The following is a 144,179-nucleotide window of genomic DNA, read 5'->3' on the forward strand; positions in this document are numbered from 1 at the left end:
AAAGCAGATAGATGCACACCGTCCTCACAAAATAAATGATGTTCAGAGACTTTTAAATGGTAATGATCTAAACAGTATATACCCAAATGGTGACAAAACTATCGCATTGTTCTATTGACTTTCCGTCGAGCCTTTTCCAGGGCGGAATGGTTCCTCGCCCCACGCCATTGCAAACGAGGCACAAACTCAGTCCATATCAGCATGGTGCTCACCCATGTGGTTTTGATGATTTCCAGGTCTTGCTTCATCAATTTCAACAAAGTCAAACCAGAGAGAGAAACTAAGTCATTCTCCCCCAAATGCAGTACCAGGAGATCCGGAGGTCCCCCCAAACACTGTGAAACCAAAGCAGCCAAGGCGGGAAAAAGCCCACCCCAGCGCATGCCCCCTGTGCCATGCCAGGAGACTTCGTGTGTCATGCTGTTTAGACCAAGTGATCTCCCACAAAGCTGACTGGCAGCGGCTAAAGCTGCCCGTTTAACAAAAGAGTGCCCCAGTATCCACACCCTCCGTTTGGATCCGGCGACTGATGGCCAAGGACCTAGGAGAAAAAGAAATGTTAGACAAGCAAAAATGTACTATTTTCGCACATATTTTTCACAGCACTTGGAACGCCAACGACCAATGCGGCGAATTTGGGACCAGTCCCACCCCAACCGAGCGGCCTCCGTCGCCGCACCAATTCTGAATGAATGGGTACCAAATTGAACAGGATCCTTCCCCAGACGCAACAAAACCTTGCGTAATACAGCCAACAATTGAGATGCAACTATGGGACTACCATCGGCATGACAAAAAATGGGCCCCTGGAGAAAATGTTGGGAGGACACAAACACTTCCCATTCCCCAACCGGGCAACATGCAGAGACACCACTCCTGCCAAGGAACACCCACTTACCCCTCCCCATCTGGTCGGTTTTGGACGCCCGCAGCCACAGCCTCACTCTGTCACTTTCCAACACCACCTCACTGCTGGACATACCTACCCTGCCCCGCAACCCCAGCAACTCTGAAGCCCGAAATGCCCCAAAGAACAACCAGACAAAACACAAACGAAATTTGGCACACTCAAAAGCATCGTGGCAACACACCTCCAATTCCGGCAACATCAGCTGGAGCAACTCAAAAGTCACAGGCTGCCGGAGCTGCTGACCACCAGCCCGAAGCCTAGCCAAACCTTTCAACACCTTCCGAACCAACACCCCCCAACAGGATCCCTCCCCCACCAAAGCTGCCCATAAAAAGAAACCCCAGCCAACTTGCCAGAAATGGTAGTGGGCGATAGGCCCTTATCCGCCAAATGTAAAACAAACTGCAAGATGCATTGTTCATCTGACAAACCGGCCCTGATCGGCCCCTTCAAATCCTTACCAAACTGCAGAAACTCATTCCAGGCCTTCACATAACCCCGCCTTGTGGAGTCAGCCACTGAATTTTCGACCAATTGGTGTACCCTCAATCCCCCAGGTCCCATACGTACTGCGGGATCGCTGTTGGTTCCAGGTCCGCCCCAGGAGCTAACTTGCGGAATTCGGACCACTGAAAGCGAGACAAAGAGTCAGCGATGCAATTAGAAGTACCAGGAACATGCCGTGCTTTAAAGACAATATTTAATTGCAGACACCGCAGCATGAATGCGCGCAGGAGCCGCAAAACACGCAAGTCACAAGCCTTTTGGTGATTGACAAGGTGTACTACTGCCAAATTGTCCACATGGAACAAGACGGAGCGATTCTGAAACTCCTCCCCCCATAGATACAAAGCAACCAGCAGCGGGAAGAGCTCCAGAAACGCTATGCTGCAACCCTGTTCTTTCCAGTGCGCCGGCCAGCCGGCCGTGCACCATCGACCTTCCCAAAATACGCCGAAGCCATGAGCCCCCGACGCATCCGTGAACAACTGGACTTGCCACACCATGTCCTCATCCGCAAAAAACAAGGACACGCCATTGAACTCCTGCAGGAAACGAAGCCAGACAGTCAAATCGGCACGCACAGCGGTTGTAATACGCACCCGATGATGGGGGAGGCTTGCGCCGGACATGGAAAGACCCAGACGCCTACAGAACGTCCTGCCCGCCCGAACAACACGGCAAGCGAAATTGAGGTACCCCAAAAGCTTCTGGACGGTCCTCAAGACGACTTTCCGCTCCCCCAAAACCAGATGTATGAAGGCAGACATTTCCCTCACTTTAGCCTCAGGCAATCTCGCCACCATGGACAAAGTGTCAATTTCAATCCCCAAGAAAGTCAGGGACGTACAGGGACCTTCTGTCTTATCCGGCGCCAATGGAACGCCCAATTCCTCTGCCATAGCCTGAAAGATGGTCAAAGCCGACTGACACTGCCCAGAGTGACCCACCCCAATGAAAAGAAAATCATCAAGGTAATGACAGACCAGGACGTGGCCACTGACAAAAGTGAAGCGCCACTGCAGAAATGTACTGAATGTCTCAAAAAGGGAGCATGACACTGAACAGCCCATGGGCAACACCCTATCCACGCAGAAACTACCATCAAAATGCATCCCCAACAGACTGAAATCACAAGGATGGATGGGCAATAGCCGGAAGGCCGACTGAATGTCGCTCTTTGCCAGCAAAGCCCCAACACCAGCCGTGCGCACGAGCCGTAAGGCATCGTCCACTGAAGCATAATTGACAGTTGAGTCAGCTGGATCAATAAAATCATTAATGGATGCACCTTCGGGCCAGGACAGGTGATGGATAAGACGAAACTCCCCTTCCACCTTCTTGGGTACCACACCCAGGGGTGAGACAATCAAGTCAGGCAGAGGACAAGTCAAAAAAGGACTAGCAATCCTACCCGCTGCAAGCTCGGCATCCAGCTTTTTCCGCACAACATGTGGACTCTCTTTCGCAGACTTCAAATTGTCCGACCACCTGCCCACCCTGGGTCCCTGATACCCAATCCAAAACCCAATTCTGAAACCCCAAGACAAAATCTTAGCGGCCTCAAAATCAGGATACTCCACCAGCCAGAGATCGAGAACATCTTGCCTAATAGGAGTAGGAGCCCTTGTGAACAGACTGCTGCGGCTGTCCCCTACCCCCTGAACCCCGTCCTTGATCACCCCACCGCTGTCCAGGAAAACACTGGGTGAGCGCATGCTCCCCCCACACTGCGAACACTCATGCTTATACCTGCAAGCCGGTCGGTTACAGGAACCCCTGTTAAAATGCCAGCATGTGCCAGAGGCGGATGATTGACCTCTGCCCCAAACCCCCGCCCCAGACTGAGCGGGGCGAGCTGAAAAGGGCCGATAATACACTGGCTGCCCGCTAGCCGTGTGGGTCGTAGCAGGCGGATTCGCCGATGCCATCCATTGCAGCCATAATTCGGAATCAACCTCACCCCACGAACGCTCAGGAAACGCGCTCATGCGCGCCCTGAATTCGTCATCATAGGACAACCAGGCAAAGCCTCCAAAGTAACTGTGAGCCTTGCGTATGACATCTGCATATTTAAACATGTCTATTGCCTTCTCTGGATGACGTTGGCAATAAACGCTGGCATAAATAAGAAAGGCCGAAGTCCAATTCTCTATTGACTTCGGAACACGAGGCCTCCGAGCCAATTCTAATTCCTCCTCTTTTGACCCTTCCTTTGCCTGGACATCCCTATGGAGAAGCCGAAAAACATCCAGAAATGCACCAGACCATATCAGATTCTTTGTTTTTACAGACAAATGGGACCCCAAAGGCATCCCCACCCCAGAATAAGGCAACTTTTTCGGTAGGATACTATCCTCCGTGACCCGCGTGGCAGCCACCCCGCCATCCCTTGCTGTAGAAACCTCTTTTGCAACTTGCACAGTAGAAACATTCGAAATTACAGGCCGCTCAAGCCTCGGTGCCAGAGCGACTCGCTCAACCACAACCCCATCACCCGTACCAATAGATCTTGTACTCTTAACAGGGAGACTCTCCCTAGGTTGCCACACAGACCACCACCCATTCTTACCTCTCGGCAACTGCTCCGACTGTTGTGGGACAGCCCCACGATCCCTCTGAGAAGGTCCAGACCTCACTGCCCCTCGTACACCTGCATGGTCCGCACGAGACTCCTGCAAAACACGAGAAACAGTGGGTTGCCCCAACCCACCCCCTTGGGCCCGTGCTGCCAAAAGCCCAACATCTTTGTCTCTCAATTCCCCTTCTTCCAAATCATCATCATGAAAACTCCCACAGAAAGCTTCATCAGAAAATGCAACTTGATCACTGCCACTGGGCATAGCCCCATCACCAATACCCCCATCATAAAACTGCCAGTCAATGTTCTGAAAGCTGTGTGCACTGAAAGCTGTAGAAGAGCTATCCGCTCCAGACAGCCCCCCTGTAAGCCCACCACTGGAAACAGCCATGTGGACAGTTCCCGGGCCCGTAGAAACAGCCAACAGCCGCCCAGCCGAAGGCGCAGATTGAAAACTGCGGCCGCTCGAGCCAGACAAGGAAGAGGTCCCAAAAACAGTCTCCCCTAAAGCGGAATCGCAATCACCCCCCAATGGCCGACCCACCGACGCCAGACCAAGGGCCCCCCCCCGACCCAGTCTCAGGACCACCCAGAAGGCCACCTGGCCGACCCCTAGGGACCGGGAACAGAGATTGACCATTGGCCGGGGGCGCCCCCCTTTGCAACAAACCCTTCCCACCAGGAGCCATGGGCGTGGAGGTGGCAGGCCGGGGGCCAGGCACACCGGAGACCGCAGACTTGGTGGCCGTGGGGGGCAGCACGATAGGTGCAGCACCCGCCGAAACAACAACATGGGCAGGGGGCGGGGCCTCAGGGGGGGGGCAGGCCGGCAGCGCGGCCGTAAGAGACCTGACATCAGCACCGCCCAGAGGTGGGGGGCCAAAAGTGTGGGATGAAGCAGTACCAGGCCCCGTCGTGGCGGGGGAGAGCAGGAAACATTGCCCATTCAACCACAGGCAAGGGGAGGCCCCATCCGGCAAAGGCGGAACTGAGGGGAAAGGGTCGAAAGGCACCGCTGCAGGGGGAGGGGTTTGCACGTGCCCATGCACATCCAGGCTCCGCCCTCGCTTAGGTTTGGGGCCCGCCTGTGGTTTCCCCGACTTCCCCTGTGCCAGCCCGCCTGAGCGCGGAGCCTGCCTGCCCACTGAACGCCCCCGCCTCCCCCCGGGTGCCCCACGTGAGCCAGCACTAAAAAACAGTAATTCACATACCTGCTGGAGGGCGCCCGGGGCATCCGGCGGGGGTTCCACATCAACGGCGGGCATAACAAGCCCAGGCCCGTCCGCCGGCATGGCCGCCTCGCCGTCTTCCTCCTCCTCCAGGCCCGGCGACAAACACGCCTCCACTGCCCTGGAGACGCCTTCCGAAGCCTTGCGAGGGGGGCGGGCCATGCCGACCCACGCCTCCGCCGGAACACCCGGCCGTAGCAGGTCTTCACGCCCGGCCTCACAAAGTATCTGCACAGCCCTACGGACCTCCGCTGCCTCCTCCATGAGCCCAGGGACAAAAGGTAAAACACGAGCGCCGCAAAACAAACCTCCCTTCTAGCCTCCCGCTACGCAGTTCCCTAACCGCCAGCCTGTCTCCCTTATATCCCCTCCGCTAATCAGTCCCCACCTGATTTCTGATTCTCGCCCGAACCTACCCAGGAAGAGACCGGCTCGCGCCTGGCTCTCCCTGGGTCCCCCCTCTCCATCACAAAATCTGACCATTACAAGATAATGTAGCAGGAATGAAGCAGGAATGGGGATTTCCTTAGATGACCCAGAAATACCAGTTAATTTTGAGTAAGATATCTCTGGTTCCGAGTACATTTCCACTTACATTTACTACCTGCTTTGTAGCTAAGGGGAGAATTTCGATACTCCTATTACCATGGCTAAAGAATCTGGATTTCATTAAAGACACGGAGGCTGACATCATGCATAATCTTCTTTTGATGCAGTCTCCAAGCAGCCGCATATATCACAATATTAAAAGTTTCCAGAATAGAACATTAGGATTACATAAAAGGCATGAGCCAACAACAAACTGCCTCTTTTAAATGTGGAGAAGAGAAAATAAGTCCAATAATTTCAAATAAACTTCTAGTTGTCAGAACTTCAAGACTTCTAAAGAATCCTCAGGTGCTGCTCATCATGAAAGAGAGAAGGAAATGCAAAGAAGGATCAAAGACGCCTCATAGTTAAGAAGGGTTGTGCTAGACCTTGCATCTTTGGCGTGGTTTCCCCTATCTTTTTGGCCACTACCTCCTGTATTTTTGATGCTGTGCTGGATTTCGTTTTTGCTGGTTTAGATGCTTTTGACACTCTGCCACTGCTGATCAGAGCCACAGTGTAAGTGCTCCCTGTGTACATTGTTATTATGATTGGATATACATGATTGGCATATTTGTATCACCAAGAAGTCCCTAGTAAAGTGCACAGGGTGTGCCAGGGCTGGTGATGACAAATTCTACTAGTGGGCCTGCAGCACTGATTGTGCCACCCACATGAGTAGCCCTAAAATGGTGTCTCAGGCCTTCCACCGCTGTGCCTGTGTGCAGTCTGTGAACTGCCATGTCCTCCTGGTCAGTGTCCCCACTGACCAGGCCTAACCCTTCCCTTTTTGTGCACAATAGTCACCCCTATGGAAGGCCCAAGGTACCCCCTAGGCAGGGTGCAGTGTATGTGAAAGGTAGAGCATGTACTGGTGCAGGTGACATGCTCTGGTAGTGAATTACAGCCATTTTCGTTTTTCACTATTGTAAGGCCATCTTGCTCTATAGGTTAACATGGGGGATGCTGGCTACGGAGGCTACCAGCATTTCTTCCCATAGGAACAAGATAGGACATAAGAGTCTAGTATCCCTAAACTCAGAATTTAATAACACATCTTTCAGGAAAGGTTGTTTTTAAATCCTGTGTTTGAGAACAGCAATTTTAGAAAGTTGCTGTTCTCTTGTCTGACCCTTCTGTGTGACTTGGCCTGTTTGTGTATTGACTGTCTGGTTTCAGAGTGACAGGGGCTGGGGATTCCCCAGGTGGTTGGCTGAGTCAGCTCTAGGCTGAATGACTGCATTTGCAACTTGAGTGGTGGGAGGAGATAGCACCTGATCCTAAATAGGGCTGTGCCTGCCTTCCACAATACTGGCTCCACATCCTGCTGGGCGGCTGACGACCCTGCCCCTCACTCTGAAAGGAAAGAAGAAGCCTGGAAAACAAAGTGCTCAAGAAACACCCAGAACTGGTTCAGACCGGGCTCAGGGCCCACTTGCAGAAAGAGAACAAATCCTTTTAGGGGTATAAGTACAGGACCCCTGACAACAGAAAATTAGATCATCCTGGAATAAAGAAGGAACCTCTGCCAAGGAGAAAGCTGAAACTGTAGAAGGAAGATTGTCCAGCTATTGCTCTCCTGGATTGCCCTGCTGTTGCTTTGCTGCCAAGGAGAGGGGAAGGACTTTGCTTTGATCTGTGTCTCCTTGCTTGAAGAAATCTCCAAGGGCCTGAGAAGAGGTGGCTCCCTGTTTTGAAGTCCCAGGAACAAAAGGACTTCACCCCCAGTTTCCCCTGAGCTCTACTGAGAGAGTTCTGTCCTTCCCGGAGTGTGTGGCCCATGTGTGGTGACTCTGAAAGTTGTACCTGTGCTGGGAAGCTGGAAACCAAGATTTGAGAGACTTTGGTACAGAAAAGTTATTGCATCGCTCGCTGCGGAGGGCATCCCCAATAGTTAGGAAATTCCCGCGCTACGAAGGTCGAGATCGTCGCAGCGCCTGTTGCCGCTGTCAGAGCCACCGCATCCTTCATTTGCGGAACGCACCCGATCGGTGCGGGAAGTCTAACATCGCTGCGAGTGTTGTCGCAGAGCCTGTCGTCGCTGGGTGAGATCGCCGCAGAGCTTGCTTGCGGACCGCATCACGTCACTGCGAGCATCGTCGCAGAACCATCGTAACGAAGAGCTGCGAGAGAGAGATCGCCGCTGGATCGCGCATCATCGCCCCGGAGATCGTCGCAGCCCCTACGAGATTGTCGCATTGTGTCGTTGCGAGAACAAACTTCCTACGGAACCTACGCACAGGAATCCATACAAGTGGCCTTCCTCCCCATACAGACCGGATTCGTCTCAACACGCCCGCTGCAGCAGCGGGGCTGTCGCATCGCCTCCCCAGGGTCTCAGGAGCAACGCACCGCTTGTTTTCTACCGCACCAGCTTCTGCTTTTGGAACTTTGTCGCAACTAAAGGTACTGTGAATTAAACGTGACGCAACTGTGAACTTTTCACGCAACTGTGGATTATTTTATCGCAACCTAAAGAACTTTTATCGCAACCTTAAGAACTCTTTTGAAACCATATTCTTGAACTGTGTATGTTGGATGTTTGTCGTTTTGGTCTTGTGTAGTTTAGATTAAATACCTTTATTTTTCTAAACTGTTATGCTAGCACTGTTAATACAAAATATACTAGCACTGTTAATAAATAGGAAAATAAACACTGTAATAGTCATCCCAAGGGTGAGATGGGTGGGATAATGTCAGCCTCCGTGTCTTTATTGAAATCCAGATTTTTTAGTCATGGTAATAGGATAATCACAATTTCATTACAAGAACAGAGCCTACATTATGCATGTTGGTAGCTTTGTAAGACTACATCATACATACGCTCAATTGGCTTGCAGTAATGTTGAGCAAAAGTGCTAGCATTTGACCAGTCAGCAGGGTTGAGAATGTGATCCAACTTAACTCCAAACAAGAGAGATTTACTGGCCATAGCACCTCTAAGAGAGTGAGCTTGAAATTTACTTAGGTCAATACCAGCTAGATTCATGACGGTTTTAACCCATCTAGCAATGGAGGTAGAGGTAATATCGTTGTGTGGTTTAACAAAGGATATGAGTAATTGGTTCACACCAGGGGCATGAAGACCAGACAGTCTCCGATCATACTCTCTTATGCAATCAACTACACAAAGTTTGGGGCAAAAATCAAAACGTGGATAGAATATTGAATCTGACATAGTTTTGGTTCTTCTATATATCTCGAATTCGACACCAAACATGATATTGGATCACTATTCACACCAATTAATAACTAGTAAAACTGTTTTATAAATATACATGCTGTTACTGTTTTTATTATATGATTTTCAGCCCTGAAGAGTCACTGATCTTTCCCTGTTGACGAAACCCGTGTCGGCTGGCGTTGTGTTTATTCAATCTGAAGAATATCATCTTTATAAACAACCTGTTTATTGAACCACTGGTGTCTACTTTCATTTATGTACTCTCATTGTAACAATACTGCATATCACCAAACATGTTCCTAGTCTTTTTGTACATATTTCAGTGTTAAGGACTCATGTTCTTATCCTATATAGAGGTTTATGGTCTTCCTCTAACTGGTTGCACCGTTACAAATTGCGCTGTAGTTCATTACCTCCCATTCTATTTTTCTTCTGCAGTAGTGTCATAGTCCTGCTCTCTCCCAAGCCCTACGCAGGCCATCAATGATATAGGATCTGTTAAAAATCTCTAGAGCTTTGGCATCAGAGACTCTTTGACAGCAAATTAGGCATAGCAGAGTTGCAAGCTTGATTGAAAGGTTCTTTCTATTCAGGAGAGAAGTATCCAGCCAGTTAGTGAAAAGGTCTAAAATTACCTTAACATCCCAGAGAGACTCACATCTGGGCTTAGGATGTCTTCTTAGACAAATGCTTTTCATTACTCTGCAAACAATGATGTTTTACCTACTGTTTTTCCATTGACCAGGATGTAGCAAGCAGAGATAGCTGATCTATAGCAATTGATAGTTCTGTAACTAAGACCCCTATCAAATTGTTTGACAAGAAAGTTAATTATGTCAACAATAGGTGCCTCCAAGGAATCCAGGTCCCTTTCCAGGCACCAACTAACCCAGCTTCTACAAATGTTGTTGTATCTGTATTGAGTGCTAGGGGCCCAAGACTCTCTGAGTAGAGTTGAAGCTATTGATGAAAGCCCTGAGATTTCATTGTATCTCCTCCCACTTTCCAAGCAATAAGGTTCAAAATCTCTGTCTGAATTAGAGGGTGACTTCCTTCATCTACGTCTGTTAGGAGATACTTTTGGGGAGGGATTAGGAAGGGGGGGTTGCATGCTAGTTCCAAAGTGGTTGGGAACCAGGCTTGAGATGGCCAAAATAGGGTTATTAGGATAAGAGAGCACTGGTCCTGTCTCACTTTCTGTAAATCCCTTTGGATCATGGCAAAAAGGATGAAAGGCGTATGCTTTGACTCCTCTCCAGGACTGAAGAAAGGCGTTCACTGCTAGAGCACCTGGTTCGGGCATCCAGTTGAAATAATTTTCCAATTGAAACCTTAGTCTGCTCGCAAAAAGGTCTATTTCAAGGGGACCCCAAATCCTGTTCAGGGTCCTGAACACGGAAACGTAGAGTTTCTAATCGCTGTGATCTAACAGGAATCTAGAGTTCCAATCCAGAGAGATGTTCAATTTTCCTTGGAGGTATTCCACTTTGAGAGTGATTTTGTGTTTTAGAACATCCAAAGTTTCTGGGCTAAGTTCGAGAGGTCCACAGATTTGGTACCTCCCAGGCAATTTATGTTGGCTACTGCAGACATTTTTTCCATCTTTAGGATGACTGACCTGCCCTGTAGAGAGTGTTTGAAGCTCATCAAGGCGTAAAGACCAGCTGTTAGTTCCAAGTAGTTTATGTGGTGAGATGATTGTTTGCTTGATGCCACCTGTGTTCTAATCAAGAAGGTAAGCTACCCAGCCATGGAGGCTTGCATATAACTCCAAAACAAATTCAGTTTTTGAACCAAAGATCGCTTTGCCATTCCACGCGTCTAGGTTCTCGGGCCACCAAGCTAGTTCCAATTGGGCTTGCTGATTCAGGGTTATCCGATCTTCGTACCAGAGATCAGATCTTAGAGCTCTCTCTTTTACCCTTTGGAGGCCCGATAGTTTAGGGGATCAGGAAAGATCGCTTGAATAGAGGAAGGGAAGAGACCAAGAAGTCTGGCTAGCTCTCTCAGAGAAAGGTCTTGTTTTTTCAACACATGACATATTTCCTTCCTGATGTTGGGGATTTTTTTTGAAGGGAGTAAGAGAAGACATCTGCAAGTATCTACAGTGAAGCCTAGAAACTCCAGAGATCTGGACAGAGTCAAAATTGTTGATGATCAAGCCTAGTCTTTCTAAGAGATCCATTACTGTCTTGAAATCTTGGGTAATTTGAGAAAGGTCTTGCAACTTTATGAGAATGTTGTCTAAGTAAATGATCAGACGGGTGCCTCTTTCTCTTAGGTAAGAGGCAATTGTTCTCATAACCTTGTTGAAACAACAAGGGGCAGAGGAAAGTCCGACTGGAAGAGACTGAAATTGATATAAATGGTTTTTCCACAGGAATTGAAGAAAGGGTTGGTGAATTTGAGCCATGGGAACCAGTCTCCCTCCAAAAGAAGATCTCTAAAGAGATGGATCCCCTCCATCTTGAAAGGCCTGTAAACTAAATATTTGTTTAGTTCTCTTAGTTTTATCACTGGTCTTCAACCTTTGTCCTTTTTTCTACATGGAAGAGAGGGCCTATGAACCTGAGCGCTTCTAGGGGAACTTCTATGATTGCTCCTTTCTGGAGCATGGAGGAGATCTCCTCTTCTATTATTTTTTCTTAGTCTAGAGGGATTGGAATGTCTCCTGGGAGAGAGGTTTTTGTAGGTCTTTCTGTAAAGTCTATCATAAATCCCTTGACAGTATTTAATACCCAAGGATCTTGTATGATTGATCTCCAATTCTGAAAAAAGAACCTGAGTCTGCCTCCCACCTTTTTGGGAAAGAAGGAGAGGTAGAGAGGGCAGAAGTACTCACTTGGAAGGTTGTTATTGATGGAGGTTCCATGGGATATGACACCTCTGGTGCACATTCCTCTCCCTCTCTGGGGTAGAATTAGGAGTTTTTGAACTGCTGATAACCTCTTCCGAAACCACGGGATCTTGGAAAGGGCCTTTGGTTAAATGGCTTGGAAGAGAGGCCCCTTCTTCTTGCCAAAAAGGTTAGGGTTTAAGACATTGCACATATTTTGTTGGGCCTTATCCAAGGCCGTAAATGTAGAGACGTATTTGCCTAGAGATTTAATAAGGTCTTCACCGTAAACCTTTAGGGTTTTGTGAAGTTTCTTTGTCTGCCATATCAGAGAGTTTAGGATTGATCTTTGTCAAAACAACTCTTCGCCTCTCAAGGTTTAGGCTAACATTAGCATTGCCAAGTAGTATTAATGCTCTCTGACTCCAGCCCCTGATTAGATTAGTATTAGGAGGAGTGCCGTTTATGTGGCTATCCTCCGCTGCGTCAATAATCCTGGCTAGGGGGCCCAGAACTTTGAGGAAAAGGTCTTGGCACCCATTAAGGGATCTTTACATGCCTTTTCTTGGAACCTGTGCAAGTTTGAAAAGGAACTTTATCAGTTCTAGGTCCAAGTTTGGTAGGTTGTATCTTTAATAGAAGATCTAGAGCACTCAGCTCTAAGGATATTGCGGGTATCATGTTCTAAAAGATTCCTCAAACACTTTTAAGTACATTTTTCCACTTGGTCTTGAGGCCACCGCTCTGAGCTTCTAGGGTGCTTAAGATTTAGGGGAGAAAACATTTCTTCTCCCAGAGGGTCGAGAATATTATCCTTTGAGGATGATGGGCGTTCCTCAAGATTGTAAAATTCTTGGTCATCATCCTCATCTAGGTCAAGGATATATTCATCAGGGTATCTGAAGAATTGTCATCATTGAATGCATTGTCTCCCGTAAAATAATGAGAACTCTGATATTTTGTGCTGCTAGGGACACCCACAAATGTTGTTCCGCCAAGGACACCCGAATATGTTGTTCTGCGAAGGGCACCCAGGTAGTTCGAGGTGCAATGACCTCCATTGCTAGTTGAGGTGCTAAGACTAAGCATGGGAGAATTTTGCGAATTCGCGATCCGCAAATTTGTGGATATGCGAATTCGCGATCCGCAAAATTAGCAAATTTGTGCGTATTTGCGGATTTTTTTATTTTTGCATGTTCGTGGGTGTTCGCGGGGCGCTTTGCGTGTTCGCGGGTGTTCGCGGGTGTTCGCGGGGCGCTTTGTGTGTTCGCGGGTTTTTTTTTTTGCCTGGTTAATCACTGCCACCCTCTCATTTTTTATGCCCGTGTGCCCTCTGTACCACCTGTTTCTTGTGCCCCTCTGCCCCACTCATTTTTTTTCCCCTTCTGCCCTCTTTTCCACTTTTGTGCCCTTCTGCCCTCAGCCCCACTTAGAATGGCGCCGGCAAGCTGCCAGCGCCGTTCTAAAATAGCTACAAAGAGCTTCAACAGGAAGGTCTAATAGATAAAGTAAAGCAGGTGCTCGAGTTAAAGGTCAAATTAAGTTACACAATCATTAATCACCCCAAGTTTGGGGTGATTATTGATTGTGTAACTGAATTTGAGCTTCAACTCGAGCACCTGCTTTACTTTATCTATTAGAGCTTCCTGTTGAAGCTGACTTTTGTAACTATTTTAGAATGGCTGTGGCAGCTTGCCGGCGCCATTCTAAAAGAGTTACAAAAGTCAGCTTGAACTTTTGACCCACTCCGTTCCGCTCGCTGATTTTGCGGGAAATTCGCAAATCTCGCGAATTGCGAATTTTACCAAAAATCCGCAAAATCCGCGATCGGAACCGATTTTCCACCTATGCTTAGCTAAGACCCCCCCAAATTAGCGTGTCTTCGATAAAATTCCTGGCATTTGCTGCTCAACAGCTTGAAAAAAAGGCAGCAGCAAAAGACCAACTGGGACATATGGACTCTCTGCGACTGGATCCAGATTCTCCCTCTATCTCTTTACAGTTACCCAACCTCCCCCTCCCCTTCTCTAATATTTTAACACACTTCAAGCATTTTATTTGAGACAAGAGGGGTCAGTTACATCTAATCAAATATAAGCCCTTATGTGTGCAACACCCCTTGTTATAAAGTCATCTGTAGGCCACTGCTTTTCAGTAGTGTTACCCCTGTTTCTTTTTATCTTTGTACATTTAAAAACAATCTTCCTGTTTTTACTTATCTGTTCAAAGCCGCTTATGACACGGGGGCATGTGTCGTTTTATGTTGTTTTATGTTGATTTAAAGAAGTTGATGTTGATCACATGGTGGTAAGTTCCAACCTTTTACGATTTTAACAAATCAAAAGTAGTTATTCACCTCCCAAATTAGATGAGGTGCTGGGACCACCCATAGTGCTCTTAGGGGTTAATTGCTCTATGATTTTTGTTGTCTTTAATCTTTTACCCCTCAGTTCAGTAGTGTCGTCCTCGAGGATCTTTGAGACCTCATCCTCTTCTGAGGGGAATGACCTTTTAAGGACATGACCTTGTTGAGGGTTTCAATCATACAGCTTCTCATTTCGCTATGTAAAACCTTTTTAAAGGCTTTGTTTTCTAGGTTGGGTGTAGGGGCAGTGGCGTCATCTGATTCTGAGTCAGACATGGCGCAGGGCAGAGAGAGTTTAGTTTAATGAGAAATGCACTGTAGTTGAAAGAAACATTATCAGTGCACAGCTTACCTTTTTAGGGAGGTAGGATTAAATTAAGGCAGCTGTTAAATAAAACCATAACTAAGGCAGAGGCAATATGAAATAGGCAATATAAAGGTATTCTCTCCTGTTTTAAAGATATTTTTTATGCAATAGATAGGGACATTAATTCAAAAACTTGCTGAACGGTAGGAGGCAGCAGCGAACGTGATGTCCTGCGAGTAACTGGCATTTGCGTGCATACACGAACAGCTGCTTGCTGTCAAGGGAACAGTTGGCTTGCGCTTGATCGTCTTTGTGAACAGCTGGAGCCCTGTTGGCAGTGCGGAAGAAAGAACCTTGGCAACAGCAACACGGGACGTGCTGGTTGCCAAGGTTCATTCCCTTAAAGTGAATGCGATGTGGGTCGCGCTCTAGCTAGCGGCCCGCATAGGAGGAAAGGGAAGTGAACTGGCTTTGGAATAAGGGCAAAGACAGGGGTCGCAATGAAGAAGAGGAGCAGGTGAGGCTCCTTACTTAAAGCAATAAACGTTTAACGAATTAAAACATTGAGGAAACGTTGAAAATGTTAGAAATTAGATACACATTAGGAAATCAAATAGATTATTACTAGGCAGATACTTACCAAAGGTAAAATGGATAAGGGAAGGTAAACAGAGGGGATGGAATGCCCACAAAGTGAATACAAGCTTTTCCTAGGAAAGGGCAAGGGGATTTCCATAAATTGGAAATCGGTATGGAGGAAGGAAAAAGGGGGCATGGGTGAGATTAACCCATAGATGAAAAACCATAAAAGGTAATAGGTAATAGAAAAACAGTTAAAAAGATAGGGAAAAAGAGATCAACTTATCTGCTCAGAGCCGCATTTAAAAGAGGCTCATACCCTTTATGTATTCCTAATGTTCTATTCTGGAAACTTTTTATATTGGGTTGTATGCGGCTGCATGGAGACAGCATTAAAAGATTATGCATAATGTAGCCTCCGTTTTTGTAATGAAATTCTATGTACTCCCTGTCTTAGCCCTTTTGTGACAGTGATTCTATCAGGGGTGGATTTTCGCACAGTAAATGTGTGCCGTTGTCCCAGACTCAATAATTTTGTATGCAGGAATACTCATACTGGAAGCACCCACACATGTAGCAGGATAGTTACCTCCCAAAAATTGTGTTATTGGAGGGCTGGGAAGCTGACAGAGTATCTTTCACTTAGTAAGTCAATTATAGGCCTGGGCGGTAACTTCCATTCCGTTTGCGGAATTAGCAGAATTTGGGTCATTTTGCGTTCCGCTGAGAACGCAAAATTGCCCAAAATTCTGCGTTCCGCAACTTCGCAAAATGTTTTGCTTGTTCGTGTTCTCAAATGCGTGGTTGCAAGATATTTCCCCCCCAGCACGCAAACAGCCATTGCGAACAGTAAAAAATCATTACGAACAAGCATTTCCGCGTGTTCGCGGAGATTTGCGTAACGCGATTACACAAATTCCGCCCACCCCATGTCAATTACCTTCTTCTGCAGCAGCACATTCAGAAACTACCTAATCATTAACCCTGGGCAATGAACTCTGCTCTACTAGCGGAGTTTGTGGGGATTTGTTACCTACGCATTCCATTAAAAACACAGAATTCAGGCAAACATTCAGTTCCAACACATAACGGAGTCAGCTTCTAAACTGGACCTACAAATGCTTTGATGAAGCAACTTTTCGTGCTAAAAAGCACATAACCAATTCACAAAAGTGAACTTTGAAAATGAAAAGTATCAGGCAATGAGACAGGTGATGATTCTGGGGTCCCCCCTAAACCTATGGGGAGGACCAAGCAGTTGCCTTGAATACAAAGAGCATATCATACTGAATGATTCAGTGGTGATCCCATTCTCGTAGGACCACCCAAAGCACAGTTATGGGCATAAATACATCCCCACCAAAGGACCTGCAAAGCATTATGGGACAAGATTAGCAGTGGGCAGTGAATATTATAGTATCCAATATCAAAACATTCCTCAAGGGGCAGCAGGTCTCTGGCTGAGCTGAGAGCTAATACTATAAATTCTACAAAGAGCTGCAGTACAACTAGTCGTTGCTAGTGTCAGTCAAGTCAAATGCTTTTCATTTGAATCATGAGGGACACCTAGTAACAACTAGTGGAACAACTAGTGGAACTGCAGCTTCATGAAAGGGTTTCAATGCATTTGCATTTGACTCTTGAGGGACACCTAGTAACGACTAGTGGAACTGCAGCTTGATGTAATAATTTAAATGCTTTTGCATTTGACTCGTGAAGGACCCCTAGAACTGCAGCTCTTTGTAGAAATATTTTGATATTGGATACTATAATATTCACTGCCCACTGCCCATTGCCCACTGATAATCTCGTCCCATAATGATTTGCAGGGCCTTTAGTAGGGATTGTATTCTTGCCCATAACTGTGCTTGGGGTGGTCTTAAGAGGATGGGACCACCACCGAATCGTTCAGCAAGATGTGCTCTTTGTTTCAAGCACCTCTCTCACTGCTCGCTAAATTTTCATTTTCACTTTTGTGAAAAGACTATATGCCTTTTAGCATGTAGAGACAGATATACTTGTTAGTTTATCAAAAGTATATGAGGTCTCAGTTTTATTAATTGGGAGTCAGATGGAGTGAAGTTGCAGAATTTATGAGTTTTTGTTCAACATCCGCATAGTAGTAGTCCGCCAACTACACCCACCCTTACTAATCATACATGCCTTAGAGAGCTTCTTTTTCCTGAGTTATAAACGTTTGATGCCTGACTCTGCACTTTTTAAGTTAAGGATACGTAGATCTAACATGCACCCCAAGATCATGGGTGGACCAACTAATTAACTATCATCTAAGAAACAAAGAACAGGGTGGAAGAGCCTAAGTTGCAGACTGCCAGGGCAAATCTGGCATATAACCAAGGATCAAGATCACAAGACACCTTAATTGCTAGCATCTCCAGGTGGTGCAAGACTTGGTCTTTCACACGGAAGTTTGAGACTTCTTTTGCATTAAAAAGTATCTGCTGGCCTCATTCCCAGCAGAGTCATTGAAAACTCCCTGGTGAATATCAGAGTAACAATACTGCTTGTGTGGACTATCAGGGAGAAAAGGTTTCGTTCATCAATAGGTTTTGCCCCAAGGTTTTTACAAATGTGTGTAACAAGTGTGAGGATTGTTTGGTTGACCTTCATGACTGCAAGAAATATCTAGTCTTTCTCAACTTCTTTTGCTGGATTCTGAAGAATGAGTTGCCCCTCATGACCACAATCCTATCAGCCTCCATTCTATCTCCACACTGGTAGTTCAGCAGTTCCACCTATTTCTAATCAATCCAGAAGGATAGAGCTCGATAATTTGGACTGCTTGAATCCAAGTTCCCATAGACGATCATAAAGTCCAATGAACATTAATGATCTAGGTACTATGTCTGGTTAGTCCTTATGTGGGACTGTAATGTGATTCCGGAGTTACAGTTCTTTCCCAAGTGAACTGATGACGGGCTCTCTTGTGGTGGGCTGGATCCAGGATTTTGGAAATTTTGGGGTTTGCTAAATTCCATTGAAGGTTTTCAGAACAGCTCCTAATCGTATAATCATGTTAGTACTCTTTCCCGTCTCAATTTTGTGCATAGTTTTGAGGTAGTTGGTTCTTGAACTGGTATCTCAGATTTCAGGTCTACCTTATCTTCAAGCCTTTATAGATTCTTAAACTATCTTGATGGCTCATTCCTAAGGTGATGTCAGTGTTTCCTGTTAATTAGGAGGTAATTCTTCCTTGCACTTTTTCTGATGCATTCTAGAATGAAAAGGTCCGAATTCATTCTCATTCCATTCAAGATACATCAATAATCTTATCAAGGAATGAGTCTCTCTGCCACTGCTAGACTCTTCATTCATTTGTAGCCTAGCAGGATGCCTGCAGCAATAGTTGATTAGGTTTATGTGTCAGGGATGGTTTAACAAATGCATGGCTGCATCGGGTGCACAGTTGAACATAATCGTTCTTTCATATATATCTGGCAAATTTATGGGCTACACCTTCTACTTTTATTTTTCATTACAAGCCTGATGAAGAGGTTGAAGAGGCTGCAGGTTTAGGAAATATTTCCCAAGATATAACTGCAGTTTGTGGAATTCTATGGTTTTTCTGCTGAACTCTGAAATAATGCCCTTTTGCTGTGATACAGCCGCAAATCAATTAAGGAAGGGAAAGTAAGAAGTCTTCTGAAAGAATATGGAATAATATTGGGAGATATTGCAAAATTTACTTAATGTTAGTTTATAATATATTTTCCTCATCCAGGTACTAAAACAATGTCTTTATTGTTTCAATATTCAAATTAAACATAACACTGAAGGTCAGATTGTCCCTAAGTGCTCTTTCCCAAGGCTAATATGCCCACCTTCTCATTTTTTTGAGAGTTGCAAACCCATCTCAGATTACGTAAGGGATCGGTTAAGAAAGAGAAAAGCTAGATTTGGCTCCTTTCCAGGCACATGTCACTTAGCACTACAAATATATTGGAGGGTCTAGCACACAATGTATTCTCACAGTGTACCCAAAAACAACTTCAAACCAATTGTATCAGAGACAAAAGAGTCATCCCCACAATGATTAAGGAGGGATGCCCATCAGTCACCACACGGAACCGCCCTTCATCATTTGGGATTCCACCAAGGCCATTGCTGGGATAGCCCATCAACTATCGCAGTCAGGGGTCCTGATGTTGAGAGGAGCTCCACCGCTGGGCACTAGGGTCTAACTAGGGTCTTGCTTCTCAAGTTATGAGAATGAAAATATCAAACCCTGGGGACTGATGTTGCAGTGCTCAAAAGGTGTGAAAAAATGAAAAAAACTAGTGAATGTAAAATAGGATAGGGGGTACTTATAACTTTATTCTGGTGTTACCCTACCTTCCAGTGTTAAAAAGTAGTAGTTAAGTGACAGTCAGAAAAAATATAAAGACCGTCTAGATGTAAAGCGTGGTCGACATGTTTCAGCAAATAATAGACGCATTTATCATTGCTTTCTTCAGGACCATATTTATAATAGCTACTGCAAGATAAGTGGTAGTGAATACAGTAAGTGCTCAAAATCAAAATAGGATACAGAGATCACCTGATATCACTAGGTGTTCTGCTCCCTCTTAACATGATTTCTGGAGAAAGAGAAAACAGAAAAGGTTTGAAGACTGAAGTTAAGGGTGTTCTGTTAGAGAAACAGTTTGGCATTACATACATAGTTATGTTTAGTAATGAGTAACAACATAGTTTGCTGGATGCCTCTAAGTAATGAAGCGCATATAATCATTGGGCCTGATATATTAGCTGCCAATGAAGAAATATAACCCCATCTTACCATTTCTGTAAGAGGTATAGACCTCACCCCACCTAGCCATGGCTCAGGAAAGAGGAGAAGCGCCGCTCTGAAGTAGAAAAAGATGTAAACATGCACACATTAATACATTCAGGCTACCAGTATACTCCAATGGTCAAAGCAGCGCAGGTTAGACCAGGAGATAGCTCACTCTCAAAATTGCGCATGGCAACATATATATGTATAGACGATTCAAAGTGTGACACCACATAAGAAAATGCTGCTTAAGTGGAAAAAGCTCTATTCATATTGTTATTCCCCAATCTTGAAGAGATTAGAGTCAATGAACCACACACTCGATCTAAATTTATTTTTTATCAAGACACAGGTTTATGCTTCGTAGTTAGAAAAAACCGGAGTCAATCATTTCGTTCGAGTCCCGTATGGCACGAAGTTTGTGTACTATCAATGGCCCACATAATATCTCCCCACTCCTGCGGGTCATGCCTATTCGAGCAGGAGAGAAGCATGCGAGGCCGTAACATAACCCCGTAAACCATTGCGAACAATAGCTTTGCTAAAGCCCATTGGGTTTGTGGTACATAGTTAGTAAATGCCGCACACACACATATTGTTTCCCCATTAGGCGCGTCCTTTACACCAACCAAGAAAAGGCATTCTACAAAACATGCTGAGCCCCAATAAATCTTTCTTACCTATCCGTCGGTTCTAAAGCGTCGGCATCCAAGCCGATCGGGGAGGTACCGACGGAAGGTATGGGACCGGTTATATTGCCCAATCTGATTGGTCTGCAAGGCTCACATGACGATTCAACATGACCGCAATGTGAGCTATCTCTTGATTGGTTGAAAAGGTAAGACCAATATCCAATCAGAACGTCATGTTTGTCAGTGAGCCTGCCGTGATGTGTAAACACACCGTGCAGGCAAACTATGAATAACTTTGTTAGTAATGATCGCTCGTGACTGCAAGAACGATCAAACTTTGAGGCACGAAAAAAAAATACTACATGCCTATATTTTGAGTGCGTCCAGGGTCATGATCTCCTGAGTAAGAGTTAGAAAGACACTCGACACAAGCTCTTTTGTCATAGAGCTATAGCACCAGATAGCTGGAACAGATTATAAACAACCAGCATGATCACTAAATGTATATGTTAGATCGTCAAGAAACTGATCTTTGAACAGGGTTCTCTATACTAGTGCCTGATGATAAGGTAGACACTAGGGATACACAAGAAATGTTGTATGTTTATACTTTGCATGGGAGAGTATCCTAAGCAAACAACAAATGAGGAAGTATCCCAAGCATAAGAGTTGACTGTGGCAAAACCATATTGTAATTCCCACCATTTATACAGAATCATAAGTATTCAAATTGAAAGAATTATTCAAAATGAAGGGGAAGATTGTCCTACCAATCATCAGGACAAACCTGTTGTGGCTTAGGTCAGAGCCAGGGTACTCGCATGGTCATATGTTTGCAGATTTTTATTGAATATATTCAATTGTATCGAGTGGCAAAGAGATGTTGGTGTGGGAGACTAGTCTTTCATGCAAGTGAAGACATGCACTCATCTTGCCCTTGTGTTTAACAGACTATAGATAATCAAAGAGAAACTGATGAGGTCAGAGGGTGGACCAGGGTATGTCATCATTCAGTCCCACCCGGTTAGTGCCCATCTTGAACACCCATCTCTGTTCCCTGAGTAGAAGATATTTTGAAACATCATTAATATGTGCAGGGATGTGAGGCTGTTCTATCACAGTCCATTGGAACGCAGTTGAAGGATGGTGTGCTTCTAAGAAGTGATTCGTGAGTTTTGTTGCTTGTTTCCTGCACCTAATGGTGCTCTTGTGTTCAGAAATTCTTATCCTGATTTTGCGAGTTGTCATCCCTATGTATTTTAACCCACAGGTGCAAGTGATAAGATACACAAGATTCTCACTGTTGCAGTTTGTAAATTTAGACTGGATCCATGGTCTGGAAGTGCCAATGTCCAATTCGGTAGATTTCTTCGTCTGAGGACATGAGTTGCACATCCCGCAGGGATGATGACCTGTCACCGGCGGGAGGTCTCACAACATACCTAGAGCCCTAGGTTTTTCTTCGCGTGGTCGGGTGTGGACCAATCGATCCCTAAGATTGGGTCCCCTTTTAAAAGAAAAAAGTGGACTTTGGATCGAGGCATTGTCTGAGTTGAGAATGGGCCAATGTCTCATTACCTAGTTTGAGAAAGGTCTATAACTAGTATACATAACATATAAACAAATAGTGATATTAGAACCCACTATATATAAATGATCATGGACCACTTTGTTGTACTTTTATTCAAAATTTATTATATTTATTTGATTTTATAAAGGGTATATACTTTTTGTTTAAAAATTGAGTTTTTTATAAAAGGTAACTGATCAAAAATAATTTATCATTGAAAGTGCAAAACATACATATGACAAGACAATAAATTAAACATAAGGAAGATGAATGAACATGATGTAGGCAAAGCGGTAGATACACACTACGCGCGTTTCGACTCGTTAGCCTTCATCAGGTGACCCGTCTTTGACTAAAAAACAGCTGAAGATGAGTGAAAAGCTGGTCAGCAATTATAGCTAGTTGTATGTTCAATCTCGTAGCCTTAGCATAATGGTAGGGAAAGTGCTGATACAGAATTGATATATAAGCGTGTAATTCCCTTTAATGTATTTTGATCACGACGTAAAAGATATCATTGATTCTGGAAGTGAATATGATGCTAATAATAAATCTCTTCAAATATCTTGGCGTTGTGGATATAGGCTCTTAAGGATTGGGCATCTAGAGGAAAAGCCAGATCGATTTTCATGTGGGAATGATAGGATGATTTTTTAGGGGTTAAAGTGAAGTCGGTCGTCTGGCTTCTTCAACGCATCGTCGATAGAGGATCCCGGCGTCTTGTGTCGGAAACCAATGTCTCATTACCACCTTCTTAATGTTGTTAGATAATGTCCTGAAGGTGGTCACGAAGGTGATCCTTTCCAAAGGGGGGTTCTGCACTGAAGGTTCCAAGATAGTCAGACGGTTATTGTTCCGTGCGCGTTTGAGAGAGCGTTGAACAAGTCTGGGAGGATACTTTCTCGAGATAAGTTGATCTTTGAGGGCCTGAGAGTGTGTTTTAAAGGCCTCTGCATTAGAGCAGTTCCTGTGGACCCTCAAAAATTGCCCGTATGGTAGGCTATCACTTAGCGCCATGGAAAAGATTACAAGGAAATAACTTATGCGGGCTTTGTAAACTAGGAGAAGAAAACATTTTACACTTATAGTGTCTTTGCCTGGATTTGGAAATCCAAAGAAAAACTATGCTTAAAAGAATGTTCTTCATGTGTGGTGTAAGGACATACATACAGGCTCTGATTGTAAGTCTAAATCCAGAAGATCTGCCAATGAGTTCTGCATTTGTCAAATTCCTTTGCGCGGTACAAAAAAAATTGGAGGCTTCTGTTTGACCAAACAATAGACTATGTGAATATGGTTTTTAAAGGATACGGCTCTTGAAATATTCATTAAGGACTGGCTATTAGACAATTAAATGTGTGCGTTATATATTTAACTCCTTGAAAATTAATTGAAAATTCGATTGTTTTATTATTTTAAACATTGATGAAGTTTTAGCTGCTTTTTTGTAAGATTTTAAGTAATCAAACAAAATAAATTAAACTTGAAATGCAAGCCATGATGACCATTAGGAAATAAAAAGGGATTGTGACAGATTTTTTTTTTTTACCTTAAGTTATTTTGACCCTGGCCACAATGAGGTAACAATTACATTCCCAAAATTATTAACCTTGCATAACATAACATGGTACATAATTAATTGTTACCTGAGTGGTTTGGACGGGTACTTGAATTCATGAATGCATACTTTCTTTTAAGCTTCATGACATTAGGGTCACATAACAATAGTGTTATGAAGTCACTGTTAGAATTCCCACTATGTGGAAATATTTTTGAACTAGCCTTAATTGGTTAGAGCACTGTTTTTAGGCATTCTCCTGGCCTATAGGTACTCAGTGGATTTGTAAGAAAGTGGATTATTACTTGGGGAGAGTTAACGCTCACCTCTAGGAACAATAACACTATCCCATCAGGGTGAACATCCAAAAGCCACTAAATTAACTTGAGCTCAGTCCACTGGTACCTATGGAACAAATCAGACAGTTTTAGCTAGGACAATGGCAAAGTATTTATGCAGAAGCAAATCAGTATTAACGTTAAAACTCCATAAAATACCACTCCAAACCGATAAAAAAATAGAATATACATTAATAAATTAAAAATTACATAAAAATGACAATAGTCTATTAAGGCGAACTGGAAATATGAGTTTTTAATTGAAAAGCACTAGGTGGCAATACAACTCTACAGTCACAGTCGTACTGGACCTAGGTTCACTTTGAGGCTGGTCATGTTAGATCACACAATCAGATACATGAAGTGGGATGATCTGGTCAAGGATTTTACCTTCATACTTGGTCGCAAGATCAAAGTCAAATTTTCTCAGTGGGGCAAGGTAGCAGAGAACATCTGGGAGTGTCTAATCAAAGTCCGACAGGCGTTGAGAAAGGGTCCACGGACGCGGATTTTATCAAGGGAAAGTTTGAGCTGGGCAATTCAAATTTCACACTGAGTGCCTTTTTCATGTTGATTGGGTGCTGTCACAATTCTACATTTGGACCTGCACTCCGAACGGAAGTTCATATTTCTCAAGCAGGATAAGGTAGCAGGCTGTATGCAAATAGGGCTCCATTGGGTTGGATCCTTTCATGCAGGGGGTTCGCTGAAATGGATTTGTGCTGTCGAGAAGTTCTAAGTGGGACAAACCTGATGCTTCATCCCAGCAAAACCATGACTTTGCTAAAATGGCTCTGTTGGTTTGTACAGGTCCTTGAACGGCTCGAAGTCAGGAATTCTCCAAGTCCAAAACTTTACTTTTTCCTCCGTTTTTTCACATACGGTTTCCAAGCATTGGGGAGGAGGGCTCTTAAATCTCTTATGCAAAGTCCCAGTGAAGAGGCCAGTGCAGGTCCAGTTGTAAATGGACAAGAGATAATACAGAAAAAAGCAGTTCTTGTTGTGTCCCTGTAGCCATCGAGGAGGTCAGCATACTGACCCTTAGAGTCCATTTCATTGTCCTGGATAAAGAAGGAAGCACATCCATCGTTGTGGGCTCCTCTCAGGTTTCAGCAAGCAGGGGTCAGTCCTCTTCTCACCTTTTGCAGGTCCATAAAGTCAAGTAAGGAGAGTGTTGGGTTACCACTTTTATAATTGCCACTACTAGTGGGTGGGAGAGGCTCCTTGCTCCTCTTTAACCAATTAAGTAAACGCTCCAAGGGGCAACCCTATCCACTTTTTCAGTAGTTCCTATGTGCTTTACTACAAACAATCCCACTGTGCAACTTCCTTTTATAATACAAGCTTGGGAAAGTCTTTCTACCTTGTGCAAAGTCTCTGGGCCTGCACCGAGGTTTGCCCATGGAAATAAGTAGCCCCTCCCTCCTGATCACTCCCAACTGGTTCTGGTAGTGGCTTCCCTCCCATGGACTTTGGACTGAGCCTGGCTGGGTGAACTAATAGTTGCCTTTTGAAGGTCTTTCCTCATATTTAATTGTGAAAAAGTAGGTTGTTTTCAAGTTAATGCAGTTACTGGGTCAACCCCATCTGGTTGTCTTGCAAGGGGAAAAACACCTCTCCACAACTTCCACACTCAAGCCACTATTTTTGCCTTGGAAGGAGGTTATATTGCAACATTCTGAGAATGATATTTCTTTAATGTGATTTAAAAATGCAACTTTAGTGGGTGTGGCTGTAATTAACTATGGGGAGGGGTGCCATATACTTAATTTGTCTACTCCTTATTGGGGTATCCTTCATCACTCGGCCCTTGGGCTTCTGGCCTTGTGCTTACCTACAGCCTATATGTCTCTGAAAAAATCACAGTACAACAGGGTGTTGAGCTACTTCACTCCAGCTGAGCCAAAAGACTCCTGCCCCAAAAACTACTCCAGCTCACGGTGAGACAACATCTGGATTTGGGTGTGGAATGCTCAGAGCCCCGAACCTGGAGACCTTTGTGGTCAGCATGTTTTCTGAGATTTTGGGAGAGAATTCAGCAGAGGTTAAAGTAGATTGGCTGCACAGAGTTGGTCCATTGGCTCTGGCAGGGGGGAAGATGGCCCTGTGATGTTTTAGCATCACTCCACTGATTTAAGGTGAAGGACTCAATCTTGCAAGCTGTCTCAATACTGCCTCTTTCCAGTGAACAACATGCTACCTCCTTCAGGACATTCCTCCTGCCACATTATCATGCCAAATATAGTTTCGAGCTGTCACTGATAAAATGCTTTGAGACCACATCAAATACGAATGGACCTACCCCTTTGGCCTCTTATTTGAATACCAGAATAAGACTCACCACTTTGTGATGCTGAATGAAGTGCAGCTTTGCTGGGGATTCTGCTTTCTGAGCACCAAGAGATCAATGGGAGAACAGCTCACATAAAGGACAATGGCAAATCCAGTGCCACCCAAAATGACAAGGGGAGTGTAAGTTACAAAGCTGACCCATTGGAGTTTTGAATGCTCCCCAGACCAGAGAATCCAATGAGGACAGTTCTCTGTGGACATTTGTTGTGACTCGAGTCCTTCATCCCTCCTGTACTGGCAATGTATGTGCAGCACAATAGTTACTTCTATACATGTAGGCTCAGCTGCCCTTCTGTAAGCAGTCTACTGATTTCCACATCGACAGGCACGCCAACTCCCAACCACAGAGATGCAAAACCACCAGTCTGCCTTGATCTCATTGTTAATTTGCATCTTCTAGAATACTTTGGAGGTTCATGACCTAAACACCTAATTTTAAAATGCCAAATATGATTCTTAACTGTTATTGGGGAACCAGGTTTCCAAGTTTTATTGTTGCATTAGTTATGTTTAAGTTACATGCATGGACACAATGCCGTATGACGTTGTGGGACCTCTGGGAGGGATGTGGGTGTGGACCTGGAAGGGATTTCCAACATCTAAAAGGAGGGCTTTGGGGGGAGACTAGATTATGATTCATGTAAGGGTTGTGTTGATAGTAGATAAGGTTGAAACACTGCAAAATGATGTTAACTACCATATCTTGAAATATCAAAGGCCTAAAATCCCTCGCAACGTGACATAAACTTTGGAAATATCTCCTTGACTGGAGATATGTTATAGTTGCATCACAGCAAACACACCTTAAGTGTGATGAAGAACACAGACTGGGACACAAAGCATACCCCTTGATGTACAAGTATTCCGCAACCACTAAACACAATGGGACCTACCTCCTGTATCACGCCTCATTAACGCTCCAGTAGGCAGGGACCAAGATAGATAAAGAGGTGAGAATGTTGATGATTAAGGGCACATTTAGGGGCTGGATGTGTAAGGTGGTCTCACTACACACACCCACTATATGCCAAGCTGCCTTCGTCTATTCCCTCATATCTTTTCTGGAAGGAATCGTGAAAGGGAAGATTATCCTGATGAGAGACTTTAATCTCACATGGGACCCAACTATGGCTAGCTCACTCTCACACAAACCCACACTGGGCACCTCTCTAAGGCCATGAATTGCTCCATCCTCGATTGAGGCATGATCGGAGCCTGGAGAATTACGTACCCTACAACCTGAGATTATATTTTCTTCTTTCAATTCCATCGTACATACATTTGGCTTGATTCTGTATTTGTAAGCCAAATCATGCACCATTCTATTAAAGAAGCTGGATTCCACCCTATTATCTTCTCATACTATGCTTAACTGAGGATTATACTGGAGTGGCCTGCCCCAAGGCCTAAGTCCATAGGTGGTTCTTTCAGGCGCCTCCCACAAGAGATCAGCTCCTTCGAGATGAGCTACTTAAGGCCATCAAAGATTTCTTACATTAAAGAACCCTTTTGACACTAAACTTTCTGCAACCTGGGACACCTTCAAGATGGTAATTCAGGGGAGATGCATCTCTCTGATGTCCACCCTGCCCCAACAGAAGGCGTGGGACTGGCATGCTCTTGAGGCTGAAATGGAGGTAGCTGTGTGTGCCCATAAGAACTTTCCCACTTTGACATTGCAAAGGAAGGTTATAGCATTAAGCTACAGAAATAGGGCCAAGTTGACACTATTATTAAGGGTTGGCAGAGATGGCGTAGTGCCTCTATGTGGAGCTCCACGGAGTTTGAAAAAAACTCTGTGGAGCTCCCCTCCCTCCCAAATTATTTTACATTTAAAAAAAGAGGTACTTACCTGCAAAGTTGCTGCCTCCCCTGCCTGGTCGCTCTTCTTCCTGCTCCACGCACAAGATGTACAACGTATTAGTTTTTTCATTGAAAAAGGACATGAGGAGTAGGAAGGAAGGCGGCAAGGCAGGGGAAGCAGAAGCCATGCAGGTAAGTGCCTTATTTTTAAAATGTTAAATAATTTGGAAAGGGGGAGGGAGATGCTGGCAGAGCAGTGTTACCCACCCAGGGTTAACTATTATGCCTTATAAAAACAACATATGAAAAGGGGAATATAGTGGATTTACACCTAGCACAACAGCTTTGGGCAAAACATGAGAAGCAATACATTGGCCAACTTCACCTAGGCTCTGGGAAGGTTGTTACAATGAAGAATGACAAGGCCTGATCTTTTCAGGACTTTGATAAGTAACTTTATACTTCTGACTTTTCAGATGAGTCATTACAGCTAAACTACCTCAATGGGGTGGAGCGCCCCCTGGTGACGACGGCTCCCATTGGGCAGATGAAGTCCAAGTTGCCATTGACGCTCTTAAACTCCATAAATCACCTAGGCCAGATGGGTTTGTTGCACAATTTTTCAAAACTTTTAGCCCTGATTTTATACCCTGTTTGACTGACCTATTTAACTACTTAGCCAAATCCTGTCGAGTGATGCCCACGATGGATGAAGGTTTGATCTCGGTAATATCACAACCGGGAAGGACCCCCAATCTTGTACATCCTACCACCTTATTCTCGATTGAATTTGGATTCCAAACTCTATACAAAAATATTGACAGACATGATTAACCTAGATCAGTTTGGTTTTATTAAAGGGAGCCAAGCTCAGAATAACTTATGGAGGGGTGGTCCATCTGGTTTAAAAAAGCTAACAAAAAGTTCATTCTGGCCGTCCTCCAGGCACTTGATGTCGAGAAAGCTTTTGACCGGGTGCACTAGACCGCCCTCTCTCAAAAACTCCTGAGGTTCGGCTTTGAGGTAGAATGCATGGCCATAATTCAGGCCAGCTGTGCTTATCCACAGTCCTGAGTATTAGTAAATGGGACTAGTTCAGATCTCTTCAATTGGGGGCGCGGTACAAGACAGGAATGTCCCTTATCCCTGCTCCTATTTGCCCTTAGTATTGAGCCATTGGCAACAAATATGAGACCAACAACCCAAGTTGAGGCTCTTGTTTGGCTCAATGTCACACAAAATATCCATGTTTGCTCTCCCTTACATCTCCTCATATGTCTCTGATTTCTCTTCACGCTATGAGGATGTGGCAGGTTTTTACATTAATATCCATAAATCCTTGATTCTGACCCTGACTCTCCCTGCTAATGAGATAGAGGCACCGGTGGACTCTGCTTCTTTTCATTGGACCAAAAAAGAACTCACCTATCTAGGGATTGAGAACACCACTAAGATGTCCGATCTCTACAGAGTGAACTTCCTTTCAGTCTTGCAACAGCTTACATCGGATGACAACTGCTGGGCGCCCTTATCTTTATCTTGGCTTGGTTGCATCAATGCAATCAAGATGTCTGCTTTGCCAAGATTAATATACCTTTTCTAGGGTCTCCCCATTGAGATTGAATGGGACTTCTTTTCTATCCTTCGATCCCGGGTCATGTGCTTTGTTTGGCAAAGTCACAGGACAGTTGACTTCGGAGCAGAGGGTTCTCGGTTCGTTCCCTGGCTCCAGCAGCAGCTCAGCACATGTGACTCTGGGCAATAGCTCACTTAATTTCCACGACGGCCCCCAGTGCATTTAGCCCCATAAGGGTGAGTAGTTTGTGCTTTGCAAATACGGATTTACATTTTATTTTTAATAAACTACTGACACTACACAGAGATGCCGGTGGTCTTGTCCTACCCAACTTTACACTGTACTATAAAGTGGTACAGCTGTGCGTAATCTTGAGTGACCGTTAAGAGAACCATGGACAGAGTTGTGGTGGGTTGATGCAACTAGGATGATTTGTGGAAACCAAAACCAGATTTTCTACTCTTAAAGTATGGGATGAAGTGAACCAATTGGCAGGATAGGCAACATTAACTTCACCCTATACATCTATACACTTTAACTCCACAATAATCCCTGTTCTTCAGCATGGGCCTTTTGATCTATGGGGCGAGGGGGATTTCTTATCATTTCTGACCTATTCCATGTGTAGGGCATCCTCACTTTTGAAAATCGCCAATGAGAATTTGTGCTTCCAGATGATGAGTGATAGTAATGTATGCAGTTCAAATATTGTATACTCTAGCCTGATATGCGATTAGCAGCTTCTAGAGACGTATACCCTATAGAAAAGTATTACATAGGACAGGTGTACAGCTTGGTTATGTTTCCTATTTATTTTCACTACTGATTTCTACTGCCCACACAAACAAATCATGTCATTTAACTTTCGGGGAGCAGACGCTTGTGTAGATGTTCACGGAGGAGCAGTGTTGTAAGATTTGGAGGGTCATTTTCAGATTTAATCACTCAATTTGTATGAGGGAAACACACTATAAAGTGTTTTTTGACAGATATCTCTTCCCTACTAAATATAGAAAGATCTATCTGACCACATCAGATTTATTTAGAGGGCCTGTGGGCTTCTTAGAGACTTAACACACATATGGTGGGACGTTCCCATCATTCAACCCTTCTGGGCTGAATTAGTAGATCAGATAAAAGATATTCTGGGTTATCCAATTCCCAACACCCCTGAATTCACTCTTTTGGGGCTACGTAATGGCACCCTCAAGCACCAAACCTCTGGAGACTGCTCCATTCTATGGTTGTGTCTGAGAGCAGCCAAGACAGAGTCGCTGACTTCCTCATGGAGGATGCCTGAGACACCCTCAATGTCCCAGTCATGTGCACGATTCTAGCAAGCCATAACCAGGAAGCGAATGGCTGATATACTTCGAGAACATTTTAAAAAACTTGAGTATACTTTGAGTGCTCTTGTGTTCTGTTCCTCTCAAATGGCCTACCACTCTTCATTTGCCTCATGCGTTCTAGAGAACTTAACCTTTTCCAGTTTTAAGGTTGAGGGTTATAGGGACCCTCCGACAGCAACAGTACCTGTCCTGGCTGCCCTCCCAGTGTTGATGCTCTAGGTTCCTTCCGTGTCATCCACTTCAACAGCAACTACACTAATGTCAGTTGGTTTGGAGTTTCTGGGGTAGGGGGTTTTGAGTTGGGCAAAATAAACTTTGTAGCTTCATTGCTGCATTAACAAAGATAGTGTACTTGGTAGGATTGATCAACATGGTAAGACCAATATATCACTAAACTGGGTATTTTACGAGCAATTTGCATATGCTCATGTTCTCCACTATATACAAGAAATACTGCCTGCTTTATAAAACTCAATAAAGAAAGTTTGAGAAAAAAAATCCAACTTTACCTTTAAATTAGGTTGTTAATACATATTAAGTATATTAGTATAGACTTTTGTGGCCATTTCATGTCAAAAGTTCCACATTAAAGGTTATAATCTGCATCTTGAAATTTTCTAGGATCCATCTAAAACCCTGCAAGTGAAAATAGCTTTTAGCTTCCGCCTGTCAAATGTTAAGAGCAGGGGCTTCGGCCTGTCGAATATTCTTTTTTGATCAATTTTGAGAGTAGGTGTTTAGGCTCCTGCAGTCAGTCTTCACATGGTAGTCCTGAAGGCATATTTCACAGGCCAATCTGTGGATGACACAATTGGTGCTGTACTCCACAGGTGAAATTGAACTTGCAGGGCCTGTGTGCCTTTTCTACCCTATATACTAAGCACTTGTAGGCAAATTAAATGTGTCACTCAGGAATAGCCAAATTTAACTATGTTTTATATGGAGCACAGGCTGAAAAGTCATATATTGATCAGATGAACATGTTTACCACAGACACTCACTAGCAGACTGTAAGGTCTCGTCCAAAGAGACAGGATTTGTGATAGGTTCTTACAATATTACATTGTGAGAGCCAGTAATAAGTGTGGAAGGCAATTTCTAACAGGTTCTTGATGGAAAAGATAACAATAGTGAGGTGAAATCCTTGAGGAAAGAGAGAATACTAACATATGTGGTAGTTAATGCAATAACAGATCATTGGTCTAAAATAATGATAGGATTACCACAGATCTTTGGCTGATGACAAAACCGGCACAGTACCCGCAGACCTTATCCAACTCTGGGTGCAACAGCACTGCATGTTAAAATGGATTCGCCAACCTTGAGGAAATTTGTCAAGACACAGCCCTAGAGAAAAGAAACACAAAGAGGAAAGTGAAAAAACGACAATGGTAATAACATGCTAACAATGAATTAACTAAGCTGAGCGGGAACCTTACAATATTGGACACAGTGAGGTACAGCCTGATTCCCACTGCTGCTTCTTAAAGGCACCTGGAACCAACTGCCCTATCCAGATGTTTGAAAGGGCATTTCAGACAGGTTCTTTATTTGACTTAATCTATATTGATAGTCACTGCTTTCCAGGAGCACTTCTTTCAACATAGGCATGTCTCACTCTATGACTTTTGGTCAGACAACTTTTTATCTCACAAACTATACATTTTACAGACAAATTGTCACTCCTCTTGATGACCTGGCTAGTCTCAGGCACTCAGAATAATTGTTTCCTGGCAGTATTCATCCATAGCAAAAATTATACACCATAAGGAGGAGCTGATTTACAGGACAACGCCATTTTAAAACTCTCTAATCATGTGTAGCTCATTTAGAAAAGATGCCAATTCCCAAGTCCTCTTTGCTGCATCATAACCTTTCCAGTTTATCAAATAATGTAATAATCCATGTCTACACATAGAAACTAATGTAGCCTCCACATTATAGTCTGGGTGTCCCTGTACTTGAAACAATGTAGTAGGTTGCAATTGTGTAAGACTTGTGAGGAATTGGGTTGTTGGTGGACTGGGGTATGAACCCTGGTTAAACAATAGCCACAATACCTTGCAATGTGAATCACAAAAAGTCACTAAATTGACATGTGCATAACCCTGGGTACCCTGGCATGAAAAGCAGTCAGGCTTAACCTAGAGGCAATGTGAAAAGTATTTATGCAGCACACAAACAGTAATATAGTGAAAATCCCAAACAAATTTAAAAATAGAGGAAATGTAAACAAATTATGTGACACCAAAATGACAACAATATCGTCAGTAGAACCAGTGTTATTATACTTTACAGTTTTTAGATCTAAGATCCAACCACGACATCTGGTGTGCAAGACCAGGCGAAAGTTAAGGCTGACTGCAATGGAGGACGGGTCAGATACAGGAAGTGGATTGGGCCCGGGCAGCGCTTACCATTGTTGAATAAAAATGTCTGAGAAGGTAGAAGTTCAGGGGGCAAGGCTGCAGGAATGTCCGAGGAGGGAATCACTGTCAGATGGCCATGGAGTAATGCACGGGACTTAGCCACCAAAATGGAAGTTGAAAATTTCTAGCTCAATGAGGCAGAGGGCTGTTGCCAAATATGAGGGTGGAAATTCATTTGGTGAAGGACAGCTGAAAGTATTCGCTGACGTGGAAAAGAACATAGAGGGAGAATCCACAAAGTCAATATGACCTGTGATGCACCACGGGCGGATAGGCGAGCAGGTTGGTCCCAGCCTCCTTCTAAATCTCAGAGCATATTTTGGCCAACTTCTATCCTCAGTTTTGTAAATTGGCCATCTGGGCACTCTTTAGCACCACAAACAAGAATCCAGAACTAGATTAAAACAGAAAATTATATGTCTAATATATAGGGGAGAAAGCCCTTAGACTGTTAGAAACGTGGTACGTTCTTAACCTTGATTAAAAACACTTGAAAGGTTTAAATGCTGCGGAGGAATTATACACATGCCTGTAGGTCCAATAAAATGAGTGGATTTCAAACTGAAAATAATTTAAGAATTCCAAATAACAAATCCTTTTTATATCATTTAAAGTTAATCAATATGAAATGACTATGGTTTCACCACAAATACCCATCATACCAAAACCGCTTAATTTTTAATTCACCTGGGAAGATAGGTTTTTACAGTCATTTTAAACTATGAATGTTTTGCACTTAGCACTCTCAAATCATGCACTAGCACTAGTCACTTTATGTTATAAAGCTTACACGGTGTACTGTATTCTGTGTATTTATTGGCTGTTGTTCATGAATATACAAGTAGTGAAAATAGCATTGACACATAAGGGTATTTATACCCGGACTTCTAAATCTGACATCATTTGTCATGTGTACTTATGCATTCAAAGAAAACTTGAGTTTCTTTTAAATAAGCACATTTTTAGCATTTGAACAGTACTGTATTGATTTTATGGTTTCTTTTTATAACATTGGTGTACAGGTTTTAACATGATATTTTAGGTATGGTATTTATACTTATATTAGTTCATGCAACATTTACCATTCACCAGGATAAATATCTGCTGTTTATTTCTATGCTTTACCTCATGGCACCTTGCACTTTAGGGAAACTGAAAAAAAAAAGAAAAACAATGTATGAACAGGAACCAATCTCTCAGCAAGCGTGTCTTGTGATTAAGACCCTTGTAGGGTTGAAACGCGTAATGGCTACAGAGGCTTCATGAGCTATCAATAAAGAATCGTTTCCTGCATCTAACTGTGGTCCATGCACCATTCTTCGCAATCCACCGAGGTTTAGATGGATTGTTGCTGATATATATACAAGTGACCAAGCTCCGTCCGCGGAGCGAAACGCGTCAGGGAGGGCACTTGCTCTTTCACCTTTTGCAAAGTAAAAATGCACTGCTGACACCTGATTTGATGTGATGGCTCGATGATTCAGCATCGTGAAATTCTTGTCTGAGGGAGAGGAGGTCTGCGCCCACTCGAACCGCTACCAGGAGCGGTTGGGATCTCGTTTGTATATATATATATATATATATATATATATATATTTCTTTTTTTTGTTTGCTGGCGCTGCGGCTGTGGCGCTGTGAGATCTGAGGAGGAGCCTGTACCTGATATATATAAATAAATTGGTAGCATGGAGAAGTGCAAAACTGTTGACAGACGATGAATATAAATTCCTTAGGAAAGATCATCCAGTGATCCCATCATTTTACCTAATCCCAAAGATACATAAGGATGCCACCACACCACCGGGTCGCCCAATAATATCGGCGATAAATAGCTCTACGGAGAATATTCCCCGGTACATAGACTTCTTTCTCCAGGACTGGGTGAAAGGCCTAAATTCCTATGTACAAGACACGTCTGATTTCATTAGAAAGGTGAACAATACAGTGTGGGATGAAGAATGTTTGCTCATAACACTTGATGTCACATCACTGTATACATCGATTAGACATGCAGATGGAGTGCGGGCGGTGGAATTCTATTTGAACAAACGGCCTATGAATTTCACTGCGCACAACAAAATGCTGTTATCCATGATAAGAATCTGCCTTGAACAAAACTTCTTCTTATTTAACAATCAAATATATCAGCAGGTGCGAGGAGTCGCCATGGGGTCGTGCTTCTCTCCGAGTCTGGCATGTCTCCACATGGGACTCTGGGAGGAGTGCGTGCTGGGCGGCCCCTTGCTAGACACCATGCGACAACATGTACCTCTGTACTTACGGTACATAGATGATTTATTCTTAATTTGGCGGGGTTCGAAAACAGCAGCACAAATGTTTATTTCAGATTTAAATAAGAACAACCTAAATTTGGAATTCACTTCATGCATAAATGACAGAGCAGTTGTTTTCCTAGACACTGAAGTGTATGTATCTGGTGACAGATTAGCTACTAGAATGCACAGAAAGCCAACGGCAGGTAATACAATCCTGCATGCGTCTAGTCAGCTCCCCCGGCACCTGATAGACAGCATTCCCTTTGAGGAAATGCTGCGAATCAGGCGGATCTGTAGCTCGGGAACAGAGTGCCACGAATTACAACTTGAAAGCAAAAAACGCTTCATGGCCCGTGGTTATTCTGGCAAAACAATTCAGCGAGCCATAAATAGATCACTTACAATATCTAGAGATGAGGCTCTCCGTAAAAAAGTTGGATCTAAGAAAGGGGTCACGGATAATACTAATCTAATTGCACCCAGAGTAATTGTCACCTTTTGTAAGCAACATAAAGAGATCAGACGTATTTTTTACAAGAATTGGAATCTAATCACGGGGGATCCCGTCATTGGCAGGCATATAGTTAAAAAACCTGACATCACCTTCAGAAAGTCAGTTTCTATGTCGGACAGACTTGTCAAGAACTTCCTGGAAAAACCTATTTCTGATACTTGGGGGGCTTTGGGAGGCGGTTTCAAAAAATGTGCTTCATGCAAGGCATGTAAAAATGGGTGTAGTAAAACCCAATACATATCACCGTTCTCTAGCAAGCCATTGCAAATAAAAAAACGCATGTCCTGTAAGACTGATTTTGCCGTATATGTGTTGCAGTGCCCGTGTGAGCTCCGTTATATAGGCAGCACACGCTTGCCTGTGCACAGACGGGTATTGCAACACATTAGGGCTATAGTGGGGAAAGACCAGACCTACCCGGTGGCACGCCATTTTGAGAAGGTTCACAACAGTGATCCGAAGGGCCTTCTGTATTATGCTATAGATTGCGTGCCGCCACTAAAAAGAGGAGGAGACAGGGATGCCAAGCTACGCCTTTTGGAGACAAGGTACATAATCGAACTGGACAGTAAGGCCCCTAGGGGCCTGAATGCAGGGGAAGATTTGTACACTTGTCTATAATCAATAAACAACATAGCCAATAGCCCTTTGTAAAATGGAATAATACCCCAGGATAAAAACCCATAGGGTGCTCTTGAATTAAAGAATTTAACTGAATGAGTCATAATTTGTGGAATTAGTGGTAAAGTTACATCTTAAAGGTGGTGTGTGTGATCCACCACATACAAGAAAGGAATAACATCTAATACAAGGTTCAAATGTATTCTTTCACCTCCCACTCCATGATTGTGACAATATAGTAAATGTCACATTTTTTTCAACATGTAGAAAAATACAAAATATAGAAAAAAACAAAAAAGGAAAAGAAATAATCACTTTATTATTAATTTTTTCACAGTTGTATAATATTTGCACTGGGGTCTTATTTTTCGTGGAGTCTTTAAGAGGTTACAGCAAGGAGGCACAGAATAACCAATAATTTTGTTGAAACCATTATATAAATGTGGTCTTGTGGAGTTGCTTTTTAAAAGTTAATAGGGTTCTCATTCCCTTAGATGCATATATAAATTATATATTTATGCTCTTAGAAAATACACGATAAATTTGATATCATAGGCAAAAATGTATACAGAACGTTGCACTTTACCTGTTAGAATTTGCACACTTTGATATTTCTACAAAAATGAATTACATATAGGATTTGCACTGTGGACACTATGTCTTTTATTGTAAATAATATATATATATCATGAATTTTAATTATTTATGAAACTGTCTATATATATATTTTTCTTAAATAGATGTAATTCCTTAAGTGTGTAAATATGAGATATATTCTTTTATAATAGTTCCAATAGAAACTTGGAGACCACTAAGAGCGTGAATAATTGAGGCACTACGCCTTTTATAACAACTTAAAGCACAATACCGCTATGTATATATGTATAGGAAGCGATACCACAAAGAGTTAATTTGGGCGGTTTTTTCTATGTATAGAACTCCGCCTTTTATTGGTTTACAAATGCCTTAAATACCGTCTTTTTAACTCTACTAGCGTATCATGTGATCAAGCCTCTGGCTAGAGGCGAAACGCGTCATGCAGGACTGCTTGGGTTTTACTCTTTGAAAATAAAGAACACTTAACTTTTGCACGAAGCTTTGGGTCCGACTTGTTTGTTTTCCTGAGGAATGGAGGAGTGATGCTGTGGGCATTAAACGATATCGGATTTCATATATATATATATATATATATATATATATATATATATATATATATATATATATATATATATATATATATATATATATATATATATTTATATATATATATCCAACGTAACCAGGAAGCACCAAAGGGAAGACCGTAGGAAGCTTGCAATAATTCTTTTTATTTTTCTCGTGCACCTGCTGACAATAAAACTCCAAACTCCAGCATCTCTTAGTTTCTTTCTGCCAAACGCGTTTCAGGTTCCAAACACCTTTCATCAGTGGCAAGAAGCAGGAAATGAAAACATCGCGTTGTGATCTGCTGATTAAAAGCACCTGCCTGTGTAGGCGTGGCACTCCCTGTGCCTCCTGGTGCTTGTAGTCCATAATCCCCGAGTGGGTGCAATGCTCATTTCATAAATTCAGCAAATAGTTTTTCACCCCAGTGGGTTGATGCACTGTGCCTGAAGTAAGTTACTGTCCTGCTTTTTGGTGGACGAGAAATGAACTCTGCGCAAGCTGCATCCCTGAAATGCAACAAGCGCTGCTCCCTCTGTGTTTTCTTTGCTTGAATCAAAGCTCTGACAGACCCGCCCAGTCGCAGTAGGTCTTTCCCTGTAAGGCGTGCAAAGCCCCAAACATCCAACGTAACCAGGAAGCACCAAAGGGAAGACCGTAGGAAGCTTGCAATAATTCTTTTTATTTTTCTCGTGCACCTGCTGACAATACAACTCCAAACTCCAGCATCTCTTAGTTTCTTTCTGCCAAACGCGTTTCAGGTTCCAAACACCTTTCATCAGTGGCAAGAAGCAGGAAATGAAAACATCGCGTTCTGATCTGCTGATTAAAAGCACCTGCCTGTGTAGGCGTGGCACTCCCTGTGCCTCCTGGTGCTTGTAGTCCATAATCCCCGAGTGGGTGCAATGCTCATTTCATAAATTCAGCAAATCCTTTTTCACCCCAGTGGGTTGATGCACTGTGCCTGAAGTAAGTTACTGTCCTGCTTTTTGGTGGACGAGAAATGAACTCTGCGCAAGCTGCATCCCTGAAATGCAACAAGCGCTGCTCCCTCTGTGTTTTCTTTGCTTGAATCAAAGCTCTGACAGACCCGCCCAGTCGCAGTAGGTCTTTCCCTGTAAGGCGTGCAAAGCCCCAAATATCCAACGTAACCAGGAAGCACCAAAGGGAAGACCGTAGGAAGCTTGCAATAATTCTTTTTATTTTTCTCGTGCACCTGCTGACAATACAACTCCAAACTCCAGCATCTCTTAGTTTCTTTCTGCCAAACGCGTTTCAGGTTCCAAACACCTTTCATCAGTGGCAAGAAGCAGGAAATGAAAACATCGCGTTGTGATCTGCTGATTAAAAGCACCTGCCTGTGTAGGCGTGGCACTCCCTGTGCCTCCTGGTGCTTGTAGTCCATAATCCCCAAGTGGGTGCAATGCTCATTTCATAAATTCAGCAAATAGTTTTTCACCCCAGTGGGTTGATGCACTGTGCCTGAAGTAAGTTACTGTCCTGCTTTTTGGTGGACAAGAAATGAACTCTGCGCAAGCTGCATCCCTGAAATGCAACAAGCGCTGCTCCCTCTGTGTTTTCTTTGCTTGAATCAAAGCTCTGACAGACCCGCCCAGTCGCAGTAGGTCTTTCCCTGTAAGGCGTGCAAAGCCCCAAATATCCAACGTAACCAGGAAGCACCAAAGGGAAGACCGTAGGAAGCTTGCAATAATTCTTTTTATTTTTCTCGTGCACCTGCTGACAATACAACTCCAAACTCCAGCATCTCTTAGTTTCTTTCTGCCAAACGCGTTTCAGGTTCCAAACACCTTTCATCAGTGGCAAGAAGCAGGAAATGAAAACATCGCGTTGTGATCTGCTGATTAAAAGCACCTGCCTGTGTAGGCGTGGCACTCCTTGTGCCTCCTGGTGCTTGTAGTCCATAATCCCCAAGTGGGTGCAATGCTCATTTCATAAATTCAGCAAATAGTTTTTCACCCCAGTGGGTTGATGCACTGTGCCTGAAGTAAGTTACTGTCCTGCTTTTTGGTGGACAAGAAATGAACTCTGCGCAAGCTGCATCCCTGAAATGCAACAAGCGCTGCTCCCTCTGTGTTTTCTTTGCTTGAATCAAAGCTCTGACAGACCCGCCCAGTCGCAGTAGGTCTTTCCCTGTAAGGCATGCAAAGCCCCAAACATCCAACGTAACCAGGAAGCACCAAAGGGAAGACCGGAGGAAGCTTGCAATAATTCTTTTTATTTTTCTCGTGCACCTGCTGACAATACAACTCCAAACATGTCATCAGTGATGTCATTTAAGATGTCATCATTGATGTCATCAGTGATGTCATTTGAGATGTCATCAGTGATGTCATCAGTGATGTCATTTGAGATGTCATCAGTGATGTCATCAGTGATGTCACTGGCCAAGTCATGAATGATGTAATATGTGACATCATCAGCAGTGGATTGCGGGTGCGCGATATATAGTTAGCGCAACTAACTATATATGCGAATTTCAATGGTTTTATGCAAGTAAAATAAGGTTTTGTAAATGCTAATCCCTAACTATATATATTGTCTATAACCTATGGTTTTTTCAGTGAATTTCAATGGTTTTTTAATAGCAAATATCTATAGCTGTAACATATGTTCTTATTCTAATTCATAAATATATTTTATATATATTTGTATTATATTTTTTAAATTCAATTTATATTATAGTTTAAATTATTTTTTCTTGTTTCGCTGCCGATCCGCGAAACGGTAAACGTTCCGTTAGTGCAAATACCGCGTTAGAAAGGCACATTGCGATGCGTCCCATAAACGCAACATATCGCGTTACTACGTAATGTCCCTTAAGACGTTCTGCATTAGCGCACCCGGAAGCGTTCTGGAACGTGAACCAAGGCGCGAAACGTAAAGGCTCGGAATCGATCCGGGGCGCGGCGCGCAGCGCGTAACGTAAGCATAACAGGTCATGTGACTTGTTTATAAAACTTTTCATTGGTTCATTTTACTTTTAGTTTCCTAATGATGGAACGCTTGAGCATATGACGTAAAATAAACACTTTTCATTGGTTTAGAACATTTTCTTTTCTCAAATGATGAAAGTCCCACCTTTTTTCCTCACTCCGACTTTCATTTTTATGAGAGAAAGACCTGTTTTTGTTTGCTAAGACATGGCTTTGTATTAGCTGCAGCTGGTGGATCTCCACCACCTCCACCACCACCAAAGAAGACAGGACCAACTAGCCAGGTCATCTTCGACCAGGAAGAAGAAGAGGAAGACGAGGAACAGGAGCAAGGGACAAGTGGCTTTCTAAAAGAAATGCCAAGAACGTCCCATATCAAAGTGAATTTTATCGGGCAATTTTTTTCTCATCCTTCAATGAAAAGAAAGTTAATGCCAGATACGTTACCTGCCTCATCTGCAAAAAAAAACTCTCGAGAGGGACCGAAAAAAAATATAGCTATGGTAATCATACCATGCATCGGCACATGGAGAGGTGGCACCCTCTTAATTATTCTAAAGCACAACTTCGAGATCTGATGGATAACCCCCGACCGGCTAAAATATCCACCAATGACTTAGCAATAAGTGAGTCAGCGGCAAGAGAAATGGTCCCAAATCTCCAAAAGAACTTTGGGCAGATGAGATTTACATGTCTAGCATGTGGAAAATTAATTTCATGCGGAGAGATGAGTATTACTTTAATAAATACATCATTTGAAAATCATCAATGTCCAAACCGAGAAAGTAATTTTTTTTTTGTTGCTCCTGTTGAGCCCTTTGAAGTGAATCATTTTTGTTTCCCCTTCCTCCAAAAAAACACAAAAAAAATATAAAACATCAAAAAGAATAAAAAAAAGTTCTTTTCAGAACTACCTTCCCTTTTTAAAAAAATTGCTAGAATGTTTAGCACTCTAGCATCCTCTTTTTCTTTTGATTCGCTCCCCGGTTAGCGTTCTGGTACGCGAACCGGGAGCGAAATAAAAAAATATATTTTTTAAAAAAGACAAAGAAATAAACAGAGAGTAATGTGAAAAGAAAGACAAATAGAGGGAGTAATACACAGTTACTGTTGAAAGAGGGACTGATAGAAGAAGTGAAAAGAGTAGTATAAGTAAGTAAAAGAAAAAGAAATGAAGGAAGTAGCAAAGACAGGAAACTAAGGGTTAAAGAAAAGAAGCAGTGGAACTAATAAAAGTTAAATCTGATAGACATGTAACGTAAAGAGTACTAAACACTTACCTTTTAATTGTCATTACCGTACTAAATTATCTTTTTTATACTTTTAATCTGTGTAAGAAAGAACAAAAAAATTTAAATTAATAGAAGGTGGTAAAAAAAGTGAGAGCATGAGACAAAATGAATGTTAAATGTTAAATGTGGTATACTTGTAAAGCGCACAGCTGCCCCAGCAAAGAGGCGTCCCAGCGCTGTATACCGCTGGGGAACCCATCCTGGCTTTCCCTGAGAGATGATCCCTCCTGGGCATCCCCAAGGTGAAGCCAGGCATCCCCGGCGCTGATGGAGCCGTTAGTAGAGATTAAGCAAGCTATTGCCCAGAGTTGCTGAGTGGGACCCATGGTTGGAGTAGGCACCGAGGCGAGAATTATCGAGACCGCTGACCATGGCCCAAGACCCTGCCACGTCAGGAATCGAACCCTGGCCCCGGGTTGACCTCTGCTTCCGGGTCTGCCACCTCTAACCAGTGAGCCACACCAATCCATATATATATTAGAAATCACAATTTAAAGTAGAAAATTAATTAAACATATTTAATGGTTTATTTTTGCTGTTATCAGAAAATATCAAATTTCACTGAAAACAGTGAGTTGAAGGTATTCATCATATAACAGCGGGGAAAAAAAAAACACAATCAAAATGATTGTGTTTAAAAAATCCAAATAATATAACTAAGCAGAAATAAGAACTCCTCCAAAGTAACTTACTTTCTATGACGTCAAAGGATATCCTATGAACAGCTTATACTCTGTTGTGCTGTTACTATTTTCTGCCCGCCACTTTCTGAAAGATAAACTCAATTGTTTTAAGAAAACTGAGACATACAAAGCAATTTGAAACAGCAGACTAAGTTACAGCAACACCTAGAATCATTATAGTCCAATTACCTACCCTAAATTCTGACTTCAAAAAACAAGTCAAAAGGCAACATTGCTTCATAGTCAATTAGTAATGTTTGCTGAAAGACTAGCCATTTTATAAATTTTAAATAAGCTGTGTAATATCCAGATTTTGTCAAAGGACCAGTATATTATATAATAGCTGCAGTTGCAAATGTTCTTCCTGAAATCGATGATTATGTAGCCAAAACATTTTTAATTAGACTGGATAACTTATTTTCTTCCAGTTTATGTAGTTGAAATTGTAAAATGACATTTCATCCATAAGTTTCCATAAATAATGTGGACAGCATTGCAGACTTACATTTCCTCTACTCCTTATTTTGATCTGTTACTTGACTTTGCTTATAAAAACAAACAATTTTCGCTCTGTACTACAATTATCCACAAGGCCATATAGAGTAGGAGCCATTAGAACATCTTGAAATTCCTCTGAACAAATCCCAAGCTTTTTTTCCTAAAACTTTGGTTGTAAGAACACCAGGTAAGAATTTTGAAGGTGGAAAGGCAATCTTTTTTGGAAAGTTAAAACAGAATCATTGCAGAATGACCAGCCGTTTCCAGATTTCAAATAGGCTGTATAATGTCCTGAATTAGTTGAAGGACCATTATGATATATAATTGCAGTAGTTTTAAAAGTCCTTCCTGATATTGACAACTGCGAAGCCACAAAATTAATAATTAAAGTTGTCAATTTAGTTCCATCAGGCCTACATCGTTGGAACATTAAAATGACATACTGGCCATAACTTCGTAAAATTAACGTGGACAGCATTCCAGACTTACATTGGCTGCACTCCATATTTTGATCGGCTGCCTTTACTAGCTTATTGAAGGATACTGATTTACTGTCAGGCAAAGTTAAATATATAAATCTTTCTGAGTCTACACTATTAGTACTTGATAGCCTACAGTTCTCGCAGTCATGTTGCCATTGATAAGAAAGGCCAAATAGATAATCTACATCTACACCTTCATCTTGCAATACATCAAGCATATACATTAAAAACTCCTGACAATCCTGCTGAATATTTTCAGAGAATTCTGTTTGACCTGAACATTCGTCTAACAGAAAACGAATTTCAGACACACTTTCTACTCTCGTTTTATCAGCACTACATTTCTCTAACACAGAATTCAACAAACAGCATAAACTTTGTTCCGAATTGATCACAATCTGTTCTTTGAAAGTCTCTAGTGAAAAGAGAACATTAACAACTACATTAGCATAGCAGTTGACACCAGAACTATTTTCAAATTTAAAACCAACAACATTTTCAACAGAATTCATTTTATTGCTGCTTCCACTTTTGGGTTCATCGACTTTTGGTCTTTTTGCATCAACCTCCCTACTATTACTGATATTTCTTCATTTCCAGCCTACCACACGTTTCTCAAACAAAGGATATTGAGGCAAATGTGGTGCATACTCTCTTCTTAACCTATTGTATTCCTTAACACAATCTAGATCCGCTCAAATGTTTGTGACATCACAGTCAATCAAGTACAATCCCGATAAAGTTCTGACTCGTGACAATGCTACATAAGCCATACCCTCCTTGAACACAGAACTGCCAATATTCACCAAAGCAGTGTCTACACTTAAACCTTGCGATTTATGGATTGTCATAGCATATACCAAGCAAACAGGAAACTGCTTACGGCGAACATATAAGCTTTAACAAGCAAAAACCTAGCAAAGCAACGACCAATTAGCTGTACTTCCTCAATGCCATCAAATTTAATTTTTAAAAATTCAATTCCATCTCTACTTCTGTATCTCTCAAAATCAACAACATTACCCATTGATCCATTTACCAGACCTCTTTCAACATGTAAATTCCTTCTCAAAATGATTCGGCAATTTAAGCATACATTCAAAGTCTTTTCAAAACCAGCACTTTTAGATATAGTCTTCTCTAATGAATCCAATTTAGATTTCAAATTCTCTGACAAAATAATTGTTGCTCCCATATGCTCTATTTTGTCAATAGCTTCAAGTTTTACAATGTCTTGTTTTTCTAAATTCAACATTTTGTTGTTGAAGATGGAACATTCTGCAAGAGTTGGCATCAAACATATTCCAGATTTCTTCTCAGTAATTTTCTGAAAAATATCCTCTGGCAAAACGTCTTTTTCTGGATATAAATTTGACAGTAAGCGTGCATGTAAAGCTTCTTTACCACGCTCAGTCACTTTCCCGATTCTAACATCTTGCAGAATATTCTTGTAATCTTCGTCCTTTGCCTGACGCATATTTTCACGCAGCTCAGCATAACTGAAGTTTAACCATATGTTAACGTTGCCAATGCTCCCTAGGCACTTCTTGGTATCTTCATGTGTAAGCAGTTTAAACACTGGTTGTCCTTTCACTGGTGTCAGCTGCAGAAGATCACCAAAAACAATGATGTGTTTGCCACCGAATAACACATCATACTCTGTTTTAAGAACTTCCTGCATTCTCAAATGCACAAAAGCAAGCATGACATTTGAAACCATGCTTACTTCGTCAATGATAAGAAGTTTCATCTTCTTCAGGACTCTAGATACTTCACAACAAGCATCTCCAGATAACTTGTGGTATTGTAATTTGTTATCATGCTCCACTGGCAGCATCAGTAACCGATGAAAAGTAATCCCTTTAATGTTATGAGCTGCCAGTCCAGTTGGAGCGGTCACAACGCAAGACAGCGATGATTCAGTCCTTTTCTGCAGATAACATGAAATTGCTTTAATGAGGAAACTTTTTCCAGTTCCTGCTTCTCCACTCACGTACAGTCGGACAGGCTTCAACGACGTACATGAGCACTCTTCCTTCTCATGACTTAATCCATGATCAATTTGGCTGGTAACTTCGTCATATATTTTCCTCTGCTCAACGTTGAGTTGTCTTTCCAATTCTTCTAAGTTAACTGCATCCTTCTGAGCATGTGCCATGGCTCTTTCCACTTCAATCATGGCAGTGGCAGCTTCATTTTCGATAACTGGTTCTCCTAGTGGATCCTGACTCAATGAAACAGAACTCTGACTGTCCTGAGAACTGTCTCTAGCAATCTCGGCTGCAATTGTTGCTTCCTGCTCAATTTCTGCATTCAACATTGGTAGATATTTGGGAAAAACAGGACATTCTATGGACTCCTTGGCTGCATTGAAGGAGTCTTCGTAACAGAGAAAATCCCCAAGCAGTTCCTCTTCTGCACGCCAAGGCTTGAAAAGTTGCAAAAGAGCTAAATAGAAAAACTCTTTTCTTTCGGAAGATTCACAATCCAATTTTCGATGATTTATCAATTGACATTTTTTTTGCTTGACCAGACATCCTTCACTTCCAATTACAGCATACACTCCTTTATCGATATCTTCTTTGATGTTCCTTTTGAAAACGTAATTTTGAAGAACATCATACAGACAAGCATTCTCCAGGTGACTGCTTGATTTGGATAATATGTATCCAACATGTTGGTCTTCAAAATGTCGGTACTGTTTGGCTCCTTTTCCGCCAAATACTCAATTTCCCGGACAGGTTTTAGAACTCGATTTCGCGTTGCAGCAAGACCAAGACTCGCCCAAACGATACTCCTGGATTTGGCATAGAGACTTGCTGAAGACAAGCGGTCAGAACATTCGTAAGCTCCGATTTCTCGATGCGACAACATCTTCAAACTGAAACTGTACAACTTCTTGCTGAGGCTCTTTTCATGGGAAATATCCTCCCACATATCCTTCAATTCTGTCTTTTCTTTTTTGGTGATGTAAGATGTCACATACCGAGCCACAGCCATACAGTTGTCAGCCACAAACTGTATATCCATGTTAGCATTCCACATGGACAAAATCACAGGGTTGTAGTCGTTGATGTACTTGGACTCTTCGTTTCTTTTCAAATTGTATGTGTTTTTGGGTGATTTCCTCGTCACATTATGTCGCAGTGAAGACATCAAACTGTTTACTTTTCCTTTAGAAATGACCGGTCGTAGAAAGTTGAAACGACATTTGGTGTAGAACTTGTCCTTGTTTCTGAATTTACGACGACATACTTTCCACAACGATGGCTTTGGAAACGTAGAACTTGTTCTCTTAGGCTTTTCTTCTCCTTTGCGTTTGGAACAGCACACGTAGAATACTGTTCTATGAAACTCATCACTAAGTCATCCGGCTCTGTTCCAAATTTAGGTGCATCCTTGATCCATAGCAGCATATGTATATGAGAAGCACCTTTTGCTTGGTACTCCTTTCTCCCAAAAAAATCCAACACTTCTCCAAGAGGTGGATTCTTCTTATTCATGATGAAAGACATCATAGCTTCAAATCTATGATTGAAGTACCTGCATACATTCACTGGATCTAAAGAGCACAGTTCTCCGGGTGTCTTGAATTCAATATTTTCAATGTTTCCATTTGCCTCTCGTAGAAATTCAAGTAAGTCTTCCCAGCTATACTCGGCACAGCTGAGAGTGAGGAACCATGTCGGAGTTCCTAAGTTCCTCAGCATACATTTTAAATCACCATGACGACGGTACCAGTACTCATTAGTACCACGCTGACACGCCATAAGATTAATTAGGTGAGAATCCAAAATACTGTCTTGGACATTGACTTTATCCATAAAGTCCCTTGCCGAGATGTTTCGCATCTGTATACCACTTTTCAAGATGTGGTTCACTGCATATGACAGTCCAGACAGATCGCTTTCAAACAGGAGATGAAACAAATAGGGAATGCATTGTCGAAACCTAGCATCTTCTGTATACAATCGTAAAGTCCGGTATTCTGAAGCAGGAACTTGAACAGGTCGCTCATCATATCGTCCTCCTCGACCTGTAGGAAATAACTGTGGAAAACATCGAGCTTCCAAACTTTCCTCCCAAACACTAATGGGACTCCCTTTGGCTTGTTTCATTTGAAACAACTCAATAGCATTCCCCATGACTTCCTTGGAATGCAAAGGATGAACACTATAATGTTCATATATTTCTTCCTTTTTAGAGGCTTCTACTTTCTCAATTTGTCCAGGACACAAATCGCTGTCCTCTTCATCACTTACTTCCTCTTCTGCAACACATACATTCTTGTAGTACTTATTGTTTTTTATCAAATACAATGTTGCCTTTTTGACTTTCCTAACATCCACTAAATCTTGCCAGATTTTCTTACTCTTTGTCGGAACACCATTGACTATGATAACCAGAGGTTCCTCTTCCACTTTCTCTACTCCTATTGTATTAATGTTTTTCTTCAAATCCAAAGGCAAATAAACAACCCTTCCCTTTAATCCTCTCTGTAAATCTGATGGAGGCAACTTCCCTGTCTTTGGCTCCATTCGTACAATAGCCTGGAAGGGATGGACACTTTGAATCAAAATAGATTCATAAGTTTTTAAATCCTTCAATTCAGAAGGAATGTCATCTAATTCCAGATTATTATGAACCGCTCTAGCAGGCATCTGGTTTTGGTTTAATTTGTTAAAACAATAAGTACACATACGTTGGTCCGCTCCCAAATCAAAACAATTTTCTACCATCAAGTATGTGGCAAAATCCTTCCATTCACTATTGTTTTCCATATCACTTTTTGCATATATATCCACTAACTTAGTCTGATTCTTATAATAAGTCCGTTGACAACACACACAAGTGAAATTAGGCCTCTCACTTGATTTCACCATAAACGTGGAAATTTCCTTATGAAACTTATCTGTACTGAAAATCTGTACACTGTCTTCCACATTACCTTCTTCTAGTGGTTCAATATCAACATTGTTCTCTTTACCAGCAAAGTAACAGAACTCAATTTCTTGACAAATATTCTTCACATCTACTTCAGAACCATGCAAAAGAGCACTGCTTAATTGTTTAAGCATAATTGCTGGACTCTTAGCATAATACAACATTCTCACTAATTTCCTCACTTTATTATGATGCATTGCTAGCATCCTGAAATGATGAAATACACTCTGGCATACTCTCCTGGAAAGACAAGCCAGTGAATGACCACGCAAACCTGTCACTTGTCTTACTCTGCAAGGATCTAATTCTTGCAACATCTTTATTTTTTGCTTTACACTTTTCTTATGAAATGTCCGTATAAAATCACAAAGCAAATTGATGGAATCCTGTCGCACACTGCAAATAGAACTACACTTCCAGATGTACACTGGTCCCTTAGGACGTCTCCCTAAAACCTCATCACTTAACGCCTCTTCTGCATCTGCAGACACAAGTATTTCTTTTTCAACCGGTTGACCGTCTTTCACCTCATAAGCTCCACCACTGGTGTCAACTGCATGCACCAAATCATTGTCCTGAAAATAACTCTCCTCATTAAAAAATGCCTCACTATTTGAACTATGCATCCATTCTCCTGAGAAAACATCACAAAAATTAGTTTGATTTACTTCTCTCTTCCATCTACTATTAGATTTGAAAACATAGATTACCTTGTTTAGTTTCCTAATTCTATTAATTACCAAAATAAATAACTTTCGCTTAATTTCGAAAGCCTGATCAATAATTTTCTCTACATTTTTCTTTTTCTTATAAAATGCCGCTTTCTGTTGGCCTTTCTTGAATTGTTTTAGCAAATTGACAATTACCCTGTTGCAAAACATTCGCCTACGAATGTCCCTGAATACATTTTCCCTTCTACTGCCATGCACAGAGTTATCTCCAGCTGTAGCAGAAACTTTTTTGACGGGCCTTTCCTTTCCATTTAAATTGGCTCTCTTTTTAGGCACTAAAACTTGTTCTGTAGTTATACTTTTGTTTCTACAAATGTTTCTAAGAAATGATTTTGTTCGCTTACCCGAAGTTTTCTTTGTGCGTTGAGATGATTCAAATGTAGAGGACTGCTGCAAAAATGTAGTAATCTGCTGTCTTTGACGTTTCGTAGACTTTCGGATTCTATCTTTAGATGGCATTGTCTAATTTCTCAATAATCTGCAGTTGAATCTGTGGTAAAATATAATAAAAAATGCTATTAACCACTAATACCAAACAGTAAATCAACAGTAAGAATTTGATTCAGCAACGCTATAAAGATGATTCATTAAATTTGTTTTAATTTTACTGTGATAGTGATAGTATTACAGGGCTTTCATGCAAATGACTACCCACCCTGCAAAAAAAAGCCCACATGAAACTTTACACACATTAAACTGTGTACTTACCTGCAATAATCCATATGCCAGTGTTTACGTCCCTCCACCCTGCCCCTCACCCTCCCCGCATGCCTGCCCCACCGTAACTCCCTCCACGACCCGCGGCTGCTGTTTTGCAACATGGTGCTTCTTGTAAATCTCTCCTGCATTACAAAAGTGACGCACCAACAGCACAAAAGAGGCGCACAACCATCATAAATCTGTCTCTAAGGGCCCGATGTAGGTACCAAATACCGGTCGGAAACGGCCGATTTCGGCCGTTTCCGACTGGTATTTGGCCTACTGAGATGTAGGGCACCTTTTTTTGTCCGATTCGGTATTTTACCGATTCGGTAAAATTACCGAATCGCAAAAATACCGAATCAGTAATTTTACCGATTTTTTAAATTTGGGATGTAGGTGGGACTACTTTCAGTCCCACAGGCCCTTCAGATTCGGTATTTTAACACCCAATCCAATTGGGTGTTAAAATACCGAATCCAGGTGTGCATGCACATGTGTGCATGCACACCTATGCCATGTGACAGACAGACATGCCCTTAGGGCATGTCTGTGAGCCACATGGCTCACATGCCTTTTTTTGGGGTGCTGGAGGGTGTCAAATTGACACCCCCTGCACCCTTGCACAAATCGGTAATTACCGAATCGGTAATTACCGATTCGGTAATGCCCATTGATTCCTATGGGCTTCAAGGCCCATAGGAAGCAATGGGGGATACCGAATCGGTATTTACAGAATCGGTAAATACCGAATCTTACAGATTCGGTATTTACCGAATCTGAAATACCTACATCTCCCCCCCTCTAATTTACCACTTCATAAATACCGATTCGGTATAATTCGGTATTTATGAAGTGGTAAATGTAGATTTACCTACATCGGGCCCTAAGACTTTAAGGGCCAGATGTAGGTCGGTCGGTAACGACCGAAAAACTGTATTTTCGGCCGTTACCGACCAGATAACAAAATTTGTCATGTAAGGGGCAATATATTACCGAATCGGTAAAATTACCGAATCGGTAATTTTACCGATTCGGTAAAATAAAACATCGATAAATATACCGATTTAAAGCCACCCATAAGTAGGTAGGACTCTTCTGGTCATAATTTGAAAACACAGCACAGCTCCTATGTACATACACACCTTATCAGTACTAATACTTTACATTAACTACAATTACAATTGGTAAAAAAATGCAAAATCGCCTTTCAAAGCATAATGCAAACACTTGACGCAAAACATCATTTAAAATATACATGTGGCCTTGGATTTAGGCCCCTACATACCGATTGGCCATTTACCGGTCGGAAACGGCCGAAATCGGCCGTAACCGGTCGGTAAATGGCCTGAAACAACCACCTACATCGGGCCCTAAGTATGCATGCATTTGATTTCAAACAAAGTTTTTAAACCTTTTATGTAAAACAATAATACACCTACATTCATGCGGAACAGACTTAAGATGCCCTAATACACATCAAAAAGTTTTTTTAAGGAACTTGCACCTTTTTTTCAATAACTTTTAACATGGCTATGTAACTCAAACAATCAAAATGAAAATTTTTCAGGCACACATGGGGGCGTATTTACAAGGGCCTTGCACTACGGGGAAAGTGACTTCAAATGACCAGACACACATGGGGACTTATTCACAAGGCCCTTGAACCTGGGGGAAGTGACTTGAAATTGCTAAGCACACATAGGAGAGTATTTACAATGCCCGTGCAACACTTATGCATCATTTTTTACATATACACCGTAACAATACCAACACAAAAGCATCATATATCTGTTCCGCAAAAGCGACGCATTGCAGGAGTCACATCACAAGTACATAGTTTCTCATAATTTTTTAAAGCATGCCTTTTCCTTAAAAATGATTTTCCGATCATAATTTGAAAACACAGCACAGTTCCTATGTACATACACACCTTGTCAGTACTAATAATTTACATTATCTACAATTACAATTGGTAAAAGAATCCAAAATCCTTTGAAAGCAGAATGCAAAACACTTGACGCAAAACATCATTTTAAATACACAGCTGACTTTCTTATTTACGCAAAAAAGCATACTAGTCTTTATCTAAAATATATAAACGATAACTCACCTTTACAAATTCTTTTTGAAATTCAAAACAGACTCAGAAACACACCAATTATTCTTTAGCAGAATTAAAGGTATGCACTCCAGAGGCTGGAACCAACAAAGGCACTGAAATGCTGATATTCATCACACATATCTCTCATGTCAGCCAATCAAAACTCTTCCTTCACTATTTTCAAATCAACACCCTTCCCCCCTCTGCCCTTTCTACCTCTTTTCCATAGCAACTACTGCCTGCCAGACCTCTCAGGTTTACAAGTTCACACAACAATGTTTCAAATGAACTCTGAACTCTCAGTACACCTGCTAATCCACTGAAATCTTTCATAACATCATTTTTTATTAACCATTCAAATTACATCTTTCAAAGAACACATCCATGCACCCTAACTTTCTGTTTTCAGCAATAGAAATACACCAATCACTGCTAATGAATCATTTGCACTTAAACTCCACAGTTCTCTTTCATTACAAACTTCACTATTTCAACTGCCATTTCATTCCCACACTTCATCTGACTGCAGCAAAAACTCCTCTAGCCATGTTTTCAGTCTGGATTCTTGGACATAGCTACATCCACTGGGCTCACAGGTATGCTGATAACAGAAATTTACACAACCTCAATTTACAAAATGTGGAAATTAAATGGATTGGCCGAAGAGGACTGAAATGTCACCAATTGATACCATTGGTGAAAACCTTTTTACATTTGCCAAACCCTGACCTCATAATAGTGCACTGTGGCGGAAACGATTTAGGCACTTTGACTGGGGTAGGTCTGGAAATGCTCCTAAAGGACACCTTTGAGCATTTGATGACACTTTTTCCTCAAACTGCCTTGGTATATTCCAATATATGCCAAAGACAAAAATGGAGGTGGTCCAATCAATTTTGTCCACAAATAGAAAAATCGAGGAAGCATGTAAATAAGTCTGTTTCAGCTTACATGAGGGACCATAGAATGGGCTGCATCTACAACAATAACTTGCGTTACTACATGCAAGATATCTACAGAGGAGATGGCGTGCATTTCTCAGATGAGGGGAACAAAGTTTTCATACTAAATTTAAGAATGTGTATTGGTTCCTACTTATAAGTTTCTAGAGCATACACAAAACCCAAAAGCTCTTTTCAGAGCTACCTTAACTTAGTGTACTCTTTTGAAATTTCGAATGTACCTTTTTTCACTTATTTTCACCTATATTCGCTTCCCGGTACGCTAACTAGTTCGCATACCGGCAGCTAACCACGCGAAAAAAAACAATTTTTTTTTAACGACAAATATGAGCCTTCTGAGCCACCCTCAGAAAACTTAGGGAGACAGGATACGTCTAAACTACCCCAATCTACCCATTCTGATCATTATTTACCCTCCATCTTGTATCTCAATTCTACCGAAACACAAAATGGAGGACTCCCGTAACGCTGCAAGTTCGCGTACCGGGAAACACACTGACAAGCACTCGCTCAAAAAAGGTGGGAAAGTAATTTACAGAAAAACAACTGGAGACACTTTCACCAATTAAACATTAGCTCATACTACATACCAATCCCTACCATTTTCACAAATATTGTTGGAATACCATTTAGCCATTTAGCATGTAGAACTCTCTAAAATCCCTGAGGTAAATTACTTCACAAAACATATCGGAAGTGTTGGAAATGACAACCAATTAAAAGATTACTTTCAATTTCTACTATTATATCATGACATTTCGTTGGTTATGTACCTGAATATATATATACAAAGAGAGAGAAACACACCCATTTTGACTACTACTTCGTGAAGTGCATAACAAAAAATCAACTGATAACTTCAACTTATATTTAAAAGGTAAGATATTATTTATAAAACTGAAGTATGTTCTGTACTGAAAGCTAATTAGAAAAACATTTTCTGACAATTATATTCTATCACTCTGTAATACTTATAGAAACAAATAGACTTCTCTGTTTTAGTTATGGCAGGGCCAGTCCTAGGATTTGCAAGACCATGGGCTAAAAGGGAACGTGCGCGAGGCCCCCTCCAATTTACATAAGTGGCCCCTTGCAAGGAGAACATTCACAGACACTGAGGGGGCCCCATTGTCCAGCATTTTGACGCCCCCACAGTTTTAACTTTTACTCCACACGCATTTCTCACACCTTCATAGGTGTGAGAATTGATTGTGGTCTAAAAGTTAAAACTGTGGGTGCGCAAAAATGCTAGACAATGGGGCCCCCACAGTGTCTGTGAATGGTCTCCTTGCAATTGAGGGAGCGTCTCCTTCTCCCTCCCCTATACCTCTTGACACCATCCATGAGAGGCCCAAGGAGGGGGCCCCCTGCAATAGACCTTAATTGCAGGCGACATCTTTCTTTATGATAGATCTCCAGGAAAACAAAAGGACACATCACCAGTGCGTGGCCCCATGCTGGTGGGCTGAGTGCGAGACCATGAGCGGCAGCCCACGCTGCCCATGCCTAGCGCCAGCCCTGAGTTAAGGATAGAGTTAGACTTCTATAGTATAATTCAGAATTGACTAAGAGTTTATTTGATAATTTTCTTCATATTTCTACTTCTAATTTGATACCATACACTGCCCAAAGAAAAAAACACTATATAAAAAACCAAACTGCCAATCTGTCAATCTGTACTGAAACCCAACAATGCCCTTTCTGTACTGATATATTTTTTAAAAATTCATTTTTCAGAATTGAAAATGGAAGAACAACAAAACAACATGAAAACTGAAACAGAAAAAAAAATTGAGACACAAGTTGACATGGATTTCTACGACGACACAATAAATAATGAACTTGTGCAATGTGTAGATGCAGTAGATTTTCTACTAAAAAATGAAGAAAAAAATGATCACGATTTTTTAGATTTTCTTTTAAATTTTGAAAAACAAAATGAAAAATAAATTTTAATTTCTTAATTCAAAAATTGTTTGACACATTATTTATTTTTATATGTATATTGAAAACTAGTAGCAAATGTATTATAACGTGAAGTCAGACTTAAAATATACTGTGCAACTTTTTGGTGTTACATACTAGCTTTGTTCATAGTTACTTCCGTTCTCCCACTATATAATCCCCAATGTGTATCTAACATCTCTTTATCATCTCCTGCCACCATGTTGTTTCGGCTTTCCAGACAGACTATGGTATGAATTCCATATACCACAATAACTTCTATAACAACAGGCAAGATATTTACAAAGGAGACGGCGTTTATTAAATTATAGACTCCGCATTGGTACCTACATGTAGCTACGTAAATAAAAAAATACAAAAAAAAACAAAACGAACAATCAATAAACATACAATAAGTTAAAAGTCGATCATTCTTGTTTCCTTATAGTACGCTCCCCAGACCGCTTTCCGGTACGCGAACCGTGTGCACCCCACGAAAAAAACATTTTTTTTTTTTTTTGGGGACCCGCGGGGCACTTTAATATCCCCCTCATCAATCCTAGGGGGTCAGAAGGGGTCTACGTTGCCCCCTTTCCTTTATTTCCCCCTTCGTTTTGGCCCCCTCTTGTCTCTCGATCCTACCGAGAGACAAAATGGCAGCCGCTACGGACTGTTTAGAATGTTGACAGACACCGGAGAGCCAATCAGCTTCGCTTCGCAAAGCCCCGTTACGCGAAAAGTACGCGAACTGGGGCGCTATCCAGGACGCTGTCACAGATATATACATTTTTTAAAACGTTCATTTCACAAAATCCACTGGAGCACATATATTGAGACCCAGCAAAGGCACATCGGGCTAACAGTCCCTACAATTTTGCCAAGTTTCGTGCAAATCCATTCAGCCGTTCGAGCTAAAAGTGAGGCCAAACGCCCTATGGAAATTAACATGGGAAAAACGCGTTTTGGGACCCCCTTTTTTCTCGGCCCTCCCTTGACGAAACCCCCCCAAATTTTTAAGGGCTGCTCAGAAACAAAATGTGCCATTTTCCTGAAAATTTCAGCCGATTCCGTCCACAAACGCAAAAGTTATTGGACATAGAATTTTCAAAAGTCCCATAGGAAAAAAATCCTAACTATATATACCTACTGGCGACCGCCAGTAGGTAATATATATATATATATATATATATATATATATATATATATATATATATATATATATATATGTATCCAAATATCCAAACACAAAGTTTTCCTGCAAAGTAGAGGAGCCCACGAGCCAGGTAAGGAATTTCAGCTTTTATTCATTGTAGAAATCAGCCTGCGAAATGGATGCAAATACAGCAGTAGCTTCAAAAGTCAGCCTGACGCGTTTCGTTTTCCAACTTCTTCAGAGGCACTGACTCAAACACTCCCAGGCGAACATTTTCCAGGCAGCTATGCAGTAATTTCACTCCCGCCTCAGTGGGCGTGTCCCAACACATGGACTCATGGTATATGTAGTGTCCTTTCTTTCTCTAGTGAGTCGTCTGCCTAGGAGTCATAGTATTGTTGAATAAAACCACAATGGGGTGTGCTTCATCACATCACGACCTCGCAGCTGTCATAACCTTCCCACAATAGCTCCTTGCTCCCATACCGGTGGTGCTGTAAAACGTCTCTGAGGTGGGCTGAGACAGCTCCAGGGCTACCTCCGCGTCTCAGGCACGCCGCTCCAATCCAAACACAAAGTTTGCCTGCAAAGTAGAGGAGCCCACGAGCCAGGTGAGGAATTTCAGGTTTTATTCATTGTAGAAAACAGCCTGCGAAATGGATGCAAATACAGCAGCAGCTTCAAAAGTCAGCCTGACATGTTTCGTTTTCCAACTTCTTCAGAGGCACTGACTCAAATACTCCCAGGCAAACATTTTCCAGGCAGCTACACAGTAATTTAACTCCCGCCTCAGAGGACGTGTCCAAACACAGGGAATCATGGTATATGTAGTGTCCTTTCTTTCTCTAGTGAGTCGCCTGCCTCGGAGTCATAGTATTGTTGAATAAAACCACAGTGGGGTGAGCTTCATCACATCACGACCTCGCAGTTGTCATCACCTTCCCACAATAGCTCCGTGCTCCCATAAACTTTGCGATCGTGGAGGAGGAATGCCCACACTATACACCAGGGATGTTTTTTAATGAAAGGAAGCACCCCCTTGGGCAAGGGTCGCTTCCTAAGGGGGAGAACTTATTGAAAGACTTTTCTGCCCCCCCTGGGGACAGATCTCCTGAATTTTTTTGAGTTCCTGGCCAGGGGGGGGGGACTGAAAAGCCCACCAGAGCCAGGGATTTAAAAATAAATATATTTGAATCATCCACTTGGGCTAGGGTCGTTTCCAGGGGGCAGATGTTTTTTAGTGTGTGTATTCTGCACCCCCTCCCGGGGGACAATCAGCCTGTTTTTTTGGCCTTTTTGCCCCAAGGGGGGAGGGCTGAAAATCCACTAGGCACCAGGGATTTTGTTTTGTGTGTAATGGAAGCGACATGGTTGCTTCCAAGGGGGTAGAATTTGGTTAATGTTTTTTCTGCCCCTCCTGGGGACAGATCTGCCCCTTTTTTGGCCTTTCTGCCCTAGTTGGGAGAGGGGCGGCAGATACTAGGCACCAGGGATTTATTTCTTTAGCAAGGGGACACATTTCTGTCTGCTGTTTTATGCCCCACCTGGGGGACAGATCGACCTGGCAGACAACCTCACTTGTTTCCTTGGGAAATATCACACCACATATTTTTCAGCCCTATATGAAGGCCCATCTGGCAGATTGACCATTTGGTTAGTGACATAGTGTGTTATCATGTTAATTGTTTTATTTCTTGTGAATTGCAATTGCAATGCTTTATTTCTCCATTTTTGCTCTTTTTAATGTTCCAAGTTGCGGTTTTGTTACTGGTGGTTCTGTTGTTTGTGTAGTTGTATGTGTTTGGTAAGAGACTTTTTTTGTACAATGTAAATGTTTTCCATTTCTCTGCATGTGTTTTTTGCAAATGGCATAATAATAGCAGTTGGTTTGGCTTCTGTTTTTTGAGTGTCAAAAACGTTTTGCATTTGTGCTTGATGTGTATTTTGTTGTCTTGTGAGTAATTGGTTTTGTTTTTTCTTTCTAGTGGGATATCATTGTTTTTTGCTGTCTCTCTACAGAGTAGGTGCTGGTGAGTGTAGCTGTCTCTTTCAAGTGAATTGTGTAGTTTTTGAGTATATGGATCTTTGCGATAAAGGCACACATTTTTTTACTTACTTATTTTTCACAGTGTTGGTTGTTGTTGACTTGTTTGTGCAGTCTCCTTTCTTAGTAAGGATAATGGCTAGCCGCAGGAGTACTGCTCAGCAGTTTGTTGGTATGCTTTTTGAGTCTTCCTCTGACCATGGTTCAGAGTCTGACTTTGCATCTGAGGTAGAGGACAGAGAAGATGATTCAGGCAGTGAGTTTTCTCTCCACATGGAATCATGTTATGTTATGTTATGTTAAAATAAACTTATATAGCGCACGGCTACTCTAAAAGAGTGTCCCGGCGCTTTCCACAGGCGGCTCCGTGTGTAATAACATAACAAGAAAAAACTAATACAGAAAAGAAAGAAAAAACCCAGCAAAGAGAACAGTTAAACATTAAAAAGCCAAGTCTTCAGGCTCTTCCTGAATTGAAGCAGATTAGAGGTACTGCGTAGCGCCAGTGGCAGAGAATTCCACAACTGGGGCGCCTTAAAGCTGAAGGAACGGCCCCCAGTCCGCGGATGATGAAGCTACTCTCAGTGCGGATGAAGCGACTCTTAGTGCGGATGAAGGGCCTGTTTTAGAGGAGGACATTGATGTGCCGATAGAGCAGCAAGAGGCATCTGGGTTGCAGCCTGGGGTTGCAAGGCTTCCAGTTGGAAGTGATGACCTCTGGGTTGCCCCAGGCATGGTGCAGCCGTTATTGCCAGACTTTACCGGTGTTCCAGGGTGTAGAGTGAATACAGAACATTTTTTGCCACTGAAAATGATTTTAAATCTTTTTGGGAAGTGGTCAATGCACTGTTCCCTTTAGAAGCAGATGGCCCATCCACCGACGTATGAATAGAGGAAAACATATGGATAGTCCATTTTAAAAAAATCTTTAAAAGCCGAACACAAATATCCCTGTAGAAAGTTTGAGCATAACAAAAAGTATTGCCCCTCTAGTTTTTTATCTGGATGAGATAGAGTATGCATTGTCGCAAGCATATTCTTTAAAGGCAGAAGGACCAGATGGGGTACAATTGAACCTTCTGGGTTCTTTTACTTACATTAGCATTCAATTCCATAGCCATTATGAGACCTTCTCCGTTGTGGAAACAGTTCATCATTGTTCCAAGGTTTAAAAAAGGAGACACCTCACACCCGCAAACTATTGGCCAATTGCATTATTTGATAGCACAGCAAAGGTAATGGCCAGAATACTGTTAAACAGATTGAAAAACTGGGCTTGGGAGAAAGGGATCCTGGCGGAGGTACAATATGGTTTCAGGAAAGGCAGAGGGACTGTGGATCAATGGCTAAGCTTGGCACTTCTTGCAGGGAAGTACACACAGTCCAAGCCAGACAAGCTTTATATGGCATTCATGGATCTCCCTGCTGCATTTGACTGTGTTAATCACAATAAATGGTGGCAACTCATGGTGCAATTGGGGGTGGAGTTGGCAATAATTCGCTTTATAAGACAAGTATGCACATTTTCATCAGCGAATGTTAGCCATGGTAGGCTGGGTGAATGCATCAGATCTTTTAACATCAGAAACGGCATAAGGCAGGGATGCGTACTTGCGCCCTTCACTGCATACCAACGAGCTAAATGACTACTTAGGGGCCATTCCGATTTCGGATGGAAGGGCTTTGAACGACGCTCGGAGTCCTTTCACCCGCATCAGAATGTGCCATCCAGATTCCTTTCCAACCGAGCCATTCCGATGGGCTCGGTCAGAAAGGAATCCGATTCGGATTTCCGGATGGCTGACGACAGGCTCAGAGAGCCTGTCCGCCGTCCAGATATCCTTCAGTACTCCCCCGGCCACCTCTTTACGACAGAGGGAGTACGATGGAAGTTTTTTACTGCCTTTTCTTGTTGGTGTTTCCAGCCCAAAAAGGCAGTCAGAAACTGTCTTTGCACCCATGGTGGCTCCCAGTAGGGCCACCATGGGTGCAAGGCCTCCCAATGGTGACCTGGAGGCACCCATCGTGCCCCTCTGTTGATCCCTGCTCCCAGTGGCATGCACCTTGGGGTTGAACTGTACCCCTCCATTTTAGAATGTGGGCATGTATTCCGCCGGTTTCGGTCGCATCATACTTGCAGGGCCGTAACCGACGAGAGTAGGTCGGTCGGTCACGGGTCCTGACCGATGCCAGACGGACTCAGATTCGTCAGACATTGGAAATTACCCCCAAGTGGGAAAAATAATGGATATCCTCGAGCGCAAGTAACACATGATTTCCAATTCTGATGTATACAGATGATGCGGTCCTCCTAGCACAAACCCCCTTAGTTTTCCAAAAGTGTATCTCTAACTATGCAGTTATTATGGGAAATCGTGACCTACATGTGAATAAAGCAAAGTCTTCTATTATGTGTATGGGAACAAGTAAAAATATAGGAAACTATGAAATTGCAGGGAGAAAAGTTGACATAGTAGCTAATTTTTTTTATTTAGGAATCATTTTTGACAATAACTTAGATTGGAAAATTATGGTGTCCTCGAGGGCGCCACAAAGGAACAAAAGCATAGCTGTAATCTTCAGGTTTACATCACCTCTGGGTAATAAACCAATACGAGAGATGGTCAAAATGTATCTGACAACAAGTATATCAGTGGCTAAATATGGGGCAGCTAGATGGGGTATATCTAACGTGAATTCCCTTAAAAAAATATAGATAGGTTTACTAAAAATTCACTGTCTGTTTCCAAGGCATGCAATAAAGCAATCACATACAAAAAAAGTAGGTTTACCTATGATACAGTTAAATTAGCCCCTCTGCTACTTTGGCAGTCAATCTGGAAATGGGAGATGGTACAGATAAATCAATGCATCTTAAATGATGTGATGAAATTGGCTCATGGGCACCAAACAACTTGGTTGAATTATATAAGGTGTACTCTGGCGGTGGCCTACCTCTTAGCAGCTTTCAAAACACACAGACTAGCAAACATCTGATTAAATGTTTAATCGCTCATAATATGCATAATATGAATAATTCTAATTCTAAAAATATATTAGGATACACATGAATTAATAATATGATATACGTATGCGTTTTTATCTACATTGTGATTAATATTTCTCTTTAAGACATTTTTATAACTTATTGACCTGTCTGTTTATTTTTATCTGAACTTTTTATGCATTTAACTGCGAAATAAAGTAATAATTGATTGACCCACAGCACTAACTTCTTGTGTACCATCATCATTCCTCTCAATCACATTTCTATTACCATCATCAGAACCACCCTCATCATCGTCCTCCTCACAGCTATCCATTAGAGTTAATGGCATAGTCATTAACATATCTTCACATTCCCAGGTTAAAAATGTATCTCCCAATATTCCACATGTTACGATCACTGAGTAATGCTCGCTTTTGTCGTTCTAGACGGGGGTAGAGCTTTTGCTGTGGTAACCGCAAAACTCTGGAACAGCCTCCCACTGGACCTTCGGCTCATAACATCAGAACCGCTGTTTTGGAGCAAACTGAAACCCTGGCTGTTCTCCAATCTTTAGCTGTGTCTGACTTCTCTGTTTCTTGTCGTCCTCAGCGCCGGGACACCCCGGCTGGGGGTAGCCATGCGCTTTATAAGCTTCAAAATAAATAAATAATAAATAAATGCTGAACATGAATACACTTACCTAAGTATGGGCGGAAAATCCGTTACGCTCGCGGATTTTGCGGATTTTCGGTAAATTCGCAATCCGCGAGATTTGCGAATTTCCCGCAAAATCCGCCAATTCGCACGCAGCGGATTTTTTTTGCGGCGCGCGGCGTTGGTGATACAATTTTTGCGGCGCGCGGCGTTTATCATCGTTTGCCAAGTTGTTTTTCTCGATATTTTGCGAGTGCTGCGCCATTTTGGATCTTGCTGTGTGATCCTGCGGGAATTTGGCGAGCGCAATTACGTCATCGCGGCTTGCCAACTTGCACAGCGAGAGTTTGTCAACGCGAGTACGGCGAGATCACGTCTCGCGGTACTTCGCAATTGCGAGATTTGAGATGCGGCGAGCAGCAACAATCTCGCACAAGCGAAAATATAAAATTTGCAATTCTGCACAAGAAATCCACCAGCAAGCAGCATAAACCTTCTTGAAATGATGATTTTATTCTGAATAACTCCTTAGGTTGACATTTGCCTGCACTTTTTTAGCGAGGAGTCCATTTTGGGGAGGGGGGAGGGGGGTGGGAGGAAGGAAGTGCCCCACAGTCTTCAACTTCCTGTTCCTGTCCAGCAGGCTCCTCCCAGTGCTTTGTCCATCTCCTGGTCACTTTTCATTAGGATCTGGAGCTGGAAGGATTACTTTTTGTGGATGCTGCTGGATCTTTGGATTTGAGGCCTTTTTGACTTTCTTTGGATCACTGTTGGATTAGAAATTTTACAAGTACGTTTGTTTGGGGCATTACAGTTGCTGCAACTAAAATTTTGGAATTTTCGATTTTTGGGCTGTTTTGGGGGCTTTTGCCCAGGGGTACTCAGTGGTGGGTGGACTGAGTCTTTCTGTGGGTTGTCTTGAACTTAAACATCATGGAGGGCATGGATGGAATGGGATTGTGCTGATTTTTCAGTGATTTTCGTTTTTTGGGGCTGTACTTGTGGCCTTTTCACCAGGGGTATTTGAGTCTAGCATGGGCCTAGTCTTTCTGTGGGGTGTCTTGAACTTAAACATCATGGAGGGCATGGATGGAATGGGATTGTGCTGATTTTTCTGGGTTTTTTTCGATTTTTTTGGGGTGTATAACTGAACTGATGTTCCTCTGTCTTCCATTGTTTTTAGGTGCACAAGACTCAAGAGAACCACTAGTGCCAGGAAGAAGTCCTGCAGCGGTGTGTGTGTGCAGCATAACGTCACGCGACGTCCCGTCTGGCCTCAGACAACTCTACAATTCGTGCAACTGCGGCCTGCTGTCTGACCTGCTCTGAAGAAGATGGCCCCCAAAAAAGGTGTCCGTAGCTCCTCTAGCAAGAAAGTTGCTAGTAAGGAGCAGAAGAAGCAAGTTACCAAGGAGGCTGGTGTGCCAACCGCCACGTTTTTTGGGAGCAAAAAAAAAAGTACGCCTGCAGCAGCAGGATCTGCTGGGGACCAAGCTGGGAGCAGCACCCCCGCTCCATTGGGTTCAGTGCCTCCACCACCACGCCAACTTAAGTCAAAGCCCTTGAGTGCTTCAGAGGCAGTCAGTGTACTTCTCCAATCACCATCGACCAGTGATGTTGGCTCATCGCAAGAAAGTAGCAGCAATGTCCCTGAATCAACACAGGTTGTTGTAACTCATCTGACAAGTGTTGAACAACCACAGCCGCAACAACAACATGTGCAAGTACTACAAGCCCAAGTACATGTGGAAGGAGAGGCAGCGCAAGGAGATGCGCAAGTAGAGGTGCATGGAGGGTCACAACAAGTTCCCACAATAGTTGTCCCTCCCGAAGTAGGGGCACATCAGGAAATCGACAATCAAGCCGAGGTATCATTGGAAGCAGCTCCTCCTGATGATTATTCATTGTCTTCCACATCCCTAGCAAGGAAAAGATAAAGGGGGGTGTCTACATCTTCTTCAAGCTCACCTCCTACTGATGATCTGGATGAAAATTGGAAACCACCACGGCCATCTGAGAGTGAGGCACACCATGATCTGACAAAGATACCTAAGCGTAAAAGGAAGGTCGTCGAAAAACTCATACCTATGGAGTGTGATGAGGCTCAACAAGAAGTGACGCATACTGCTGCTGATGAAGCCCTTCACGACGACAATCCAGTCATCATAAATGTCACTGCAGCCCCAGCGGGCATGCAGCAAAGAGACATTTTGACCCTATCCCGAGAAGCTGCTGAGCGTGATGATGATGTCGACGAGGAGGCAATGGAAATGGAAACACAACAATCATTAGATTTGGAGTGAACTAGTACACCAACACCTACCGCTTCCATATTTCTTCCTCGCAAGAAGGGACCTCCATCCACCTCGACCTCAATTCGTGGTGGTGAAAGTGCAAAACGTACTGAAGTTCGGCAATCCACATCCTCCACTTCATCTGGCATTAGCAGCAGGACCACCACCACCAGTATCGCCGCCTCCTCCGGCCCCCAAAGACATTTCAAGTCTCCAGTTTGGGACTTCTTTAGTGTTTGCCCAAGAATGGAAAACGTAGCCATTTGTAGCATTTGTAAGCTTCGAGTTAGTCGTGGTAAGTTTGGTACCAACTATGGTACCGGAGGCCAGAGAGGTCATCTTAAGAGAGCGCACCCTGTCCAATGGTTTCCGTACCTAGAGGCGGTCAAGGAAGCCCGAATTGCACGTAATGAAAACGTTGATTTTTCATCTGATGATGACGAGGAGGAAGAAGATGATTCAAACACTTCACTTACACCCAGTACCCCTGTCAGCAGCACACCCTATGTGAGGCACACTAAGAGTGTGGGAGAGAGTGAGACATCAATGCGGAAAAGTTCATCAGCGAGCGTAACTGGGTCGAAGATATCATCATCATCCCGTAAATCCTTGGTCCAGGGCAACGTTAAAAAGATGTTGTTTACAGAAGCGCAATATGAACGCAACCACCCACTGACGCGTCTGTATAACACTAAGCTGGCTAAAATGCTAGCTCTGGACCTTCTCCCTTTTTCTTTTGTAGAAGGGGTTGGTTTTCTAGAATTAGTGGCAGCGCTCTGCCCTAAATGGAAGGTTCCTAGCCGGTTCTATTTTGCCCGAGTTGTGGTTCCAGCACTACATGAAGATGTTCTGAAGGTGATTGGGGCAGCTTTGCAGAAGAGTGCTGTTCACACTATACATATGACAACAGAGATGTGGACCAGTGGCGCAGGCGCTGATTACATGTGCATCACTGCACACTGGGTCTCTTTTTCAGCGGCTAAAGCAAAGCTAAACACAGGTGTTGACACGGACATTGTTTTTAAAGCTGCTCGGAAACATGCAACACTAGCCATGTTTGGTTTGGAGAAACGTCACACAGCAGAAAACATTTTGGATGTCTTTAACACAAAGGTCCTTAACTGGCTGTCCCCACTAAAACGCCAGGTTGGTTATGTTTCCACGGACAATGGCGCCAATTTAGTTAAGGCCATGAGGGAGGGTAATTATTTCAGAGTGCCGTGTTTGGCGCACTGTATAAACCTGGTTGTCCAAAAATTCTTGGGTAATAAAGGCAATGCAGCGTACAGAGTATTGGACACCTGCCGAAAAATGTGCAACCATTTCAGCCATTCTTTTAAGGCCCGGAAGCAGCTGAGGAGCCTGCTATATCAACGTAAAATGCCAGTGAAAGCACTCATCCAGGAGGTGGTAACACGTTGGAACTCAACCTACTACATGCTTGAGCGTCTGTATGAGCAGTATACGGTACTCGATCAATATTTCTTTACAGAGGGTACAGAGGACCTGAGGATGGGTGCGGCGCAATGGAACATAGTTCAAAGCCTGACACGCATGCTTCGTCCTTTTGAGTTCTTCACGCGTGCAGTCAGCAAGGAGGACTGTAATTCAGGAAAAGCTATCCCATTGTTGTACATGCTGGAGGACCAACTGAAGGAGGTGTGTTCTGTGTTTGAAAAAGATGTAAAAAAACAAGACTCTTTTGTTCTGGCTGAGAAATTATTAGAGCTCCTACAAGGTGATGAGCGTCTTAAAAAGATCCACTCAGAAGAGCATTACATTTGTGCTACTATTCTGGATCCACGCTACAAAAAGGCGCTGGCAGGCCAAGCATTCTTTCCTTTTGATGATGAACATGTTCCAAAGTACAAACATTGGCTAGCCTTGTCAGCCAAGAGGTTTGAAAGAGAACGGCTGAAAATTGAAGGAAATGGCAATACATCAGCAGGCCATCGCCAGTCAAAACAATCCACTTCTGCACCAGTGGCTGTGGCACAAGTGACCTCTCAGCCGTTAAAGACACCGGCAACCAGATCATCTGCACCAGACACAACAGAAACATTGGAGGCTGAAGAGGATTGGCTAGCTCTGCGTGGGTTTGGTTCTCAAAAGGTCAGAGGCACAGCAAGAGCTAAGCAAAGTGGAGGAACCTTGGATGAGGACCTTGAGTCGATGGTGAAGGACTATCTGAATGACTCAACAGAGGTCTATGTTAATTCTGACCCATTGGCGTATTGGCATGGGAAAAAAGAATTGTGGCCACAGCTCACAAACCTGGCTTTAAACTACTTGTCTTGCCCACTCGCAAGCGTGTCTTCTGAACGTGTTTTCAGTGCTGCTGGTGGCATTGTAACTCCCAAACGGAGCCGCCTCTCGCCCAAAAATGTGGAGAGGTTAATAATGATCAAGATAAATCAGCACCTCATACCACCAGATTTCAGAGTACGAGAAAGCGCGCCGGATGAAGACGAGGTGGCCAGCAACATAGATGAGGGAATTTCTACTCTGTCAGGTGACACTGAGCTCACCCTGCCTGAATTCGCAGAGTATGATGACGAAGCCTTATTCTCATTCCTGGACCGTGATACCGAGCCCTGAAAATGAGACAACGAATCAATAACTTTCTTTTTCGTCCTTATTCACTTTTATTCCTGTGTGTCTGTCTTTCTTTGTTGTGCACAGTTAATATATTTCAAACTTTAATCAGATAATCACAGAAACAAGCCCATCAGCAGAACTGTCTTCACTGGTTTGCTAATTGATTTGAAGTTGCCGCAGTCTGCATTCCTCAGGTTCACAAGTTCAGAAGAACATGCTCCTCTATCCTCCTCCTTCAGACTCCTATTTCCATCAAACCAGAGGGCTGGTTTACGCCCAATGAAGAAAGACTCAGCACTTGTGGGGGTGTTGTTCTACCTCTTTGCAGGTGAGTTGACGGCTCTGGGACCATTGTTGGGAAGCTCTAATACCGGATAAAAGTGGTTTGGACCAAATCCGAGGCGAACATTTTTTAGTGTTTTTGCTGACTTGCTTGCCTTTGAGGTGCTCTTATGGGGGCTTCCTGGTGTTTGTGGGTGAGTTTCGGGGTCGGGGAGCACTGCTGGGACACTCTAATCTTGATTGCATTTGCTTTTCAGGAAATCCGTGGTGGCAACCCCGACTTATGGCCTAGCTACGCAGCGCGTTTGGACCGAAGGCCGAGAAATATTGCAAGTATGAGATTTTGCTTTTGGCCTGTTTGGGGGTGTTATGCTTCTTGGCGGGTGGGTTGGCGGGTCTTGGGGCATTCCTGGGAAGCTCTAATACCGGGTAGAAGTGGTTGGGACAAAGTCCAGGCCGATTTTTTTTGTTGCTATTTCTGACATTTTGCTCAATGTAGCGTTTTCGGGGGCCTGTTTGGGGGGCTTCCTGGTGTTTGTGGGTGAGTTTCGGGGTCTGGGAGCACTGCTGGGACACTCTAATCTTGATTGCATTTGCTTTTCAGGAAATCCGTGGTGGCAACCCCGACTTATGGCCTAGCTACGCAGCGCGTTTGGACCGAAGGCCGAGAAATATTGCAAGTATGAGATTTTGCTTTTGGCCTGTTTGGGGGTGTTATGCTTCTTGGCGGGTGGGTTGGCGGGTCTTGGGGCATTCCTGGGAAGGTCTAATACCAGGTAGAAGTGGTTGGGACAAAATCCAGGCCGATTTTTTTTTTGCTATTTCTGACATTTTGCTCAATGTAGCGTTTTCGGGGGCCTGTTTGGGGGGCTTCCTGGTGTTTGTGGGTGAGTTTCGGGGTCTGGGAGCACTGCTGGGACACTCTAATCTTGATTGCATTTGCTTTTCAGGAAATCCGTGGTGGCAACCCCGACTTATGGCCTAGCTACGCAGCGCGTTTGGACCGAAGGCCGAGAAATATTGCAAGTATGAGATTTTGCTTTTGGCCTGTTTGGGGGTGTTATGCTTCTTGGCGGGTGGGTTGGTGGATCTTGGGGCATTCCTGGGAAGGTCTAATACCGGGTAGAAGTGGTTGGGACAAAATCCAGGCCGATTTTTTTTGTTGCTATTTCTGACATTTTGCTCAATGTAGCGTTTTCGGGAGCCTGTTTGGGGGGCTTCCTGGTGTTTGTGGGTGAGTTTCGGGGTCTGGGAGCACTGCTGGGACACTCTAATCTTGATTGCATTTGCTTTTCAGGAAATCCGTGGTGGCAACCCCAACTTATGGCCTAGCTACGCAGCGCGTTTGGACCGAAGGCCGAGAAATATTGCAAGTATGAGATTTTGCTTTTGGCCTGTTTGGGGGTGTTATGCTTCTTGGCGGGTGGGTTGGCGGGTCTTGGGGCATTCCTGGGAAGGTCTAATACCGGGTAGAAGTGGTTGGGACAAAATCCTCGCGGAAAATCCTTTTGGCACTTTTTGTAACTTAGGGTTCGTTAGGGTTAGCCCTAGCAGCAGGATTGCATGTGTTTCTGGGTGTTCTAGATTTTTGCAACTGAGTTCTGGGGTCTTAGAGCACTCATGAGAATGTGTAATTTTGGTTGCAAGTCATTTGAAGAAAATCCATGGTGGGAAAGGGGGGATTTGGCATAGTTAAAGAAAGCCTTTGCCACTATTCTTAACTTAGGGTTCGTTAGGGTTAGCAGTATTTCTATTGCATGTGTTTGGGTGGGGGGGTTTTCGAGTCTTGGAGCGATGCTGGCTATGGATACTTTTGCTTGGTTGCTTGCAAGTGGTTTGAATGCAATCCACGGTGGGTAAGGGGGTACTTGGGCCTACTTTTACTTTCAAAGTACGTTTTGTCACCAGTTTTCTGCTAAGCCTAGTTTTTTGAGATTTGATTGGAGGTCTTCTACATTTTTGCGACTGGCTTTAGTAAGGGTCTGGGTGGGAGCACTGCTGGGAAGATCTAATTTTGTTCTAAAACACAGTTTACAGGACACCTAGCTTGAGGGGAAAGATCCGCTACATTAATTTGCCCATACTTATTTATCCTTCAAAAGGTGACTCTGACAGAGTACGCACTTTCAAAAATATTGTACTGTCTACTAGGAAAATCAAAGTGTGACTTTTTGCACTCCACAGCCTACATACCTTATATTTATTTATCAGTGGTGTTGTAATATTATATCACTTCCTGTTTTTTGTTGAATAATTACAGGCCGGGTTTCAGTCTGTGCAATGGGGAAAAAAGGATGGAGTCAGGCTTCACATTAGCGAGCCACAATTCAGCATCAGGCAGGCAGTGGACAGGGTGTCTTCTGGTCACCAACATCGATGGACGAAGCGTCAGCTGCAATGGAGGAGTGCCGCTAATAAGAGGATTTTTTTTCTGCAGGCAACTTACTTACCAAATTCAACAGGACAACTACAACAACATACAGATACAGTATCTTTTGTCTTTTTCTCTGACTGTGACTGCATTTCTTGGATCTCTCTCTGCTTCTAAATTGATCCCTTAACACATCACTTAGTCCACTCCACTATCACATCTGCACCACACATAGTCATTTGTAAGTGCTCCTACGTAATTCGCAAGTCGCAGCACGCCCCAGCCCGTAGAGGACTGGGATGGCCCCAATGATGAAGCATGTCACCAAGGGGCAACCCTGGTGAGTGAGGGGACACCTAGAAAAAGAGCAATTTCTCCTTTTCTATCTACTATACCTTCCAGACCAACCCCATTGAGTGTTGTGAATGGATTTATAGTGACCAGCAAGGCTCTCAGGTATCTGGCAACAGAGACCTTATGTTGAAGATAGTTATCAATAATTCCACACACGCCCTGTACTGTCGCATTCTTTCTTCCACAGTTGTCGAAAGTACTACTTACTTTTCACTGACATACATCCAGTAGTGCATGCACTTTCAAAGATTGATGGATAGGTTTGTACCCAAAGATTTCTTTATGTTCAATTGTTTGTCCATGCTGTGCTTTTTTTACAGGGTGTCTTCTGGTGGTGACCAACATCGATGGACGAAGCGTCGGCTGCAATGGAGGAGTGCCGCTAATAAGAGGATTTTTTTTCTGCAGGCAACTTACTTACCAAATTCAACAGGACAACTACAACAACATACAGATACAGTATCCTTTGTCTTTTTCTCTGACTGTGACTGCATTTCTTGGATCTCTCTCTGCTTCTAAATTGATCCCTTAACACATCACTTAGTCCACTCCACTATCACATCTGCACCACACATAGTCATTTGTAAGTGCTCCTACGTAATTCGCAAGTCGCAGCACGCCCCAGCCCATAGAGGACTGGGATGGCCCCAATGATGAAGCATGTCAACAAGGAGCAACCCTGGTGAGTGAGGGGACACCTACAAAAAAGAGCAATTTCTCCTTTTCTATCTACTATACCTTCCAGACCAACCCCATTGAGTGTTGTGAATGGATTTATAGTGACCAGCAAGGCTCTCAGGTATCTGGCAACAGAGACCTTATGTTGAAGATAGTTATCAATAATTCCACACACGCCCTGTACTGTCGCATTCTTTCTTCCACAGTTGTCAAAAGTACTACTTACTTTTCACTGACATACATCCAGTAGTGCATGCACTTTCAAAGATTGATGGATAGGTTTGTACCCAAAGATTTCTTTATGTTCACAATTGTTTGTCCATGCTGTGCTAATTTTTTCTTGTCTCCCAAAACCTTTCCCAAAAACCCCCGTACCCATCCATTTTTCAAACCCTAACCCTCTTCCCCCGGGCTGTGTTGTTTTCATTGATGTGTGACTAAATTACAGCAATAAATCCACACACTTGCTGGGGAGGATAAGGTGATAGCAACAGGCTGGTGAAGAAATCCGAGGATATATTCTTACTCCTATTGACAAAGACCCATGGCTAATGTCAAAGAACTTCAACCGAATTAGTTATACTTTAAAATTTGTTAGGCTACAATGTGGCACTGTTCTAGTGTACTTCTGTCACCTGCTATATTCTCTATTGTACCGTTGTATTGCTCAGGAGGACAAACCAGATTTCATTTTCTTTTTTTTCATAGGCATGCAACTGCCACTGTGTCACACCACTAGTACCACCGCTATGAGGAAATTTTATCCGCCCAGGATTGCCAACCTTATTCGCTGTTTCCCGTGGAGCCAGCCCTGGGCCTAGCCCTACTTGCAAACAGAAATTACAGGTAAGATAGGCGTTTGGTTGGAGGTAGTATAATGGAGTATTAGGAGAGACGATAAAGATTGGATTGACGGTAGTACTACTAAAGTCCTAGGACTATTCAGGAAAACAAACTTACTGTTAAACCCCCACCCACCAGACTCAAAAGCAGTAAAAAACAGGTATGGTCAGATAAAGTTTCAAAAAGTATATTTTTATAGCCCTAACAAAAGAATCTCCCGCAAGACCCTCCCTAACCCCAACGATTGTCCTTCAAAAGTCCCCAAAAATCCCAACTCCCAATTCCCACCCCCCAAAAGTCTTTAAAAATAGGGGCAAGGGACACTATGGCAGGGTGCTGTTGGAATTAGCAGCCATGGCATCATGCTCCTTGCGGAGGGTGGCAAGTTTGAAGCGGAGGCCCTCCACCACGTTCTTATAGTTATGGACCTCCTGCTCCAGGTAGGACAGTCTGAGGGATAAGCGGCGCCGGTGTGCCTAGCAAAACCCGGTGAGGGGCAGCTGCTTTCTTTGCTGCTCGGCGGTGGCGTTTGGCTTTGGTAGCCCGGCTCCGTACCGCGGGAGCACTGCGCTGGCAGCCCGCACGGAGGAGGATGCAGCTGTCCCAGTGGACGTTGTTGTTGTACCAGACTGCATCTCCTTCTCCTCCAGGGCCACCAGCCGCCGACATTCAGCGACAGTGGCATCCAGCCTCCGTTGCCGGGCCATTCGAGCCAGCTCCTTCCTCCTTGATGGTGTCTTGGATTTGGAAGGAGAAACTACATGAAAAAAGAAAGACATAGTCTGTAACCAATGCTCCTTAAGATTAACACAAAATGATTGAGCAGAAAGTTGTCACAGTACAAGTAGCAAATTGAAAGCACAGTACATAACTATTGAGGACAGTATCTATGTAACCTCCGACTTCTTCATCCTTGCTCTAACATTAGTGGGAGTTTCAGGAACAAATTCTACGAGCACTATGGACTTCCATTACAGTCGACTATGACAGTACACCACTCTTATTCTTCTTCTTCTCTCTTGTTTAGGAAAATTGGTGAGTGAGACAGACTTGCGTTACTGTACCGGTCCAGTACATGCAGGTGGTGAAGCTCTTACTTTTCTATTACGGGTGGCACTGAGAATACTCTGTTAAAAGGGCTACTGCTTAATTAATTTAGCTTTCACCCTACAGTGCAAATGAGTATTAGAAAAGGAAAATGAAGAAGCTAAATTATCTGATTATCTATCACTTCACATGGGATGTATTTGATGACATATGGGATGACTTTAGGTGCTTTGCTTATTATTGAGTGAACAGTGATACCCCCACACATGAATGACGTACTACTACTAAACTAAAGTTATTAAGAGAGGTAGGGAGTGTCCACCGTAATAACCGGATATATGCTGTGCTTGCAGTTGCAATACAAACTACTGCTACTATTCATGGGAGTATTTGGACAACGTTACAACTTCTTTTCCTTGCCTTTCCTACACTGGAACGGACGTGCGGGTGTGGTGTTACATGCTCTTCAAAGTAACACTTAGTTCATCCAGTGACCGTCTACTCTCTCTAGATACACATATGCTATCTAAGAGTCAGATAGTACCATGAATGATATAGGCATCCATCCATTCAAAGTATATGCACACATACAGTTTCTGTCTCACCCACCCAGGCTGTTCTCCTTCCACCCATCCTTGCTTCATCATTCACCCAGCCATGCACCATACCATTTTCTTACCTTCCCAGCCACCTCGGGGACCAAGCACACACATATCATTCTTCTTTGCCAGTCATCATTACATTTCTCGTGCAGCAACACACTTACTTACACCCTTCTTTCGCTTTTCGTTCATCCCATCCATCAAGTTCACCTCAGATCTGATTGGGATTCTTCTCGCCAAAAACTTCACAGCTAAGTCGAAGTACATTTAGAGGAGGCTACTACCTGCTTTTTTATAATACACCAGTGCAGAAAGCACACTCTGCAGTCTTCAATCTCAATGACTAAGGAATGTATAGCTTACCTCTGCCCGCCACCACCGTGTGAACCCTCACAGGCATGTCCTTGTCCGGCACTTGCACCGCCTCCTCCCCAGAGTTGTCCTCCTCGTCCAATGCCACCACCACCTCCGCGCTGGCCCCGTCTCCAGATGTTCCACCTACAAAGTGCATTTAATAATGTTAGAATACACCACTCACTACTATATAATATTTGGTCTAGGAGGAAGAAAGAAATGTGAAAAAAACAGTATACAATTTAATAATTTATGACTGTGTACTCTAGAGTAAAAATGTCCCTTTTTCCAGGGAAGGCTGCTGTCTTGCTGCACTTTTTGGCACAACTGATGAATGTTTGCTTTTTACTTTTTAACACGCACCACTTTTTCTCCTAACAGACAGAAGCTTGACTGCTAAGAACACGAGCAGGATCAAGTTCAAACCAGGTGAGAGCTCGGCTCGACCACAAGAAATGTGTCCAATTAATCATCAGCACTAAGCACTTTTCCATTTTCAGTTACACGTTCACTTTTATGACAAACTTGAATTTAATAAATGTGTTTACTTTTAATAAAGCTTTTAAACTTAAATAGACTCTGTGGTTTTTGGTCCTCCAGACTAGAGTGGATGAGCTAAAGGTTTTCGAATTTTTGCAAGCATGAGTCTATGCCTCTGCCATCGGTGACTTTGGGAGCTAAATGACTCTGCCACACTATCTAGTCAGTAAGGAGATTGGGGGTTCAACTACAAAGTCTGTTATCACTGAGGTATGTGGAAAGTCTAACAGTTACAGCACCTATTATAATTGATAAGCTAAGAAGCGATGCATTATTTAGTGTCCATAGTTCTTTTTGTGCAGATTTGTCCCTGCAACAGTAGTAGAATGGATTGTCCTCCTATCCAAACCAAAAGTAAAGTAGTATCTTATTCTTTCTTGGTGGTCATTCACCTTTTTATTGTTGGCAATGGTCAAAGCATAAACATTTAGAATACTTGAGAAGACATTATGGACAATCCCAGAGGACTGCACTCAGTGCATAGAGCTATTGCTGACTAGAATGGGAGTCCAATGGAAATGCCAAATGTGCAATCTTAGTTAGCTACACAGACAGACTAATAAGAATAATCTAGTAATACCACACGGAGTCATAGTCGAGGCAGGATAAGAATTTAAATCCTGTCTACAAGAAGATCAAAGACGATTTTGAAAAAATCGAATGAGGAACGCTAGGAAAAAATAAGTACTCTATATTAAAATTAAAACTTACTGGGGCCAGCAAAGGAGCCCTCGCCTGCCCGGTCCTGGCCTGCATCGTCAACAGCACCCTCCTCCTCCTCCTCCTGTGTCCTCCTCTTGCCCCTGGGGGAAGCTGATGTACAACATGAAAGAAAGAAAAACAGAAAACATGGATGATATTTCTCAACCAAATCAAACATTTCAAAAGAACTAACAAAGTAACAAAATATTTTTGCGAAATAGCAAATAGGGAACGACTCCACCTGATATATTATTGACCAATCTCATGTGGTCGACTACGTCATTACTTTAGTATTGCTTGATTTGCGGACCGTCGAATTGGAAACTACCCTATGTAACTCACTAAACAAAGTACTAAAAAGGTTTGCCTGGGATTGGCAGGCAGCAGTCCGCAGCACGCAAAGTGACAGCCAAAGTCCATCGTGATTGAAGATCAGCGACAACACTAAAGTTTCCTACTACATTAACCAGTCATTAAAATACTCAAACTATTAATCCACCACCACTATTTCTTCTTATCGCCATGTGTACAAAGGAAGGACTGGACTTGAGTCTGTAGGGGCTGATTTAGAAGGCCCTTGCGGCTCTTTTGCTCCATTGTTGCGTGACTTTTGTGACGCAGCAACAGCACAAAAGAGGCGCAATGGTGCGGCGTATATTAACAACGTGACGCATATGGGAGATGCATCACGTTGTAAAGCCCTGCGCCAATAGGGGGCGTTCCGGCGCAAGGGAGGGCGTTCCTGCACAGGAACGCATCCTAAAAGTGGCTGAGGGAAATCTACAAGATTTCAATCAGTCACTTTGAGGACAATGATGCGTGACTCAAACCCTGCGCCTGCTTGAAGCACACATTGGGGAGATAGGGCACCCCAGAGCATTGATGGAGCTGCACCATCGTTGCGACGCAACTCCAGAAATGCGCCGCCTTTACGGCACAGATGCGTAACGCTTTGGTGACGTTTTGGGCCGATGGTGCGCCGCATTGTAAATACGGCGCACCATGGGTGATGGTGGCGTGACGCACAATTACTGGCGCATCCCTGCTACTTTTCAGGGATGCGCCGGTAATTAAAAATCTGAACCTTAATGTGTAGCATTACGCAGTTCTTTAAACTACACTCATACATAATTTCACAGGCCAATGAAATGAACACAAAATCTAAAACAAATAAGCATAGTAGCAACACTACTGAGAAGAAGGAGAGCAGTGTACCTGAAATGCACAGAAGATTTTGAAATATAATTTACCTACAATGTAATGAGCAGCATTATTGCTCTTGGTAAAAAACTAAAATTTGCAATATAATAACACAGCAGGAGAAAACATAGTAGTAAAGACATAGCTACTACTACTCACCAAGCCCGGGGATCTCAAGGCCAAGGAGGTCGAGCAGATCTCGCTCACGGGTCAGGACATCCGTCCAGCGGTGGGTGGCCTGGTTGTAGGTGCGCCAGACCCGAGAGTGGTGGTAAATGACCTGGCACACCTTCTCCCACCACTTCCGGCGCTCCCGGGCCCCGTACCCGGCACTGATCTTGCCACCTCCCATGATGGTCCTGGGGAGGCGGCGCTGAACATAAAAAACGAGTTGGCCCACCTCCTCCGGGGTAAAGATCTCCCGTGGCATCACTAGCTCCCCCCTCAAATGCCCGCACGGGAGCTGGACACGGGGTGCGGGACCCTTCCCCTTCTCGGGATGCGTCCCGGCTCCCTTCACCATGGTCTGGGCGGAAAGGAATAAAGAAAATAGAATAGGGAAGAGAAGAAAAGAAAAGAGTTTACAAAAGTAGTTTAAAATTAACCAAAAGTAGCAGTAAACACAAAAATATAGGGCTAGAAAAATAGAGGGATAGATAATAAGTAAAATAGATCAAAAAAAACTTCAAACAAGCAAAGGATGGCAGAGATTGACAGAGGATACAAAGACCATGCCCAGAACCATAGCAATGAATGAGAAACAAGATGGCCGCGCCCGTTCACGACCGCGCGGGTAAGTTCGCGCGAGATTTTCCTTGCGAACACGCGCGAAACTGTACTGGCAAGCCGCAGACTTTGCGAGATTACACTTCGCGCCCAGAAACGGAAATACGTCAGGCAAACAAGATGGCTGCGCCCTTGAACGACCGCGAGGGTAACTTCGCGCCTTGCGCTACGAGCGGCTCGCAAAAACGCACAAAACCTTGCCAACTAACACGCCGCAAAAAAAACAAATTGCATATTCCCACGAATTTGCGGCTTCCGAATCTGATCTCGCGCGTGTTCGCGCCCCGCGAAATTGCAGAAAAACAAGTTTTTCAAAACTGAAAGCACTCGGCAGGGGCAAGAGTTCAAACTCATCATTAGTAACAATTCCCTGTAGTGCTTCCTGACTGGGGCGCCTCCAGAATTCAGTTGCTAGTTGCAACAATTGTATGACCCTGCTCTGACCCTCACAGCAGGCTCATAGAATAGCTACAAGTAGGCCACAAAGGTCCTGGGGAAAAAAAATGCACTGCAACAGAAAGCAAAATTACAGATAAGGAAGCAGGTGCCAGACTGGAATTTTAAAACAGTGACACATTAATAAACTAACCCCAAATTAATTCATCTCAGTTGAAGCAGGGCTGGTGTGCTTGCTTTTCCCCCCCATAATCTACAGTAATGATGACCCAGAGGGTGGCATTGATGTAACAGAGGGTTGCAGTGGTGAAACAGAGGGTGCTGGGAACCTGTGATGATGAACCAGACGTAGAAACAACATAATCGCGACCGTTGCGCGCCGAAATGTAAGTTCGCAATTGCGAACTGGTACGAAACCCTCGCGAACTGGCAGAAATCCTTGCGAACACAAAAAAAAAAAAATCCGCAAATTTGCAATATTTCGCGGATTTTGCGGATTGCGAGTTCGCAAATCCGCAAAATTCGCGAACGCGAGATTCGCAAAATTCACCCATATGTACACTTACCTCACATATAAAATTTCTGAGAACTTACTGTTCCCTTTCTTTGTCTTGAGCACAAGCTTCACTCACACTCATGCTCTACGCCGACTTCATTCACTCCATGTTTCTAACCATAGTATTGCTTATAAATCTTTTGCGCTTCCAACAAGTTTGCTTTTAATATCGATGGAGACCACCTACTTTCTAGTTCCATATCCAACCATGCATTATTATCTTTGTTAAAAGGTTCCCTACCTCTTAGTACCTTGAGCAGACTGAACTCAGTTAAGGCAGGCATAATTCTATAAGCCCATATTAGTTTACCAAGTTATTTTTCCTAGAGCCAATTATGCCTTGATAACCCAGTGAACACTACCCATAATCACTCTATTGAAGCATTCTACAGCTCCATTCCCTTTAGGGTGGCATACTGATGTATGATTGGCCTTAATACCTTTCCTACATAGGAACTCCTTCACTTTATCAGCTGTACATTGTGCTACACTGTCACCTAACCAAGATTTATTTGTACCTTCTCTCAAGAAAAGCTTTTTAAGGAAAGAAATCATCACAGATGAATCTACCTTGGCCCAACTATCAATTTCTGATCAATTTGAATACATATCAAAGTGAGCAAATATGTATTTAGACACATCCACAGAATTACGAATGGGGACCAAAATATCCAATGCTAATTCTTCCCTGGGATACTCTGGGCATTTTGTAAGACCCAGTGGTGGTCTAAAAACAGATTGCAATTTATCAGAATTGGAACGGTGTTCACATGACCTGACACATGTTTTCATGTTGCAATGTACCTCTGGCCACCACTAAAAAAACTTAACTCTTCTTTTGGATTTTACAATGTCAATGTATCCTTCATGTATAATGCCCCAAATTCTTTGTCTAAAGGAACATGGTGGAACTACATCACCCCTCACGATGAATTATTGATAATTCGCAGGTAACTCATCCTTAATATCCTAAAATATTTTGCATTCCTGAGCCAACTTGCTTTTATTAGGCCAACAATGCATAATATACCACTTCACCACAGCTATTGTCCCCTCACAGTCATAATAATGTGATGATGCTTGGGAATCCGGTAAATAAGGCGAGCGGCCAGATTCTGGAAGGACTGCAGTTCGTAGGCAGGGATGCCCACGTACAAGCTGTTCCCGTAGTCCAAACGAGAAAGAACCATGGCCAAAACAATAATTTTAAGTGCTTCAAAGGAAAAGAAATGGGAGGTTTTGCAAATAATTCTAAGGGACAAGAAGCAGGAAGAAACGACAGAACCAATCTGAGGGCGCGGGGAGAGGTCCTGACTGATCTTGATTCCCAGGGTTTTAACTGAGGTAGAGGGAACCGGGGAGAGGTCAAGTGAGGGGGGGCAGAAGGCGGAGGTCCATGGACTGGTGGGGCCACCAGCCAGGACCAACTCCGTTTTGTCCGAATTAAGTTTAAGAGGATTTTGATTCATCCAGTCGGAAATAAAAATGAGTGTGGAGTGAAATTTGAGAATAGAATCAGGGGAAGAAGAGAGGTCCAGAATGAGCTGGAGATAATCCGCATAATTAAATACGGAGATCTCCATGTTAAGTAGAGAAACAATAAGTGGATGGATATAAAGGTTGAAAAGAAGAGGGGAAAGAGAGGAGCCTTGGGGGACCCCGCAAGGCACTAAGCGGGTAGGGGCGTTAAAGCCCATAAGTTGAACCGCCTGCGACCGGCCTTGAAGAAATGAGGCGAGCAAGGAGAAAGCAGTCCCCCGGATGCCCGCTGCCCTGACACGGTCGAGAAGGATGGAATGGTCGACCGTGTCAAAAGCAGTGGACAAGTCAAGAAGTACCAGAGCTTGGGGAGTGTTAACATCTGCTTTGCACCTCAGCTCATCCAAGACGGAAAGAACCACAGATTCCGTCGAATGGACTGGACAAAAACCCGCTTGGTGGGAGGCCAAGAGGTGGTTGACTTCAATATAGGCCAAGAGACAGGAAGTAGTATGGCTCTCGAAGATCTTGGCAAAGTATGGGAGCAGAGATGTTGGCCTGAAATTAACAGGAAGGGTAGGGTCAGCACCAGGTTTTTGAGGATGGGGATAACCGTGGCTGATTTAAAATGGGACTGGACTATGCCCTGGGAGATGGAGGTGTTGAGAAGGGACATCGGGGGATCAGGGCAGCGAGAAAACAGCTCCTTCAAGATGTGCGCCGGGCCAAGGTCAGCAGGGGAGCCTGACTTGACCTTGCAGAGTAGGGCAAAGAAAGACTCCTTGGAAATAGGGGGGAAGTGGTCGAAAGAGGGAGAAGGCATAGGGGGGAGAGAGCGGAAGGAAAATGCGACCGGGGGGGGGAGGAAGGGAAAGGAGGGGGAAAACACAAGGGAATATTTTGTTTAATGTTAGCGATTTTTTCAAGGAAAAAATCATTAAGAGAATTGCAGAGCTCTTGGGAGGGGACAGGACTGGGGTTGGCTCTATCAGATGCAGCTAAGTTGTGAACAATAGAAAAGATCTCCTTCAGTTTGTTAGCCGCCAATAAGAACTTCCCAGTGAAGTACTCAGTTTTTGCTGCAAGAATGGCTTGTTTATAGCTATGGAGAATGGACAAGTATCTAGCCTTCAGGGAGGGATCATAGTTGCGCCTCCATTGACGCTCTGATTGTCGGAGAGCCAGTTTAAGAGTTTTGAGGTAACTGGAGAACCATCTATTAGCTTCGCAAAGGCGGCAGGATCTGACCCTCCTAAGAGGAGCGACTAAGTCGCAAGAAGTGGACAGCCAGCTATTAATGGCGCCTGCTTGGGATTCGTGAGGGAGGTCAGATATATCGGCAGAGGACGCCAAAGAAGAACAAAGAGTATTAAGATCCACTCGATTCCAATTCCGGGCCATGACATTCTTGGGAAGAGGTGGTTTATCAATGGCGCCTAGATCAATGGAGAAGGAAATTAAGAAATGGTCCGACCGAGCACAAGGGAATATGAGAGGGGAAGAAATGGTCCGACTGGCAGACCAAATCTGGTCAAGAGTATGACTGTGTGTATGGGTGGGGGCATGAATATGCGAAATGAAGTTGAGGCAACAGAGAGTATCAGAAAAATCTTTAGATGTCTGATCTTCCCTGGGGTCTCTGGGTCAGAAATTAAAATCACCCACCAAGAGGACTGAGGAATTGTTGACCATGAGAGTGGCCAAAAGTTCTTGTATGGCTGGCACAAAGTGAGACATGGATTGGGGGGGACGATAAAAGAGCGCGATAGTGAGGGGAGCCAGAAGATTGACCGAGTGGGCGACTAAGAAATCAACATTCAGGATGGGGGGATTGGAGAGCAGTTGGAACTGGAGATTGGAATGGATAATCATAGCCTCTCCTCCCCTGGCCTTCCCATCAGGGCGATCGGCACGAAGGGCATAATAAGCGTCCGGGAGTGCTGATAGTACATCGGGCAATGAATCTGCAGAAAACCAGGTTTCAGTTAGAAACAAAAAATCTGGTGCTCAGTGTCAAGAAGGTTGAAGAGTTCCAAATGGTGCTTAACCGCCGAGCGGGTGTTTAGTAGGTAGGCCGAAGCCACCGCAGGCGGATAGGAAGGAAGGGGGGAAGGGAGTTAGAGAGCGAAGCCAGCTGGTCATTAGGGAGTAGGGCCATAGGAGCAAGGGAGTTAAAAATGCCAGCGGTTTGGATACGCTTGAGCACAGAAGTGGGAAGGGGCAAGGCACCTTGATGGGCTAAAAGTTGCTCGGAGGCATAGTTAAACATAAAAGGGGCAGGGTCTGTGGCCCCGGATCCCGACCGGTCATGGACAGGCGCAGACGGGCTTGCCTTCGGAGCGCCGCTGGCGCGCCCGCTGCGCGCGTCCACTTTGCGGCCGGGAGGGAGGTGTCATGATATGCTGGCCAGAGGTGGGAGTGGCCAAGAAACTGCACCGGCAACCCCCGAGTACCCCCAAGATGGCGTCGAAACTCGCCTGTCCCCGCAGCAGTTCCTAATCGGCTGTGCGGGCGGCGAGAGAAAGATAGTGGCACTCAGAAGTGCAAGTGCAGAGAAAATACAGTTTTAAAAACACAGGCAAGTAAATTAAAATATACAAATGATCGGTGCTCCCGGCTTCCGCCTCAGGAGATGTGCGTGCTATCGTCAGTCATGCACGCAGCGCTAAGGAGCGTGCTACAAGTACTCGCCAGAGGGGGGAGTGGCTGAGAAACTGCACCGGCAACCCCCGAGTACCCCCAAGATGGCGTTGAAACTCGCCGGTCCCCGCAGCAGCGCCTAATCGGCTGTGCGGGCGGCGAGAGAAAGATAGTGACACTCAGAAGTGCAAGTGCAGAGAAAATACAGTTTTAAAAACACCGGCAAGTAAATTAAAATATACAAATGATCGGTGCTCCCGGCTTCCGCCTCTGGAGATGTGCGTGCTATCATCAGAAGAATGTTCTTTCAAGGGTAAATGGGATATGTTTAAATAAAATGCTGCCCTATTTTAATTTTGAGGAAAATAGTCCACATCATATTTGAAATCTAGAAGTTTTAAGGGCATTCTTGCAATGCGTGGATGTAGGAAAGTTATCCTTTTTGCCTTGAACACCCCATTTTTTCACTGATACTGGTGGTTACTGACTCTGAAAATGGCCTGGGCTCTGCTAACTAAAAGCTATATAGTCATTTGTGTATTTATAATTGATCAAGACAACCTGCCTGTAAGTCCCTAGTATATGGTAAAGCATGTAGGTTTGGAGACCCCATTGGACTTAATGCACTAAAGTAGGCAATGCTGTGGTGTGCCCAAATTCAACTTTGGAAACAAACGTACTTGCAAAGTCCAAAACTACCTTTTTTTATTACATATATGTCACCCCTAAGGTTTGACCTTTGTGTCCCAAGGGTGGGGTGCCTAGGTATAAAAAGCAGAGACATTATAAAATATGTTTGATATGCCCTGCTTGGGTAAAAACATCCAAAGGCATTTTCCCATTGTGGTGCTGCTCACTCTATAGGCTAACATGGGACAGTTTTATTAAACTTTAATACAGTCTAACTAGTGATTGGAAGTAGCTAACAGCCTACTTTAAAATATCAGAAAAGTAGTGACAATAAATCCATCAACTGGCCAAGGTCGAATTTATTATAGAACTCACTATCCTGACGTTACCTAAAACAGCCATTTGGCAGTCGCTTCTTATTGGCCAGACTCTGACAGACCTGAACCAAGCTGCTCCCTTAGTAGGTGTGAGAGGCCTGGGGCTGAAAAAATACAGCCATTTGGTGAGAGGAGATTTGCTTCCTGGAGAAGTCAAGGACAGGAAGGGGGAGACGTCAGGGACAGGAAGGGGGCTGAGGAGATAAACTGATCTTCACAGGTAGAAGAACAGATGCCGCAGGACCCAGGCCCTCCCCCACTTCTTTGATCACCAGCCTAATTTGATTAGGTAATTTAGATTAGGAGAGGGGCTAGAAGAGGAGTGTGGGGAAAGCACTCTTCAGCAGCAGATTCGACTATTGCAACACACTCTACACCAGCACTAACTAGAAACTCCTAAAGAAACTGCCGAACATCCAGAACACCTCTGCCAGACTCATCCTGAACATTCCATGCCACAACCACATCACCAGCCACTTTTGAGACCTTCACTGGCTACCCATCAACAAAAGAAATACATTAAAGCTCCTCATGCATGCCTACATGCATACCTCTACCACCGCTCTCTTTCCACACTCCCACAAAACATCTCTACTCAACGCAACTGGCCCTGGCCACCATCTAATAGATCCACAATATCATGGCTGAAGGATGATCCTTCTCCTACCTCATAGCTAAGACCTGAATCTCCTTGCCTCTGTGCCTCAGACATTCACCATCGCTGCCACAATTCAGGCTAAGACCTCAACACCTGTATCTGCAACTGAACCATATATCCACCCCCTCCCCCCACTCAGTGCCTAGAGACCCTTACGGGTGAGTATTCACACTTTATAAGAAGCCTGATTGCTTGATTGATGGATTGATTGATTGATTGAATGATTGATTGATTGATTGAAAGGTTAACCACACCTGTGGGTCAGGCTAGCCAGACCTGCACTCCAAGAAGAGGATTTCTCCATTTTGATTTTTGGTGAAATGTGCAACTGTAGCTAATCAGTTTCAACTGGGTTTTCCTGGACTGACCAGGTACATTGTGGGAGTTGGAGTCCCAGATACCCAGAGGCATGCCAGAGCTTCTGACCCCTTGGTTGGTGCTGTTGTGCACTTCCTGACCCCCAATAAACCTTTAAGAAGAAGATGTGAAAGTTTAGATACTTTTTGGCAACTTTTGGGAAAAAACTCCAGAAGAAAACCGGCATTGACTATGAGAGTCAAACTGGTGATGTTGAGCTGAGACTTGGGCAGACCTCACTTGTTTGTCTCATTGAAAGCTCTGGAGCTCCTCACCATTGATGATGAATACAAAGAGCTCCAGGACTCACCAATCAAAATCCAATCTCGAAAACTCGAATGCTCAATATCGTTAGAAAAACTCCAAAATAGTGACTAAGTCAGAAGGTAAAACTTGACTGGGCCCATACGCTCATCATACCCAACCCACGCTCCATCGCGGTCAGCCTGAACATTTGACTTTGCCCTGGTAAAGCTCAGCCAGTTATCCAATTGTCAGGCCCTCTTTACCAATTTGCGCAGGAACAGAGATGCCTTTTCCCGAAACCACCCTACCGGGAACCACCAGTGCACAACTTTAGGAATTTCTGTGCCCTGTATGTCACCCAATGAGGGGGAAGGGGGAGTGGATAAAATAATAAAGAGAGAGAAGAGACTGCCAATGGTTATCTGATTCACCTCCAACCATCCGTCTGCTAGTCTTGCTTCTGGTGAACATTTTAGAGAACTAAACAACAACAACACTCATTATATCTAATCTTCTCTATATCTCTCTACCAGAACTTCTCTAAAATGTTTTGATATATATATATATATATATATATATATATATATATATATATATATATATATATATATATATATATATATATATATATATATATATATATATATATATATATATATATATACCCACCAGTATAACCTTCAGCATTTGCCCCTCTCCTATGTTTGTTTTCTGTACTGGCTTTCTTGTTCTTTGACTTCCTTCTGTCAAACAATATATGTATTAGCTAACAAATAACTAAATTCCTCACTTCGCTATATTTTACATTACATGTTCCTATAAACCTTATATCAAGTTCTCTTGTCCTTATTAACTGAATTAGTCTTACACTTGTTTCTTTCTTTCTTTAGGGTGCAGCAACAGGAGAAGCAACCTCTCAGTTGGGTAAATCAAGTCTTATTAAATATAACCCAAGAGATTATATAGCCACTTAGGTTCTGACTGTGTCGCTGCTCTCTGTCTCGATTCTCTTCTTCTCACTCGAGTGTTGTGACTTCTCCGGTCGGAATCTTTCTTCACGCAGGAAAGTTCGAATGCCCAATAACGCTACAATCTCTCTGCTTCTGCCTCAATTGAGAGAGAGCGCATGAGCCCAAAACATGCCGCTATTTATGAAAGTGAACAGGTTCGGTGGTTGCGCAGCTCTTCCCCGACTTCTCCACAGGGTGAAAGAGTGTGCGCACGCGCCGTATACGGACGCCTACGGGAAATGGGAAAACACTACCTAAAACCAACCGACACCTAACAGAGATGCCACTCTTATGGCGAACTCCTATTTTTTAAGTAAGAACTACAGCAAAAAACCCTATCTACACACTAACTCGGACAGCTAGGGAAAATGCTCCTAATGGGTGACAAACTCAGGTGAAGTGCACCAACATTCTATGTTGAGCGCCCCACCAGAGTTCTAACGCAGAATAGAAACAAAGACTAGAATGATGCCTCGTCCCAGGCGTCGGCCATCTTTGAGTTCCTATTTCTCCAGGCAAAGCTCCAGGTCAAGGCTCCTCTCCCACTTTTAGTTAAAGAAGGTTTTCCAGAACTTACAGTGCAGAGAAAACGCTTCTTGTTTAATATAGTCCTGACACCAATGTAAGTGCTTATTGCTTCTATGCACTATTTTACCTTTATTCTTTAAAAATTCATATCTCAACTTCTGATTGTTTGATATTTGTCATGTTGGTCTTCTTTTATTTATAAGATTATTTTCTAATACTTTTAACCTGGAGTATAGGCTTTTTGTTATATTGTCACTGTGTTGCTGTTTGAAGTGTTGCACACATACCTTACATATTGCCTCTTAAGTTAAGCCTGATTCCTCTCTGCCAAGCTAACAGAGGATAAGCATAGGCTAATGTAGGGTGTGTTGGGACTTACTCTGACTAAGATTGTGGTTCCTTCCTGGACAGGGTGCATACCTCTGCCAACCAGAAACCCAATCTCTAAAAGTGTCATTTTAAAGGTAAAATTGTTCCTATTTTTATAAACTGGCATTAGATTTTTGTGGATTATGTCTTTTACTTATGTACTGTTTTTGTGATATTGAATGTTCTACATGGCTGGCTAGTAAGTTAAGCCTGACTGCCCATCTGTCACGCTACCAAAGGTTGAGAAGGATTAATATTTTTAGACTTGAATGGGCCTTTTTAGTGATTGTGGTATTATTACTAGCTGTAGGTACCAACCTGCACCTGCTAATAACCCACCTTTCTAAAGTGGAGTCACTTTAACAAAACCATCAGGAGTTACAACCTTTACCAGTAGCTTATGATCTGTATGTAGTGTAAACCTCAAACCCTAAAAATAATGTCTGAATTTTTCCATTGCTAAAACTGTGGCCAACATTTCTATTTCAACCACAGAATACTTCTCTTCTGTGGGTGATAAAATGCGAAAAATAAAAGATACAGTGTACTCTGAGCCATCTTCCGAAATTTGCTTCAAAACTGCCCCATGTCTCTTACCACTTTCACAAGTCTTTAGGATGCAATGTGGAGTGGTATAAAATCATTGTAGAAGAACTAGATTGCAAATGTATTTTTTAATTTCTGTTGCAGGTCCTCCCTCCGCTTGAGTTACTGGCGATTCTTCAACAACTGTCTCAATCAATAGGTTTTATCAGCAAAATCCCTTACAAAATTGTATATATTTCTTACAATCCTAAAAGGGATCTTACTTCCTTCTTGCAGTTAGGTTCAGGAGAATCACTTATTGTCTCAATAATCTTCTTAGGAGAAATTCCTGATACACTAAATTAATGCCACCAGTATGCCACAGACTTCATAGCAAATTTCCATTTATTCAGTTCAGCAGTCAAACTCTTGGAAGCCCACCAGTTAAGCTCTCCTGGAATTATGTTATCCCATCAATCTCTCTTACAATTGTTGCATGGGTAGTTGGAAGAGTGCAGCTGCTGATGATAGCCCAAATGGCATGCACACAAATCTATAACTGGTATCTGGAGGAATATAGAGGTCAAATTAATTGCTGAAAACCATATAACATCCTTGGTTTTAAATCAAAGCTCATTAATCTTGGATTGGGGGAACCTGTCTACTACAAAAGTTATGTTGAAGTCTCTATGGTTGATGCAAAGTTTTATTTTACCACAAGACTTCCTTGTAGCCACTATGGGTGCCAACCACTGAACACTTTCCACTGCCTCAATAATATCATTCTGCTCAAATGTGGTAAGTTCTTTGTACTTCCTCTCTAATGCTCGATGTTATATTCCTTACCTTGTTACAGACGGGTAGTGTAGTAGTATAATCTTATGAGAAATACCTTTAAACTTCTTGACATTACCAGAAAAGACATTCAGAAATTCCATTAGCATCTCTGTTTCCGCATTAAACACTGGATCACCAACAGCAACACCTGATCTTTACTGTTAAGATGATGAGTGATACTCAAAGCTCTTTAATCATCTCACAGTTGCCTAAACCTAAATTCAAAAGTAAAGGGTCCGATTATTATATGACTTAACAGGGACTGCACTAGAGTCTCCAATTTTGCTACACATTTTAACTTGACATCTTTTTCTAATGGGTACTGTTTACATCGTTTGCACTTATACAACATTGTACTTATAAATTATTCTGCATGCATCACATTTCCTAATAAGCACATTAAATGTCCAAGGTTAGGTACATTGAACACAATGCCCTTGTATTTAGTTGTCTAGTTGGAGACAGCTGTAAGACTCAAGACTAGCCATCACATCAGCTCTGCATCTTTGGCAAAGTACATTTGGAACAGTGCTACTGCTATCTTTGAGCCACATTCGGAAATGAGTACTTCTTAGGGATGCAGCCCTGCTAACCTAACCATCATCCTGCAAAAGACAATAGCCTCCTCTACACCAGATCAGCTTCCTGACATATCATACGCAATATTAGGGGTTGGGCTGTCCCAAGAAAACTGGCAGAGGGTACCTCCACTATGATCTCGAAAGTGCAGGTAGTATTAGATAGGACTATAAATATAATCATCATCACACAGTAACGTTATAATTGTTGAACTGTTTATCTTTTTCACCATTCTTGTAATATTGATTACAATGCAATGTCTCATCCTCCTAATAATTGAAGCTCACTCTTTCTATACAAGAATACAGTTGTTTCAATAAATATTTGAAAATCCAATTTGTATCTTTCTTTTGTTGTTCAAGGGCATGCAATAGTAAACAATGAAAGAACTGATCTGTTGCCACGATTTTATTGGGTATTAATGTTCTAACTTTGCAGATACCATCTGGTAGCTTGGTAATGCTAGAGGCTCAGATGAGGTGGCGTGAGCCAGCTAAGAAATTAGCTATAATACATACATAAAGGTCGCAGCCAAGACCTGGAACAAGCTCCTTGTGAATATCAGATGCTCCCCGACCCTGCTCGTGTTCAGGAAAGACCTCAAGACCTAACTCTTCGACTGATCTAGTGCTGCCCCCCCCAGGGTCTTGAGACCCTCACTGATGAGTAGCACACTTTATAAACCCCTGGTCGATTGATTGATTGATGTTATGTGAATACTCAATTTCTATACTCTGATGGTTATGTTGTACGGATATATAGTCCTACTTAATTTGTAGGCATTGTGGGAGTCAAGTAATTACCTAATACGCAAGCAAACATGACCTCCCATAAAGAATATTCAATAATGGTTTACGGAGACCCAGAGTCTACCACAGTTTTTATCTGAACCACCTCTTTTTTCATCAAGCATGGAGGTTTGATTTTAAGCCTCATGTCCATACTAAACACAGAGTAATCAATGCATAACATACTCTCTGCATTTATTGACTAATCATCATCGGTAGGTCTATAATCATGCTCCTCAGTCACACATTTTACTGTTTGGCTTACTGTCATTTTCTTACACACTGTAGCAAAATGACCAATTATGTCACAATAGGAGCATTTAGACTTAATGGTGATACAATTTGAGTCTCTACTCAAATTATCCTAGTTGCCACACCTATGAAAAAATTGGAGACTTATCAACTTTAATCTTGTTACGTTGACTTTTTATAGTAGAACTCTTCCATGACAGCTTCCAATTCCTATTCTCAGTTTTGGAGGAAACCTCAGACACTTTACAAATGGATGTCGTCTCTTTATCATCAGAGGGTTTGTTTACAACTGCTTTGGCCCATCTTTAGGATAGTTCTGCTTTTTTGACAATCACTTTGACATCCTTTAGGCGGAGCATCACTAATAACCCATAATCTCTCCGATAAATTAGGATTAATGGTGTGCATAATAATTCTATCCCAGATGAGTTCATCTTTCAAGGTGACAAATGTGCATGTAATGGGCATTTCTTAGGAGCCAAAACATAATCTCCCACATTATCTCTATCAATACCAGCACAAACACCAGCTTGGTAATAACTATCCAGGTCATCCAGAGCATGTTTAAAAGCATCTGTATCCTATTCACTTCTAGTGTTTTCCCTCTTTGAGAATGAACCCTCAATCTCTCAGGATCGAGAATATGCAGGAGTATTGTTTTGTTCCTTGATGGTGGAAAGTCATCCATGTTGCCCTCCTCAGTAGCTTAGCTATAGATTGGATAGTATTCCTTCTACTCTGGCCACTTCATTTGTGGCTAACTAGGATGAGGAAGAAAATGCAAAAGAGGAATAAGGGTGACGGTTTGTGCACAAACAGTTCCTATACAATACATGCACAGAAACCTTAAAATATATGCAGATTTAGGTGTGCATATCACTGTTGAAAGTCAGTTGTCATGCACCACTAAATAAAGCAAATACATGTGTACAGAAAATATGTTTCAGTGTGTATCACCATTGATATATACATGCAGAACAAGAAAGCTGCTACAATAAATTAAGTGTGTGTATCAGAGTTGATTGTCAGTCGACAATCAACAGTTCCTATACAATACATGCACAGAAACCTTAAAATATATGCAGATTTAGGTGTGCATATCACTGTTGAAAGTCAGTTGACATGCACCACTAAATAAAGCAAATACATGTGTACAGAAAATATGTTTCAGTGTGTATCACCATTGATATATACATGCAGAACCAGAAAGCTGCTACTATAAATTAAGTGTGTGTATCAGAGTTGATTGTCAGTGGACAAACACCATTAGATAACTAGTGAACACAATGTTGCAGCCAAATCCACTAGGGTGTGAGGCGGTACCTCTAACACAACAAGGTAAACGAGTCATGGCCCAAACCAGGATATGCACAACGTGAGGTCTGGCTGCTTTGACCCCCGTGGCGCTTACATTGATATAGACACAACAGACATGTGTGACTGGCGCAAGCAACTTTGCATAAAGGTGCACAGAGGTGCACAGAAGCGAGGCGCACCCTAGAGAAGTCTGACTGAGAAGGCATTATTTAGTACAGATTCCTAACAACATTTGATCTAATTGCTGCCAAAGTACCTACTCATTAGCACCGCTGCAGAAATAGCTTGCTCTCACCCACTAATCTGGCAGAAGTGGAGTTCTGCAATTTTCAATGGTATAAAAGAAGATCTAGACAAGCTAGAAGACTTGAGATGGCTGAATCCTGAAGCAGAAAGTGGATAAATCCCTTGTCACCCAACTTGAAGGAATCATAGTACACTTATGGTAGATAATTAGTAGTTTATTTGTGAGAACAAGGATCTCAGTAGAATATGCAACTTTCCAATGCATGCGAAGCATCGCATGCCATTACAACGCACTTGTTACAACGAAGAGTTGTTACATCGCATACCATTACAACGCAGGTCCTTACAACAACTTGCTGTAGGGGGCGCTAGATGTTGGAATAGTATAATTTGATATTCCAACTCCAGCTTGTGCAACAGTAGGGAAGGTGTTGGTCTTTCAATCCAACATCTTCTGCCCCCTACTGCAAGTCATTTTAATTGTTTGCGTTATAATGGTTTGCGATGTTACAACGCAGTCTTTGGAACAACCGCGTTGTAATGGCATGCGATGTATCGCATGCAATGTAAACAGTGTCTCCCATCTCAGTATGTCTCCTCTTCAAGCTTCCCTCTCAATCAATCAATCAATCAATCACAGCATTTATATAGCGCACTACACACCCAAAGGGTCTCAAGGCGCTAGGGAGGGGGGGACCGCTACTGCTCGAACAGCCAGGTCTTGAGTTGCTTCCTGAAGGCGAGGTGGTCCTGGGTCCGGCGGAGGTGGGTCGGGAGGGAGTTCCATGTCTTGGCGGCGAGGTAGGAGAAGGACCGTCCTCCTGTGGTGGCTCTTCGGATGCGGGGGACGGCGGCGAGGGCGTGGCCGGTCGATCGAAGCTGGCGTTTGGGAGCGTAGAAGTTGAGGCGGCTGTTGAGGTATCTTTGTGTGCGTGGGTGAGGAGTCGGAAGGTGATTCTCTTGTTGACCGGGAGCCAGTGCAGGTCTCTCAGGTGTCCGGAGATGTGGCTGCGCCGGGGGATGTCCAGGATGAGACGTGCTGAGGCGTTCTGGATCCGCTGAAGTCTCTTCTGGAGCTTGGCGGTGGTTCCGGCGTAGAGGGAGTTGCCGTAGTCCAGACGGCTGGTGACGAGGGCCTGGGTGACCGTCTTCCTGGTCTCGGTGGGGATCCACCGGAAGATCTTACTGTCCATAATGGTTCCACGTTCATCCACCCTCAACATTCCAGAATCCCCATATTACTATAATGATTAAATCAACATCACAGAGAGGATGAGCACATTAGCACTGGTTTGCAGTGACAAAGTGCACAGAGACCTATGACCAACAAAACCAACATTCAGAAAACATGAGGGGTGAACCCAAAATGCTTGAGGAAAGACCACACCAAGGATGATAGATCTAACAGAAAGCAGCACACCTCATGGCCTGTTTGCTTATATAGCAATATGCCAATTAAGACTTTCACATCCTGGACTTCACCCATGATGATTGTGACTATTAGTTTGATGTTAGCAAAAGCTGGAGTATGATTGATTTTAGAACCTTATATATGTTTAACAGATGTCTATGTGTGAAAGGTTTCACAGTTGTGAAGTGTGTTTGCTGTCTTTAATTTGAGGTTTGAGAACACTGGAGTATGATTGTTTTTTAATGCAACCTAACATAGTAATTGTATATGGTTGCTGTGAATGAGGCAGGTCCAGCATGGCTAGCGCTTTGGTCACTCTGAGGTCATGCACTGTATTAATTTTAATGTTTTTTATAAGGAATGTTTGCAATCAGTAATGATTGCAAACCTTTAGGATTGGTCTCACATTTCAGTGCACAAAGATACATTATGTAAGTTTCATAGCCAAACAAGAACACGTTCACAATGATATTTTGCAAACAGCTGCAGCTAAACAGTGAAATACAAACAAAATGGTTTAGACTCTGGTGTCTTGCAGAAACTATCTACTACCCAAGGTCGTTCCATCCAGCCTGCCACTAGACACGTGTGAGAAGGCCTCTATCTAGTGGCAAAGGTGTGCACTAATAGGAACAGTGTACTCATTACTGGAACAAGTCTGTTGTTCCAAAAACTAAACTTACAGTGGAACATTTCTCAGAATTGAACTAGATCAGTTTCGAGTAGCCTAAAATGGCACTTGAAAAGAAAATTGTGCTATGAATGCTAACTTACACAGGGCAATGCACAAAGAAGAACATTTCAATTCTAACAGGAGAAGAACATTCCTCCCGTTTTGGCTTTGTAGATAAGTGGGATGGTGGCTAGAGAGAGATCGGATGATTTGGTGTGCATGGAAGGAGAGGCAGTTGTTCAGGTATGTGCGTCAGGTTTTGTGAAGGGCCTAGTATGCATGAATGATGAGTTAGAAGGTTATTCTGCTTCAACTAGGAGCCAGTGGAGATAGCGGAGATGTTGGGTGATGTGACTGCGACTGGGGATGTCGAAGATCAGTCTTGGCTGAGGTGTTCTGGATACTCCAGAGTTTGTGAAGTAGTTTCTTGTCGATTCCGGCATAGAATGCTTTGCCATAGTCCAGTTTGATGCGAATGAGAACATGCATGTCAGTGTTTCTGGATTTGGATGGGGTCCATCTGAATGTCTTACGAAGCATGTGGATACAGCGTTGCTCTGGCAGTTTATTTATTTTATTTTATTTTATAACATTTGTAAGGCGCACAGCTACCCACAAAGGGTTTCCCGGCGCCAAAAGGCGGATCACACGCACAGCCAGAGAAAGAGAGAATCCGGGGGTACTTATTTGTCAAATAACCAGGTCTTTACACTCTTTCTAAAATTCCTATAATTTTCCTCTTTACGTATTTGAATGGGCAAAGTGTTCCACAGGGTAGGACCCAGATATGAAAACGATCTCCCACCTATTCTAGTCCGTTTGTACCTGGGAACAACAAAAGTCGCTGATGTAGCTACCGAAGATTTCGATTAGGAAAGTGGGGCTTGGCAAGATCTTGAAGATACTTAGGAGCGGTCCCGGCTTTGATTTTAAACAGGTAGCTCAGGGTTTTGAAACAAATCCGGTTTTCCACACTGAGCCAGTGTAGATCCCTAAGATGTTTAGTGATCCTGGCATGTCTGGGTATTCTGCAAAGCAGTCTGGCCGCAGCATTTTGTACCAGTTGTAAGCGTCTTACTACCGCTTTGTTTGCACCCAGGTACAAGATGTTTCCGTAGTCAAGCCGAGAAGTTACTAAAGCATTGACTACGGTCTTCTGGGTGGTAAGTGGCAGCATCCAGACAATTTTACGAAGCCATCTGAGAATGGTAAAACAGATGCCCGCTACTTTGTTGGCTTGCTGTATCATAGAGAGATTGTCATCTATGATGACCCCAAGATTTCTGACCTGCGTCGCTGGGGGCGGTAGCTTGCCCAGTGATGTCGGCCAATGGGGATCACTCCAAAGATCCTTATTATTTCCTAGAAGGAGGACCTCTGTTTTGTCCCCATTTAATTTAAGTTGATTAGCCGACATCCAGCAAAATATCTCATGAAGGCCTATTCTGAGTGAATAGGGAGCAGACGTATCAGATTTAGAAAGGGAGAACAAAATCTGAGAATCGTCAGCATATGTCATTAAGATAAGACCAGAATTCTCTGCAAAATTAGCTAAAGGGCGAAGATACAAATTAAACAACAGGGGAGTCAAGATAGATCCCTGTGGTACACCATGGGGAGAGTAAAAGACATCCGAGCAGGCCTCAGCAGAGGTAATCTGGAAGGTGCGTAGGGATAAGTATGATTTTATCCATTCTAGCACCCTGCCCTCGACACCACACTCCTCCAGCCTGGCAAGCAGTCTGGAGTGAGAGATGGTGTCGAAGGCCGCACTGAGATCTAACAGAACCAGTGCAACCGTTTGTCCGTCATCTCTGAGCTCTCTCATCTTTTCCGTAATCCCAAGCAGGGCTGTCTCGGTGGAGTATCCACTCCTAAAGCCGGACTGAGACGGGTGGAGTAATTCATTATTTTCCACATATGAGGAAAGTGCCTCATGAATATGCCTTTCCAACATTTTGGAAAACGCGGGGAGTAGCGATATAGGCCGATAATTGGCCAATATCGTAGGATCAGCGGTCGGCTTTTTTAACAAGGGGCTGACAATGGCATGTTTCCATAAAGCAGGAACAGAGGCCTGTTCCATGGAGGCGTTAAGTGTATCTGTAATCGGCGTCAGGGTGGAGTCCTCCAATTGGCTCATAATACTGATAGGAATGGGGTCGCGGGGGGAGCCCGATTTGATAGATTTTAGAAGTTTCCTCAGTTGATCTGGTGTAATGGGAGGCCAGGCATCGAGATGACAGTTTCCTTTAGAGGTTGGGGAGGTGTCCTCTAGATTCTGGGAGGAGGTGCTGGTTTTGTTAATATTGGAGACAATCTTCTCAATTTTTTCCGTGAAAAAGGACGCCAGATCCTGACACTGCTGGGTATTGAGTGGAGCCGCATCCGCTCTAGAATTTTCTCCAGCCAATTCTTTCACAGTGTTGAATAACGTCTGGACTTTGTTAACAGCTGTATTTATGGTGGTGGTCACATAGCTTGCCTTAGCTTTCATACATGCCGAGTGATAGCTGTTTCTGGCCTTGCGGTAGATCTCTTTTTGATGCAGTTCGTATTTCCTACGCCACTGCCTCTCTAGGTTCTTACAGGTAGATTTTTCTTTCTTAAGGGCCTCTGTAAACCACGGGGCCGGGGGACGGTGTACTTTCCCTTTGCAGTGGGATAAGGGCAGACTGGCGTTCACTGCGTCGGTTAGCCATGTCTGTATGGCATCAGATATATTTTCCATATCGCCATCCAGGCGTGGGTGCTCTTTATTCAATGCGCAATTGAGGTTGTCTAGATTAAAATTTTTCCAATTTCTCCTAAAAGAGACCGGGGGTGTAACGGATGGGCGTTTAATAGGTTTAAGAGAAATAGAGAAGAGTATGAGAAAATGATCTGACCAACAAATGGGAATGGTGTTCATCCATGATAACTCTTCCATGTTGGAGATGATAGGATCAAGCAGATGTCCTGCTTTATGGGTAGGGCCTTTGTTACGCAGTGTCATGTCTAGAGCCATGAAGTCATCAATAAGATTTTTACAGGTCGTGTTGGTGTCGTTGTCCAGATGGAGATTCAAGTCCCCGAGTACAGTGAAATTTTGAGATTTTAAGTGGTAGGGTAAAATAAGGTTTGCCAAGTTTTCTGACCAAGAAGGGTTATTAACTGGTGGACGATAAATAAGTAGGCCAGAGAAGGTGAAATTAGGATTGAGGGTGATTTTAAAAGATGCCGCTTCACAATGAGGAATGTCTGCAGGTTCGAAATGGCATGCAAAATCCCTTTTGTAAATAATAGCGATGCCCCCTCCTATCTGGCCAATACGATCCCTCCTTACTATAGCATAGCTCGGGGGAAGTGCCATGGCCACATCGGGGCCTGCACTATCATGAAGCCAGGTTTCTGTGAGGAATATTGCACTAGGCTTCTCATCCAGTAGGAGGTGGAAGATATCTAGTTTATGTTGGGGTAATGAGCGGCAATTGACCAAGTAAAATGTGAAAGTACTAGAGCAATCTTCCTGCCGTGGGATTTTATGGGAGGGGCAATGATGAGTCTCCGGATAAGGCTGATGATTTAACAGCGTGATAGAGCACTCAGGGCACGTTTGTGTACCTGCACAAGATGGAATCAATGTAATGCATTTGTCATGTATAGCGGGACGAAGCGCTCTAAGAGACTCCCCTGATAACGTCATACCTGTACAGTGGGATGGGCAGAGTATAGTGCCCTATGTCCCGGCCTGGCCCGGACGGGCACAGACGGGCTGACTCTGGCTGGACTCCGGCGAAGACGGTGCGCGACCGCTAAACGCGTCCGCTATCGCGGAAGACGACTGTTTCCTTTTATGGTGGAGACTAGCGCTCTCTCACCGCGCTGTCCCGCCCTAAGATGGCCGCCACAGGAATCCCTAATGCTCGGTGCCTTGCCCTAACTCGGCAGGTATCGAGCAAGTGAAATATCACTGAAAGAATGTGAGTCAACATCAAATTAGCTGTGCGCTAATGTGTGCTAGTAAGTGGAATTATTTTAAAAACGAGTAAATGTTTAAAACGAAGGCATAATACACAATGACAATTCAGTGTTAAAATAGTGCAAGTCAAATTAGTAAACTCGAACAATTCTCAATGAAAGGCTGTGCAGCAGCGTAACAAGCTGCTCGTGTCACTTGCTAAATTCGCCAGACACTGTTTTGGGCTCCTTTTATGGCGGAGACTAGCGCTCTCTCACCACGCTGTCCCGCCCTAAGATGGCCGCCACAGGAATCCCTAATGCTCGGTGCCTTGCCCTAACTCGGCAGGTATCGAGCGAGTGAAATATCACTGAAAGAATGTGAGTCAACGTCAAATTAGCTGTGCGCTAATGTGTGCTAGTAAGTGGAATTATTTTAAAAACGAGTAAATGTTTAAAACAAAGGCATAATACACAATGACAATTCAGTGTTAAAATAGTGCAAGTCAAATTAGTAAACTCGAACAATTCTCAATGAAAGGCTGTGCAGCAGCGTAACAAGCTGCTCGTGTCACTTGCTAAATTCGCCAGACACTGTTTTGGGCTCCTTTTATGGCGGAGACTAGCGCTCTCTCACCACGCTGTCCCGCCCTAAGATGGCCGCCACAGGAATCCCTAATGCTCGGTGCCTTGCCCTAACTCGGCAGGTATCGAGCGAGTGAAATATCACTGAAAGAATGTGAGTCAACGTCAAATTAGCTGTGCGCTAATGTGTGCTAGTAAGTGGAATTATTTTAAAAACGAGTAAATGTTTAAAACGAAGGCATAATACACAATGACAATTCAGTGTTAAAATAGTGCAAGTCAAATTAGTAAACTCAAACAATTCTCAATGAAAGGCTGTGCAGCAGCGTAACAAGCTGCTCGTGTCACTTGCTAAATTCGCTAGACACTGTTTTGGGCTCCTTTTATGGCGGAGACTAGCGCTCTCTCACCGCGCTGTCCCGCCCTAAGATGGCCGCCACAGGAATCCCTAATGCTCGGTGCCTTGCCCTAACTCGGCAGGTATCGAGCGAGTGAAATATCACTGAAAGAATGTGAGTCAACGTCAAATTAGCTGTGCGCTAATGTGTGCTAGTCAGTGGAATTATTTTAAAAACGAGTAAATGTTTAAAACGAAGGCATAATACACAATGACAATTCAGTGTTAAAATAGTGCAAGTCAAATTAGTAAACTCGAACAATTCTCAATGAAAGGCTGTGCAGCAGCGTAACAAGCTGCTCGTGTCACTTGCTAAATTCGTCAGACACTGTTTTGGGCTCCTTTTATGGCGGAGACTAGCGCTCTCTCACCGCGCTGTCCCGCCCTAAGATGGCCGCCACAGGAATCCCTAATGCCCGGTGCCTTGCCCTAACTCGGCAGGTATCGAGCGAGTGAAATATCACTGAAAGAATGTGAGTCAACGTCAAATTAGCTGTGCGCTAATGTGTGCTAGTAAGTGGAATTATTTTAAAAACCATTTTGAGCAGAGAGTCTAGTATAATGCTGGGGTTTCATGCATGGTCCGTCGCGGTGGGATGATTTTCGAGGGCAGGGGCCACCAGGACTCATTCCAAGGTGAGGGGTTGGAGCCAAGGATGAGGACTTGTGTTTTCTCAGAGTTGAGTTTCAGGCAGCAGTTCTTCATCGAGGTGGCAACAGCTTTCATCCCTTCTTGGAAGTTGTGTTTGGTGATGTTGTGTTTTTTAGTGAGGTAAAGGCTAGGCTGAGTATTTGTGTTATGTATGGTTTGTTACATTTAAGAACACTTTGACAGACCACTCTTTTTCAAATTTAAAAAAATACTAGTTGACGAGTTTTTGGTATTTGTATTTTGTTTTGTTGTCATGGTAGAAAATTATGACAAACCTTACCTATGTGCAATTAATTCATAAATATCACACATTTGATTGTTTACATTTTAAAATGTATGATAGAAGTTAAAACATGAATAAATGCAGAAAAGAACTACAACATCAGTCATTGGATTTCTTACTTTTGCTTTCATTAAACAAACTAAAGAAACTAAAACAGGATAAAACTAGAAATCAAACCACACACATGGTAAATCAATCAGGGACTTGCAAAGTGCGCTGCTTACCTGCAAGAGTCTCAAGGTGCTGGGCTGAGTGCAGCTCCAGTTAGTCAAAGAGCCAGGTTTTGAGGGCCTTACTGAAGCTGTGCAGAGTGGGGGCACATCTGATGTTGATTGGGAGCTCGTACCACAGCTTTGCCGCAATGTAGGAGAAGGAGCTTCTACCCGTTCTGGCTCTGTGGATGCGTGGGGTTTAGGCGATGAAGAGGTCAGTAGATCGGATGATTCTCTTGGGTGCGTGGAAGGAGATTCTTTTATTGAGATATTGGGGTATGATATTGTGGAGACATTTGTAGGCATGGGTGAGTGAGTATCTTGAAGGTTACTCTATTCTTGACAGGGAGCCAGTAGAGGTCTTGCAGGTGTTGGGTATCGTCTTCGTGTCAAGGGATACCAAGGATGAACTGGCTTAGGTGTTCTGTATTGTCTGGAGTTTGCGAAGCGGAGTCTTGTTGATCTCGGCGTAGAGGGCATTTCCGTAGTCCAGTCTTCTGGTTATGAGTGCGTGGACGATGCTCTTTCTTGATTTGGACCATTTGAAGGTCTTGCGAAGGATGCAGAGGGTGTTGAAGCAGGTGGAGGCAACAGCGTGGATCTGTCGGGTCATGGTAAGGGAGGAGTTGAGAATGATGCAGAGGTTCTGGGCGTGGTCCATGGGGGTGGGGGCTGCAGACGGCAGTGGGCCACCAGGTGTTGTCCCATGCAGAAAGGGAGGGACTGAGGACAAGGATTTTGGTCTTCTCCAAGTTAAGCTTCAGGCATCTGCTGCTTATCCAGGATACCACATCCTTCATTCCCTCCAGAAAGCTGAGTTCCTTAGTGAGGGAGAAGATGAGCTGGGTGTTGTTAGTGTTGGATACTATGCTGAGTTCATGCTGCCTGACAATGGTGGCAAGGGGGGCCAAGTAGATGTTGAAGAGCGTGGGGCTGAGAGATAATCCTTGGGGTACCTAGAAGGTAATCTCTGTGGGTTCTGAGAGGAAGGGCCAAAGTCTGAATCTTTAGATTCTACAAGTGAGGAAGGAGTGGAGCCAGTCGAGGGCGGTTCTCTGAATGCCGGTGTCGTGGAGTCTGTTGGTGAGAGTGTAGTGGGAGACGGTGTCGAATGCTGCAGGGAGGTCAAGTAGGATCTGGGCCTCGGTGTGGCATTGGTTAAGGAGGGTGCAGATGTCGTCTGTGGTGGCGAGTAGGGTGGTCTCGGTGCTGTGGTTGCTGCGGAATCTGGATTAGGAAAGGTTGTGTTATCTTCAAGGAATTTCGTTAGTTAGATGTTGACAAATCTTCTTGGTGACTTTAGATATGAAATGAAGGAGAGAGATGGGTCAGTAGTTTTTGAGGTCCATCGGGTCTGCTGATGGCTTCTTGAGGAGGGGTTGACTTTTGCACGTTTCCAGTCATCAGGGAATGTGCTGGCTTCAACGGTGGCATTGATGGTGTGCAGTAGCTCAGGTGCGATGGCAGAGGAGGCTCTGTGAAAGATGTGCGGAGGGCAGGGGTCTATAGGGGCTCCAGAGGAAAGGCCTTTCATGGTTGATGCAGTGTCTTTGGTGGTGCATGGGGTCCAGGAGGAGATAGTGGGCTGGAAGTCATTGCTGGGAGGAGTGGATTCGGTGTCTGGAGTCTCTTTGTTGAAGTTGTCATAGAGGGATCTTAATTTCAGGTGGAAGAAAGAGTTGTGCTTGTTTCAGAGGTCCTGGGAAGGTGTGACATCCGTGGCTTCACTGGGAGGCTGGTGAATTCCTGGATGATGCTTAAGTGTTCTTGGAGTTTCTGGCATTGGCATGGATTTTGTTTTGGATGAAAGTCCTTTTGGTGGATCTTTTTTTTTTTTTTTTTTTTTAATTGAAAATTCATTGGTACAAAAAACAGATACATCTTAATGAAGAAGAAAAAATTCCATTGTTTCATAATACGTTTCAGTATACGTTTAAAACATCATACATAGCGCTAGTCATTCTATAAATAACTTTGTGCAGGGGTTTGCATATGCGAATAAATATACATATTAGAAGCTCATCTTCCGATGTTCAACGCTGCCCCTCTCTCCAGATTTTAAAGGGGTCCCAAATCTTATTTCCAAAATCCCGTTTTTCCTTCCCCTTATAAGAATATAAAGTAGATTCGATATTATAGATACCAAGAAGCCTGTTCAGCCACAATTGGAAGGTTGGGGCATTAGGATCCTTCCAAGCAGCTGATAGTAGGATGCGTAAAACAGCAACAGCTATAAAAATAAAGGCCTCTGTTTCTTTGTTCAGACAGGCTGTTTTACTGTCACTCCCGAGAATCATTATTGTTGGGGATAGGCAGATCTTTAAGCCTAGCAGCCCCTCTAGAAATTTCTCTATCTCAGATTTGATCGAACTGAGCTGCTCACAGTAAAAGAACATATGTAACAAATCCCCTGGACCTTTCTGACACCTAGGGCAGTTACTGTCATTTCTCATGCCCCAATCATGTAGCTTAGATGGTGTATAATACAGGTTAAAAAGTGTTTTAAAGTGCTGAACCTTCAAATTTGAGGATCGAAGTACCTGCTTATCCAAGCTCAGGGCCTTATCAAAATCGGTATCTGGATCTTGGAGTCTAACTGCCCAGGCAACCTCATGTTTCTCAAGATCGTCGGGGGATTTTTCAATTAGTGCTTGATATATACTGCTAATCCTATCTCCTCCTCCTAGCAAATACCCCAGTACCGGGCAATATAACTCAGGCAGGATATCAGACATAACCGATTTAAGTGTTTGTGACCCCTGGAGGTACTTAAAGATTTGGTCGTTGGGGAGACCATATTTCTCTTGCAGCCAGTTGAAGCTAGCGACGCTTCCATTCAACGTCACATTGCCCACCGTCCGAATACCCAACTGCTCCCAGCACTTCCAAGCCCCATCCACACCCAAATTAGGTGTATACCCTGAGTTCCACAGCGGGGTATATAGATTTATCTTAGGGATATGGAATAGTTTCTGCAGATTTTTCCACAAATCCCAGGCACTTAAAGCCGCCTTATAGCGGGATTTTTAAAAAAATCTGCGACTGGTTTTTCTCAACAAAACCCCCACAGCCTCCTTTCCCATCAGTAGTTCGTAAATTGAAGGTAAAACATATAGATCTGAGGTAGGGTCGTTTGTATATCTTTCTCTGGACATTGGCTCAAATAATATGGACATCTGAGCTAGCAACCCAGCCCAGTGATAGAATCTAATATTTGGAATCGCCAAGCCTCCGCGTTCCTGGGGGAGGGTCATAAATTTTAATGCCCTCCTGGTTTTACCATACTGCCATAAAAAACTGTTAAAGATAGACTCGATCTTTTTTAACATACCCTCGTCAATTAGATATGGTATGCATCTAAACAGATACAGTAGTTTAGGCAGCATGGTCATCTTTAACACATTGGCTCTCCCAATAAGTGTAAGGTGCAATGAGTCCATCCGCTTTAAATCTGATTCAATTTTCTTAAGAAGCGGGAGATAATTGTCTTGTATAATAGAGCCTATTTCAGCATTAATTATTACCCCGAGGTAAGTGGCCGAGTCGACATATCTTTGATCGATTTTAACTATCCCCCTGGAACAAATTACCTGGGTCTTTGACTCATTCAAGCGATACCCCGAATGCATACCAAACTCGCTAGCGATCTCTACCAATACCTTCATAGCCTCAGCTGGCTTTGGTGTAGTTACTGCCAGGTCATCGGCATATGCCAGTATTTTGCTCGTAAATCCGTTTGTTACTGCCGGCTGTATTCCCCCGTTCCCTAGAATCTGCCTAACCAGAGGGTCGATATACAGAGCAAACAGGATGGGTGAGCAGGTGGATCTGATGAGTTGGTAATATATGCATTTTCTGTTTATTAATTGAAATTATGATACAAGAACTTCAATAATAAAAAGTTTAATTAAAAAAAAGAGTTGGTGGTATTCTGTCATGGCGTTCTTATTTGTGGAGTGGTCTTCTGTAGTTTTGCTGTTTCTCAATTCTTCTTGAGACGTCTGCATGTGGGTCTGGATAATTGGGGGTCAGCAATGAACCAGGTGGCCTTCCTTGGGCACTCTCTGTCGGGGTTGCGGAGGGGGGGGAACTTGTCTGCCCAGTTTGTGATCCATATTTGATGTTCCGTGGCTGCATAGTTGGTGTCAGTCAAGAAGGGGAGCATCGCAGATGAGGGTAGATGTGAGGTGTTCCTCTGTGACCTTGATCCAGTTCCTTCATGGAGGGCGAGGTGCAGGTTTGGGGCAGTGGGTTTGTCGACATGGAAGTGTACGCAGTGGTGGTCCATCCAGGGGGTTGTGTGGTGTGGCTGAAGTGGCTGTTGTTACCCCCTGGGAAGATGGAGTTGAGGCTGTGTCCTGCCTTGTGGGTGGGTATGGTTACCAGTTGTTTAAGTATGAAGTTGGCTGGTTGGCCAGTAGGGTGGTGGAGTTTGGGTTGCTGAGGTTGTCAAGGTGGAAGTTGAGGTCTCTGATGAGCATGTAGGCCATGGAGTCGATGGCTTAGGGCACAATGAGGTCAGCGATGGTGGTGGTGAACATGGTTCAAGGTCTGGGGGGTCTTTAGGCTAGGGTGCCACCTAGAGTCATTCTGGGGCTGGTCTGGATCTGGAAGTGGAGGTGTTCAGTGGTGGATGGGGAGTCGCTTGTGCTGGAGGTTGTGAGTCGGAGGGATCTCTTGTGTGGGATGGCGAGTCCTCGTCCTGGGCATTTGGGGTGGTCCTTCCTCTGTATTTTGTATCCATCAGGGATGGTAGCGTTGATGTCAGGGCGGAGGTGGGGTTGATCCACGTTTCCGTGAAGAAGGTGACATCTGGTGAGAGGGTGTCCAGGAGGTCCCAGATCTCTGCAGCATGTCTGTACATGGAGCGCAGGTTGATGAGGATGCACTTCAGGGCTTCAGGGTGGCTCATGTCTGGTGTGGGAGGTGACTGTGGGGGTGGGGAGGATGGTCAAGATTTGTCGGCAATTTTGACAGGAGAACTGGCTGTGGTTAGTGTTCCGTGTAGACAGGTGGAAGTTGTAGTTCCTTCTGGTGTTGAGTGCAAGGAGGGCAGCTGAGTCGTAGTGGGGGGTGGTTGGAAAACCAGGGTCCCTGGCGCTGGTCGTGGTTGAGTCATGGACGGACGCAGATGGACTTGCCTTTGGCCACCTTTAGCATGCCAGTGGAGCACCCATGGCTCGGCCCAGTGGTCGCCATTAATTAGGGAAGTGGGAGGGAAGCGCAGCTGGAAAGCAGAACCAGCAGGGGGAGGAGCAGTGGAGGCCACAGCAGTGGGAAAAGGGTAGCAAAAACTGGCATGGAGGACACAAAAAAGGGTGCAGGTAATGAAACAGGCAAAATAGACAGAAAACAGAAGACTAAAATCGAAGGCAGGAAATTAAAGGCAGAATAACAAAAGACAAAAAGACAGACAGAAAACCCCAAAAAATGGGCATAAACACAATGATAGCGGACTTGCAGAAGAGCAAGGTGCTCCCATTCGACCACCAGGAATGAGGCGCAGGTAAGAACCTAAGGGTGGAGGAGGTCCTTGAACACCGACCTTATGGAGAGGTGTAGGGGCAGCGGCACAACAGTGGAGCTGATGGGGCAGAGAGCAGGAGTCTCTGACCAATCATTATTAACTCCTTCCATGTTCATGACGAGCTCAGCACGTCATGCAGTGCACTGCTTGTGTGCTCATGACGAGCTGAGCTCGTCATGAACAATGGGATTCAAAGAAGATCAGCAGCAAGGATGAATTGCTGTAGCATTGATGTGGTTTAAGAGCCAAAATAGTTTCTAGTCCAATGTCTAGCCCAATACAATTCGCATCAGAAAGGTAAACATGTCCACAGAATGAATGGTAGTCACACACTAGAGGAAATTAGGTTCTGTGTCTCTTGCTGGTGGTGGTAGTCTTGCCATCCTCTCTTGTGGTCCTGGATGAATCTGTGCCCCTGAGGGGGACTGGTGGATACATAGTTGCAGGGACTGAGTTGAGTGCAAGTGTTGCCCTTATAGCACGGCCACTCTTTCTGTGGCTGATGTAGATATAGCTGTACCAGAATTTGTTTGACCACAGAAAGGGGACAATTGTGCTGGAAAAGCCCTGCACATATGGGTGTATATAATGGGTGTATATGTCATGCAGCACCCCAGTCTGGGAGCCCACATTTGAGGTCAGATTTTTCATCTTTACATTGTTCTCCCTCTGCAACTGCTTCTTCTCTTGGAGCTTAGTCAGGACCTAGCCACCCTTCATGTCTTGGGACTGATGGAGGGATCTTAAGACTTCATTGATTGTGTCATGGGTGACAGTGAATCCAGAGACCTACCTCTGCTGGCCCACACTTTCCCTCCCATGACCCCTACCCTCACTACCATGTGCCCTTGACCCAGTGTGCTCAATACCACTAGGTTCTGGAAGAAATGTAGGTAGTGGTGATGTTGTCTCAACAGCAATCAAGGTTGGGGGGACACGATCGGAGTGATGTTGGTATGGATCCAGGAAATGGATGTATCCATAAGTTAAAGTGTTGTAACAGCAGGGTTGGGAGCTGTAGGTGTGGGCTGAGTATGACTCACTGAAGCTGTCTGTCCAGTCAGACCAGATGGCCCAGGCCACTCCTCTTTATCCAGACTTTCAGGAGTGGAGTCCTCCCTTGAGGTTTGATCCTGTGCTCGAGTGGAGATTTCCTTAGTGACAGATCTCAGCCAAATGCTCCGGCTGTTGGCCCAATAACGAATGACATTGTAAAAGTGTAGATTACACATCCAATGAGTTTTAAGGAAAAATTATGCAACCTGAATATCATGATTAAACCTTTCAGTGGTATTGTACTTAATTACACAGTTTGAATGTCAGACAGAACTACTTCAAAGAATCAGGTAAGAAGATGTCCTGAAATGAAAAGAAAAACTATAAACTCTACATGAACTGTACCAACCATTTAATACAACTCATTGGATAGGGGAAATGTGAAATAAACCATTCCGAGGCCTAGCAGGCGAAAAAAACCAGACATTTACACAATTTAAAAGGATGCTTCACATTAGTCATCATATAAACAGTACATTTTTTACATATACCACTTATATTCAACATACAAATGAACATGCCTTAACATTTTTAGGTCAACAAACTTTAATTTGTGAATGTAAATTAAATTACATTACACGAAAAGGAGAGCATACGCAATTCTACACAAACAATTTCAAAACAGAGCATTAACTAGAGATTGATCAATAAATGACACGTAACCTTATGTGATCATATGATAGAAAAGGAAAGATTACCAGAGTTTCATTGCAATAATATTTTCAAAAACAGAAACAAGGCATCATTGTAGTTGTTGTTCTTTCAATGAAACATTCACAGTATTTGCAAAATTGTAACTTGAACACACCCAGTGAACATTTGCAGTAAAATGAGAAAAGGCATTTACTTATATGAAACACATATATTTCATTTGTTATTTGATGTACAACCCTTTATAAGCACCATCACATCATGTGAACTGTCATTACAATTGAAACCTGTTAACCTAAATAAAACACAATACATTCAAACAAACATGCCAAAGAAGAATTTACTGATATATTTAGGTTTCTATATCAGACAACATGTGTGAAACATGTTAGCAACAGGTAATTTCAAAGCACACAGGATATTTAGGTTTAGTGACACATTGCAAAGGATTACTTACCAGTCTCCACTCCCTCCAGGAGTTCCTGTCAAGCCTTCAAGACCTTCTCCTCCCAGAGAAAAGTTGCAATGGGGAGCTGGGAGAACAACCACCAGTCCTCTGGGCTTCCAGGTGATACTTAGATGACAAGGAACTACCTCTCCCCACAGTTCATCCCACCTCTTCCTAATTTTCTCCTGTATGCACAGTTTCTTTACTACAACATTCAAACTGTCACTATTCTGGTCCAAATGTTGCCTTTTCTAGAAATATGGTTGTATTTTGAACCTGGACTCCAAACAATTGAGACTCTACTCTAATTGTTTCATCCACCATGACTGACAATCCATCCTAAAACAGAGATTTCTCGTCTGTGACAATTTCCAAATAAATATGACAAAATCAAATTACCTAACCACAAGGGAATACATGAAAGAAGAAAAGAGTAAAAAAACAGGGAAAATCCACAAAATAACTGAATTCAGTGAGCAAATTCCTCCTTTCAAATGTTGCAGTGGAGTCGAGTGGAGTGACAAAGGGTCATGGTCTGAAATAGAGTGTGTTTTATAGGACGATATGCAAGTGAAAGTAATTCAGCAAAAGGCATCAGATGTGTCATAGTAGCCTCTATCTAATCAGAAGCGTAATGGTACATTGTTAAGAGCATCTTGCATTAGAATCCTTCTGTTGGTGATGATGGAGTAATGTTCTCCAGCAGAGGAGTACGCTACATTGGCAATGGTGAGCAGTGTTTGCAATGGTAATTACTCTGTTGACGCAGACAGAGATTGAGCCAGCAAACATCTAAATTCGGTGTGCAGGATTCCAGCAGCTTGACGGCGTACATGAAGTCTCTGCATTGGAGTGATGATGGTAGTCCTGTCTAGATCTAAATCAGGCCCTAAGTCTTATTGAGGGTAATTTGTTCAGGGTGCATGTCTTGTACCGCCAGTGATTTTGCCAGAGAAAACTGTAAATTTGTGGCACAAGGGTCCCCTGGGATGGAATTTATTAAAGTCTCAGATATGGTGGACAAACTTGTGTTGGCAAGTGGAGCAAGTTGTAAAAGATTGTTTGGCTGTGTGCGAGAAATGTCAAAAATAAAGTTACACGTGCCACATCACTTTCCCCAGTAGAGATGCAGGAGTAACCTTGGAAAAAGCTATGATTATAATTCTTGGGTCCTTTTTAGCTGTTGTTTGAAAAGGTACGCTATGTGTTTGTTACTAGTCGACTATATAAGCAAGTGGGTGGTGACTCGTTGCGTGAATGCTGTGAACACTAGTACTGTGATTGACTTTCCTAAAGATGAATTTGCATGTGCTGGTATTGCTGGAACAATTGTCATGGATGCATTGTCTATTCAACATCCCAGAACAGTTCTTTTCTCACCTAAGGCCAATGGCTTAGCAGAAAAGATAGATAGGTTAAATATAGTTTGCAAAAAGCAGTGGACACGGGTACATTGTTAAGGAAAATGTTGAGGGTTACATGGTGGACGCATTAAAATTTTCTGAATTCCGTCACTTTGAAATCACCTTTTCAAATGTTAAAAGGCAGGATTCCATGTTCAGAGCTCAAACCAGCATGATTTGAGGTTTTTAAGTCCAAAGTATTTGAAAGTAGAGAAAAAGAGGTGATCAAGTTACAGGACAGGAGGGACAATTATCAAGGGCAGTACAAATCCAGGTATGACAGGAGAAATAGTATCAAGTGTGTGAAGTGGAGATTTGGGGATACAGTTTCCGTGAAGAAACCAGGGTTTGTTAAAAAAGGCAAGTCCAAGTTTGTGGGACCTTTCAAAATAAAAAAGTAAGAAAGAATGTGATGCTGGAATCAGGAGATGTGGGGAGTATATCCCGCCTGAAAAAGATGGCTGTAGATGTTAGTGAAGGGAGTGATGCAACATCCATATTTCCAAATGGAATTGATGTTCAAGAAAAAGACGTACCAGGGGGCCAATATGTTAGAAGGACTATGGAGTAATAGGAAGTGTTTAAAAATCTACATGTGGGATTTTTACATCGAAGTTAGCACTGCATGGGGAGGTACTGGAGTGTCCCTTTTATCCATTATCCTGCTAGTGCAATATGTTCCATTGTATTATTATTATTATTGTTGTTGTTATTATTATTATTATTACCATTACTATTGTTGGTATTATTATTATTATTATTATTATTATTAGTAGTAGTAGTAGTAGTAGTAGTAGTAGTAGTAGTAGTAGTAGTAGTAGTAGTAGTATTATCATTATCAGTATTATTGTTGTTATTATTATTGTCATTATTATTATTATTATTACTTTAATATTATCACAATTGATTCATTTACTTTTAGTGAAGGGAGATCTGTTAAGACTAAGGTATTAAGCAATAAATTCTCAAAACCTCTTAAAGACCTATATTTTTAGGGCTAGATCAACTCCAAAGGGTTATGAACACAGTTTGCACAGAGAAATGAGCTGACCTCGAGTACCCGTACACTGTACTGCAGTGACAATACAATAAAGGAGGATTGGAGATTCAGACAATCCCTCTGATAGCATCAACTTATATCAAGAACATGCCGAAGTCAATATGACTTAGCATCCTACTTTGTAGTAGGAATTAACTAAACAGGTTTTGGTGAGACCCCATATTAAGTGTGAGTAGTCAAAGTCAAGTTTATTTGTTTGATTAATTAAAATCTTACAAAAATGCTTTTAAAATATCACCAGAGTATAAAAACTTTAAAACACCATGTACAATTTTTCTAATATCGCATAATTTGTAGAATTAAAAAATATTTTCTTCAAGTTTTTTACCAATCACAGATAAAAATTTTACAAATGCAGAATTCATAAAAACGTCATTCGGGTTTAGGCATGCTATTAACGCTTGTCTACATGTCCTTACTCCACAAGCATTAAATAGTCTCTTAAGGATAATTTTCCTTTCAGATTATATTGCAGGACAAATACATAGTAGGTGTATAATATCCTCTTGACCACATTTACATAGCCTACATATAGTATTGTCCTCAATAATCTTCCATGACGGCAGATGACACAAACCTGGCCAAAGTCCAAAACGTGCCTTTATAAAAATGTGCTTACTTTGCTGTGACCATGATGTTTCAAGGTATTCTTGGACTGGCTTTTTTTTAAATCCATTCATAATTGGCCATGCGTGCCTTCTTACTACAAGTACCTCTTTGTCTTTTATCAGCGAAAAGATGATTAGTCAGTTTATTAATTGCTCTTTTGAAACTTTCCTGGGTAACTGTATTCTCCCAAATTGATGACATTCCAAATTCTTCCTTCGCTTCCTTTAGTTAAGCCCAAGCTTGCAGTTTCCGGTTGTCTTTCCCTTCTTGCCATAGTATCCGGGACATTTGATTGTCAAGGTCATTTTTTATACGATTCCATACTTTCAGGATTTGACCTTTTCGTGCGTTTTGCCTGTTATTTACCCCAAACTCCAACCTCACCTGTGCTTGTGAGGCATTAGATGGTCGATAGAATAGAATCTTGTGAGTTTTAGCAACTGCGTTGTTAATTATCTCTGCGTCCTTACCATTTAAAACTTCCGAGCCATATGTCAAGGTTGGTAATAATTTGGCTAATATGATCTTTAATAAAGGGCCATAGGACAGTGCTGTTAGTTTTTTTTGTATAATCCTAAATGCAGCCACCAGACTATTAGCTTTCCTAGTAATGTCTTTTTTCTGAGGGAGAAAGTTTCCACTATCATTGAATATAACACTGAGATACCGGTAATAATCAACCTGCTCTAGTTGAGTTTGTTCCAGCATCCATTTGCATTTATTTTTTTGTCGTCTGTTCTTTGTGACTACCATTATTTTTGTCTTTGATTCATTTATTACCATTTGGTTCTCTTTTGCGTACATTGATATGCGTTCAATTAGTCTTTGTAGGCCCACCTGAGTTTGACTTAGAAGTACAATGTCATCTGCGTACAGCAGATTTGATATTTGTTTTCCTGCTAGCTTCGGTGGGTGTGCATTAACTTCATTCAATACAATGGTGAGGTCGGCTATAAATAAATTAAAAAGTAGTGGAGCAAGGACACAACCTTGCTTTAGTCCTCGTGACGTGGGTATTTTATTAGATAATGTTCGGCCATCACCGATTCTCACCCTGACCCAATTTTCAGAATACAATTATAGTAAAAGTTTTAGTAGTGGTCCGGAATTCCTTGGTCTTCAAGTTTTTTCCATAGAAGGTATCTATTTACACAGTCAAATGCTGATTTAAAATCGAAGAAACAAAAGTAGAGAGGTTGTTTAGCTAAAAGCGCCTTATCTATTAGAACATATAAAATTAATATATTTGTTGAGGTTCCTAGACCTTTGATAAACCCAGTTTGGTTTGGGGATAATATTTGCTTTTCCTGAACCCAATCTGATAAACTTGATAGTAAAAGACCCGCAAATAGTTTTGCGTCAGTATCTTGGAGGGTAATCAAGCGATAGTTCTCTGGTAGCTGCCAATTACCTTTTTTGTAGATTGGAGATATTAGTGATCCTCTCCAAGATTTTGGTATTTGTCCTGATCGGACAACTTCATTAAAACCCTTTGTCAAATAGGTAGCCCATAAATCTGGATCTTCTTTGTAAAGGGCAACTGGGATTCCATTAGGTCCTGGTGCTCCATCTTTCTGTTTCTTTATTAAATGTGTTACTTCAATTTCTGTGAAAGCAGTTTCCAGATTAGTTTCTCGTTCTTTTTCTGTCCTTATTGTCTGCTTGTCTTTCTGAGTATCCTTATGAGCAATAATTATTGAGATCTAGACGGTGCAGTGTTATCTCACTGATATCAGTGCAAAATAGAGACTTGTGCATTTTGCCTAGAAGAGAGGCCAGAAGAACTCTGACATTACCTCAACTATAGTGATTTATCTAGCAGTGGTTCCTTTATGACACTCTCCCTGTTCTAGATGATATACCCCAACCACTCACCTAAAATTTGTAAACCTTGATGGTCCTGAAAAAGGTGGTCATAACTTGGCAAATACCACCGAAACGTGTGTTGACCTATTTGGTTATACACCAGCCCACAACAGGGTCGTGGAGACTTAAACATCTTTGTTCCTTGTATGACCAGTATGTGTATGTGTTCTTGGGTGGGTATGATAATGTAGATGGCATGAGTGAGTATGAGTGTGTATGCGAAAGGTTAGTACAAGTGTGTGGTGGATTTATAGGGGTTTAATAGAGAAAATCTCATTTTGTGTTTGCAAATGTTCATGAAATTTGCCTCCCTATGAAATGAATAACATGTATGGAAAACGAAAGCAGAAATGGAAAAAGATTATGAATATAAAGTATGGTTTTTAACTCTTTTGATTCAAATAACGAAATAATCCCTGTCTAAAAATTAAAGAAATATTTTGATAAAGTAGCAATTGATGCATATATCTTGTCTCAGATCTAATGTTAATAGCCCATTTGAGTTGATCTAGCCCTAAAAGAAAGCAATATAGGTCAGGTGTGAGCTTTTAAGAATCTGTTTGGTTTGGAATTTAGGGTTGGTTAAGCATTTGAGAGCTGGTTTTTGCGATGATGGTTTCGGTGGTCCTGCTGCTCTATACTTATATTAATAACTGGTTCAAAGCATTAAGGATGTGTGTGCTTTTTCCTGGGGCACACCACAACACCACATTTATCTGTGGTGTGAAAACAGTTCTCCATTTCCTGGATAATTGGCATTGACACCATAAACAATTGAATATTAGTTTTCTCAGACTCTTTCTATTCTATCTACTATCATTCCTGTGGAACGGATGACTGGAGGGCCAGAACCTGCAACAGACTTACTTTAACATACTCTACCATATTAAAATCCCAAAGGGTGCTTTACTGTACTGTTGCCCAACCTGCAGATGTTCAATCTAAATGGAGTCCATGTCATATTTCCATTTACTGTTATTCTAGAGTGGTATATAGTGGTGCCTAGTGCAGAAGAGTATCATAGAGTTAAGTAGAGTTTAATGGAGTAGAGAATTATAGAGGTAAGTGTTGTAGAGTCTGGTGCCATAGAGTGGCCTAGAGTAAAGCAGCATAAAGTACAGTTGTGCAGAGTAGATTGGTATAGAGTACAGTGGTGTAAAGTGCATTGGTTTTGAGTAAGGTGATGTATAGTGCATTGATTTAGATTGCAGTGGCGTAGAGTGGCATAGAGTGCAGTGGTGTAGAGTGTTGTACAGTAGAGTGCAGTGGCATAGACTGGAGTGGTTCAGGGTAGAGTAGTGTGGTGCAGGGTGTCGTAAATATTTAATTTACCGTCTTAATTTCTATGCAGGTAAGTACTTAATCAATAATAACTCAATCGGAAAGAAAAAGGCAGAGTCCGTGGTGTTAGAGTTCTTAGGGGTTTTATTCCTCAAAAAGGAATGGTCATGACCTGGATATCATGTTCCTGCAACCACAGGGGTTCAGGAAGGGATAGAGCAATATTTTATTGACAATACATAGCTTATATACTTAAATCACATCATAGAAACCAATATAGTAAGCGTAACAGCTAAGAGAAGACAAGATAACAGCATCCACGTGGTAGTGATACGTAATCAGAAGGCGTGAACTAGAGGTGTGGGCTAGAAACGTCACATGTAAGTGTCACGAGTGGGTGGCACAAAGCAGAAATGTTGCAATGTCAGCAGAAATCTGAGGCTTGGATGCGCGCGCAGCTGCATGACGTGTGATTGACGTGAAAACTGGAGGGTGCAGGGGACTTGACATTTACACTGGCGGAAAGAGACAGAAGTCTGGCATGTCAGATCAACTCGTACTTCTATCATATCTGATATCTGATGTTTGGGAACCATATTATCTAAACGGAAAGGTCTCTGGGGCAGAAGTTAGTCTATACTGACTGTGAGTGCGTGTATAAGCGCCTAGGTGTCTGCATGAGAATGCGAGGGGCATGGGCCTACCATGGTAACAGAGCTATGAATTACTTGCACAGAGACAGTGAGGCCGAGCCCTTCGCCCTGCAGCTGGAAGAATGTTTACTTAAACTAGTAGGCAGGAATGTATTTTCGAGGAGCGGAACAGATAATTCAAAGGTTGAAGTCAGTCTTGGCAGGCAGCAGGCTGTGCTAAGCGCCGGGAGCCGCACAGAAAGTAAGTCAGAGGTCACGGGTACAGAGACAGCCTGGGCTGAGGCTTTCAGAGTCAGAAGGCAGGAGAAAAAGGCTCGATGGCAGAATTCGGGGCCTACTTTGCCAGAGCTGAAAAACGTGTAAAGTACACTACAAAAAGACGTTGGCATAGCATACTTAGGAACGGACTATTCAACCCATTCAGGGTGGGTTAGAAAGAGGACATGTTAACGTTGGACGCAAATGTATTTGCGTCTTCATAGCTGGCACAGGAGGGAAGTTACATGCACTTTAAGCTGGTACATGGAGACGGTGGGGTACACGATAGGGAACACAACTTGACCATAACATTTATATTTCCTCATTCCCTCCTTGTTCCCTACGGACCCTTCATGATATATCGATCCTCATGAATCGATCAGTTTGTTCTTGTAACATCATTTGCTCTTCTTTCTTTCTTTCACGTTTTGAGAGAAAACTGGAATGTTCAATGCATGATGTGGCACACAGTCCACAAATCGCTGGCCCACACTGTAGGCACAGGCAGCAACTGAATACTAGGACTAGGCCAATGCCTAGGAAGGATAGGATCTTCCATCCCCAAGCAGTTAACGTTGTCCAGAACCAACCGGACCAAGTCCAGGTGCCTGGATTCTGATGTATCAGATTTGCAATTTTATGAAGACGTGTAATAGCTTTGTATACAGATGGCGCGTTTTCTGGAATGAAAACACAGCAACTTGACCCGATGACCTTACAAGCTCCGCCTCTATCTGCCAAGATGACGTCAATAACAAGACGATTCTGAAGAACAACAACCCGCATGGCGGACTGCTCTTCTGTTAAGTTACCTAGGGCGGAGGCAGTTTCATTTACTACTGCTTCAAGTGTTCTAGTTAATCTGCGTATTAGTTTACTATTCTGGACGGGGCCTAAGAAGAAAAAGAATCCTTTATTGAAATCTGTGTATTGCTCCCATGCCGTTTCAGTGTAGTCGACAATCGGGAGATCTCTTCGGAGTCTATTCTTTACTAGATTTGTATTTCTGTGATAATCAGGAGGGGCTAGAAAAACAGGGGGCAGAAGGAATGCGATGTAACAGGTACCATCCCAATCTGGAGGTAAGCGTATGTATGCGGTATGACCACAAACAAAGTAGGAATGACGGGTAGCTCTAAAAGAAGATCTACCTTGATCACTGAATTCGACCACAGTAGTACATTTACTATGACCTAAGTGTACTGAACCTTTCTTACTGACACATAATTCACCAGTGACTGGTAATACTGACATAGCAGGGAGAACTGGTGCAGCTTCGGATTCAACAGTAAGAATCATAAGGTTAATTGTGTAATTACCTAATCCATATACTTCATTTTCTAGATCAGTTCCTATTCTAGTGGGGAGTCCCTTCTTATCAGGGTAACAGACATTAAGCAGAACTAAGTTCAAGTTTCCCCAAACCCAGCTCCCTTTGAAAACAGCAATATCAGGATCTAAGGAATTAATTATTCTAAACCATGCACCACAGGAGCCATTGTGAGTGAACGGGTACGGAAAGAGGGGCAGAGCTCCCTTGTATTTCTGGTAGGGAGGGAGTCGGCCACATATCCAACAGTTTGTAGCATTGTTAGTCTGATGGGAGTGATGTAACATACTAATGAATGTGTTGTTGCGCAGCGCAAGTCTGTAAGAAAGTTCATGTGGAGGTAATTCACTAAAAGAATGTTCAGCAGAAATATTGTAAGCAGATTGTTCACGCTTGAAAATAGGGTAGTAGATAGGAAGCAGTATACTTGCAACAATAATCAGAAGACTTAGAAAAAACATAATCAATAATGTCACTATACAGTGACTGCGGAGTGATTTGCAATATGTACGTTTCTTGAGTTGTCTCTCTCTCTCTCTATCTCGATCTAGGGGATACATGTCAGAAACTATTTAACCGATTCACCTAGGGGAGGACTTAAACAATTAAACTGTCTGACTTGCTAGATCGGAGTTTCAGTTTATACTCCTCTTGGGGAGTTTTCTCTCGTTCGGGAACTTTAAAGTCACTTGGCTCAATACAGTCTTTGGAGGGGGTGGACGAGTCTGGGTCTGGTTTCAGTTCATTGCATTGTTTAATATGACTCGTATGTATCCACCCCTTTCTGCCTTCCACCTTTATCGCGGTCCTCGTAGTAAGAAGGACGGTCTTCGGCTCCTTCCAGCGGGGCTCCAGCGGACTTTTCCTGTCGAAGTTCCTAATCAGGACCAGATCTCCTGGACGGACATCATGCGGCTTTACATCAGTGTTGTCAGGGAAGGCTGCAGCAACCTGTGAACGACATGATTGGAGTGCAGACATCAAGGAGGCAAGGTAATCTGTCAGCATATTACAATCGACATCAGTAATTTTCTTAGGAATGGGCGTCCCCCACATATTCGGTGGTCTGCCAAAGACCACTTCATACGGGGATAGTCCTGATCTCGAGTGGGCGACCATCCTCATATAGAACAATGCAACTGGCAGGGCAACTATCCAGTCGACCCCTTTCTCTTTACATATTTTGCTAAGGCGGGTCTTTAGTGTCTGGTTATGCCTCTCTACAAGGCCTGCGGCTTCGGGGTGTCGGACACAATGGAATTTCCACTGATATCCTAGCAGCAAGGAAACTTGTTTCATTAATTCGGATGAGAATGGCTGTCCGTTATCTGAGTACACGACACGAGGCAAGCCGTACCGTGGGAAGAATTCTCGAACCAGCTGCCTGGCAGTGGTCGGAGCAGTGTAATCTGGGACTGGATATGCTTCGGTCCAACGGGAAAGTGCACAAACAATTACGAGAACATATTTGAATCCTCGACAACGGTCCATCTGGATATAATCCATCTGGAGGACTTCAAAAGGGTGATCGGGAGGATGAAATCCACCTTGCTCTACGGGGACACTTTTTCCTGGATTGAACTGACAACAGATCATGCAAGTACGCACTTTCTGTTTTGCTGCTGCTCGTAAGTGTTTATTGTGCCAGAGATTCTGTAAACTGTCTAACATCGCTTTTTCTCCTAGATGTGCAGGACTATGTGCTGTATTGATTATGACTTGAACCATAGAGTCAGGGAGAAACCATGTAGATTTTTCCTTCGTCATCCAACCTTGATCTGTCTGGATCCCTCCTAGTTCAGTCCATTTCTTTATTTCATCTGTAGTATCATGTGTCTGAATATCGATTACATCTAGTGCGGGGTCCCTGACTGTCATACAATGTGTCGGTACTATTGTCTTTGTCACGTCAGTTGTCTGGGTGTGAGTCAGTGCTGTATGTTTTGCTGTCTGGTCTGCCAGGTCATTACCCTGGGAAACAGAATCTGTAACTTTAGTATGTGCTTTACACTTCATGACGGAAATGCCTGAAGGCAGATGTATTGCATCTAACAGTGCTTGAATGAGGGGACCGTGTTGAATCTTGGCACCATGAGAGGTCAAGAAACCTCGTTCTTGCCATAACATTCCGAAGTCGTGTACAACTCCGAAGGTGTAACGGGAATCAGTGTATATGTTAACATTTCTGTTCTTGGCTAGTATACAGGCTCGGGTCAGAGCGATGAGCTCTGCCGCTTGAGCGGACAGTGTGTCAATGCGATGTGTTTCTTTAACTTCGGTTTCAGTGGTCACTGCATACGCGGCCACTAATTCTCCTGTACTTGTTCTCATACATGAACCATCCACGTAAAGTGTTAGGTCTGGGTTTGTCAATGGAACATCAGTTAAGTCTCGTCGAGGCTTTGTTACTGCATTAATGATCTCTAGACAATCATGCGGGGCTGGATCTGTCATAATGGAAGGTAACAATGTTGCGGGGTTCAGAATGCTGCAGCGTCTGATTTCTATGTGTGGCTGGAATAGTGTTAATTCATAACCTGTCAGTCGTGCTATAGTCAAGTGTTGAGTCTGGGTTCTGTTTAAAAGAACCTCTACAGAATGTGGAACTTGTACTGTTAATTGATGTCCTAAAACAATTGAGTCGCTCTGTCTGATTGCTAATGCTGTTGCTGCTACTGACTTTAAGCACGCAGGGAGTGCCTGGGCTACTGAATCCAATGTACTTGAAAAATAAGCGCAAGGCTTATGTGAACCTGCTTGATCTTGGGTGAGGACAGACAATGCTGTACCATCACGTTCTGTAACAAAAAGTGTAAAAGGTTTGCTGTAACATGGTGTCGCTAAAACTGGTGCTTGGCATAAAGCTTTCTTTAATTCTTCAAAGGCTTTTGTGTGTTCCTGAGTCCAAGGGAGGGCAGTCGAAGTTGCTGCCTCCTGTGTCGTTAACTGAATGAGTGGTTTAGCTAGAAATGCATATTGAGGAATCCATTGTCTGCAGTACGAGGTGAGGCCTATAAAGGCCCGCACTTCCTTTTGTGTCTGGGGTTGTGGCATATTTACAATTAACTGAATGCGATCGGGAGTGAGCTGTCTCCCCACTTTGGACAGCAAGTGACCCAAGTACACAACTTGCTGAACACACAATTGTAGTTTCGAAGGAGACACCTTGTGTCCCTTGTCGGCCAGAAAATGTAAAACTGTCAGTGATGCTTGTTCACATTCGTGTTCACTTCGTGCGGTGATCAGCAGATCATCGACGTATTGCAGTAAAGCGGTGTTAACTGGCATTTGAATACAATCTAGTTGTCTTTTCAGTGCTTGACTATAGATGCTGGGGCTTTCTGTGAATCCTTGAGGTGCGCGTGAAAATTTGAAACTTCGTCCATTTAAACTGAATCCGAAGAGGTATTGGCTCTCCGGATCAATCGGTACACTAAAGAAGGCGTTCTTGAGGTCAATTACAGTGAAGAACGTTGCTTCAGAATCAATAGCAGTCAATAGGGAAGAGATGTCGGGGACCACAGGGTACTGTGGTACAATGCATTTATTCAGTTCTCTTAAATCAATCACCAGCCGATATACTGGCGGTGCATTGGGATCAGTACGTTTAAGAATCGGAATGATGGGTGAATTACAGATATTGGAGTCGGTCTCTACGACCACTCCTTGGACGATGAGCTCTTCAATGATTTCCAGTAAAGCCACTACAGCATCGGGTGGTAACTTGTATTGTCTGATTCGTGGTAACACAACACCTGATTTCAGTGTAACACGGTATGGTGTGATATGCATACAGCCTACACCAGTTGGGCCTTGTGCCCACAAGTGATCTGGTACATTTTTCAATCTGACATCAAACTCTCGTAATACATAGTGACCCTTGAAATCCCGCAGAAAGAGTCTAACTCCCTCCGGGGAACAACATATCACTGCTCCTAGAGCCTTCAATGTTTTGATACCTAACAGATTTTCTGGACATGATTTCGTAAGTAACAGGTCTGTAACACGTGATAACAGACCCACAGCCAGGGGAACGGGTTCTGATACCTCGTTTACAATAGGCTGTCCTGAAAAACCAAGGGAAACATTCTGTGAGCCTGAGAGGGGTGCCCCTGGGACTTCGTCATGGCTGATTGTTGTGCGGCTTGCCCCTGTGTCAATTAAAAACTTTCTGTCTTTTCCCAATACTTGACTGTGTACATAAGGACCCTCTTGATCTACAGGAATTTCAATAAGAGGCAAGCCAAACTCCCTCTCTAGGCTGTTTCATGTGTATCGTTGGTAATCGGGGTAAGCAGATTGGGCATACTGGTACATCTGTTGTGAAACTTGTTGAGTAGCGGCAATGGGCTGTGGCTGTGAGACCGCTACTGTCTGTGCTGTATGAGATGAAGCATGCATCGGCTGCGTATTCTGCATGGGCTGTACATTCTGTGAAGTCTGTTGCTGGGCCTGGTCTTGTCTAGGCGGATGCGGTCTTTCCTTAGTTTTACCTGTTGCTATATTGTGTTTCAGAACTGGGCATTCATGTACGTAGTGACCTGGCTGCTTGCAATAGTTACATGTCCCTTTAACGGGAGCTGTGGCGTGACCTGTCTGGGTCGTACCCTTTCTTTGGCCGTCGGCTGGAACCGATTGGGCCACTAACATTTTCATTTTCGTGTCTTTCATCCGTTTCTGTTCATGATCCTGTTCTTCTCTAATTCTGTTCTGATGGTATTGTAACATTTGTAACATCTGTGATGGCGTGTTTGCTTGCCATGTACTCTCAACCTTGTATACACGGTTTTTAACTGCTAACAGGGAATTCTCGACTAACTTTGATACAAAAAGATGCGGGTACGACTCGCTACTTGGTTTAAGACCACTATTAATAATGAAACATTTCTCGAATCTTGAATAGAAGTCACTAGTATCTTCGTTGTGTTTCTGTTTACAGGCTGAGATTGCGTCCCAGTCTTCCTTTCTAGTTGTCAGTAATCTTGGCAGAACCTGTACTATCAAACCTGGTAATGCTTTAGTTTTCTCCCCAAGGCCTACCCCTGGGGTACGTTTGTTCTCCTCGTCTTCTATTTCTGCCCATACAATCTTTTTCTCTCCCACCTCCCATTCTTTTTCCTTGAGTTTCTCGTAGATGCCGGTAGGCAACAATACCTTCAACATTTTCATGATATCTTCATATGTGTAATCCCCCATCAGTAACATGTCTTTAAGTTCTCTGTGAAAACCTGCAGGGTCTTTATCATGACACGGTACTAGTTTCTTCATTTCTAACAGTTCTAACTTGGTCAGAGGCGTGTGTACATACACACGTTTCAAGTTGTGATCGGCACCCATAACTAGATGCACTTCTCGTAAGGGGTTCTGACTTTCAAGACCATGCAGACGCTCCATATGATACATTTTTCTTTCTGGGGGCGGAGCGGGAACATATTCGGAGCTTACGAAAGTGTTATATCTATGTCGTTGTTCTAGAATTATTTGTATTAACTTGGTACTTAGACCTCTCCATCTATCCATGAGTAGTGCTTCTAACGTATTGTGTAAGGGACCTGGATCGGAATGTTGGTTTCTGTATAACGTGAGGAGGTGCTGAATGATGTATACACCTGCTAATTTCTGCTCATCTGGGGAGAGGTTCAGGAATGTCTGCGCTACTGTGTCATCATTGTATATGTTCGGATTGTCAGCCCATAATACTGCTGACCGAGCTAGTTCTTGTTCATCCATAGAATTGAGTACGTGGTACCCTATTCGGTCTCGAAGCCTTTTATCAGTCTCCTGGAACTGATGTTCAGGAGAATTCGGTTTTGTTATGCCAGAGAGAAAAACTCTCTTGCTTTCCGGACGAATGCCTTTCCTAAGGTAAGTTCCCTTACCTACATACGCTATCGTGTCTGTAGTCCTTTCTGATTCTTCAGGTTCTTCCTCCTCCTCGGAGGAGGCCCTTTCTTTCTCTTTTTCGTGTATTTCTATCACTGCTTTTCTTATTCTCTTGTACATACTGGCTATGCAACCCCCTTTATCATGCTTTCCTTCGGATATATTTTGACCCCACTTGTTGAGTCCATCTAATTCCTCCTGTTCTGTCTCGGGCCTGTCTCGTTCTCTTATTAGGCAATTTATAAAAAAACGTAGTATATATGCTTGAGTGTCCACTTTCTGATGTGCCATGGCATCCTTAATACTTTCAGGGTCTTTCCCAGTCTGAACAAAGTGATATATTCTATCTAGGTGCTCTTTCATTCCTGAAAATAACAGTAGGTAATCTGCAGCATGTCGTAAGCGTAGTGATGCCATCATCATTCTATCGTCTTTGCCGGGTACTGGATCATATCTGCAAACTGCAAGCGGTTCTTTGAGTATGTCGAGACAGGGTGATTTGAACGTGAAAGGATTCTGCATATCCCTAAGGTGTAATCTGTGTGTTAATGGCGGGGTCCGAAGACCCCCTATCGCACCTCCTGAGGCGGAAGCTTGGACATTATCTCTCTGTGGAGTCTGTATCTGTACTTGAACTTGTCTTTTAGTAGGATCAGGTAGAAGTGGTTTCGGTATATCAATTTTAGGTGCAGGAAGTGGTGGAGGTGGAGGAGCGGTGGGCTGTCGAACGGGGAAACCTGATTGCGGTAATGGCGGGATAGGCGGGTTGCCACCCCCGTCACCGTCAGTAGGCGGGACGCGGACAGGCAGATTGGTGTAAGCGGGTGCTACGTCCTCTAGATAGGAATTCAGAAATATGTCTTTAGTAGTCCTGTGATTTACTTTAGTTGGAACCAATGGTGGCGGCAGATTTTTCGGTATTTCTGAAGTGGCCTCAGGCGAACCCTCGGCCACGAGATACATACCATTTACGAGATTGTTTCGTGCACGGTCTATTTGCTCTGATTTTACTCGAATCCCTTCAGTAACTAATTCGTTTTCTTGGGCTTTATCTGATTCTTTAAGTCTGTCTTCTCTACGGAGTGCTTTTTCAGCACGCTTATGTGATTCCTTACGCCAAAATTCTATGGCGTCTTTCTGAGATTGTCTGGCTTTCTTTTTCCATAGCGCTTCCTCTACCTTCATGATGCACTCGGCATCCCATGTTCCGGTAACAGGCCATCTGTGTCTTTCGTCTAGATGCTTAGTATAATCGGCCCATAAATCTAGATACAATATGGCATCTAAGCCATGCTTGTGGTACATAAAATTTCCAGGAGTGTCCCTAGGGGGGATAGGAATTTCTTCCTCTAGTATCCCTTTCCTAGTTCCTATCTGCTTTAACTTGTTGAAAAACGGCATCTTGTTTACTTAATACTGAACGCTCAATCCTTGCTACTTAATTCTGAATACAGCTAGTTACACAAGAATACAATAATGCACATTAAAAACAGTCACACTCATACCACAACATTAATCACATGAAAGACATTTGAGACATATATGACTACCCCCTATACCGGATGTACTGCTAAACAGCACAGATACACTGTCAGAGACAATGCAAAAACTTGAATAACTGATGTACTGCTAAACAGTACAGATACACTGTCTAAAACAGTGCAGACCGTGTTTGTGTACCCAAACCCGTCTTGATACGTCCCAGCAATGGTACTCACCGGGAAGCACGGAAACAGAAGGCCTCGGAAAATTCGACTGGACTGGACCGGACTCGACTCGACTCGACACGTGGATACTTCGGAAACTGGTGGGCCTCTTTACACCTCGGACCTTGCTTCTTTCGGCTAGGCTCTGGTCGGGATCCTCCGCACTCCTCACCGCCTCGTCTGGGTGCTGATTGCAGTCTTCGTCACCTCCGTGGGCCAGAGGGAGATACAGGAAATCCTGCCGGTACGCGTAGTTTCCGTCTAACTGATGGCAGGGGACAGAGCTTGCAACGCACCAACCGGCGCGTGGGGTGGGGGAGGGGTCCCTGTTCGGGCGCCAAAATGTCGTAAATATTTAATTTACCGTCTTAATTTCTATGCAGGTAAGTACTTAATCAATAATAACTCAATCGGAAAGAAAAAGGCAGAGTCCGTGGTGTTAGAGTTCTTAGGGGTTTTATTCCTCAAAAAGGAATGGTCATGACCTGGATATCATGTTCCTGCAACCACAGGGGTTCAGGAAGGGATAGAGCAATATTTTATTGACAATACATAGCTTATATACTTAAATCACATCATAGAAACCAATATAGTAGGCGTAACAGCTGAGAGAAGACAAGATAACAGCATCCACGTGGTAGTGATACGTAATCAGAAGGCGTGAACTAGAGGTGTGGGCTAGAAACGTCACATGTAAGTGTCACGAGTGGGTGGCACAAAGCAGAAATGTTGCAATGTCAGCAGAAATCTGAGGCTTGGATGCGCGCGCAGCTGCATGACGTGTGATTGACGTGAAAACTGGAGGGTGCAGGGGACTTGACATTTACACTGGCGGAAAGAGACAGAAGTCTGGCATGTCAGATCAACTCGTACTTCTATCATATCTGATATCTGATGTTTGGGAACCATATTATCTAAACGGAAAGGTCTCTGGGGCAGAAGTTAGTCTATACTGACTGTGAGTGCGTGTATAAGCACCTAGGTGTCTGCATGAGAATGCGAGGGGCATGGGCCTACCATGGTAACAGAGCTATGAATTACTTGCACAGAGACAGTGAGGCCGAGCCCTTCGCCCTGCAGCTGGAAGAATGTTTACTTAAACTAGTAGGCAGGAATGTATTTTCGAGGAGCGGAACAGATAATTCGAAGGTTGAAGTCAGTCTTGGCAGGCAGCAGGCTGTGCTAAGCGCCGGGAGCCGCACAGAAAGTAAGTCAGAGGTCACGGGTACAGAGACAGCCTGGGCTGAGGCTTTCAGAGTCAGAAGGCAGGAGAAAAAAGCTTGATGGCAGAATTCGGGGCCTACTTTGCCAGAGCTGAAAAACGTGTAAAGTACACTACAAAAAGACGTTGGCATAGCATACTTAGGAACGGACTATTCAACCCATTCAGGGTGGGTTAGAAAGAGGACATGTTAACGTTGGACGCAAATGTATTTGCGTCTTCATAGCTGGCACAGGAGGGAAGTTACATGCACTTTAAGCTGGTACATGGAGACGGTGGGGTACACGATAGGGAACACAACTTGACCATAAAATTTATATTTCCTCAAGGGAAGAGTGCAGAGGTATTGATTAGAGTGTCGTGGAGTGATGCAGATTGTAGTCATCAAGTCCAGTAGAGTGTTATAGAGTTGAGTGGTGTAAAGTAGAATGCAGTGGCACAGAGTAGAATGGTACACAGTAAAGTGGTATTGAGTGCATAGGTGTTGAGCACAGTGCTTTGGACTAGATTGGTATAGAGGGCAATGGCATAGAGTAAAGTGGTGCAGCGCAGAGTGTCCCTGGGGGTGTCCCGTTGGACCTCTATGAAGAAAATATAGATGGCTGGGTCCCAGACATTGCTAACATAGACAATGATGCTGTTAAAAGTAGTCTCCAAGACTTATGGCACTCAGCTGTCATCGTCCCAGTATATAAAAAGGGTTTCTGGCAGGACCCCTGCTGTTGTTGCCTCATATCTCTCCTAGACTCAACAGTCAAAACCCCTGGCGGACTGTACTAGATATGATTGAGTTGGGCACCATTGAGCAATGTCTCAACCATAACCTCATCATTAATAAGTCTACAATAGCCAAGAGTACACTGGTTCTGTCTTAGCAGGGACCTTAGCAGCACCTTCTATGGGGTTAACCGCATCAAACTATGATGTATACTTCTGGAGCTGTCCAGATGTTGTTCGCCCCTAATGGGTTGCTGGCACTAATCAACAGCTTTGTCACTTTTATGGACAATTTAGATGTAGACCTGAACAAGTAAATACATGGTCTGTGCCAAAAGAATAATCAAAACTGGTTCCTTCTGGATCATGGGCAAAAGAATAGGTAAGGTCACCAATTTCCCATATCTCTGCATTTTGTTTGATTCCGATTACTACTGGACCCGATGTATGGTGAGCCGCTGCGCTTGCTATTTAACCATTCGGTCAGGGCCCTATTTGGATTTGCTCAGTGCGTTGGCGATAAGCCAGCGTTTGACATTTATTCAAGAATAATATATAAATATTAGCGTACTTTGCTGCAATATGGGGCTACTGGGAGGTCTCTAAGGATCAGGTGAATGAGATCAGATTTTATCGGCACTTATTTGGTCTCCCCTGTTTGACCCCAGATTACCTCCTCCATGAAAAATGTGGGCTGAACTATACATCTGATCTCATTAAGGTTGCTCCCCTAATTCTTTGGATTTCAGTCTGGTCCAACAGTTATACTGGCTTAATTCTGGAAATAATCCAAATTGTCTGAGCTGCAATAAGGATGTCAGTGTTCCTTGGATTAATTATGTTAAATCTGTTCCAAGTGCCATTGGTTAGATTGATCTGACCAAAGGGAACATTCTCAAACCCAAGACACTATTTCTCAAACATAAGAGCTCGACTACAGAGCGCAATTATGTCTTGGTGCAAACAATTCCCCTTTTAGAGCCATATCTCTCTTGGGTCTCTAGCCCATGAGAAAGGTCCTTTCTGAATAAGCTCTAAGTAGGCACAATCAGGCATATGCTTCCTGTCTTTTAAGCCAGTTTATGAAGCCTCCATCCTTGCCTCTCCATGTGACATGAAATCAGTTCAAACCTGGGGCACTTTTTCTTTTCCATAAATATTACAAACACCTAATAAAACATTTTTAAACCATATTCTTAAAATGTACGCTTTTACATAGCACAGGCCAGTCATGTATTTACTTTGCGAATTCTAAAGTCTGTTTTTATGTGGTCTGTTTTCTAAAGACAGCCATCCACAAATGCAAAAAAAATTCTGTTGGACATTTTTTTATCTTGTGGCTCAAAGAAGTATGATTGTTTATATACCTTGTTCTTTGCACAACTAATGGACATTTCTTATGCTGAAACATTCGGATCTGTCTCTAACTATATATTTATCTTGCTTTTTTCACATTGGACGTCAGTTTATTGGACCTGTATTGTTTTATTATTGTTACAAATGTGGGTCTCAAGTTGGCAGAGGTAGGTACTTTTGTCAAAATAAGGACCTTTGCTTCTAGTTAGGGTAAGGGGATACACTTTAAAATAACCCCTGCTCATCCCCTTGGTAGCTTGGCATGAGCAGACAGGCGTATTTTAGAGGCAGTGAGCAAAGAATGTGTGAGCACATACAGTAATACAGTGAAAACACTACAAATAGACATCACACCAATTTAGAAAATAAGCAATCGTTATCTAAACCAACAAAGACCAAACAACAAAAATCCACAATACAGTAATACAAATATGACTTTCAAATGGTAGAAATAGTTCAATTCAAAGCAAATTTCAGATGCAACACTATTCATACAAAGTACCTTGGATGTGTTGTGCACACAAACAAAAAGGAGCATGGAGCAAGAAACCTCCCATGGGACAAGAAACTAACGCATCACCTGCGTTAGTTTCTTGCTCCATGGGAGGTGATGAGTTGGTTCCTTACTGCTGCACCAGGGAGGTGATGGTTCGGTTCCTTACTAGAGAGGGGGTGATGCGTTGGTTTCTTACTACATTGGGAAGTGAGGCATCGGTTTCTTACTGCATCCCCAAACGATACAACAGACCTGGCGCCTCGATGTGATGCGACGATTGGGGATGATGTGTGGGTTCTTGCAGCTGCACAGCAGAGCTTGCATCAGAATCATTGCGGTGATGTCAGACTTCGGAGATCGGTGCACTCAAAGCTGTGTGCAGCAATTTTTCAAGCCACGGGCGGGTGCTGCGATGATTTCTTTGACAATGCGTTGAAACCAGGTGCAGATGCATCACTATTCTTGTTGAATTGCTTTTCCAGCTCACAACAGCCAGAACAACCACCAGAGACCCAGATCAGCAATAGGCACCTCTTGGCAGGTCAGAACTCCCAGCAAGGAAGTTCGGGGGGACCTGGGGGGCAAGTCTTTGTGTCCCTGAGACTTCAGAACAGGAGGCAAGCTCTCCTTCAAGACCATGGAGATCTTCCTCAAACACCAGACACAGCAAACAGCAAATCCCTTTTTCCATTTCCTTGGCAGAAAGTAGCTACTGCAGGCCAACCCCAGACAGCAAACGGCACAGCGGCAGTATTCCTCCTCAGTTTTTTCAGCTCTTCTCCCTGGCGAATGTTCCTCTTGATTTCCCAGAAGTGATCTTAAATTCTGGGCCCCTCTTTTTATACAGTAAATCTCTTTGTTCTCTCCTTGCCCAGGGCTCTGAGGCCAGTCCAAACCAGTTACGGGGGGCACTTTGCACCTGCACAACAAACTCCATTGTCAGTGTGAACCCTGGCTTCAAACACGCTAGAGGGGCCATCATTGTGGAAGGCAGGCACAATCCTTTTTAGGTGCAGGTGCTACTCCTCCCACCACTCTAAATGCAGACCAGGCCTATTCTGCCTAGAGTTAACTCATCCAGACTCTCTGAAGCCACTGTACATCCCGCCCCGGTCACTACAAAAGCCAGACAGTCAATAAATACCCTAGCAGAGGCACACTGGAAGGCTAAGCAAGAAAATACCTAGGTTCTAAAAGTGGTATTTTGAAACACAGACTGTAAAAATCACCCTCACTAAAAGATGCACTTTAACATTCTGAGTTCAGACTTAATAAACGTTATTTTCCTACCTTGTCCCTAGGGGTAGATAAGATGTTATAAGCAAACTTCACATGCTATCATATAGGAACAGGTAGCCTTGCAATAGTGAAAAACAAAATTGGCAGTATTTCCCTACCAGGACATGGCACACACACCAGGGCATTTCCTACCTTTTACATACAGTGCACCCTGCCCACAGGGGTACCTTGGGCCTACCTTAAGAGTGACTAACATGTAAGAAAAGGAAAGGTTAGGGCCTGGCAAGTGGGTGCACTTGCCAAGTCAAAATGGAAGTATTCAACTGCACACAGGCACTGCAATGGCAGGCCTGAGTTACATTTACAGGCTGTTCATGTGGGTGGCACAACCTGTGCTGCAGGCCCACTATCTGCATTTGATTTACAGGCCCTGGACACAGACAATGCACTGTACTAGGGACTGACTAGTAAATAAAATAAGCCAATTATGGAAACACCAATCCATAACAACAATTTACAAAGGGAGCACTTGCACTTTGGCACTGAACAGCAGTGGCTAAGTGCCCAAAGCATCTAGACCAGCAAAACGAAGTCCAACGCACAGCAAAACACAGGAGGCAAAGGCAAAAATACTGGGGAAACTGACGCCAATGATGCCAAGTCTAACAATTATGTACCAAGATGCCATTGTTTTTATTTACTGTGATTTCTATTGAAACTTTTAACTATGCCTGTCTTGTACAATCATTTGCTCTCAATGATTGAAAACATAAATAGAATTGAATTGAGTCCAGTGCCATAGAATGCAGTGGCTTAGAGTAGATTGTTTTAGAGTAGTGTGAAGTGGCAAAGAATCGAATGGAGCAGGGTAGAGTTGAGTGGTGCAGGTCAGAGTGCAGTGGCATGTAGTAGTGGCATAGGATACACTGGTGTGGACTGCAGTGGCAGAGTGCAGTGCAGTAGAGTAGAGTGGCATAGAGTGGAGTGGCTTAGAATGGAGTAGTGCAGAGTAGAATGGAGTGGGGTAGACTGGACTGGGGTATTGCACAGGGGTGAAGAGTGCAATGGTGTATAGTAGAGTGGGGTGTAGGGCACTTGCATTGAGTAAAGTGGGACACAATATAGTAGAGAGGCATAGAGTGAAGTGGCACAGTGTCTCACCAGACACCCGCATTGCTAAAGCAGGCTGTTGTTTTTCCAGTGGAACATGTTCTCCCATTTCCTTGTTGACAACAAAAGCATCCACACAATTATGTAAAAACTATGTTTTGACACAGGCAGGATTTTTAAGGGTGTAGTGTAATTAATGTCGTTATCTCCGGGCTCTTGTTTCCAGTTTTCCGAAAAGCAATAGTCTGTGTTGTGTACCTTTTTATGGCGCAGTGCTGCTGGGTGTGTTGCACATACTGAGGTTATTGCTAATTAAGTATAGTTGTGGAAGCTATTCCTTTTGCCTTGCCAATGTGTGGTATTATTAAAATGGTTTGGTAATCTGACTCACTGATCGTAAACAGAAAGATCAGTAAACAATAACTAGATGGTCACATCAAGCAAAAGCCAACAGTACTTTAATAGAAGAACCCCAACATGAATATTTGTTGTCACAGAATGTGTGTGCACCTCCTCCCGGCATGCCTTGTTTTAATAGCTGGGTAAACGGTAGCACAACAGGGGAACGAGTGGGCTCCACGGGGAGAGAAATCTGCATTTGTCTGGCTTTCCTATAAAAGCTCTCACAATGAAGTCACAGAAAGCACAGTAAAGACTAAGCTCCCTCTGAAGAAGGAGCCTCATATTTGAATGTTGTGTTTAAATGCCCTCTCGGAGATCATGCAGATTGGGAGCCAAACAGTACATGAGAAATGAAGAAAATAAGACCCCACCAATTGAAAGGAGAAAGTTCCCTAGGCAACAACAGCAAACATTACATCAAAGCAGCGAAGATATCGCTAATTCAAAGAATGTCTACAGGGTAACAACAGAAAACAGGAAGACATTTAAAGCCTGCAGACATCATGAATACGTCAAGTGTAGCACGCAACCAATCCGCTACAACCCTCTGGATGTGCAATATCAGGGCTTGTAAATATGCTCCCTAGTCTGGTGCAAGTGCTTATGGCTGCACATACTGAAGAGCATGCTGATCAACAAGCTGCCAACATCAGAGAGAGTCAGTCATAAAAAGTAAAGCAAAGCATAAGACAGATGAACATAGGGTGATGAAATCACTTTTCACCCCTAATACAGCAGATCTTTACAAAGCCAATTCCCCCCGGCTGCGACAGCATAAAGCCGATTTTAGCAAATAGGGATCCACATACATTTCATGGATAGGTATGATCAATGCCATGAAGATGAATGCCCTCTTCCAGGATTTTCCAATCCCAGTTGAAAGGGAGCTGTTTGTGGAACAGAAAAGGATGACTATTAAATTTGTCTGAAAGGGACAGAGGGTGCTCTTGTCCCACTGCCTCTTAATTTAGCCACGCAGGAAGGGGGGCATGGCACTGCCAGACTTTCTGGGGTACTATAGGGCTGCTCAGCTATGAGTGTTGATGGAATGGTCCCTCTGAGCCTCTGATAAATACTTGCTCTATATGGACCGACAGATAAGAGGTAGGACCATATGGGACCTCCTATGGAAAGCGAAATGAGACAGGCTGCTTAATGGCTACCTTATTATTCCCACGGCCACCACTCTTCAGGTTTGAGATAGCCTCACCAGACAATTGCTGCTGACAACATTTCCATCCCCCTATACCCTCATCCACTTCAATCCCGCTTTCTCCCGGCCTTTCAGGAGGGACCCTTTGATGAGTGGAGGGCAGGCAGCTGCCTTTTGATTTCTGACTTATACAAAAAGGGGGTGTTACTTACTTTTGTGGTATGCACTAAGCAGTTTGCGTTGTCCTCTAAAGAGGAATACCATTATCTGCAGCTCAAACATTGGGTGCAGCAACCTCAGGTACGGCTGGCCACCACCAGAGACCTGTTCACGGAGTCTGGCACTATGACCAAGGAGTGCATCTCCTTCCTCCACTCCCTCATTCAGGCAATCATTCTGCAATCGACCCGAGACACCTCACCCCCCCCCCCCCCGCCCCTAGGGGAGAAGCAGTGGAATTATCTCTGTGGGGACATTGCCAAATAAAACCAATCTATGTTTGTAGGAGAAACACACTACAAAATTATGTATGACTGGTATCCATACCCCCAGAAATTACACAATATCTTCCAGAACTCCTTTAATAGATGTTGGAGGAGATGCGGCCTACTGGGTGATTTTCGCCATATTTGGTGGGACTGCCCCAATACAACCGTTCTGGAAGGAAATGTTATCACAAATCGAATCCAATTTGGAGTACCCAATCCTGCACACCATGGAACACACCTTGTTGGGGATACGGTATCCAGGTCTGAAGTACCAGATGCAGGGAGATAGGTCCGTCATGTGGCTCTGTTTGGGTGCCACGAAAATGGCAGTAGCTGCTGCTTGTAAGAAGCAGGCGCCCCCCTCCATGATGCAATGGCATGCTAGGTTACGGCAAGCACTTGCCCTGGAACAAATGACAGATATTGTGGAGGACACAAGGAAGGGGGTTGACTATATATGGTCCCCACTGGTGGGATATCTATCAGAGGGGCTAGCCCTCTTAGAGTGTAGTCCTATATTCAGAGCCCTCCATCTTTTTCATGTATAATAATTCAGAGATTCAACTTCAGGCACTGTATTGTGTGCCCCCTAGGATCCCATCATACTCCTGCTGAACACCACCCCAAATTTGACCAGCACTGTAATGTATTTACCATGATACAACTGTTTTTTTTTTACTCTTCTTTTTCATTTGTGATTTGTTACAGGTCTGCAAGCGCTAACTGTAATCTTGTCCTGACCATTATGCGAGATATCTCTCTGTAGTTTTGTAAAACCAGGATGAACATAGTAGGGACACAAGTACAGAATCCAAGTTATGCTGAGACCTTGTGAATAAGGTGTGATTCTATTATGATATATGTAACTCTTGGCATGTACAGTGCTTGCTGCAGCTGTGTTTTTTCAGTGGTTGTTTAAAAAACAATAAAAAGATTTTGAAACAAATAAGCATCAATTGAGATTCATACATTGCACACCACTCACACCCATATATAGATATTTAAAATTATATTGTCTCTATAATGCTTGTCTTTATACCAATGTCTTTTATAATTCACTAAGTTCAGCTTTATTGCGGTTTATCTCAAAACATAGCAATTCTTGTCTGAGGTTTGTCAAGTGAGGATTAAAAAAAAAAGTCTTAGTGCTTCTTGATTCAGAAATTACTCAATGAGTGAGCTTTCTGAATTTCTGTGTCCTTTTTTTTAAAATACAAGAAGGTCTTTAAACACTCACCGACATGTGATGCGAGAAATTCTTCCATTTTACCTTATTTGGGTGCACGATCTTTGCACATTGTTTGTTGGTTCTTTTTGTGTTTGTTTCACAGGTTCTGATGGTCCTGGCCGGGAAACAGGAAGAAGAGGAGCATGGGAGAGAACACCAGCTGGAAGCGCAGCCAGTTGGAAGACAACGGAGTCTAGGAGAGGAACTTGGGAAGCGACACCATCAACAAGGGTGCTAGAGCCAGGTAAGTGGAGTCGATCAATGAGGCTAAGCTAATCTCAAAGGAGGGAGTGGTTTAAATACTGTTGTCTCCATCTGCTATTGCTCTTCTACACGCAAAGTATGTTTTGACAGTTCACACATGCGCGTATGCGGAGGGAAGTTGCCAATGCTTCTTGCATTAGCATATTTGTGCATGCAACTTGCATTCCTAAGTTTGATAGCTTGTTCTTCTTAATGCACAGATTGTGCTCAGGTTTTGTAACCAGCTCAGAATGTTCATATGCATACACTATATTTTTCAAGGAGAATACATGCATTTAACAATGTTATTAAGGAACAATTACTTGGCATACTGTAACAACTTGAGTGTGATATATATATCCCATGTTAATGATCAATGCAAGGAAGTTGAGCAGTGGTTTGACCCTTGACAGGGACTGCAACCAGTGTATCCACTCACCACCAATGTGATTCTTATGCGTGCTAAAGTCACTGCGATGCAGGGGCCACATGCCTTAGATGCAGGCTAGAATTTGGGGCTCTGCACAAGGCAATCTGGTCTCCGGTTGCAATTCTTAGTCTCAAGCTGCGCTACCAGTTGGAATCCAGCAAATGATGTTGGCACTTGAGAGGGTGCCATGCTTCAGCTGTCACAGTTAGATGGTGTGAGTCCCTTTTAGGAGATCCATGATGTCCCTGAGACCTCCAAAGGAACAGGGGGAAAGCTTACCAAGCCCTTGCAGAGCACACTTCAGGGTACCACACAGCAGCAGGATAGTCAGCCCAGCCCAGTCACTATTCAGGAAGGTCATACAGTCCCTGTCAATGGCAGTAATCCTTCTTGTGCACAGCTGAGTCCTCTGTAGTTATAATGGAGTATGCCTTAAAGTCGGGGTTCAAAGGATTTCCCTTTAAACTACAGATGCCTCCCCTACATTTCAGTACTGTCTGCCATGGGACCATGTAATGCAGATCTTTATCTGTTGTGTGGCCATGATCTGTCTCCAGAGGCCAAGTGTCAAAACCTTCTCCTCAAATCTCTTGGGCCGGCTTGCAAATGGCAGAGCTTTGTGTACAATTTCATAAATAATGAAGAAGCAGGGTAGGCTTAAAAGGTGGTTTATTCTTATCCAGAGGATCCCATCCAACAGCTGCCCTCACCACACTCTAGACTACTGTGAGCATGGAACATGAGCATGGACCATGAATTGCATTACAGTCTAAGCAATACCGAATGTTACACATCTCCCTCCTATATAAACTATATTCTAAGTTAAAACGCATCATTACCGATACCACATTAATAACATTACAAATAATCTTTCAAATGAGATGGACGTTTTGTAACTCTCAATGAGCTAACTATATGCAAAGCTAAAAAACATCATTACCGATACCACATTTAACTCTCAATAAGCTAACTATATACAAACCTAAAAAACATCATTACCGATACCACATTAATAACATTACAAATAATCTTTCAAATGAGATGGACGTTTTGTTACTCTCAATGAGCAACGAAGAAGATCACCCTCTTTTCTGCCCAAACTTCCTTCATCTTTCACATTCACCAAATTATCATGATCACTGTTGCCACTTGATCTTACTATTACCACTCTGTTAAGATTCCATATTCTGTGATCTTGAGTTTTCACAGCATTATTAAAAACTTCTGTAACCAGCATAGGTTTGAGGAATTTAGAATTGCCACCACCAAACAAACCAGGTCGTTTAGTAGCCACCCAATCTCCTACTTTGACCACAGTTTTCTTCACAAATATTTTTAAGTCACATTTTTTTTCCCTTTGCTGTGCTTTATATTCTTCTCTGTCATACAATTCTTTTCCATTTATGCCCTCACTTTTCCCTTTCATCCTACAATAATTATTTAACCAAAAAAGTTCAAAACACATGTTAGCAAATCTACCACGAAAAAGAAAGAAAGGAGACTTCCCAGTAGTAGAATGCAGAGTTAATCTGTATTCCTCAACTTTCTTTCAAACTTCACTCTTCCAATCAAGATGCATGGACTTAGCAAGAGCAATAGTTTTTTTTAACACCCTATTGTACCTCTCAGTCATGCCATTTCCTTTAGGATGATATAACGCACAAAATATTATGTCCGCTGGCCCTTTTCCCTAGAAAGTCTTCATTTCCCTGGAAATTAATTGCACACCGTTATCCGACAAAATTGATTTAGGATTACCTTCTCTAGCAAATAGTTCTTTTAGACACTTTATTACATTACCTGTCTCCACACTAGACAAAAAGAAGACTTCAGGCCACCTAGAAAACATGTCCATGATGACCAAAAGTACAGTTTGAGAACCATTACTGTGGATTGGTCCTAAAATATCCAAAGCAATATTTTTCCAAGGACCTTTGGGCCACCTTCTCACAACCACAGGTTGGACATGAGGAAATATAGATTTATCACTAAGACTACAAGGAATGCAATCTCCAATTTCTCTCTCAATGAATTTATCCATTGTTGGCCACCAATACGAACTTAGTAATCTTTCTTTGGTTTTAGTAATGCCAGAATGTGAAACATGATCCATATCCAGTAACTCTTTTCTAATGCTGACAGGAGGAACTAACCTTGTACCATGAAAAAGAAACCCTCTACTGACAGACAACTCGTGTCTCACATACAAAAAAGGACTAGTGTCAATAGAAGCACCCTTAACACTGCACCAGTTTCCTCCAAGCAATGATAAAACCTCCATCAAGGTACTATCCTAAGACACTTCTCTAACCCATCTACCTTCAGATATGCTAGCCAGATCTAATGCACAAACAAATTCTTCTTCAAACTCCTTATCATCATCCTCCAAACCATCATCATCACAAGCACTGATCTGATCACCACTAGAAACCAAACGGGAAAGAACATCAGCAATTTTATTTTCCACTCCCGGAATATACCTAATGCGAAATGAATATTCCTGCAAACCCATCATCCATTTAGTGATGCGGCCTGAAATCAAATCCAACCCTTTCTTCTCGAAAATCTCCATTAAAGGCTTGTGATCAGTCCTGACCTCAAATTCTGTATCCCAAAGAAACTTTTCCAACTTCTTGATCACCGAAAATACCCCCAAAGCTTCTCTTTCAACCACCGAGTATCTAGACTCAGGATCACGCAAACTTCTAGACAAGAACATTATAGTTTTCAAACCAGATGAACTATATTGTTGTAAAACCGCTCCCAACCCCATTTCACTAGCGTCAGTCGTGACAATTGATTTGAGAGAAGTATCATAACTTTGTAAAGAAGGAGCATTTTTCAGACACTCTTTAACTCTTGAAAACTCAGCATCACATTCAGACGACCAATCGTAACAAACTCCTTTCCTCAATAAACATCTCATGCTGGCAGTGGCATCAGCAAAGTTCTTAACAAACATTGCATAATATTTCACCATGCCTAAGAACTTCATCAATTCTTCTTTGTTATTGGGAGGACTCATATTTTGTATGGTATACACCATATCTTCCTTAGGCCTCACCCCATGTGCATCAAACATGTGACCAAGATAATTTATAGAGTTTGCATGAAATTTACATTTCTATTTTTTCACAGTACGATTATGTCCGCTCAACCTACTCAAAACAGCTTTTAATCTCACATCATGTTTATCCATGTGGTCCGCGAATATCAAGATGTCATCTTGATAGATGCAAACCCCAGGTAACCCCTTTAATACATTTTCCATGACTCTTTGGAATACGGAAGAGGCAGAGACAAGGCCAAATGGCTTCCTCTTAAATCTAAAAGTACCAAAAGGCGTGATGAATCCAGTCAAATCTCTGCTACTCTGCTCTAACTCTATTTGATGGTGCGCAGATGTTAAGTCGATGGTACTAAACATTTTTGCACCACCCAACAAGACTAGCATTTCATTTATTTTGGGTAACGGATATCTGTCAATAATCACATTCTTATTAAGTTGGCGTAAATCAATGCATAAGCGAAGATCGCCATTGGGTTTTCTTGTGGCCACCACCAGAGCCAACCTTCAACTTCTTCAATTATACCACCTTCTCTCAATTTCTCCAACTCCTTTTGCATATCTTTCTGCACCGCCAATGGAACATTCCTGACCTTACAACATACTAGGATGAAATTATTCTTCAACTTAATTTCATGTTGATACCCCTTTAAGCATCCTAGTTCATGCTTAAACACACAGGGAAATTCTCTAATGAGAGATTTCAAATATTCACTCTCATCACACTTCATCTCATCAGGGTTGACATTGCTCTTTTTGTCTAAGACCACTACATTGCAATTCTCACAACTAGAATGAGAATTAGATTTCTGAATAGCACCAATCCTCTCTTTTATTTCAATGTGGGTGATCAGCATTAGGATCTAAATACACTCCTAAGTTCCCTTGATGAAACCAGCTAATCAAACTGTCACCTTTCTTCGATATGTATATTTTCCCTGCTACCATTCTATTCTTGTACTCAATAACGCCCAAAAAATAGCCATGAAGTTTTATAGGTTCACCCCCATATGCCAATGGTATAATGTCTGGTTTGAAAAGTTAACTTTTATTCTTGAGCTTTAGATTACAAAACTCATTCAAAACAATTGTAATTTTTGCTCCCGAGTCAAAGAGCACCCTTGTTGATTCTCCATCAATGAAGATATCATCAAAGGGACAATTCTTCTTTTTAGTAAAATCTTGGGGCATATTATCAAGGGGGTTTATCTCTGCTTTTTTGGCTTTAAAAGCCAAGAAAGCGGAGATAAAACTATCTCCCTATTACCTAGCTGCCGCTAACACCAGTTAGCGACAGCTAGTAGGGGATAGCGACCATCTTGGGCCCAACTTTGCATGTCAGTGATATTTATCACTAATGACATGCAAAGTGGGCGTGCCAAGATGTTAGCGACCGGAAACAGTCGCTAACATCGCCATCCCCTATTACCAACTATTTGAGATATTCGCGCTAAGCGCAAATATCTCCAAAAGCTAACACCTGCCCTGAGCAGTTCTGAGCCATGTTATCCAATGGGAGGTGGATAACATGGCTAAGAGCATTAGCTTTGTAATGTATGAATATCGCTGACTTTTGAGCGATATTCATGCATTGCGGCCGATTTTTATCGCATTTGCGATAAACCTTGGTAATACCAAGGTTTATCTGCGATAAAAATCGCCGCCGCTTGGCGGTAAATTTTTGTCTCTAACCAGGCAATAGCGATAAGTATCGCTATTGCTTGGTAATATGCCCCCTTGTACCTGAAAAACAATTTGGCCACAGTCAAAGTCTTCAGGAGACGACTCAGAATTGTCCTCAAACACCTCAATTTTTTTTAACTCTTGAAGTCAATTTAGTCCTACAATTTTTATGAATGATTACCTTTTTTCTTACACTTTGAACAAATATGGTTAAACGCAGGACATCTGCTATCCTTTGCCAAGTGCCCAGGTTTGTCGCATCTAAAACAATTCAAAGTTCTGACTCCCTCCTTGTTTTTAATCTGTCATGCTTAACTTCTTTATTTGTTTTAGCCTCAAAACCAGAAGAGAATGTAAGAGCTTTGTCTTTAACTAAATAAACACTTTCACCTTTTATATCACCATTTTTCTTGAGAACATCCACACATTTTAAAGAGTGTTCTATTCTTTTTGCCACACCTAGAACTTCTTCGAGCGTAGGATCGCCCCGAAGCTATAGTCCTTCCCTAACCTTTTCCATATTACATCCTAGCATGAACTGATCCCTTATATGTTCATCAGTTAGGTTGTCATATCTGCAAGATGAAGCAAACTTCCTTAAGTCAGTTACATAAGTTTCAACACCTTCTCCTTCCTTTTGACTACGTTTCCCAAAATGATATCTCTCAAGAATAGTACTAATTTTAGGCAGATAATGTTTATCCAATTTACAGATACAGACTTCGTACTCATTCAAACTATTAGACTCAGAGACAGGTAAATCTGGAAGATGGTCAAACACATCTTGGCCTTCTGACCATAAACAATGCAGAAGAAGTGATGTTTTTCTCTCTGCACTTAGCGATGTACCACAAACTTTAGCATACCTTTCATAGACACGCTTCCACTTTTTCCATTTAATTGGTGGTTCCCCAGGAGTATCAAGAAAAAATGGTGCAGCTGCAACATTTTGCATGTTTGAATGCTAAATCTTACAATATTATACCTAAATAAATGAAAAAATATCAAGGATAAATACCATAAAACTGGAGAGATATAAAATATTAAGGAAGGCTCCAAAATTAAATAGTTCAATATTATGATTTGCAGCAATTACAAGAGTGCAAAACCCTGCAGGTTATGACCTAATTATACAATCAAAGCATGCAGATCGCTGTAGATATCCTTAAATGATCTGCTACCCTCAATCAACGTTGTAAAAGGCAAAATAACTGAGTCTTAAATGAATATAATGCCGCAAATATACTGCAACACCAACACTTGACTGCAAAAGAAACTCACTGAATGTTGCTGTAACTGGCAGATGAACTTGAAAAAAAAAACAGTTTGTTCCAGCACGAAGGGCAATAATTATTGAGTCTTGAATCAGTATAATGCCGCAAATGTACTGTAACACAAACGGGTGACACTAAAAATAAATTCACTGAATATGACTGGCTGATGAGATTGAAATAAATAGATTGACCCAGCATGAAGTAAGTCTCACTAACGATCTCCATATTCCGTAACCAAGCAACCCAATTTTTTTTTTGTAAAAATGGCTGCCCGGACATGTCATAACCTATGTGCGTAGTGACATTGCTGCTCCACGGAAGACCACTGAAGAATGACAAGAAATGGCCTCGAAGAATATAGACTCTCATGAATGCAGGGAGTCTTTTAATTACTGCACACGATGTCCTGACGTTGCCGCTCCACGGAATACTACTAAAGAATGTGAAGAAATGGCCTCGAAGAACGTAGGAACTCACGCGAATGCAGCACGTCTTTTAAACACTGCAGACCATTTTCCAAGAGACGTGGTAAGCCAGTGTTTGCACTTAAAAATGTATAGCAAAGTAAAACCAGTAGATTAAAGAAAAATCAAGCGCTTGCAAAATGTCACAATCCAACAAAAAAAATATCTTCATAAAGCCATATCCAAAACTGTTGCAGGCTGCAGACATCAGAATTTTGAGAAAAAAAAGCTGTAAACTTTGTGCCAAAAATTAAATCCAAGACAATAAAATAAATAGCATCCAGGTCAAATTATAATCCCAAAGGTAATTGTAGATGATGTAAAGATCTATGATGAGCCCACATCGAATTGCTACATATATTATCAATTTATATATGCTTAGCAGTAAGTGGTGAAGCTCAAATCCCAGCAGACCCACATTCCTAGAAGTCCGATGCACAGCATGAAGAATTAAAGTTATTTAAATGGTGAAATCTCACCTCAAGAAAATCCACAAATTAGACAGAATCTGAGTTGAGATCCTTTGAAGCTGCCAACTACGTCAGTGTAGAATTTTCATAAATAATGAAGAAGCAGGGTAGGCTTAAAAGGTGGTTTATTCTTATCCAAAGGATCCCATCCAACAGCTGCCAGAGCCAGTTACAAAGTCAGCAGCATTCTTCAATCTTCATGACCTCACCACACTCTAGACTACTGTCAGCATGGAATATGAGCATGTATCATGAATTAAATTACAGTCTAAGCAATACAGAATATCACACTTTGTCGTTCCAGTTGCATGCCCAGTATTTTATAGCTGTCACATGCGATTGCCTAGATGTGCTCCCCCAACCTCCAGTGCGAACTGGAGTTAAGCACCAAGGCACACAAAGAGTTTAAGAGCACAGAAATGGTCACTTTCTAGTAGTTGCATTTCTATGCAAATTAAGACAAATCTACCTTTACCCCTGGCAAGGGGTTGTTTCTGCAAATCCAATGATGGGAAACCTCGTGTGGCTGCTCCACTGAAATCCACTGTTGCAGCCTGAAGTGATTTCAACCATTTCCAAATGTTAGCCTACGAAAAGAGTAATCCTCATATGCAGTGAAAACACCAATGGTTATTTCTCACTACCTGAGCAGGGGACACACAAGTGTATCTGCCCTGCCTTTCACATACCACTCACTTCCCCCTTAAGATGTACCTCCCGGTACTCAGGTGGAAGTGAAAGGTCCACTCAGGATGGCTAGTGACTCAAGTTACCAGGCCAGTCTAAGTAAATATGCATTTGTGCATTTCAGCCTGCAATGCCAGGCTCGACACGTCTTTAGGTGTGCCATTGTAGCGAAGAGCACACCAGCCTGCAATAGCAGGCTGTAGCTATATGTAGGAGCACAATCGGTGCCTGTGCACACCAGTCTGCAATGTCACGCTGGACACATGTTTAGTAACTGTAGGTAAACACCCCTTCCTAATGTGTCTAGGAAGGTTCTGCACACTTTCGCACTGCATTCACAATGGGAAAGTACCCCATTCCCTAAGGCCCTGATGAACGAATGAGCAAAACCTGGGAAGAGAAAGCCATAAGTTTAGGGAAACTCTACCTGAAAGTTTCAGGTCGCACAATCGCCAACTCAGATCATGGGCACTGCGACTCATTTTCCAGAGTTTCTGAAGACACGGTCAGGACGTGTGATCAGAGTGCCACAAAGATTCATTGCAGAGTTATGATATCATTTATTTGTAAAATGTTACATTTTTTATTCAACAGAGTTGGGGATGTACTGTTGTGTGAGTAGGCAATGACAGAGCCCTTCTGGCTCCTGATGGACTCTGTAGAACTGTGACGTAAAGGTTACAGAGTAGTGAAGTGAATGTAGGTCTAGAACGTTGATTTTGCAGTTAAACGCAGAAGAAAAAAGACATGTTATACTAAGCCCAGTGTGTGGCATTGTCATTAGTGGGTACCAAAGCTGGGGAGGACACTACACCCCACCAGTCTAGAAAAAGGTGGAGATTTTCTCTATTTAAAAAAAGTAATATGAATGCAGCTCTCCCAAAATGTATTACAGTGTAGGCAAAGGGATTTATCTACACAAAAATATATGCATTTGCTCATCACACTCCACTTTCCCAATGCAGAGGTATTTAATGGTTTTTGTTCCAGACCAGGTAAATAGCAGCTGTCAAATGGCATGCCCATAATTTTGCAAGAAAGCTGCAACTGGTGCAGATTGTCAATTTTCAAAAGCAAAACATTTGTCTTTACTAGATCATAGAAATACTTCTACTTGCGCAGAGTTGCTACTTTTTTGTGAATTGGGCCACAGTAAAGCACGTTGAAAAAGATTCTGTACTTTAGAGTTGGCTGATAGAAGGATCTCGTGGATGTTGATACATAGTCCTATATACTCAGGCCTTGATTAGTTGAACTACAGAATTCTGTGCTCTCTTTAGTGGATTAATTTATGTCTCTTAGAATCTAGCATAGAAATTATCACCATAAGTCAAGCCCAAATCATATGGGGCACCTGTGACTAAGATTTTATGTGAAGGGCTGACAAATGGTATGTTAAGGCCTGAGTCTTGCAAGTTTGTCGCAACAGCTACTAGTCAGGAAACCTAACTGAATATTGATGGCCGTCTTGGAATTACAAGTAACAATCATAGGCCTGTTTCACAAACTGCTTGTGTATAGTAACCTACACTTCCACAGTAACTTACACTATTTTAGTGAATCAAAAGCTACATGTGGCCAACCACTTTTACTGCGACACGCTCCCATAGAAAATAATAGAGATAAGGACTTAAAATAAAACCCTACAGGAAATATGGTTAGTTAAAATAACATTATTTAATGCATGTAAAATTATAAACAAATATAATGATGTTAAAAAATATATATTCGGAGACGCGCGAGCCCGTCAACCAAGATGGCCGCCGCCACCGGAGCTCCGTGATCCTCGGAGCCTTTAAGCTCATTTTACGACGATTTCCTGTCAGAATTTCAGCGAAAATACCGGCGCTTGCCTCCTGATGCCTCTCCTTACCTGTGGTGTTCTTTTTTGACGAGTTTCTCAGTCGGAAGTGTTTTCTCCAGCCTCCATGGTTCCTGCTCCCTACTGCTCCTCAAGGTATTGCCGGAATTGAGAGCCTGGGGGCGGAGTGTTATTTATGACAGAGGCTGGCTTGGGCCTAGCTCCGCCTACTGTCCTGTTTAGCTGCTGCACCTGGGGTTTTACAGAGTTTTCTGACGTTTTTGCCCTTATTCAATACATTTTTCTCACATTTTGAGGCTATTTTGTCCTATTCTATATTTTCTACGTATTAAGGAATACTTTTCTCCTCAAAATGGATTCTGAGAACTCCTCCACTAATAAAAGGAAGCAGCAGTTTTCCCCTCCTCCAACCAAATCTAAGGTGGTGGAATCCTCAGAACCTTCTTTGGCCCTAATTTTGGAGGAAATTAAAGCCTTACGTCTGAATACTGACACCATTGCCTCAGAAGTCAAAAATGTTCGTAAAGATATGGCTTCTATATCGATGAAGGTGTCAGATAATACCATTAAAATTCAAGATAACAAAAATAAGTTGGACGCTTTTACACCTTTAACGGCCAGAATTATTCCAATGCACAATCAGCTGCTGGACTTGGAAAATCGCAATAGGCAATATAATCTTCGCATTTTTAATTTGCCTGAAGAAATTGAAGGGACCAATTGTCGGCTCTATCTTGAATCTCTTTTGCCTGGTCTCTTGAATATTAAGTTCACAGAAAAATTTGAGATTGATAAAGCCCATAGAGTCCCGTCACATCGCAATCCTCGTCATACCAAGCCCAGGCAGATGATATTTAAGGTCCTGCGTCATCATCATTTGGTTCTTATTCGAAAAGCTGTGAGAGAAATCCCGTCATTGCTGGTGAATGGAACCAAAATCTTCATCCATCAGGACTTTGCTAAAGAAACTGTGGCTATTCGTAAAGAATGCTCTTCCCTTCGTCCACAGCTGAGGAGCCTTGGTTTCAAATATGGACTATTTGATCCTTCTACAATGCGCGTCTGGAAAGACAATGTCTCTAAATCTTTTCAGCGTCCAGAAGATCTTCGTCTTTTCCTTGAACAGCAGGCTCCTCCATCAATGGATACACAAGATCCTAATTCTTGACTTGAGTTTGCTGATCTCTTGTGTCACGTTTATGCATATATTTCTTCATGGGCTCCAACGGTAACTGGCCATGCTTGAGGAACGGGTGTGCGTTTCCTTGTCTTTATTCATGTTGCTTGTTTGTGCCTTATTCTCTCTTTTTTGTTTCTCCCTCTCCTATTTTTCGCTTAGAGTTACTCTTTTAACCTGTCTTTCTCTGCCCTCTTCTTATTCTCATTCTTTTCTCTTCTTTCTCTTATATCCTAATGGCTAACATTCATAATATTAAAATTGTTTCTCTTAATGTAAAAGGTTTAAGACATCCAGTAAAACGTTTGAAAATTTTAGACTATTTAGGTAATTCTAAAGCTGATATTTGTTTTGTCCAAGAGACACACGTTGATGATAAAGTTTTAAATTATATGAACAAAAAGTTGGTTGACTCTATTGTCTCCTCACCTGCTAAAGGTAAAAAGAATGGGGTCGCTATTTTCTTTGCCAAAAGATTACATTGTCAAGTTTTACATAAGATTTCAGATTCTGAAGGTAGATATATTATAGCCAAAGTTAAAATTCATGACTCTATTTTCTTTTTGATTAATGTGTATGGCCCTACAGCTGAGGATCCTGTTTTCTGGGCTACTGTTACGACTGAAGTTCTAAAGTTGGGGAATGTTCCATTGATTTTTGGTGGAGATTTCAATGTTTTTGTGGACCTCTTGTTAGATAGATTATCTACCTCTTGATTTAAACCATCCAAAACTTTTCATGCTTTTAAGACTTTTCTTCATACCACCAAGTTAGCGGATATTTGAAGATTGCACTATCCAACTGGTAAAGAGTTTTCCTTTTTCTTCAATCCTCACAATTCCCATTCCAGAATTGACTATTTTTTACTTTCCCCTTCCCTCATTCAATTTGTAAATAATCCTACCATTGGTACCATTGACATATCAGACCACGCAATGAT

Source organism: Lissotriton vulgaris, chromosome 7, assembly GCF_964263255.1.
Source record: "Lissotriton vulgaris chromosome 7, aLisVul1.2, whole genome shotgun sequence".
Taxonomy (NCBI): domain Eukaryota; kingdom Metazoa; phylum Chordata; class Amphibia; order Caudata; family Salamandridae; genus Lissotriton; species Lissotriton vulgaris.